The 142,874-nt window shown below is 46.5% G+C and overlaps 4 protein-coding genes across 6 annotated transcripts in view; all 4 read right to left on the bottom strand.

Moving 5' to 3' along the window:
- Positions 1–6,390: 6,390 nt before the first annotated feature.
- On the bottom strand, positions 6,391–83,802 carry CHSY1 (chondroitin sulfate synthase 1). Its single transcript, XM_054077250.1, has 3 exons — positions 83,537–83,802; positions 74,183–74,678; positions 6,391–9,824 (listed from the first exon to the last, which is right to left on the bottom strand). The coding sequence occupies exons 1-3, from the start codon at positions 83,800–83,802 to the stop codon at positions 8,232–8,234; spliced, it is 2,355 nt and encodes a 784-aa protein (XP_053933225.1). The 3' UTR covers positions 6,391–8,231.
- A 9,989-nt stretch (positions 83,803–93,791) lies between these two features.
- SELENOS (selenoprotein S) lies at positions 93,792–101,964 on the bottom strand. 2 transcript variants are annotated; one of them, XM_054078118.1, is made up of 6 exons: positions 101,839–101,964; positions 101,175–101,309; positions 99,333–99,439; positions 97,132–97,221; positions 96,950–97,025; positions 93,792–94,547 (listed from the first exon to the last, which is right to left on the bottom strand). In XM_054078118.1, the coding sequence occupies exons 1-6, from the start codon at positions 101,921–101,923 to the stop codon at positions 94,468–94,470; spliced, it is 573 nt and encodes a 190-aa protein (XP_053934093.1). In that variant the 5' UTR covers positions 101,924–101,964; the 3' UTR covers positions 93,792–94,467. The 2 variants fall into 2 exon arrangements, with proteins under 2 accessions (XP_053934093.1, XP_053934092.1); XM_054078117.1 differs by having other exon boundaries at positions 93,794–94,547; positions 96,950–97,028.
- A 267-nt stretch (positions 101,965–102,231) lies between these two features.
- On the bottom strand, positions 102,232–108,229 carry SNRPA1 (small nuclear ribonucleoprotein polypeptide A'). The gene is made up of 9 exons (XM_054077543.1): positions 108,072–108,229; positions 107,157–107,304; positions 106,656–106,734; positions 106,497–106,543; positions 105,686–105,788; positions 105,067–105,146; positions 103,827–103,902; positions 103,356–103,449; positions 102,232–102,430 (listed from the first exon to the last, which is right to left on the bottom strand). The coding sequence occupies exons 1-9, from the start codon at positions 108,151–108,153 to the stop codon at positions 102,372–102,374; spliced, it is 768 nt and encodes a 255-aa protein (XP_053933518.1). The 5' UTR covers positions 108,154–108,229; the 3' UTR covers positions 102,232–102,371.
- Positions 108,230–112,093: 3,864 nt separating this feature from the next.
- Positions 112,094–142,874, bottom strand: part of PCSK6 (proprotein convertase subtilisin/kexin type 6) — a 36,835-nt gene continuing 6,054 nt past the window's right edge. Inside the window, exons 2-21 of one of the 2 annotated variants that reach the window (XM_054077596.1) lie at positions 141,746–141,850; positions 137,205–137,315; positions 136,414–136,557; positions 135,757–135,833; positions 134,956–135,044; positions 131,641–131,813; positions 127,582–127,794; positions 126,240–126,340; positions 124,585–124,688; positions 124,002–124,119; positions 122,744–122,932; positions 122,371–122,507; positions 120,210–120,389; positions 119,517–119,619; positions 118,737–118,933; positions 118,212–118,299; positions 116,802–116,893; positions 115,289–115,418; positions 114,159–114,271; positions 112,094–113,754 (exon numbers count right to left, since the gene is read on the bottom strand). In XM_054077596.1, the coding sequence (XP_053933571.1) occupies positions 113,657–113,754; positions 114,159–114,271; positions 115,289–115,418; positions 116,802–116,893; positions 118,212–118,299; positions 118,737–118,933; positions 119,517–119,619; positions 120,210–120,389; positions 122,371–122,507; positions 122,744–122,932; positions 124,002–124,119; positions 124,585–124,688; positions 126,240–126,340; positions 127,582–127,794; positions 131,641–131,813; positions 134,956–135,044; positions 135,757–135,833; positions 136,414–136,557; positions 137,205–137,315; positions 141,746–141,850 (2,562 nt within the window). In that variant the 3' untranslated portion in view covers positions 112,094–113,656. Of the gene's footprint in view, positions 113,755–114,158; positions 114,272–115,288; positions 115,419–116,801; positions 116,894–118,211; positions 118,300–118,736; positions 118,934–119,516; positions 119,620–120,209; positions 120,390–122,370; positions 122,508–122,743; positions 122,933–124,001; positions 124,120–124,584; positions 124,689–126,239; positions 126,341–127,581; positions 127,795–131,640; positions 131,814–134,955; positions 135,045–135,756; positions 135,834–136,413; positions 136,558–137,204; positions 137,316–141,745; positions 141,851–142,874 lie in introns of those variants that run through there. The other variant, XR_008451852.1, reaches the window with a different exon arrangement.

The following is a 142,874-nucleotide window of genomic DNA, read 5'->3' on the forward strand; positions in this document are numbered from 1 at the left end:
ACTGGCATCCTGGGAAGATAACACTTTGTGGCCGTGCTTATTAGCCCTTCCATGGTTTTCTTTTCTTCCCCGTCCCTGTCTGTGCTTTTGAGTTTACAACAGCACCTCATCAGACTTCTCCAAGTCTTAATAATTTCTCCTTTGTGCTGTGAGCCTTCTGCTCCTTCCCTGCCAGCGCTGGCAGAGCCCCAGTGCGGAGCTGTCTCACCCGGTGCCACCAGCCCGGTGCCACGCAGCCCCGGCAGCAATGCTGCTTCCCTTCCACCTGCTCCCTGGCCAAAGCAGCTCTGCTAACGAGCGGCTCTGAGCTGAATCTTCATTAGAAACATGTGGTGCCTGCAGCCCACCAACCAGGTGTGGCCTCCCATGAGCACTTGGGGATGGATGGAGGGATGGCAGTTTGGAGGGATGCAGAGATGCAGGGATGGCAACTGGTAGGAATGAAGGGATGGAGGGATAGAAGATTGGAGGGATGAAAGCGATGTTGGTGGCACCCAGACCCAGGGAAGCTGCTGCCGTGCACCCAGGGAGCTGGTGGGGGTAAGTCAGGGAGAGCTCAGGGTCTGGACCCCACCAGGGCTCTGCCCCATCCACCACCATGTGCAATCATACAAGTGTATCCCTTTGACTGCTGCGAGTCAGGAGGGTGTGAGTGCAGCCCTCAGTGTCCGTTGCTGTTTCTACAAACGCAGGGCTGCCCCGGGCTGCCGTGTGCTTTGGAGGGAGCAGGAGGAGCTCAGCACCCCACGTACTGCGGGAGCCACAGACTGACTTGTGCCATGCATAGAATCATAGAATAGTTTGGGTTGGAAGGGACCTTAAAGATCCTCCAGTTCCAACCCCCCTGCCATGGGCAGGGACATCCCACCGGCTCAGGCTGCCCAAGGCCCCATCCAACCTGGCCTGGAACACCTCCAGGGATGGGGCAGCCACAGCTTCCCTGGGCAACCTGTGCCAGTGTCTCACCACTCTCATGGTGAAGAAATTCTTCCTAATGTCCAGTCTAAACCTGCCCCTCTCCAGTTTGTGCCCTTTCCCGCTCATCCTTTCACCACAGGCCTTTACGAATAGCCCCTCCCCAGCTTTCCTGTAGGCCCTTCAGGTACTGGAAGGTCACTTTAAGATCTCCTTGGAGCCTTCTCTTCTCCAGGCTGAACAACCCCAACTCTCTCAGCCTGTCCTCGTATGCATTTACCCTTTCTTTCTCCATTTTCTTTCTCAGAAATCGGAAACCCTATTTAGAGGATTAGGTGAGAAGAACCAGCCCCAAATACAACGTCTCCTGGCTGTGGTGGCCTTGTGGCACTTGGCAGAGGATGGATGGCTCCTGCCACTGGCGGGGACACCTGACACCACCTCTGTTCCCGGTCAAACCTGCTGCTGTGGCTGCAGGTCCCCTCTCACCCCCAGGACCCTGCGCTGGGATGATTTCAGGAGGTCATGGCTGAAAGAAGCACTAAGGTGGCCGCATCCTGCCACGGGGCCAGTGGAAAATATTAGACATTGGAGGCTCCTCTATACATTTCAGTCTTGGTGGGTTTCAGGTTTTTTTTTTCTTCTTTTCTTTGACAATAAGGTCTTTTATCACACACGCCTGAGGAAGGCATTTTGCCAGGCATTCTTTTCCCCAACAATGAGCGCTGCTGGTTCCAACTGCGGTCCCAGCCCCCATCCCAAGGCAGGACAGGGATCACAGTCTTGCACACCATCACCCCAAGCTCTGGTTATTACACCCGTGGCAGTGGGGACAGTTTCCAGACTATTAAGCACTTCAGTGTGATCTTCCAGCCCTAATAGTCCTTCCTCCAGGGATTTGTTGGCCTGACCTCTGGCCAAGGGTTTTCCCTCTGATTTCCACTGTGCCCCTTAAGGCTGCAGCCAGTGGGACCCCTTCTGAGAAGAAGACAACTTAAATTTTGCCAGTTTTTCCCAAAAATAGACCTGCTTGGTGTCCCTTTGCAAACACTGCCCAGCTCTCTTTGTACCCAGCTCCTGACGTCCCGGGAGGCAGCAGCCGCCGCCAGTCAGCGTGATGCTTGCTGCAGTCCAGACATGAGCACGGGCTGGGCAGGAGCCCCGGCAGCCGCAGCAGAATCCCTTTCCGTTACCAGGCTGCTGCCCCCGTACAGGGTCTTCATCATCCCCATAGTGAGCTCCTGCAGTGGGGACAAAAATGACGTGAGCGTCTCACTTGATGGCGCCTCGGCCACCCCTCAGGGAAGCCCCAGTGTCAGAGGGAGGGATGGTTTTCAGACAGATGAGGGGTTTTTGCAGATTTGGGCTCTGAGGGGCAGTGTGGCAAACCAAAGGAACACCCCCGCTTGCAGAGATGTCGCTGAGTCTGCAGTGGAGCAGCTGAAGATGTCACCCACATCAGAGTTTGCTCCTGTGAACCAGGTGCCTCTGCTGTAGAGGGGATGACGATGAGGATGGGGACAAGGATGAGGATGGAGATGAGGATGGGAATGAGGATGGGGCTGGGGATACCAATGGGGATAGGGTCAGGAATGGTGCTGAGCCTGGGCTTAACTGTGGGGCGGAGGCTCAGCCCTGGGGGCTGCACAGAAGAGTGATTTTTTGGCAGTACCTGCCCTGTGAGACCACAACTCTGCAGCAATTCGGGCTCCCCAGGGCCGTTGGGGTCCTGCTTGGCCATGTGGAGCCGCCTTGGCTCCACCGTTCATTTCTGCACTGCCTGGATTGCTGCTCGCAGAGCCAACGCTGGCAAAGTAAACAGCCTTTATCTGCCCCATATCACAGCGCGTTTGCTTTGGAAGTTTGTTTTATTGCAGAATTACTTTAAACTGTGCCCTTTATATGAGCCCTCTTATTGTAAAGTCAATAAAGTATAATGGTGTCATCATTTTTTTGTCCTCCTTTTCTAAAGAAACCATCAGCGAAGGTGTAGCAGGACCCAGGCAAAAGCCTCTCAGCACCCCGAGCCATGCAGTGGGGACCCCCAATTTCCAAGATATTTAAGCCCAGTTCGCTGGAAATGTTGGAGCCGATTCAGGTCAATTAAAGTTGAGGTCTTTATTGAATTAAAGTGTGAAAGTAAATACAGCCAGCCCAGGATTCGGTCTGTTATTTTTCTGATGGTAATTCAATTTTTTTCACTCTGCTCATAAATGTGATTTAAAAGGTGGTAGAGAGTCCTGAGCTGGAGGAGAGCCGGGAGATGGGTTTTTGGAGCTTGGAAAGGATGCAGATTGGTTTTTCGCACCTGGGAAAGCATCGGCAGGACTTTGGACGTGAGGAATAGTTCTTCTGGCAGGAGCAGCCAGGTGTAATCCTGTAAAGAGTCAGGGAAGGAAACCTCATGGGATGGTGCTGCAGCTCAACATGCCTTGGCCAGGGAGCCTGGGAAGTCTCCAAGACTGCCCATGCCCCATGGAGGAGACAGGGAGACGGCCTTTGAGTTCCAGCTGGCACCACAACCCCCTAAATTTGCTCCAGTTAGTGCAATAATTCACACCGGGAGCGCAGACCTGGGTAGACCCATTTGTTTAAACCAGGTCTTAATGTGGGCAGTGTCCCACTGTCACGTCTCAGAGCAGAGGAGGAACCCGATGGGACCTGGAATCATCTGCTGCCGGTAAGGTGCTAACCTGCTCTCCAATTTTAATGCCTCTGGAAGATTTTTCTTCCAAAACGCTCTGGAGTGAGGCTGGCTGTGCAAGCGGAGTATTTTTAGCAAGTATTCATGCGAAACGGCTTAGGCTCATAATTTGCAATGTAAAGTTAGAGCTCCAGCAAAAACTCAGACTAAGCAGATTTGGGGGCAGCAGGACTTTCTTGCTGATCTTGCTGAAAGGATCTGTACAGCCAGGTCCAGGAAAACTGCTGGAGGCTGGAGCCGGTCACTGATTTTTCAGGGCAATAAAATCCCACTGTGCCCAAAGGACCAAACCCTTCCAATCCTTCCATGGACTGTGACTCCGCAAACTGACATAGAAATAATTAACCTGTAAGTGATCGCACCGAGCACAACAGTCCCATGACACCTTCCCCAGATCCATGCTTTTCCCCATGTCCTTTGCCTCTTTCTGCCATCATTGATCCTTGAGCAAAGAAACGAGCTGCTGGGAGGGAAACGCTTTTAGAAAACAGGGGTAATAAATCCAGCTCCCCCCTCACTGCCTCCCTCCGAAGTTTCACGTTGCAATTTAACTCCAGTGACTGATGAATGTTCATGAACAAAGAGCCAACCGCAGCCTCAAGACGCCCCAGCTCCAGGCTCACAGCGGATTTGGGCTATTCCCCGCCTGACGGTCCGCAGGATCATCAGGCTCTCCACCCTACAAACGTCCCTATCAGTTGGAAGGACCAAGGCTGGCTTTAGGCTCCTTTGCAGCTCCCCTCCAGTCTTCAGCTCAGCCCGTCCTGTTCATTAGCTCCATCTCCTGCAGACGACAACCCATCTCAGATCTGCCAGAGGAAACCCGGGGATGGTCACTGCCAGACGGAGCACCGGGTGGGGACACTGAGCCCCCGACATGCAACGTGGGACTGGGCAGTGAAAATGCCTGAAGGGTGAGGCTAGCAATGGGTCATCTCTGTGCTCCAGAGCATTGTCCCTCACCGGTCACTGGTGGGAAACAGCTGCTCCTGCAGGTCAGCAAAGAGCACCCAAAGCCCCCTCGAGCCACCAACATAACCAAGCCATGGGCCAGAGCAAGCAGAGCCAATGTAGGTGAGAAACACCCGCTGTGACCACATCACTCACCGTGATTCCCGGGAAGATGGGCATGGTGAAGCGTTTCCAAGCTTTGACTCCTGAGCTGATCCTCTGCGTGGGTGCACAAGGCAGAGCTTGCTCCCGTGGGTGTCTAGAAAAGGTGGAAGGATTTAAACCCAGGTGTTGAGGGGCCATAAAGCTCTTCTTGGGAGGGAGTTTTGTTGTACTGAGCCTGTCCATGACCAGCACGGCATCTAAGATGGGTTACAGACACTGGAAGAATGTGGGAAAGCAGCATCTCGTATTTTTAATTGCTCTAATGAAGAGAAGCATCTCAACCTATTGCAAACCTCAGCAAATGACTCTTGGTTCACCACGCTCTTCAATGACACCGTCCCATTTTCTCATGTCTTGTTTTTTCAGTGGACTGGAGGCAAACCCTCATGGGCTTTTGAACACCAACTAGCTTCATGGCCCAAAGGAAACTTCTCTCTGAATCAATCAACCAGAGCAAACTGCAAATGAAACATTCCAGCCCCAGAAGGGAATTTTGTCAGAGGCCGGGTTAGCACTTGCAGTCAATGACTTCAACCTGGTCAAAGTCCTGACAACTTGGGCACTCATTTTAGTGTAAAATGGGTTTTATAAGGGTAGACCTTATCATAGACAGTTGTAATTTGAAATTTAACTTTAAAATGGATTATTTGAAGCTGCGAGTCCATAAAATATGCGGTCAGTTAAGAAGTAGGGCCTCAAGAATCGACTCCAAGCTTGGTGTAAAACTCATTTGATGCTGCTTGGGCAGGTTTGGCAACAGAATCAGAACCACAGCAAATGAGCGAAATAACCCAGTACCAGATGGGTGCCTTTCACTAAACGGCTTTTTCCACTTACATGCATTCTGCTTTTACCAGCTGTTATGGGCTGAAAAAAGTCCTACATCATCATAAACGTTAATAAATATAGGGTAAGCAGAGGGCTTTTTCTCCCCCTTCTTTTAGAACAGTTCTTTAGGTTCTGTATTCTTCAAGCTCTTCTCTGTAGCCACAAATATGAGTTGCTTTTTTTTTCTTCCTTTCCCTACTGTGAAGAAACGCTTCTAAAATCCCTAATATTCTTGCCTTGGGTCTTAATTTTTACATTAAAAAGCCTCAATTTTTACATAAAAAGGCCTCACACCAATATCAAACAATTGCGATAAAACCAGCAGAGCTATTAAAAATAAGTGCTCGGTGCAGTCAGTAATTATTTCTACTGTGTTTTGAATACAGAAACTGTTACTCAATTATTCAGCCTTGTCATCCTATGCATTTTAAATATAAAGTTATGGATGTTTTCAGATAGAAAAAGCACTTTTAATCTTCTCATGAGAAAAAGTTACAAACGAGCAGCCGCCCTGGGGAATTGCACAGCCCGTCAGTGCGGGCAGCAGCAGGAGCATCCGACAGAGGCTGATGAGCGGATGTTTCCCCTTTCCCCAGAGCCAAAGTACATGGCACTAAGTATATTTTGGGCCAAAACACAACGCAGAGATCACAACCCTTTGTAAGAGAGAAATCTTTTTACCTAGATTTACATCGCAAACCAGCGTTACTTTGCGGCTGTGCTTACCCTGTAGGAGAAGATATGGACTGAGGCAGACGACATGAGGAGCTCCGATTGCAAATAAAAAAAATCTTTATTGCATCTTAGAAGCAAGTCTTAAAAAAAAAAAAAAAAAAAAAAGATTTTCCATGCACTGAATCCATCCAAGTACCTACATCCTTGGGACTGTCACCAAAAAACGATGAACATTATAAGACATCGACTCTACACTAGTTGCAGTTCATATTCCATACATGTGTAAACAATGGTTATTTCTTCTACTGGAATAGCAATTACTCCGTAAGATCCCTTCAAACACGTTAACAACCTAAGCACTGGTTTTTCTCCATTCCTTCACGAGTCTCCACTTCCCAAAGAGTAGGCAAAGTGGAACTGAGAGCAATGAGACGAAATGGTGCTGGAGGATATGATAGAAAAATATATTGTTCGCTGGTTTTTATTTATTGTTTCTGCTGAGCAAGATATTTACAGGTAGGCAGGTCCCAACAGATCCTCTGCTTCCATGGCAATGTCCATTCACTTTCTAAGTCCCAGGGTAAAGGGTTCCATTTCTGGCTTTAAGGCACTTTATTTTGTATATTTTCTCTTACCTTGCTAGGTGTTAATTCATAGGGATTACACTTTCCTTGTACTCGGCCTCCCCATCCCCAGTTCCTCTTTGAATACCAAAACAATTCCTAAGCTTATTGAAGTCATTCCAAAAACGTTAAAGAAATTGGGGAAAAAAGATCCATGAAAAAATATCTTAGAAAGTAATCTTTGGAGATCATTTACTGCAAGTATGACGTACACTACCTTACCAGTGAGAAGATGCAATACATTCCTAATATATATATATATATTTACACACACATATATATATATATAAAATATTAAAATGACTAACAGATATTCAAGGAAAGGTCAAGAACCTAAAACAATGGATATTAAATAAATTAACGGTCTATCAGATACAGAAAAAAAAAATAATCCCAAAACAAAACTAGTAACCAAATGTAATACTTGTTCCCATTAACATCACATAACCGACAGAACAATTCAAAACCATCAGGTGCAGTACACTCAGTACAAGAGATTTTTCAGAGTTCTCGTTAGGGATCTCTAATTGTTCGCTGTGCACCGTCGCTTTGCTGCAAGAGATTCACGTTTCCCATCCTCTTCCCCTCTCTCATTACGCTTCAGCATTTCTGGATCACATTGTCTCGGCTCTAGACAGGACAGTGGCTGAGGATAATACACAGAACCCACCACGGATTCTTAGAACATTATGCCCATATATGGACCAACTATAAAAGACAAAAATCTCTACACGGACTGAACGGATAGCAGGTTGTGCTTACTTTCTTCCCTCCCCAGAAGTCACCTGGCCATAATGAGTGGAAGCGTATTTTTAAACGGAAATAATCAGCCATCTGGAAAAAAAAACACCTGCGATCAATACCTTTGTCAACGCCACACGGGTTTGGTTTGTTCTAACACAATTTGAAAAATAACGGCTATCCTTAACAAAAGCAGCAGAATCTTTGCACGGCAGCAGTCACAACAAAACATTTAGGTACAGCGTTTTGTCACTTGGCTTGCACGCTCAGGTCCCGGTTTACAGAATCCCAGCAATGAAGACAGCAACGGAAAAGGTAGGAAACACTCTTTTGTTCATAAGGAAATTCTAATTCAAGTCAGATTTCCACTGATTGGTCAGATAACTCTTAAACACTTTTTTTTTGTTTGAAGGCAAATATTGATCACAGTTTTGTTCAAAACCAAAAACACAACAAAAAAAAAAAACCCAACAGCCTTGTTCTTCTTAAAACGAGCGCTTCGTAAGAAAACAACGATGATTTCTAAAATATATCCTGTGTGGTCTTTTAAAAGTGAATTATCAAAAAACATTTTCTCAAAAATAAATTAGATAATTAAAAAAAAAGTCTTTTTCCAGCATAGCTGGACATTAGGCTGTCCTCACTGAGCCATTAGTATTGCTGCTTTTCCCAAAATTTGGGTCATTTTTTTCAAACCATATTTCAGCCAGCTGCTGTGTGGACCCATAAGTTGAAGCTTTGGACCCCAAGCACATTTTATATTGTTTTGGTTCAAGATTAGGGTCGCAGAAAACAGGGTGATGCACATGGACTACTCCAATTTCTTGGCTTCGGAAAGTTTTTAAGCCAGCTTGAATGACTTTGTTAAATAGGTCTACGTCTTCCAGGCCCCAGCCTTGGATGGAGACATCAAAGCCACCTGCTCGAATAAGATCACCTTTGTAAATACAGGTAATACCAAAGCCATAGTTCCTCCAGAAACCTGTTTTCTGGGTGAAGGCAAAATGATTGTCACTAGGAACCTTTCCACTATAAACAATCTTTGGATCGTACTGGCTAAAAATGATGGGAAAGTATACTTGTTGACCCAAAACTGTATTGGCTCTACACCGCTGCAGGAATTCTGTGGTAAACACTAAGTCAACATCGCAGAAGAAAAGTAAAGACTCGTTCTGGAACTGAGATGATCCGACTTCCAGAGCCAGTGCTCTCGAGAACTCCCCCGACACCGGTAAAACCTGCATTTCAGCCTTGGGGTATTTGGAGCGGTAATCTCTCATCAGCTCGATCTGCTTTGCTTTGTCAGGGTTGGAGTTGGAATTGAAAAGCAGGACAACCAGCTTGACGTTCTGGTTTGGAATGAGGCATGTCTTCTCAAAATTCCCCATGAACCTTGCAAACATGTCAAAACGTCCAGAGAGAGGAATCAGAATGTTGATCTTCTTGTCTTTGAGTTCCTTCCTCTCTACTTTTGATCTGCTGAGCTGGAAGGGAACAAACATCTTCAGCGAGTTGGAGAGGAAAGACAAGGATCCAGAATCCTGGTTGATTTTGCTGGCCAGCTCTTTGGCGTCCATCTCTTCATGCTCCATAAACTGGATCTTGCTGAATGTCTGCTGCAAGTAGGCATGCCTCCTGACAGGGACGGTCATCTTCTTCCCCTTATGCTTTTTGTACAGAAGCAGTAAGTCAAGAACGTACTCCGCTCCATACATCGGATTTACTCTGCGATAGCCATACTGTATTTCCTTGAAATCTATGATTCTCCCTCGGGTTTTAGCATTGGCGTTGATCATTTCCATGACCTGCATAACAATGTCATCCAATGCTTCACGCTGAGAAGAGTCCATTCCTCTCCGAGGGGGTTGGCCATCGGCACCCGAATACAAATACTTTCCTGTCAGAAACTCCCACTCCAAGATTTCTTCCCGGTGGCGAGGCTGGAATCGCATGAAGGAGGGTGGCATCCCCAGCTGTAGGTCATCTTTGTGGATTTCTGTATTGCTGTATTTGCTCATCAGGACAATTTCCCGGTGCAACTGTACAGTCCGGTGGCGCAACTCTGCTATCTTGCGGCTCAGCATGTAGCTGTGAAGTCTGTATTGGTATGGGGGGTTCTTATTGGGGTGCAGCGTTATAGCTCTGTGTATTTTGCTGTTCCTCAGGTCTCGGATATAGCCTTTTTTGTTCTGCTCATAATTTTCATAGAACAGCTGCTGCATCTAGAAGACAGAAAGGAGAAGTTAGTGTCTCGGCAGAGCTGTACTTGTGAAAGTCAACCCACGCCGCCCCTGCTGGGAGAAAATTCCTTCTTGCTCGCAGGGCCAGAAGGCTTTCTGAATAAGCTGTTCTTGGTTGTAGGCACAGGTTGTAGAAATACCAGCTGCTATTCAAGGAAATTAAGAGGATTATTCATTGTAAACTGGTAAAAGGAACATCTACCATGGATTTAGGATTACTAAAGCCCGTTCTAGAGATATCACCGGTGGCCAAACAACTCAGCAGTAAGCAGATTGTAAGCTCATTTTTTCACAACAATACAGCATCACCAGGAGAAAAACTCCCATGAAGCGTACACTACAAAACTCTTGCTAGTCTTCTGCCTCCCAGGAGCTTTAAGAGTAATCATAAAAAACAACAATAAAAACGATGCCACATACACAGTAAGCAAGTATGACGACACCTTTCCCGTTACACCTAAATGCTGTTCAGGCATTTAAATCCAGCTTGCTGAATGTTTTAGGCAAGATGCTCAATGTTATCTCAAGCGCTGCAGCACAAAGCTACAGTTCCGCTGTCATTTTAACATGTCAATAGAAAGTAAAATAAGCCTGAGGTTCCTAGCAGCAGGTCCAGAAGGCAGGTAGGTAACACAGTGTGCATTTCTATACTAGAATAAAAGCATCCTTAAAGTGGAAACTTCTATTTCAAAACAAGAAGATAGCGAGCAAAGATTAGAACCAGAAGCCTTACAGCAAGCCACAACTTTAGAAAAGCAGGCGAACAAGCTTTACAGTTCACAGTAGGTCAAACAGTACTGATATAACGAAAGGCATGTGGAAACCAGGATGATAACGGGAAAAAAGCTGAAAAAACCCCAAAAAAAAAAAACAAAACCAAGACCAAAAAACCCTCCAGGCCAAATACCAGCCTAGACAATGAACATTTAAAAAAATCACGGGCCGATTCCATGTCACAACACAAATGTCATCAACCTGCCGGAGGAGCTGACACGACAGCTTCATTCCACATAGGATCCAACCTATGCTACTGGCAGAATCTGCTACAGGTAACGCTGCCAAGAAAGCACATGTAAAGGGGCCATAAAGATTAGCAAAGAGCAAAAGACAAACAGGAGAGCGAGTGACTCAATTATGGTGGCAATTACAGGGAGCACTAAAAGGAAAATCACAGGCACAGAAAGCCTCCCTTTACGGACAGCACAAGTGATGCTTCTTCCAGCTGTTCGGTCTCAGCAGAAGTCCTGTTTTATTAGGCCTTCAGTTGCATTTTTCTCATTATTGTGGACAGACATTGAATCCAAGGGATAAACTTACACCTGCATTTAATTGTTGCCATCTTCACAAACCAGATGTGTGCATACTGAAGCCTGAAATCCAGCGGATCACTGTGGACACCACAGGAGCAAGCTATGTATACCTGAAATGGCTCACAAGGATCTGAACAAAGGGAATTCATTTCAAAGGAAGGAAGGGAGGAATTTCAGCCAGACTGAGAAAGAAAGGACACTTTTTTCATGGGTCACACCAATTCCTCGTCCTTCTTCATTGCTGCTTAAGTTCACCCTCTTGCCCACCCTCCCCAAGTGACTCCTGCTGCTTTCATGCTGTTTGTGAGCAATTGAGGCCAGAGGCTGCCTCCAATTAGATAGATCCCAAACAGCAACACAGCCAAAGGAGAACACCTCGGTGATGGCCTCTTGGCAAGGCACAGCTGAACTGCCTGTCAGGATGCATAACCTTTTAGAAGCCATGCAAGATTTAAGATAGTGCTACTGGTTAGTTGGTCTAATCCCGCATTCAGCAGAACTATCCAAATTGAATGAACCTCGTGCTTTCTCATAAGTAGGTTTTTCCACTCATTCAAAGACAGTTCTTCATTTTTATCCCTATATTATTTCCTCTACTAACAGCACTTTATATTTTGTCCACTTTGAATCTCACTGCTTCTGTTAAAGGCTCTAAGAGACCACAAATCACACCCACTTAGGGTCAGTCCTGTAAGCACAATTAATTACAATGAAGTGCTTACACAGCAAGAACACCACCAGTTCAACCCTGCAGGACCCATATGTCTATATTTACTGACTCCACTGATCTATACTCTCTAACACTATATATAGAGATGTAGAACTATAAGTATTAAATGCGTATGGCAACAGATTTCACTGACATTCTAACTACAACATGACTACAGGCACAGGCTTTCCCAGGAGTATTGTGACATTAGAAAAACATTCTTAGATCGTGTCATTAGGCAATTATTATTTAAAGGAAAACTGACAATAGGACTTAATTTCAAATCTTGTTTTGAATTTATAAGAAAACACAATCAAGATCATGCAGCCTAAATGCATTCATTCCAAAACTGCCATCTAGGGTATCCTGAATTAGCTACAAGAGGAAACCATGAGAAGCAGAAAGGCTTTTAGATTACATAATGAAGTTTTAATAGAATACTGACGGGCAGGAAAACGTTATGAAACTTCCCAAGTGGAAGTAAAGATATGAAGCCCTTCCGAATGGCCCTAAATAAAATTAACAAGCATATTTTAAAGCTCTGGCTTGCCATGGAGAAGCAACCTCTTAGCTAGGATAGTGAATTTCTGATCTCTTAATACTACTTCTTGCCTCTTCCAAAGAGAAGTAAACTTTGAAGACTGAACAGAAAATAAAATACATCTCAGTAAGACTTTACTGGTGCTTCAGCACACAGCAATTTACAACTGAAACATCTACCAATGGCCACCTAGCTCCAGCCAAAAAGATGACAAATCTAACAAACTGCGCTCCTGCCAACACTGTGGTACAACTAACGAGAAGCACCACACTAGCCAGACTTTCCTATAAACCCATTTTTCAGCAGAATGCCTTGAAAGGCTGGTATTTTCCTTGTTTTTCCTAAGAAGTCTCCCCCTCTCCTACTCCAGTGTCCCTCTTGTCTCCTCGCATTCAGGAAGCTGACAGAGGACATGCCTCTCGCCCACCTAGGAATGAAGGGGTGGGGTTTCCTACCCCACATCAGTAGGAAACACATGGAAGGGTATCAGAAGGGGTTAATCAATTCCCTATGGAGAGTATAATAATTTACAATTTTTTTTTCCCAGTGGCATGAAGTGCTGCAAATGAAGTCCAAGTGGGCAGCAGCCAACAAAGCAATTTAACCCCTTCCTGGGCTGAGGTGCCTGCAGACACTGACCCAATGCTGCAGAAGTGCTGCGATGCCCATGAGTTTTCTTTCATGATAAGGAGCTTGACAGGGACTGTGCTTTCTCACCCACAACTACAAAAGAAATAAGCAATTCCCTCCACACAGTTTGACAGCTCCACTGACACTAATTTGCTTAAATCATTAAGTTGGCACTAGTCCTCGGTGCTGGGTTCAATCGCTAACAGGGGCAATGCCCACCTATCACCCATCACTGCTAGCTCACATAGCTTCTACCTCATCTGGGTTCAAAATGCTATGCTAAATACCACCTATTTGCATATGTGGGCTTTTGATTCCACCCAATATGGGAAAGCCATAAGGATGACAAAAAATCATAATTACTTCTTGTGTACACGATTAAGAAGTGGATGAGAGACAACGACAGAGAAACAAATATCTCAATGTATTTGTTCCTTCCACGCAGCAGCCATTAACACACACGTAGGGAGCAACACAAGCCAAGAACATGCACGTCTCTCACAGACAGTACACGCAAACCTTCCCATGCCTGCTCCCAGACTCTTGCGAGCTGAACTCTGGTAAGCTCTTCTTTCAGTGAAACAGGTTTCTCTCTGATTCTTCTCAAAAAAGAACCTTTCATGGATATTAATTTTGCAATGATTATATTCTAAGCATGCTTTATTCTAGTGCAGAGCACTGAGAGCATGGGGATACAAAGAAGAGCTACTCTTTATTGACCACTATTTACTCTAGACCTGCTGAAGCCTTAAAAACCCTAATGTTCCCCCAAACCATTAGAGACAGAATTTAAACTGTGGTACAGCTGTTGTGGGCACTACTGGCTCCTGTCCAAAAGACCAACTGAAAGGAGAGAGTGTTATGTTCTTCATTTCAAATGAAGAAGTCTTTTGCAGGCCAAAAAAAAGTGTATTGGAGAAAATGCACTTTAAAAATAAGACCAGTTTATGCAGAAACTGGCCTGCAGCCACAGATTAGCCCCCGAGGGCCTTCTCTCACAGCTCCAGATTGTACTACCACAGCCCAGAAAACGCAGCCCCGCAAGTCCACAAGTCTCATGAAAAGCAATCGTGGACAAGACATGTTGTATGGCAGGCTCTGAAATGCCCAGGATGTGCTTTAAATACAAAGCCAAACTAATTAAAGGCTTGAAAGATAGCTCACCTAGTATGTGAGCACCTCACTTAGGAGGAGATAAGCACGCAGGTCCCTCTCCGAGCTGTTCTCCATGGCAGTAATGCAGATGCCAGGACAGCCCTTCTAGTGCCCCCCAGCTCTGCTGCCAGAATTCCACTGGATGCTGGCCCCCATCTCCCCATCACTCCTCCTTCCTCAGATGCAGCCACTGGGGTCCAAGGGGGCAATTTCTGTTGGATGGTTGAAGTGAAACATAAGTTGTTTTGCACCCACATCCCAAGTAACTATAAGAAATAAATGTAGCTGCACGAACACAGCTTTGCCACTTTGGAGTGGTTAACAAAACCAGATCACTACTTTTCTGGGGTTTATATCACCAATATAGCTAAATTGATAAAACAATTTGCATGTAGACCCAATGGAAAGGAGCAGTGGGTCTTCATTTACTGCTGACTTGTCTATGGTGGATGGGGAGACTAGAGACCTCCCTGGATACAATTCCGTGTATTCAGGGTTCTTGTTAACAATGATCTTTCCATTTTAAATCCCGATGCGACCCCACAACCAACCACCGACATGCCTGAAGTCACTCCAGGGCAGACTTATTATGGTGGAGACAAACATAGGGAAGTGGCAGATAAACACTCATTTCCAGTGAACTTCGCCACTCGTTCATCCCTGTCACCTCCCCAGATGCCACTTCAGGAAAGGATGCAGGAAACACCACTCAGTGCTAGGAGACCAGAGTTCCCTCTGGGCTGATGAGTGAAGGCCTGAGCTCTGCAGCACAATTAAATGATGCGATCCCTCAGACAAACCACTTCTCACACAAATTCCATCATGTACCACTGGTTCGCATTTGCTTTGTTTCATAAATTAAAGAGGGGTAAGAAAATCAGCTGGACATCTTGAACAGCCAGTACTTCAAATTTCCATAGCAGACTGCTAGTGGAGCAGAGATGGATCCAGCTGTGATATACTGAGACCTCTGAGTGCAATAACTCCAGACATGCTCTGAAGCAAGAAGTTTTTGTACAACACAATTGCCTCTTCTTATACGACACTAAGTGAAACAGCGCCTGTCTCACTCAAGAGCCGTGCAGTGCCTTCTGCACCGCTTTCCTCTCCAAAGTATTCAAGAAAGGAAGCCAAGTATCTAAGGCAAGTTTCAAGCACAGCAAACTCAAGGTCACTGAATTCCCAAGGAATCTGTGAATTAGGAGAGTTACTGCTGGAGTTCAATCTTTTGTTAACAATACCAAGTAGCTGTTTAATTAAACAACTGTCCTTCTCCCAACCCCTTCTTATTTAAGCAAGTAGAAGAGCTTAAAAAGTACTTATTCATTCACAGTTTCTCAAAGCAAGTAGCCTTTAAAGTATTCCCAGCTTGGCAACAGAAAGAAGAAAACCTGCAAAAATCAATGTGTCTTCAAAACTGGCATTGAACACTTCACCTCCGTCCCTGAGCTTGATGATCTCATTACCCAAAACCTACATGTGGGAGCGATCCACTGCACTTGGGAACTACCAGATCCTCCAGCTAAAAAGCAGAGGAGAACTCTTCTCCTGGCCTCACATTAAACTGAGCTTTATCCTCCTGATCTATAGGAGGATACAGGATCCTGTTCTCTTCTTAGTCACAAAATAAGGATTCCTCAAGTCTCCCTTATTGTGGATAAGGGGGACAAATTGAATCAGTCCTGCTCTGTAAAGAAAAGAAATGCTAGTGCAATCGCATAACACTCTCAAAAGAAGACAGTTGCTCATTTAGCAAACATACTTCCCCTGGGCTGTATCTGACACACAAATTACAGAGGTTGCACTGTGCACTCCATAAAGCCAGGATCTGCTTCTCTAGAGACGCAGATTCATGTTTTTAAAGCATACACCAGAATATAACCTGAAAGCATTTTGTACCTTAGGAGTAACCAGATAAAACAGAACGTGCTGTTTCAGGATATTTAGATTTAACTGTGCAAACTTCAGGAGATCTGGATGCAATTGTGAGATATTCTTCCAAAAGGTTCCAATTTAACAGAAGACAAAAAAAAAATACAAAACGCAAACCAAACCCCACTACATATTAACAAATGTTCTATCCTAGGGTAATTAAAGAAGCAGAACATCATAGGTGCTAGTGACTAATTATCATTGCTATTGCTTGAGAAAGAGTGTTCAAAATTTGTTTCTAGCATAATTTCCAAATTACAAGTCCTGTTCTGCACATGGCTCTCCCTTGCTCAAGTTAAGGCTTTGACCCACGGGGCAAATGATTCAGCTTTCCCTCTCCAGCAGAGAAGGACTGCCTCTGTCCCAGATCCAAACAAAACCAGGAACACAGAGACTCACCACTGATTTGTTCATTTAAAGGCCAGACTCAGGGATGACGCCAAATTACTTGCCCACCAAATATACTGTGTCTCAGGATTTCTTTTCCTTGTTGTCAACTCCACGCTTTTATATTCTGCCGTATGGGCAGAGTACAAGGAAAACTTGGTTTTCATTATGGCTTTCAACACCCCACAAAAGAAAGAGCTGTGGTCTTGGAAGTCTGTATCTGCTCTTTTTCATGCAAAGTGTTAAAGATTCCAGAGGAGCAGCACATGACCCTTGGAGGACAGTTTCTTGGAGATGAAGAGCAGAAAGCTTCTAACACCCTGGCAAATATTGTTTTGGATGTTCAAAAGAGAATTAGAGGGATGCAGCCTCCTCTGAGCAGAGACCACAGAAGAGAAGACCTCTTCTGTACTGCTGCATGATTTTCCACCATGCATTTTCAAGAGGCAATAATATAATCATTTAGAAATACTTTTGTCCATGGAATTCAAAGATGCCTATTTGGGAGCTACTTCCCACATTCAGTGGTTTTGTAGAAGTTGTAAGCCATGATGGATGAGGAGCCTTTTTGGTCCCAAAACACTTGGCAAGGCCACTGCAAGCTGCTGCTGATAGAGAGATGGAGAAGAAACCCTCTGCTTGGAGAAACATCAGCTGCAGCATAGGCATCCAAGCATCATCTCAACATCATTCCAACACCAGACATAAAGCTGAGGCAGCACAGCCTCTCTGGCAGGCTGGCTGGAGACAGTAATGATTTTGTAGCACACACCAGACCAGGTCTCTGCCAACACACGATTCTGCAAGAACCCTGGAGGAAGGATCAGCCCCAATGGATCCAGCTGCAGGATCCATCCCTTTCAGCCTCGCCCACACCACCAGCACAGCTTTCTTTTGATGCAAGATGTTTCAGGAATCCTCACCCCTGAGCAGGCACACAGTGCCCTACATGAAGCCAATGTCACAGTAACAGGTCCAGCCTGAAGGACAGCACTGAAGCAGTGGCATCAGCACAAAGCTCTAACTCTCGCCGAGTCTTCACAAGAGATTATTGTCAATTTTATCAGGCAAAGATCTGGACCCATAACAGCTACTGCTGCAGTTCCTCCCTTGGTGTAAAAAGCAGGGGGAGTATTTTAAAGAACAGATTAATTTCCAAGACTTTTCGCACTTTCAGCTTACACAGCACTGTTTTAGATGAGGAGGGACACAGCTCTCTTTTTTATGGCAATGGGCCATACTTACTATTTCTGATCCCCAAAGACTCGTGGCAGGAATAGATCTTTCAGAAATGGGTGAGAGGGAAGCTGGGAATGCTGAGGAAAATCCCTAAGGCAAGGCTAGCTTTGTGTCAAAGCTGCAGCCCTTCGAACCAGCAGTGCCAGTAACAGCCTCAAAGTGACAGAACATCTTTCATAACTGCATTTAGAAATCCATCTGCTTTAGGCTCTCCTAACAACTGATGGTAAACCCACTTCTCTGCCAGCACCATCCATATCAGCTAATGAAAACTGTCAGAAACCTGGGAATATATTAGATTTCTGAATTCTCTGCTATCAAGCCCATGTCCCAGCTGCCACAACAGCTGCTCTTGGGTGCTGCTGCACTGCAACTCTGCCAGGAGAGCAGCTGGAAAAAGGGACATTGTTCAGGACACACACTTGAAACCTTAGCCCCTTCCAAACTGGGGTGACCTGTCCCTGTGAAGTGGCAGCTGCAAACCACCTCATGATGACACGGACGTCTGAAACAAGAAGTGAGCCAGTATTTGGCATAAACTCTGGCAGTGGGCTCATTCCATCCACTTGCCCTTGCTGGATCCATGTGGACACACTGGATCAATGCTCAGCTCCATGCATGTCTCACCACTGTTATCTGGTCTGCAACAGCACAAAGGACAAGGTGATGGCTGAATGGCTGTGATGTTAACTGGATGGCACAGCCATTCCACTCCTCCTTCAGGCTTGGAGCTTAACATTAGAGTGCTCCAACACCATGCTTGCCAACTGCTTCTTCCAGGGTCACGCTGAAGAAAACCAAAGCTTAAAGTGATTTAATACCCACAGCCCTTTAGCAAAAAGGACATGCAGCAACTCTGAGCTTGCAGGTGATGGGGAGCTCCGTGGGGATTCAGCTGGCTTTTTCCAGCTGAAGAGTCCCTCCTAATCTGACAGCCAGCCCTGACAGTAGCTGAGCACAGTTTGGAAGCCAGTGGCCATCCCACATGTCCCCGCTACCCCTCCAGCTCAGCAAGCTTAAGGAAGAGTCACTGTGGCTGAGCACAAGGCATTGAGGCCAGCGATAATCAGACACTAGCCCCTGAAAAGCAGAAAACCTCCCGCTGAGGACCATGATCTCCCTCTGTTCATTGCATCAAGACTGTCTACCTTTGTTGACCACTGTTGAAGGGTGGTCTGCACTGAACAGGAGGGAAGCCTGCAGCATAAGGCAGCACTGGCTCTCCTGCTGGGGACTGGTGCCAGGAGGATGCTCCTTCAAGGCATCCAGCAATGAAGTAGTTAACTTACTTCACAATCCTCTGGCTGCTTCTCCTAAATTAAGCTAGATTTAAAAGAATATCCCCTTTTCTTCCCATTGATGGAAAACAAGAACAAGATATACATCTTACTAACTCCCACAGTATCAGTGCCCGATATGGACATAACACTCGTGACACAAGCAGATGGTTTCACTGTCCCTCTTCCATCAGCCTGCAAGCTCAGATCAGTTCTTCATCTTCAATCTGGTTTTTCAGCCAGAGCCACGATTTCTGCAGCTGCTTTGAAGACCGTCTAAAAGGGCCTGGACTCAATCATCAGTTTGTTTCACACGGAGAGCAGCACAGGATGACGGCTTTCAGGGTTCACTAAAGCTGCACAGCATTGTTCTGAAGGGTGCGTTTTAAACGCGTGCACATTTTTTTTTTGCCAAAAGAATTGTTTAATAATTGCTCAGAGGAGAGGAGGGAAATAAAGCCACAAACTCTTGTTTTATGTGGAGAAGCCACATGTTTCAGTCAGCCCATGAGGATCCTACAGCTGAGCCCTGGCCCTGGGATAATGCAGCTTCAGAAGGCTGCAATGGCAAAGAGCATCGTGTGGTAACGCCACTGCTCCAGACAGAATTTCGACAGTGAGATGCCATGATTACTAAAGTGTTTTTCTTGCACTCGTATCACTACCACGCAGGACTTGCAGCCTGCCCACTATTCTGTGCTGACTTTAAAAGCAAAGTCTGCCCTTTGTCTCATCACTGGAAAACATATGTACACCGTCCAGTGTAGACGTGGCACTGCCAAAACCATACGATGACAAGGCTCCTGCCTCAGAGAGATCTTCCATCTGAAATACGTGCCATACACAGCAGTTTGGTTACAGAAGACCCTGTTCCTTGATCAATGGGGAATCAGTAGAGGAAGTCTGCCTATTCAGAGGACTGATGATCTCTCAAGAATTTGACTTTCATGCCCTGTATGTCAAAAGACCCATAAATTGTTCATTAATTGCTCTAACTACAAAGGTCACCTATTTTTATTACTTGCTTCTCTGAAGCAGAAGGGATAATGTATTTAAAATGAAGCACCTTTTAGGGGAAAGTAGTGTTTACTCATGCAAACTACAGCCTCATTTGGGTAGGGTTCACAGGGTGGGTGCAGATTCAACAACCCAGAAAGAAATGAAAAGTGGTGAAAGAAGGGAAAAGCAGTGAAAGAAAGGAAAAGCAGAGCTGCATGTGCACAGGTTAGGGACCAACTCATTCCTCTGCAGTTTCACGTATGCTCTGAATTAGAGGGAAGGCCACATCTTTCTACGTAGCCACAGTTTTTATTGTACTCCTGTCAGTGGAATAACTTTCTCATTATTAAAACGAGCTGTCAGGCAGACTGGCATTTCCCTCCTCACGCTGTCCAAGTTAGCCTGTTCGTTCAAATATGGTTAAAGATTTCACACAGTGCTGCTGGCTAACTGTATATGGTCTGAGGTTTTCTGGAAGTCTGCTGTCTGGCACAGTCTGGAAAAGCAACAAGCAGCGTTACTCTGCAGCGCTGTGTAACCAAGTGCCTCTCGCATTATACACAGCCTGTCAAACCAAGGGGCTCACCTCCAAGTGGGTGTGTTTAAGTTTCGTTGATGTACGCCATCCAACACTTAGCTTTGACAAAAAGAATATTCTCAACCGCTGCTTTTGTAATGCCCTAAACTAAAGCAGGAGATGTGGATACTGATAAACGCAGTGACGTTGAATGCAAATGCATTAGCCACCACTGGAAGTGGAAAGAGGAAAAAAAATAAACACTGCCTCAAATATTTCCAAGCTTGGTGAAGGATTTGCTGTTCACACAGCTCACCAAACTCACTTTTGATTGTTAGCCACACACACATGAAGATATTTTTGGTCCCTTTGTAGGGTTTTCTTTGTTCCTCTGCTTCCAACACACAGATGGCTTCATGCTGCTGTTTGCAACCAAGTTGCCGTAGGTGCAGTTTTGGGAAAGCGGATCTGGCTCCAAAAATTGTGCCCGTTACCTGTAGCCTTGTCCCTCGATCCCTCCTGCAGTCACCTCACAGCCTGCAAGTTTCTGCTCACGCCCAGTTAGTGCTTTCCTTCTCTTCCCTCCTCCTTGAAGGCTACAGCCCCTCTAGATTTGGAAACCAAACAGCATGGAGGAACTTCAACATGTTTACTAATGACTTTCCCTTACCACACCAACATTTTCCATTCATATGGAAGACAAGAGGCAGTGGGAGGGGCAGGGAAATATGGAGATCTTCTGGGTGGATTTGACTGCTGAGTTGAAGTCCCACTGCTTCAGGAAACCTCTTGGGTGCTCAGCGCTTCTGAATGCAATGGGGAAAGGCGGGGAGGGAGGAAAAGCCACTGCTGAGAAAGTAGAAACAGCTTTGGCCAACAGACTGAGAAGGGTGGTGAAGTTAGCAGCTTCGTTTACCAGACAACAATGCCTTGTCTTCTTACGACTCATTTTTAGTTGTTCTCCTTGCTGCAAGAAGCCAGAGCTGCTCTGAAGTAGCTCCTGGACCAAGACAATTTATAGCCTGACAGCTTAAGGCTGCATTGAAATGGGTCCTGGTTTCCTCAGGGCATTATAAATCGCAAGTGTTTAGATACAGATGGGACACCAGTCCTGGTGGGCAGGATGCATGGATGCAGACTGTGTTCTTCTGGTGTCCACAAGGCATGTCCATGAGGGAGCCCACGAGGGACACGCAGGACTACTTTCTGCTGCATCTTCCTTAGCACTCTTTTGAGATACACTTGTATCATTTGAACTGCCGGTTGTTCCCAAGTTCAGCATGGTTTTGAGCTGGAGCTAGTAAGGGTTCGACGTGAACCTGATGAGCAAATATGTGTGCTCCCATCTCACAGCAGACAGCAGGCTTTAAAACCACTACTGAGAGCAAGTCTTTGGAAACAGGCTCAGCCAGTGCAAAGGGAAATGTTCCTCATTGCTGACTCAACTGTGGGGGTAGCACCTTGTGTCGGAAAGCAAGGTAGGCACTGACATCCTATCTGTATCTTAAAATAGCAGTTCTGTTCCCCCAGCTCACCTGGCAGGGCCTGGAAGTACCTAGAGAGCTCAGGGTGGGAGGAAGGATCTCCCTCCACTCAAGGACATCTGTCAAGGACATACTCTATAGCAAACAACTTAATTTTGGACGCCAAATCGAGCGTTACCAATATTTTTCTCTAAAGACTACAGAAAAAGCTAAGCATGTACCTTAGGATTCTCACCCCTCACTTCATGGCTGTTTTGCCTGTTGCTGTTTGGGTCTTTTTCAGCCAGAGCCAGCAGGTCAGCGTGCAGGGTGCTGGACCACACTCTTCACCAAATTGTGCCTCTGCTGCCTTTGCCTTGCCTGGATACGAATGCCACAGTCAAACACAATCCACCCACCCGAAACAGATGTTAGAAACCTGTCTCATCCTCTTCAGCTGCCCTCTGAGGCTGGCCTCCTGTCAAATGCATGAGGGCATAGTTTTCTGTTATGATTTTTAAGTCAATGTTAATATGTTCAAAGGCTTTTTTCTGTTTGGAGAAGGCAAATCTACACCTGGTCCAGAACTGCTTCAATACACACCAGTGAATAACAACTCTCTGTCTCTCATGCAAGTCTGACTTCTTGACATGCAAAATAGTTGTTTTCTATCTTCAAAGACATTTTAACACCTAATTCAGTAGTGCCATGGGAACATAGGTGACATAGGAGCCCAATCTGTTCAGTGTGCCACCTCTTTGTTCATCAAACCTTCAAAGGAGAACTTTCACTTTCCCCGCTGGTATTACATTTGCTCCTACAGGTCTTTAAGCCAGAAGAATACAGAGATGATCTCCTGGGCATTTTGCTTTCCATGGAAACAGTGCACTGTTGTATTATTTCTCACAGATAAAAAATGAGAGGAGCAAAGGATGGGCAAAGAGAGAGGAAGAGCAGAAGGGAGAAGGCACAATGGCAGACTAGAAGAGGCAAACTTGCAGCACCACAGTGTAGTCTTATAGAACTTTTTAAGCAAGATGTTCCTTTTGGGTACTTTATGTCCTAAAAAAACCCCAAAACATAACAGCAGCCTGTGTTGCTCAAAGATGAAAGATGGAAAGCATTATGCTAACCTTAAAACGTAGCTCGGGGGCCTGGTGCATCACAAACTGTTTAGTATTAGCATTATCCAGAAAAGCACTGAAAAATGCATTGCAGGATATTGAAGAAATCTATATCCGGATATTAAAACTAGTATTCAGTAAACTGCTAGGAGGGACTATCACAATATGGTCAGACCACAAGCTTAATGAAGCCTAGGAAATAAAGCACCATGACTAATTTGAAGCACATTAAAAGAAATCACAAACAAACTCCACTAAATCCATCAACTCAGAAAGGATACTTCTCCGCCTCACTTACGATGGGTGACGAGACAGAGACATGTAATTCACACAACATGTTGTACTGCTCATTGCTTAATGCTGATGTCCCACAAAAAGTACTGACTGTTCCTGAGATCTGGGATTTCACACTTGGAGGATTTCTAAGGAAAAGGTTTTACGTTTGGAACTGAAGTGATGTGGCCCAAACCTGAAGACCCAGCAAATTTGGCGCCTGCCTGCTACAGCCTTCCTGTTATGCAAAGCACTGTTCTCTTTGGAAGCAAGAATGAGAGTCCAGGTTTTGTGACCCACTAGCAGAATAACAGCATCATCTTAGCATGTTATTTCCAATGAGTCAAGAAGCAGGTCAAAGCAAGTCTTCCTGGACCTGAAAGCCCAGTTCCTGGGTTACTCATAGGTTGGTTTTTTTTCTGTGGTGCAGCACTCCTGTCCATTTTGAATGGGAAAGAAGCCACTTAACTCACTAAATGTCAGCGTCTCCATTTTGTCAAAGGGCTAAAATACACCAGGAAAGTAGAACAACCCCACAGCTTCAAAAATCACACATCAAAACCCATCCCTCTCCAAAATACCCTCCTCATCTTTTTCTGCACAGACATCACGTTAGGTAGGAAGCTGTGCGATAGATGCGAACCCAGAAACTTCCTTTTGGGAAGAGAGATACACTGAAGACTTGAAAAGAGAAGACAGTAAGGGGTCATAGTTTATATGAATAGTTGGGACTACTGCTAATAATTTGTGCCCTGAGTGCTGCAAAATGCCAGAAAGAGTAAACTATGTGAACTCACCAAGATGTAGTTTGTTAGAGATGCACCAATCCATGTCATTGCTGAATGACGTCAAATCCAAATGTCAAATTTGCTCCCCTGCCACATTAGCCAGCTCTACATTAGGTTTCTTTCTTCATTTGCAAGGTACAGAAACCATGACCCCGACATAATGGTTGGGGTTTCAACAGCATAAATCTTTTGGTCATAACCATGAAGAAAAAAAAAATAATCTGTAAGCCTCAGTGGCAAACAAAAGTATTTAATCTTGATTCTCTTCCCCAGTAAATAACTACGCTTACATCATGTTAAAATAAAAGTCTAAGTTGTGCTTTCAAAAATATAAAGAAGAGATCAAACTGTTCATTTATATGGAATTATAAATCCAAGCCGTATATAAACCAGACCGAAGCATGTAATCAGGACACGACAAACGGAGTTTAATAGTCAGAGGAAACCACAGCTCTGGAAGACATTTAAAGGAATATTTCCATTTTCCTAGGTACTATATCAGGTTCTTGGCCAGACATTTTTGATTGCACTGTACTAAAAATATAGTCCTAGTTTCAGAACACAAAAATTTTGGAAGGATGATGAAATGTGAAAGGTAATTGCAATGCACCGCTGAGCTGTTTTATTACATTATCTAACATCTTAAAAGAGTAGATTAGCTCACAGTGCAAACATTCTGGTTTCCCTGATGTTTAAGCCCTGGCATCGACACAAGCAGCAGAAACAACCGTGCCTGAAGATGGGGGAGTGGTGCTAGTGAGCTTCTGGAGCAGGTTTTCTCTGCAGAACAGGCAACACTTTCCATCCAATAAGTACGTGGAAGAGCCACAGCCCCTTTGTAAATGCAGTCCAGGAAGATGGCTGGAAGTGGGGTGTGATCACTTGTAGTCCTTAGCAAAAGGGAAACAACCTAGCAGTTATCAGCATCATGCGGGCAGACACAAAACTGAGGGGAGTTGATATGACGAGCTCTCAGAGGGACCTCAGGAGCACACAGCCCCACAGAGCACACACGCCGGTAGCTGAGAACTGCCTCCTCTCTCATCTTCTTCATTTGATCCTAACTTCTTCCCTTACCTTCCCACAATGAGAGGGCAGAGTATCAATGAGATGTCTAAACACCAGGCAAGCCTCAGGTTGCCCAAGATTACAGAGATTTAAGTCTTAAGAAAAGCTAAAAAGAACAATGGAAACACTAACTGTGGCTATAACAGAAGGGAGTTCCTACACCTGCAACAAATAACACACTCCACCGGATGAGACTCGCACTACATAAACCCATTTACCTGGGAAATCGGTATTTACAGCGGCTGTGGTTACATTTTCCTTCTGTTTTCTTTGTCCTCCCACCTGTTACAGTGGAAGCTCTCCTGCAGCTGCTGTTACTTATACCCTTCCTCTTCACCCTCCAGCTGGTCAGTCCAAGAAATGCATCTAGTTATCGGACATAAAGCAGGGAGACAGGCATTTGTCTATGTTGAGGGAAAGAACAATGACTAAAGAGACTACTGTTTCCTCTGTGCAGCCAGGCTCAAAAATTCATTAACTTACTCCTTCCTTAAGCCTCTAGGGAACCTGCATACAAGTGGATCCAGCACGGGATGCGGGGAATAAGCAAACATCTCTCAAGAAAGGACAATGGAGGAGAAACATCAAGGTCTTTAGTTAAAAGTAAACAGTAGCTGTATGTTGCTAACACCTAGTACATGACATTGTGGTTTTATTGCTCTATAAAAGCCAGTTTTAATCCCCCAGGCTGTCTTCAAGGAGCAATTTAAATGTAGGGTTTCAAACATAATATTACAAAACTGAAGATTCATTTTAGACAAAACTGAAGGAATTGTATTTTGAATGTTATTTTTCTAAAACCATGTAGTCTGCCATTAAAACGAGTCAGAAAAACTACGTCCAGAATGCGAGGTGTCAATGGTCAAGCATATCCTCATTAGAGTGTGGCCAAGTTATATTTATTTAAAGTGTTAGGCACTATGAATTAAACATTTATTTTGTATCACCCAGTAAAATATCTGAAGCTCATTTTGGCAGTCGTGCAAATTTTACCCGGACTACATTGATGACTGACTGTACTTCCTTTTACTTTCATACAGTCTCTCATCTTGTTTTATGAGAAAAACCTAAAAATCAAGAATGTCAAAAATGCAAACATCCGTGTATCACCCCACAGTATGCAAAAGGAGGATGAAAGCAGATCACCTCTCAAGACACCATCTTTATTAAGGTCGCAGATGGAATTACAGCACGATAATTAAAATTTCCAAAGACTTCCTCGCAACTTCATCCTGTAAGAGTGATGCTTCTAAAAGATCTGGGAACACAGACTTTCTGCTCCTGGATCAGCGGCTTAAACAGGGAACATATTAAACATAACCTTGGAGATCTGGTCATCGGTTCCCTCTTCCCTGTAAGGAGCCTCACAGACCTTGGCCAGGCACTTTCCACAGATCCTCCTGCCCAAGGTGGCTGAAGCTAGAGATGACATACTGCAAGAAACTCATGTCAGCCTGCTACTAATATTTACCAAGTCTGAAAAGTGTTTTGGCATGCTTTTAACAGGATTGCAAGATTTATTCCATTTCAAATGCTCTTTGGACCACGAAGCAGAGCAGTGCTGCTGTGTGTCACTGTTTTGTTAAATCAGCACTAGGAACATGCCATTTTTTCTGCCTCAGAACAGGCCTGGAGGGCAGAATTACCCTCTGCTACCCAAGGAACCACAACAGCAGATGACAAACTAGTCCATACAAAAGCGCTAACAATGAGAAACTGGAATAGGAGCTGCTGACATCTACTGCTCTTTGGCACAGCAACTCAAAGGCAATTTTTGACAGACCAACATTACTTTAGCACGTGATGCACTAAAGAATGGTCACCACGTGCACTGCCCACTGTAGGGTGGTGTACGATGAAGCAGGAGTAAGGGGTGGGATGTTCTTAAAAAGCACAGGAATGGCAAAGAGAAGGTTGCAAGCTGGGATTTTACTTAATTTTCTTCAATCAAATGGGCATTAGCTTAAGAAGAAAAGGCACATACAAAGGTCAAACACTATTTGAACACTCTGTGTGGGTAGTAACTTTCTCACAATATGGAAATGAGGCTTCATTATTGGTTTAAAGGTGTAACAAGATGGAAGAGCTGAAAGCAGGGGCACCACACTGTTAAAGTGGCTAAACTTTTGAGCAGTTTAATCAGAATGGACATGGTGAGCAAGACTGCACACTGCTACCCAACTACTCAGATTTCAGAATAAGATAAAAAACTTTTTTTTTAAACAAATATGCTTTACATAAAGTTTCTGGGAGGTGCTGCACAGCCTCTGTGAACAGAGCATCACATCTGCTTAGATGTGACCTGTCTGGACTGGAACCTGCAAATTCTCTGTTCAGCTCATTACTTTACACTCAGCACAGTCCCAACACTCACACACCTCTGTTAATAAACCATAATATTAATAGATCAAATATCATAGAATCATAGAATCACTAGGTTGGAAGGGACCCACTGGGTCATCGAGTCCAACCATTCCTATCAATCCCTAAACCATGCCCCTCAGCACCTCATCCACCCGTCCCATAAACACCTCCAGGGAAGGTGACTCAACCACCTCCCTGGGCAGCCTCTGCCAGTGCCCAATGACCCTTTCTGTGAAAACTTTTTTCCTGATGTCAAGCCTGACCCTCCCCTGGCGGAGCTTGAGGCCATTTCCCCTGTCACTTGGGAGAAAAGGCCAGCTCCCTCCTCTCCAAACATACGAGAGTTTTAGCAGTTTTCTGCCAGGATCAGGGAAGATTTGGTGTTGTTAATGTATTTGTGGTGGCAAATGGTATCAGTGGAAGAGATCAGAGGGGCACAAGTGCTTTGCTCTGAAAGGGTGCCGAGTAGCTCACACTAGACCAAGCCTGATGTAACATAAAATCCTTTTTTCTAAGAGGTCTGGCTAGTCAGCCACGCTGAAGGTCACTGTTGGTCACCAGAGCTGGTGTCAGGAATAATTCCTATCCCAAGACAGATGGGAGAATAAATCCTTCCCCCGAAGTGCTCTCCCACAACATAGGATATATGCCCCTCTCTAAGGACCACTTAAGTACCTCTCACCTAATCAATCATCTGTCTGTGGTGAAGCTCAGGAATTAAGCTGTCTTGTCTCTCCTGAGAAAAACTGGATTAGGCTGAAATTCTTGAGTTAATATGGAGATGCCTGGGTGAAATTTAACAGCCTGTGACGCAGACAAGATCAAATGAGTGAAGTCCAAGAGAGGACATGACTAAGGGCTCTACCAGCTACAGCTCTAAGTGCATGCACCACCTGCTTTTCCAATTGCTTGTGCTCCACACAGAAAAAGCTGATTTAGAGCTGTGGCTCCAAGGCAGCAGTGTGGTGGATCTGTATCAGCCACAGCGTTGTTCTGCCTCACACAGCAAGCATGGTGTGGCAGTGCCAACCACAAGCATCCAATTTCATAACGAGTAATGGCATGACAGCAGCCAGCTCTGGGCACTGCCGTATGCCGCACCTCGTGGAAAAACCATTGTCAAATGCTGTGAAAAGCCCGTTAAGTTAAACGCTGCCAAGAACTGCCTGAAAGCAGTCGCAGCCTCCCCATCAACGTGGATGGGCAACTCCCATGAACCTGCAAGGACACAATATTCCTTCAGACACCGGCAAGTTGCACATTTTATGCTGCTTCGGTAATGACAGTGGTTTGGAGTGATCCAAGCCTCAGCCTCAAAGGATAAGTACTTGAGAGCAGGATCTCCAAATTAAGCTGTGGGCACAAGAATTGACTCAGGATTAAGCAGCATTTTGCTTTGCTTAGACTATTACCCTGGGTGGAGCACAGCAGCTGGTCCAGATATCCCTGAAAGGCACTTTGCTGTGCAGTAAGGCTGCATCCTCCAAGTTCTGTCACTGCTGGAAACCAACAAAATCCTATTTGAATTTTAAAAGAAAAGTAGATAAGGAATGCTGACTCAGGTTTACAGCCTTCCCCCCTCTCCCGTCATGCCCCATCACATCCCAGTAATGCGAAAGGTGCTGTGTTCCCAGACCCAAAGCAAGAGAATAATGATTTCTTTGGGCTTTTCCAACAGTGAGCAGAAGACCCTCAGTGGAATCTGTATCAGTGCAATGCACCAAAACTCAGCAAACTGTCATTAAAATTCAGCCTGATTTGCATCCAGAGAAAAACAGCATTCTCTACAATTTTTTTTTCCTGTCTCGCAAGACCTGCCAGCAGCACACACTGCCTCAGCCGCACTGCGATGGGGGGAAGCTCACAGACAGCAGGATGAGCCTCAATAAATCGGAAGCAGCAGGTTCAGAAGCGGGGGGAAGGGAAGAGATAAGTGAAGGAAGCAGATTACTGGCGGTGGCCAAGGATATACTCATTATATAGAAAGGAGATGAAAGGCTTTAAAGTGCCAACGTCAGTTCAGTGTATCTATAAGGATTCAGACAAGTCCCACTGGTGCAGAACAGCCCAAAGGAGCTCCGCGTTCCTGTAATTCAATGGCTGTTTTCTCACTGAAGTGAAAAAGCAGCAGTGGATTTCAGCGAGTTCCCAGCAAGGCCCCACACAGCTTCCAGGACTAAACCAGACATCGCTGGGGAGTGCACTGAACTATGCTGGGACAGCTTGAGTTAAAAGGCTGTTGTAAAATAAATCCTCTGATAAGAGCAATTAATGCTATCCTAATTATGTCTTTTCCCATACTCCCCACCATTCTTGCTGGCTGCTGACTCGTGCAGCCACGAAGGCACTCCTCTCAGGCAAGAATAAGAAACTACAGGCGAGGTGGGGACTTTAAAAACATATTTTTGCCAATTTCTTTTCAATCCAGCATGTGGAATACAAGATACAAAAAAAGCCCTGCAGCCTTTTGTTCTGTGATGTATTTTTATTACTGGCAAAACCATTAAGCTTGAGGTTTTCTTATTTTATCTTTGCATTCAGTTTTTTTAGGGTGGTTTTTTTTTCTTTTGGTAATCAAAATGGCAATAGTTTATTATATGCTTTGTGGTTTCCTGCACACAAAAAGGAAAAAAAAGGTTATGCTACTATTCCTGTCTCTAATTCATCCCTTTTGCTTGCTCTGCTGTGGGCAAGACATCAAATCATAACCAGCAATTTCATCTGCCTCCTACTTACCAAAAATTACTGCTGCACCCACTGGTGATTCACAGGCTCAGCACGACACACATGCACACACGTTTGGTACCAGGAGATCTATCTGAGCTAGCAGATGCCTGGCAGCTATATCTTTCCTTCACTAAAACATGAAAGCAAGCCAGCCTCAAAAGTCTCCCTGATAAAACAGTTGAAAACACACAGGCATTTTCAAAGGGGGTTTAGACTGATTAGTTGGAATAATATTTTCAAGTCAAGAGGACGATACTGAAGCATTACACATCCTTGAGATACGCTATCTGAAATGTACCATTCTTTGTCAAAATGGATGAGTCCAAAGGCAAAAATCAAGGCACTTCTAAGAGAAATATATCTGCCAGAATATCTGGTTATTTCTAAGAAAGGGGCAGAAACCTCTCCAGCATCAGTGTATTTAAACAGCACTCCAGCTCCAGTCAGCCAAGCCCACCCTCAACCTGCCTGACAGATCCCCTCCGGAAAGGCATGGCTCAGCATCCCCCTCAAACACATGGCTAAGTATTGCCTGACACCAAACCTGACACGGACCTATATTACGCCATCTTCCATATAGTATTTGTGGAAGAACACGCTCATTTGCATCCCCAGAACAATAGAGAAATTAACAGAGATGACTGCAATTCATACAGCCTTGTGTCTCCAGCAGTGGAAAGGTCAAACAAATTAAGGCTCTGAATTCTGGGCAGAGATTTCAAGCTGGCTCTCTAACATTTGCAACACAAGGGATTAATTAGAAAACATCCATCAGCTCCATTTCCGTTAGAAAGCCCGTTTCTGTTAACACGGTGATGAGCTGTCCTCTGCATAGCTAGATCTGCTGTCAGATTATGGTCAATTATTTCTTCTCCAGTATTTCAACCAAACACAGACTTTACTTCCGTCGGCTCTTAGATCTCAGCCACACCAACCACACACAATCCCTTGCAGAAAGAGCACCGAAACCCCACAGAGCCAGGGGACAGGCTGAGCCCTTGTAGAAACCACTGCAGCTCCCAGGGACATCAAGGAGGGGAAGTGGCCTCTGCAGCAGAAAAAAATCCAGGTACTTCAAAAAAAAAACAACATAAAAATCATAGGATTTCCACACCAAGCACGTGAATCCCACAGCACCTCCCTCCTCATAATGGTGAAGTCTTATTCAAATGCCCAGTCCTCTTTTAAAAGGTAACACCCTATTGAGTCCACAGGATGTTTTTAGATCAGGGGACAAGAGAAATACAGGACACTGCACCTTAAAGAGTACATTTTATACCAGCTTGTACCACATGAGAGCTTGCACACCCAGCCATTTACTCCCCATGAGCTGGCATGACCTTATTTTTAACAGACCAAACCAACCTGTCCTCCCTGGGAGGCAGAGGGCAGCTCAGAAAAGATTTGCTCTTTTGGCACTGCCTTGGGACTCCAGGCTTTTGTATGCTACCAGCCTCACTGCAGATCTCACGGCCGAGGAGGAGACTGCCAGTTCCTGGAAATCAGGGTAGGGCTCCATAAACCTGAGCAATGTCCTCAGCTAGCCTGCAAGGAAGGTGCCAGGAAAGATTTGATGCAGGAGACTCAGCAGCATGACTGAAAGGAGATGAAATACCTCACCAGCCACACTGGCAAGGAGAAAAACACTGTCTGAAGAGATGATTTAATATAAAAGCCTCTTCTGCGCCAGGAGAGCTCTCAGAGTGAAATCATGGTGGGAAAAAGAGAGGAGGAGCCCATGTGAATGATTTCCCCACTGCACTGCTGCCGAGCAGGCAGTGATGAGACACATGTACCTCCTCCTGACCTGGCTGATCTGTCTGCTCTCTGTGGGGTCTCTGCGTTGATCGTGAGCTCACTCTGATCCAGCATCTCCTGTAATGCTCCTTATTCCCCTACGTACTAAACTTGATTTCCAGCTCTTGACAGACACAGGGAGCAGCAGAACCCCACTTGGGAGCACCAAGCAGCAGACAGGTCCAGATCTGCTTGGATCCGCGATTCCCAAGAATGGGCACTTCCATTCAGCATCATCCTAATGCTGAAAGAGTCAATCTTAAGCCCACATACTCATTAACTTATTCTCTGGCACAGGAAGGCTCACAGCTGATGCACATTTTTTTCACTGCCAAGGCTAATATTGATATCTGGCCATAATCCTTCCTAACTCCATGGAGGGCTTCAGCAGATCAGCAGGTTGCAGCAGCAAGGTTTAGGGGTTAATGGGTGCTACATAAAAAAAACGCCCTTGTGAGTTTTCAAGTGTTTCTTCTCAAACATTATGATGCTGCCTCCCACCACGCTCCTTCTGTGCTATTCGGCCAAGCAGCCAGCTGCAGCACTGCCCTTGTCCCACTCTCCCAGTTTGCGTTTGTGTCCCTGTTCCCCTAGTTTTTTTATTTTAACTCAATTTAGAATGTTTGTGAGAGCTGGGTTAGCTGAAGCTCTATTACCTGGAAATGGCACCCAAAGAAAAAAACCCCAGACTTCTCTGCCTTTGGAAATAAAAATGTTTTGATCGCCAAAGAAAAGAAAGAGTTACACCCATGTAAAGCTTTCGCTTAGGAAGAATTAATACAGCCAACTGTTTTTGGATGGATTGCCAGCTAACTACAGTATAATAAAACAGAAATAAGAAGAGGCCCAAACCCGGCCCTCTCCCATTAGACTCACTCTAGTTCCCAGCTTCTACTGGGTTCCCGTTCAGAGACAAATCCTCCATTGCCTCTGTCTAGACTACTCACCTGATTTTTCACTGGAAGAAGTAATGTTGAAAACTTAACTGTCTCAGGAAGCTGAGATGCAGCCTTTCAAAGCACACATGCTACAACACACATACAAGCTATATTTTATATACTTTTAATATTTTATATACTTGTCTCCTTAGCGTGAATCCTAGTGAAATTCCCTGCTATGGCATTTCCCTGCTGAGCATCAATTCAAACATTCCCATCTACAAAATACTTCAGAAGAAGCCCCTTTAAAATAGTTAGAAGTTGTATGTGCAACTCCTAGCATAACTTACTCTACATACTGCAGTATTCTAACTTGATCCCATACGCCTCCCACAGAGCCAGTTAAGCTAAAGATCTGTCCAGAAGGACACGTAATCTTGCATATAATCGCTGCTGAATACAGAGCCATAGTATCACAGCTGAACTCCCAGCCTGGGTAATTAGAGATTTTATTCCTCTATTGTCCAACTGCAGATTTCATTACGGAGTATGAATGCTTCTCCTTTAACCTTCCCAATTATCATTAGCAATAATTAAGCAATGATGATGCAGAAAACAGAAATAAGAGGTTAACCAGAAGGGAGTGATTTTTTTCTCTTTAAACAAGTCCAGTGCCAGCATTCATACTCTGGAGCTGTATTTTCACAACTGCTCAGCAAAAACATGTGGAAGAGGAAAAGAAACCCTGGAGAAACCAGGCTTTGTTATCCCCCTTGGCTTTAATGTCAAGAAGTGATGCTGACTGCACATCTCATTAGATTGCTTTAGCCTGTGCTGCGTAAGAGGATCCGCTTCAACACCTCTCCTTATGTCAACTCACAGTGCAACAGGGACACTCCGTCCTGCTGCCTTCACATAAATGACTTGTATTACAACAGGGGGCTGGACAGGCTGTCAGAGGGGCTGGCAGCAGCTGGACTTCATTTCTCAGTTCACATACTCGCTTTCCTGCCGCACTGAGCATCCCTCGCCTTGGCACTGTAATGGGTATCGCTGCTCTCTCACTCTGTGAAAGAGAGAGAAGGGATTTTAATGTGAACTATATCAGCTACTCAACTCTTTCTTCTGGGCAAAGTGGAGAGATAAAAAGGATTCTCTGTATGGGATATAATTCTCTTCAGCAACACGAGTGGAAGAAAACATTAAAACGCAGCACTTGCAATCCAAAGCACAATGACTAAAATTTTTCCACTTAAAAATAATTTAAAAATTCAGCTCCTGAGTACATTTCCTTTCCTTCCTTCCTAATTTGGAAGTTTCAAATTCTGAATAATCATTATTTTGAACAACTCACCCACAGGCACAGCCCCTGAAACTCCTCACAAATGAAGACATCTCAACTATATTCAGAATTTCCAAGTGCTGCTCTAGCTTACTTATCAAATGTCTGATTAAAAGGCAGTGGCGAAAATCAGTCTGGTGGCTCAAGTATCGCACACTGTTGCTCAATTTTGTCCCATTTTTTTTCCTCCTAGTTTCCTTCAAAAAAGAACAAGCAGCTGTTCCAGCAGACAGCTCCCGGATTTCCCTCAATGTGCGTCACTGGTATGATGCATGCTACTTCTCAATCTGGCGGCCATCCTTCAGACAGAAGGAAGTAAGACCGTGGTCATATCTAAGCTACTGAAAATCTTGGACATAATCTGTAAATTAAGCCAGACAGACAGCTTTCCGGGCTTGCGCTTTCTAAAAATGAATCACGAAAAGCCATGACAGTAGACAGAACAGTTTAAGCCAACCAGTCGAAACTAAAGCCACAGCGCAGCAGCACTGCCAATGTTGCTCCACAGTGTCATTTCACATTTAGGAAGGTCTTACAACCACTTGCAGTCTTCAATTAAGCCATCAGTACCAAACCAGACAGTGTGTAGACATTCACCAACACCGCCCAGTGAAACAGTGTGGCAAGCCTCCAAACTTTGCCTTCCTACAGCCATTTTCTCCTTGGTGCCTTCTAATAGTGTATTTTCAAGCACAGCTTCACCTTTTATTAAGGCAAAACATACCAACTGCACAATAATTCTGCATCCTCTTTCCTCTCCAAAAATATTCAGCCTGAAGGTCAGCTTAACGGTTTCATAATGAAAACCCAAGGCACAGCCAAGGATCCAAGATGCAACTGAGCTCAGACTTCTTACAGAAGGGAATTAGGCTTTTCAGCCACACGATGACATGGCTAAGGCGATAGCAAACAGTGGAAATGCTACAAAATAGATTTATACATGCTTGCTGGAAGCTCTCAAGAGGGACAGTATCTGTTCTGGGCCCGCTTCTTCCCACAGGGTATGACAAATTCATGCTGAAGTCAACAAAGATTTGTCATATCCTGTGAGGGAAGAACCTACCCCATGAATCAAGAGCAGAGTAGTAGCTGTCAGTCTGCCCTGACAAGGTGCAGCTGACCCAGAAAAGAAGCCAGCCCCCATATTTCCTGACATGGGCTGATAAACCCTAAATTAAACTGGTTTGCCCCGAGCACTACCCAGACAGGGTAAAACCACATGCTTAGCAGACACTTTCTTTACCACGTGCATTGCTGGTGTGCTGACAGACGCACATGGGTGTTAACCTAAAGACCTGTTAGGTGTTAACCCGACACAGACAAGATTTTCTGCCTACTAGTACTACACAGGGTCAAATGAAATATCACTCATGAAGGAGGAATTTTTGCCAGGAATGCAATGTAGTAACTACACTGTAATGCAAACAAGATCTGCTTCATTTTCCCACCACCTTCTGCCTAAAAATTCAACCCAGATAACATCCTGAAGTCGTCCCATTGCAGGCAGCCCAGAGAACATGTTCCACTTTAATCCCTCACGCACAGGTTCCTGCCTGACATTTGTTCAGATCAGGATTAAAACATCCTCCTACGTACCCACAATTTAGGTTTCAATGAAATGCAACATTAAACCCACCACAACCAGAGTCACATTAAATAGGTGCAAGTGGCCAAAAAGAACGTCAAAGTTGTAGGCGATTCATGGGGTAACAACCCAGATGTTCCTTGTCTGTGCCTCCCTCCCACCTCCGCAGAACATTAGTCACGTAGAAGACATCAGAACAAAGCCACATTCAGGCTCACCAGATCAGGTTTTGTTTGCTTCAAGACTACAGTGGTCAACAGCTGCTGCACATTTTACCCTGAAGTTTGAGTGAACTCTTCCCAAGACTACAGAAGACTGGATTTCGAAGGACCTTTAGCCCAACCTTCTGCTTGAAGCAGGGCTGTTGGCACAGCTTTGCACCTCCTGAACTGCGCTACATGCCATTGCTCCTTGTGCCATCAGGCACTACCAAAGAGTTTGGTTCTACCATCTTCACAACTGCCCTTTCAAGTAGTTGTAGGTGGCTGCTAGATGACCCCTTAGCTTCTTCCTCACCCAAGGAAACAGCTCCCTTCTCTTTAGAAGGCATTAACACCTCATGGGTCCCTGGCCATCTCAGTGGCCTTCTATTAAACCTTCTTCAGTTCTTTGTTGACCCTTTTGAGCCAAGAGGATAATATTTTAGATGCATTTCACCAGTGTCAAGGAGATGGAGATAAGAACTTCCCTCACCCTCCTGACCAGGCTGCCAACGAAGCAAAATGTTTATTACCTACACTTGTGATAACTGCACTCTGAGCTCAAACTCAACCCAGCGCCCGCCACAGCCCCCAGTCCTTTCCGGCCAGCGCTGACACAGATGTTATTCCACTCCACGTGCAGAACTTGACATCTTTTCTTCCTAAACCTCACAACACTTCTGTCAGCCCAGCCTTGAGCTGACTGAAAGCCCTAAACACCCTCTACGCAAAATGAGAACAGTTTGCTTCAAAATACATTCTTTGTATGATCCCTCCTCTATCCTCCCTTGGCCCAAAAAGATTGTCCCCTCTACTCCAAAATCCCCTAGCAATATCCTATGACACAGATTGAAGCATTTCTCCTGTCATCCACTTCCCTCATTTAAAAAGAGATAAATACACACTCATTGATACCTGCATAAAAATCTGTGTAACACAGCACCTCCCTGCCTTGAGAGCATAGGAAATGTTGAGTTTATACATAGGCATTCATTAAAGATGCAAAAGTAACATAACAATATTAACATGTGAGCCTTCTCCTGAATTGATGTTGTTTCCTGCTTAAACTGTAAAGGTATTAAATATATTTAAATACATAAGGGTTATAAACAGTTCAATTTGGAACATTTTTACCTTTGACTATATACAAACCAGTCTTTATGTAATTCGAGAAAAAACAGGACAGTTTAATCCATAACACTCTTCTCCCCTGTAAATAGGCATTTAATCAACACAAGACAAAACACGGCATCCCAGAAAACCACTTAAATGATCAGATGTGGCAAGTGAAGGCCATAGTCTTCCTCACGTTCTCTGTTACGTTAGGAAAATAAAGGAAAGAAAGCAGCACTGGACATCTTTAGAGAACAATTGTTCACCTTGTATGGAGCCGCTTTTCCACATCACACCCTCTTTTGCACAGTTGCTGGAGGCCTTCATACTCAGCAGCACAGCCAGGACACCGGGAACACCTCAACCCCTTTGCTCCCATGGGCTGCTTCATCAGCTGAGAAAGGAGGGGTAAACCCCCAAAACTAAAACAGGGAGGGCTGTGAGATGCCTTGGCACCCCACCACACAAGTACCACAAGACACCAAATCCTGCGTTTTCAGCTCAGCACTTTCAGCTGATGTCCTACAAAGGGATAGAGAAGAGGAACACAGCCCACATCTATACGTGGATTAGCACCACCAAAACCAGGGGATCCCACAGCCAAAGAGGAAAGATTAAAGAAGGGATGGACGTGGGGAGAACACAGCTTTCTCCCTCCTTCACTGTGCAGATATGTACGTCTGCTTTTGCCTGCCGCTTCTCGTACGATTTTCAAAGTAGGCTCATTTCATACAGGCTGTGCTGGGAGCTGCGGGCTGCAGCCTTGTCACCCCAGCACACGTCCTGTCTTCTGCAGAGAGGAGGCTCAAGCCACTGAAGGCAAAATCCCACTGCCAGCCCTGCATCACTGGCCCCAGCGCAGGTGCACCTCCCTGGGCAGCAAGTGTGCTGCTCAGTTCGTGTGGTATGGGATGCGTGCCCCGAAGCGATGTGTTTTGACTTAAAGCTCATCCCAGTGCCCTCAGGACGTGATCTCTGAAGGCTCCCACACTCTGGGTCCAGGCACTAACTGCCACGGCTCACTGCGAGTGCTTTGTTCTCGTTTATGGCCTTTTGGACTGACAGCTGTTTAAAAGCTCGTTTCCCCCCCGTTTTTTTATTTAAAAAAATAAAATAAAAAGGAAGATGCTGACACTGCAAGTGACCACCCAGGCTTTCAAAGCCCTTCAGGAGGCCAAAAAGGGAAGTCACCCATCAAGCTGCTTTTTATAATGATGTGTCTTTATAGGAAAGGCAGTTCCCACAATCAAGTCCTATTGACTGCAGGCTGTAATTTTGCCTGGATGGTAGGCTGAACGCCGCCTGTACTGCTCCAGTTTTGTATGAATACGTTTGAGGCAGTTTTTAAAATTAACTAAGACAGGTTTAGGGTCTCTTCCTGTACCCCTCCCACAAAATGTTCCATGCCCATAGGCTGATCATCAGTTTTAAACAGACTCACATGATGGGGAAAACTGTGTGTGTAATGGTGCTAAGAGAGCGACAGACCTCTGACTTTTAAAGCCTCAGTCTCCATCTCAAGACTGGAAGCCTCAGGAGCAAGTGCAATTTTACTTGGCATGAACAGCAATGACTGAGCAAGACGACACATACAAAGAAGCCAAAGGGTTCAATCTTTTCTGCAAATCTCTGCCAATCACAGGGAACATATGGCTCGCAGCCATATTATTTGTTTAGTTTATTATGCATAACACAATATGCACGGTAACAAGTGTGTGTCAAGATGCGGCCCGTCAAATGTGTTGAAAACATTTACTGGGCCATCAGCAATGAAAAGGTTCCCTGCCCTTCTATTACACAGATAGAGGTTTACCGCATGCAGCACAAATTTGAATGTGTTGCCTAATTTGCAGCCAACAGCCCCAAGTCGCAAATGTTTTAAGAGCAAGCAACTTGGACTACTTCTCTTCAATATGTGAGAGCAATTTCAATTGGGGTTGCATTCACACATCCAACAGGCAAACGTTGATTGCAAAAGGATTGCAAATGGATTGCACTTTCCAGTGGTTTACCAAATGGTAAACTTCAATCCAAAGGCCATTTAAGAGGCTTCAGGAACTGTAACAGAATAAACGAAGTAAGGGGGGGACTTCTATAAATCATCCTGTCCCACTATCCTGCTGAAAGGAGGGCAACTAAAGCAGGTCACTTAGGGCCCTGCTCAATAGGGTGTTGACTGTCTCTGAGGATGGAGACTCCACAGCCTCTCTGGACACCTGGTTCCCATATCTGACCACCCTCGCAGTAACGAAGCTTTGCCTTACATTTACATGTGATTTCCTGTATGCCAGTTTGGACCCACTGCCTCTCATCCAGTCACTGAAAAGAGGAGAGCTTCATCTTCCTTAGCACTCTCTTGATGAGATCCCCTCTCCCCAGGCTGAACAAACAGCCTCAGCTCTCTCCACCTCTCCCCATACACCAGACACCCCAGTCCTCAAGTTTTTTGAGTCCTCTCACTGGACTCTCTCTGGGATGTCTGTCTCTCACTTGTACCAGAGTCCAACACTGGACCCAGGTCTTTGGCTGAGCCTCACCAGGGATGAGCAGAGAGGAAAGGCCACCTTCCTCGACCTGCTGGCAACGCTCTGCCCAATGCACTGCAGGATGCCGTTGGCCACTTTTGCCACAAGGCCATATTGATGTCTCATATACAACTCCTCGCCCAGCAGCACCCCACAGTGGGTGCAACGGTGGTTGTCGGCCAGTTGGTCCCCAAACTATTATCTACATAAGCTCAGTAAGCGACCAGACTTCTTTCAGATCAACACTCCCTCCTCGGTCCTTGTTTGCACTCGCGTAGCTAGAAAATCCAAACGCAAATAGCTTTCTCACCAAATGCATGTGGCAAAACCCAAAACCTACCCAGAGCCTCACCCACTGCACTGAGCTGTTAAGAAAAGGCCACCAGTGCAGACATCTAAAAGGTCCTTTTCTTGGTGGAAGGAAAGCACAAAGCTCAGAGCACAAATGGATCAGAAAATCCACCTAACCTTGTAATCTGTATAATTAAATAGGCTTTGAACCATTGAAGGAAGAACACACGAGGTAATAACACTGTAAAACAACACATAATGATGGTGTTAACACAGCAATTGCTGCTTCAGACTTTAAAGGAGGTCAGCAAGGTAACAAAGAGCAGACCAGTCAAATCAAAGCTTCAGACAGCATATTAACAAAACTCTCAAACAACCTTAAAATGGCCTCACTTTAAATTTGCATTCCCTCTCCCTGAGAAGATGATTACAACCTTTTGATGTCTGGAAACAAAACAAATTACATTATTGTGATTAAAAATGCAGGTCCTTCTTTGCACCAGTATGCAGGACACACATGGAATGGCATTGGGCTGGTCAACGCTACAAAGGTGCGGGAAGTCTAGAGAGCAGTGTAGCAGCATTGCTTCGCTGAGATACATCAGCTTCTGGACACAAAATAGTTAAAAGTCATAAGCTGCTACGATTTAACAGATGCTCACCTCCTTCCCCCAGAGTGCAGAGCACCATGCTGACCAATATAGGAAATCTAGAAGCAGCTCTCCCAGAGGTTAAATTGAATTGTACACATCTATTATTTGATTTCTAGCTGCATGTGTAACAAAATTCAAAAGGTAGGGGGGAAATTATGTTAATTTTACCAAAACCTATTTGAGAAGGGAAGCCAAACAAACTACCACATCTCTTCTTTTCCTTTCAGTAAAAGCTCTCTCTGTCAAAGCTTAACATCTTGTAAGTGCATGCCAGTAAATCCATTTAAAGCTCAAACACAGAATTTCATTCTTCTGTGCCCGCGCAGCAAAAGAGATCATTCTTCCTTTGTCGTGCTGGAAGGATTTGGGCTGAAAACTGGCAAGAATAAAATTTTAAAGCTGGGTCACTACTTCCTCCCACCTTTTCATCCTGGTTCATCTCGGCAGCAACCTTCAGTTTCCATCAAAGGAGATTAAGGAGAGGTTCAGGAGCAGCACAGTGAAAAAAAACAGAGGAGTTACCTTTAATAATTACCAAGAAAGACTTTGATGTTGTTACCATAGGAATTAATCCTTATATTAATCTTAAAAGCATCACCAAAGCAAGAACTTCAGCAGAAATGATGGAGGGGAAAGTACTAGCAGCACTGCACTCCCTCCTATATAGCCTTTTGGAAATACATGCCAACACCACAGAGCAAACTATATAAATTATGAGGCAATGAGATGTGAAGAAAAGAGTTCCTTTCCAAATTCTGCAGAGTTGTTCTGAGTAAAGACAAAGTTTGGCATCGTACCAAGTCCTAAAAAAGCAGGAACTTGTCAGATCAAATTTAAAACTGTATCTTAAAACTATTAGAAATACTAGACATCCCCTTTGGATCATTGATTCACAGCAAGCCTGAACAGCACCTTCTAAAACGAAGTTGGGTGAACCTCAAACAGCCACAGAAGCCAGACCTTAAAGGATGCAGCAAGGATGATGAAACACAGTCAGGCGTGCGTGCAGAAAGAGCTGTACCACGACTACAGAGGGCTGTGTGCACATGGTTTTAGTCAGCGCTCTATTTCACTTAGCTCTCTTTCAAACCAAGAGGCAGGCAGAAGCAGGAAAGAGCTTTTGCTTTTAGCAACATTACACGAACCTGACTGCCTCCAAGAAAACAAAATCCTATGTAAGTGCCGTGACAAGGCAAGTGTGCTAAAAAATACGGGTCATGCAAGACGTACAATCACAAGAAAGATGGGGGTCTTTTGAAACCCATTATTTCAACAGAGCTTGCAGATTTCAACACCACTCCGTGCAGGAACTGTGCTCCTCAGTCTCCTTTTCCCAGCCAATTTTCCTAAGTCTTTTGTGTTCCTTTTTTTTTTTTCTTAAAGAAAACTGTACACCAAATGCTGCATTTCTAAACATTGCACATTTATTCTCTGCTCTACCAGTCTGTTACAGGGCTTCTTCTAGATTCATTCTCAAAACATTTTAAGCATTTGGAATACTGCCCATGTGGGGGAAGAGCACAGTGCTCCTGGTCCCTTCACAGACTTTTCACAGCAGTGCAAAAAACCTTTAAGCAGCCATTTGGTTTTTAAAGAACAGGCCAGGGAGCAGAACACCTTATTCTGTTCAACTCGCAACAGAAGGGGAATCTTTTCTTTTCCCTAGCATCATTGAACCAACCTGAATTCTGGAGTTTGTACGGTAGTTTCGAGATGTGTAAGCAGCTTGCTCAAGGAGAGACCTAAGACATTTAGCTCTTACAGAGCTAAGTGCATTTAAATCAGTTACTATAGTCATCTAAATCAGTTACTGTGGTTAAAATGAAGAAACAAATGCTTCAAACCCTCATGTGAGAGAATATCGTGAAGAAGTTTGGGGGAGGATGCACAGAAAGGACAGGAAGACTAATAGCTAATAAGAGAGCTCTCGAGTTCCAATTTCCTAAAGCTGATGCCCTGAGTACTGCTATGACAGCAAAAATAACAAGTCTCCTTTTTTTTTTTGCCCTTTCACTGTTAGCAACAGCTATAAATGTCATCAACAGTACCAGCAGGAAGCCTCCACAGAGGGTAGGATGTGAAGAAATAAGATGCTTGCTTGTTTTAGAAACCATTAAATTCACCATTTCCACTGAACTCCTACAATCACTTCTTCCTGAGAAGCTCAGGGACTCAAAAAAATACCATCCTAGCAGAAAGAGAAATTGCCTCTGCAGCAGAGGAGCGAGCAATGACAGTTCTACCCATCTTGTGCAGAGTCTTCCAAGTCTGATGGGATCAGGACTGTACACTGCAGGCAGGGGAAGAGGCTGAATTCCTCTGGGACAAGAGGGTCAAAAACTAAAGACTAAGCCCTCTGTTCTCACCAAAAAAAAGTATAAAATGATTCAACAGGAAAGACCTTACAGTCTGAAGGACCCTGCTCTCAAATTCCCATGAAAAACTTGCCTACTCTGTCTAGACGCCTAATCGCAAGAAGCACTTTTTTGAAAATCTGTTTTTCTTCTGCCTTCAAACAGATACTCAGCACCATTTAATTCAGTCTACTAACTTTCTGTTTTCCTCAGAGATATTGGAAAAAGTTTTCAAAACCCTTTACATTAAACTTGCAAGCTTGTGTGGAACTGGTAGTCAGTGGAACACAGATGCTAAGCAAAAGAAGTGCTCATGATAGTTTTCAGTGTGCTTCTTTAGAGTTTGGGAACTGTAGAAGTCACCTAAGTACAGGAGAAATACAATTAAAACCAGTTCTAGCAAATGGCTTTGAGGCCAAACCTACTGCTGGCAAACAGCAGCACTCAAAAGAGGTCTGTACAAGCAGCATGGGAAAAATCAGATGCCCCCAGATTCTTAAAATACAAACTCTTTTATATTGCAGCTTGCTACAGTCGTGTGGTGGCTTTGCCTCATGGCAGAATAGAAGTCTAAGCCACGTAGAACAAGTAGGGGTATTTACAGCCTAGCTTAGCAACACCCAGACTGACTTGAAATGCCTCAGCTCAGGTAGCAGGCGCAGTTCTACTCTAAGAAGAAAGCTTACTGCAAATATATGCAACTGCCACAGCCCTTCTGTTTCTTACACCTTCCTACTCAGGCCCCTGCTTTACATCACACCACAGATGTCCCCACAGGAGCCATTATTGGTGAACCTGGAACTATCCACTTTATGGAAAAACATGAGCTGTCAGAGATCCAAAATAATTTTAAAAGACATTAATGTCAGTAATGCCACTGTAAAGCAGATCACTGCATCCCTGAAAGACAGATCTTCACAAATGCCAGGCAGCCAGATCGGCTAACACACATCTTCATTCAGCAGGTGAACAAAAATCAATTTCAAATAAGATCAGTTGAGCTGTCTCATACACCACAGATCCTGGTACACTGTCACTTTGACACAGATTGCTTGTTAATACAAAAAGCAGTGCAGCAAGAGCAAGAGCTGGCTCCTCTCAGGGTGTTTTAATTCTCTTGTAGCACATTTATGAAAGGGAACAAACCCAGGGCTGTGCTAACCTTTTTCCACGTTCTTCCTCCCCTGCACATTGTGAAAATGTCCAAATGTATTTTGATTTAAAGGTCAGAATTTGCAAGAGAATGTTAACGGCTTCACGGTCCTTAGAGGTCCTACGCTCACCTGCAGAAAGTATTTGAGAAACAGTGGTCAAGAATATGATTTCTCAGCTAACACTGAAAATCCAGTAACCAAGAACCTGAACACTGCACGGCATCTGTGTGTTCAGAAGGAAATGCTCTACGCAAGTACAGCACCTCAGCACAGGAATGATGGAGTCAGAGGAGTCCCAGGCCTGGTGGAGGCTGGACTCACATCCCTTGCTTGCAACATGTCCATAGTATTTTGGGAGCTATTTTATTGGTGTGTCTCTTCTGAAAGGATTATCAAGTCTGCTGGCAGCAAATGCTAATCAGGGCACAACACCTCGTAAAGCAGGGGAGTGACTGGTGCTACATTACATTAGGAGTTGCTGGCTAAGACAATGCTTCTGTGCTTTCAGAAGACCGGAACATACAGCTGTCTAGTGGAAAATAAAGTTTGGTGGACAATGGCATTAAATAAAGCAAAGATTTCTGGAGAATTGCATAACAAGAGCTGCAGGTAACATAAGATGAAGATGCAGCAGAAGCTCCAGTACTGAAAAGCCCAGCTGCAGTAAAAGGGAGAAAAGCAAAGCAAACATCTGCTGCAGGACTAGTGTTTAAATAGACTCTACCTAGACTTCAAAGTGAGAGAAGTTTTCAACAACTGAAATATTAAAGACCTCTGTATTGTCCATACTACTTTACCACCCACTTAAATAAACTTGGACAGCATTTCCAAATCCATCTTCATGATTTAAATGCTGCTCAGGAGTGTTATGGAAACCTAGCTAATTCGCCTAGACAGTTCTGACAAATCCAGAACAGTGTGTTTAAATGTTTTGTGAGGAAACATTTTTCAGGAGATGTAATACCTTTTATTAGACCAACAGATACAAACAGGGAGCCTGCGGGGCTGGGAGGGCAGAGACTGACAAGATTTCAGCATTTAAGTCTTCTTTTCCAGTCTGAAGAAGGGCTGTTGGTCTGAAAACCTTCCTGCACAGACTAAATACTACTAAAAAAAAATCAGAAAACTTGGCTCCTCCTCTGAAGTTCACTTCATTTGTACCCTTGAAATGTCAAGGCTTCAACGTTACTTCATTAAACGATGAATATACCTTCGGACAGTGTATTTGGATATATCAAAAGGTTTGCAAATCCTTTCTTTATACAATGAGAAAAGTTAAATCCACCTATGAGAAGCGCACAATGTCATCTCTCATCAAACTTTGCTTCCCTGTCCCACAACGTAACATCAGCCCTCATGTCCTTCACCAGCACCCATGAGACAACCACGTGTCCCAAGCCTCAAGCTGCTAACATGCTGGACTGCCAACCACTGCCCAGCTAAATATCCACTGAAAACCAAAAGGACACACGTTCCTCCAGACTCTCTTTGAAAGCTTCACAGGAAGAGCCCTTTATTGTTGCCTTGTAGCTAGGGTGGGGGGAAGCAGCCCTTACAAAGCTTGTCACCACACACATGACGTATGGGACATCACAAAGAGGATGAAAGAAGGAAGGCACAAACAGTCATTTTGAAGTTATGCTGGGATAAACATGACCTTGATGTAATGTACCCCGAGCCTGGAATTTCCTTGCTGCACCTGGGGACTGCAGTGTGCAGGAGCAGACACCAGCCACATGTCCTTCTGTAGAAAGCGCTGTGGGACCAGGAGGTGTGCTCAAGGCAGCAAACATCTCAGCTCGGTATACAGCCCACAGCTTTTAGAGGAGACAGATGTCTGATCATCAGAGATGTTTGAACTGCTGTAACCTAATCACCACCAGCTAGTAGCTGTTTCATGAGCTGTACAAAGGATATGGCTACGTATGAGAAGCTCAGAAGGATCTTCACCGAAGGTCGCTTTTAATGGTTTGATATATTCTGGTAGGGTTTCACATCACAGCCGCCACCACTACAGACGTTCTCTACTGGCAGGAACATACATACACTCTCCTGGCGAGCTACGCCTAAGATTTGGTCATCTTACTCAAGGAAAGCAAGTCATGATACTGTCAGGAGATCCCCTCCAACAGTTTGGTACGCTTGGATAGCTCAACCAGCAAGAGAAAAAAACGTTAGCACCATGACAACCAGCTTCTGTGATTCCTGAAGTGAAGGAGCAGAGACAACAGCAAGCTACAGCTGAGGGACAGAAGGAAACCCAGAACTGTGCCTGTGCATCCTTGTGTCTGGTCTCACATCCATGCAGTTCTAGGAAGAGAGTTTGATCTCCCTGCCAGGCAGGAACCTCAGCTTCCAAGCCCAGATACAGAGAGGCTGCCCAGCATTACGCGGACAGTTAGGCACTCGGCCTGACTGCCTGCCACACCAAGTCAGCAAGAAGGACCGCAGCACCCCAGTCCCTGCAAACAGGCAAAGCTGCAGCAGACATAATGCTCAGAAACACCTCTGAAGGTCTTTTACCAGTGTATTCACATGCAGCCTTCTGAAGGGCCTGAAGAATGAGAGCCAGCAACAGTGGAAATAAATGCCAGTACAGACAATCTGCAGCAAGACTTACCAGTGCTAGATGCTTGGAAGACATCCATAAATACAAGAAACTGAGATATTTTAAACATCAGCTTCCTTTACACCTCCCTTAAAAAACTGAAGTAAAACCAAGTCCAAAAATGAACACCTACTGGCTAATCTAGTACCTCAAATGAGAGGTCAGTTCTGCATTTGTCTAGTATTTTAATACTGTACTAAATTATATTCTGTACATTTTTTTTGCTGTATCCCATATGAAAAAAGCCAAACCCTTAAATAGATGCCTGAGGTCTTCTGGGCTGTTATTAACAGCAGAGACAAGAGTCTTTGAAACACACACCCTGCAGGGATCTCTGCGGACATATCCAATTATGTACATTTCTATTTCCAAAGTTTTTTCCTGATAAGTGTTTGGAATAACGTGAAATTTCTGCAGCATGCAGAACTCCTAGGATGAATTCAAATGAGCATCTCCACCATTTTACAAACAATCCTTTACAAAGAGGAAAATTAAAGACAAGGCCCATAGTCCAAAAGAGCTGCTAGGCAAAGTTTTGCCATAAAATTCTTGCATGACTTTTGGGAAATCTCTGTTCTACAGAATGGAAATTGGACAGGTGTAAGAAACTGCTCTCCCATGCATCTAATGAGGCAGATGAAAGACTGTCTAAGCGGCATTATGGGTCGAGCAGAGTCATATCTAACCAGACATGCTCTGTCTGCTCATGGGAGAGCAGGAGGTTTGGGAAGCAGAAATGCCCTGAATTGTCATGTAGGCAGAACCTGACATCACGTGCTGGAGTCAGAGAAGGGTGAAATAACGAAAAAAAAACCAAAAAACTACTTTATTACCACAGAATCAGAGCCAAATTGTACAAAAAGGATCTGCAGGAAACAAACAGCTCTGCCAGACAGCTGTGAGAACTTCATTCTCACCAGAAAACCAACCTTGGCTCTAATCACCACCTCCAGCGCTACTCCAATAAAGATTTGCTCAAAATCTGCAAGTTAAAGACAATTCTGTTTATAATTTATAGTCCTCGGATGGCCAAAGGCTCTCTTTTACCCAGATGAGACCCCATCAGGCTTGGTAACAATATGAGGAGAACAAGAAAACACAAATACCAAAAAAACCCCAAGTAAAGCCCCAACCTCTCTCTGACCTCCAAGCTTAACAACACAGAAGTTAAGGTGACACACAACAGGCATGTACAGGCAGAGCGGAGAGCACAAGGCAAAAGGTACATCACAGGGCAGCGCCGTCAATAAACCAAACACATACATCTGGAAAGGCCATACAGAGGAAATGGGGCTACAGACTGATAATAAACTGATGAAATCTAATCAAGAAAAGACAGCTCCTTTCATTATATTTTACCCTGTAATGTGGTGGTCTTGCAGACTAAACATGTTAAGCACACACACACCTTAGCCACAACACTGCTGTTCACAAATATGGAGCACCGGTAAAGAATAGTGATTTTCCTAAGCTTGACTCTACAGAGCTGGTTTTGTGCACCTGCTTTGATCAAACCATACACTGGAACAATTATTTATAGTAACAGGAGACCAAGGGTGGAACAGGAAAATAGGTTCCTACCAGGAAACACACTTCAGTGTTTATTGCTCGGTACAGCATGCCGCCCTTCACTGCCCCAGGCACTGCATTTCAGCTGTGGCAAAAATTAAGGACAGAGGAAAGATACCAGCCCATGAGGGTGCACATTCTTAGTGAGTTTTATATGCTGACAGTTTAGCAATCCTACCGTTTTTAATTACAGCTGTGGTGAGAGGTATTGCATTTGCCCATTACAGCTTACAACTGGGAAATATTTATGGAACTAGCAGCACGTTGCGTGTCTTCATTTCCAGCAGTTAAATGAGGCTTCTGAGACTCCTCCCTAACATTGTGGACACTTGTTTCATTGCATGAGACTGTGTCCAGTTTTGGATTAAACCGTCATAGGGAGATTTACTGATTTAACTGAATACTTGCTTTCTGAGAGAGAAATTCCCGTTGTCTGCTTCTCAGCTCTATCTAGCCATCAATACAAGCCAATTTCAATGTCAGGTTTCCTGAATGCCTGGATTAAAAGAAAAAGAGGTGAAAATAAAAATCCATTTTTTCATGAAAAATAATCATCCAAGACAACAACAACAACAAAGTAATCAAGCAGCATTAAACAAGGCATATGGGTCTTCCTAAAGATATGGAGAAGTCTCTTCTGCTCAGACTTTATTACTTCCAGTATCCTGAAACACGTGAACTGGTCAAAGACTGACATGTAGAAGGGACTATTGCCTGCTGTCCAAACTTGTTCGATCCTCTGAGAAGCTGCGGAATGGAAATGAGGCAGAAGCTTCAGTAGCACAGCCTTTGCTGCCCCAGGCAGATGAACACCCATAAAGCACAGGAAGGCAAGCTCTGTCTCGGTGGAGCTAATCAGATCAACAATTACTTTCCACAGTGTAGTCATGTTCAAGCATAAACATGCTTATCTTTGTGCTTAAGATACAGAAAAGGCAAAGCAGTGCTGCCAAAATCCCTTTTTTCATGTCTGATTCTGTTGTGGGAGCTATAATACTGTATAGAAAAAAGGATTAAGAACAAGGGACAACTTCATTCCGTCCTTAAAACCCCAGCATTTTGAAAAAGTTTACAGGACTGCACAGATTAGTAAAATTTAGGTTTTTTTCTATTTGCTATTTACCTTTTCATAAGGCAAAGTAATACTATTTATTTTAAACGTTGCAGGCAAAGGAAAAAGGTCAATACTATAAAAATATCATGTTCCAACTACAAAAATCGTTGTTTCCAACAAGTTTTCAGGAAACAACTCCTAAGCTATTCACTTTTCAACACCATTTTTCACACACACACGCACACAAAAAAGCCTTCAATTCAAATATTCACTTCTGTGACACCAGTTTAACAGATATGATGAACTACCACCTCCTCCGCTTATTCCACAAGAGAAAAAGAAAAACCCCACAACAGAAACAGAATGAGCAGTGCACACTTGGAAGAAACACCAGCCTAACACCCTCAGCAATGCCTACAGCCTGAAAACGAAGAGAAGATGATCTGAATGATATAAGAGGTAGGAAGGACTCCACAAGATACACTCCTTCCCTTCTGAAAGAAGTGACATCCAAGAGTCTACAAAATTCTTGGAAAAATCAACTAACTACTACACGAGCACTCAAATCACAAGAGCCTTTGCCTCTGTCAAAAGCCTAATAAATTCAAGTCACTGGTTTAAAACCAAATACTGGTACAGACTCATACCAAACAAATCACTTTCTGAATAAATGAAAAGTTGAAGGTGAACATGCCCTACTTCCCTGGCCATGCCAGCACTAAGGGGGCATCTGGTTTTCAATGAGCCACCGGTTCAAGTTAGATTAGTTCAGGGGGCCAGGTCCATCGCTGCTTTGGGATAAATGCAGCAGAAGGGAAAGGCCCTCAGAAGGGATCAGGAGCAGCCTGAGGCTACTAAAGACACAGCTGATGTTGCTGGAAAGGGCCCATCTTCCTCCTCCCAGCACTGGCTCGTGAAGCTGTGGGACCAGCCAGCTCAGAGAGCCGATCTGGCTGAAAACTAACCACTTGGTGTGATAGCTACTGAGTGTTTCCTCTGAGACACTGGATATTCGTTCCACCCCTGCTATTTCAGAAGTGCCTTAACCTGCTGTCCAACATCACCCTTACACAAAAGAGAGGCTAGTCTGAATGCCAGTGGGTTTCCAAGGGGTGATGGGAATGAAAAGTCGGCTCTTTTTGGCAGGGCCAAGCCAGCAACTGTACTGTACTGTCCTCCCACACCCATCTGGCCTGCACTGACACCGTCTGGGGTTTTCCCACTAACCCCAAGGGTCAGAAAACAGCATTGTACGTTAGGCACAGTTTAATCAGGAAAACGAACAACCTCGGCACTGTTCTTAAACCATTAGACATCAGTAGAAAAAGCAGATGTGTCTTTCCCACCTGTGCACATCTAGCCCCAGGCCAAATTTCTTTGAGAAAGGATATTAATTAAATTTAAAGAGCTCTTGGCTTCACATTGCATTGTTCAGATGTTCCTTTTGTGCTGCAGTGCCCTTTGGAGTGCTGTAAAGGACAGGGCAGATTTAAAGAGAGGGAAGAGGAAAGAAACAAGACGTGGCATTCTAATTAAAAGCAACCCAGCCCCATCTATAAATTTAAAGTTCAACTGACAACAAGATTTAGCATTACAATCTGGTCAAGGAAGTTTTCCACCAAACACTTCATGTTCCCAGGACACTGGAGGAGGAGGAAAGCACAAGATCTGTTAATGAAAACCAGGAGACAGCACGCACTCAAAAAACTGGGCACCGGGTTTGGGCAATCATGCTGAACACTGCTTGCAAAATCTGCCGAAGTCCAGTGAGCAGGTAAGAACTGAAGCCACTGACCTGGCATTTCTTAGTATCTCCTAACATAGGAAGGTCCCTTTGGCCTATTGTCTCCAAGTAATCCTTTCTCTCAAAGCAAACGAAAGACACAATCACAAACATCTCAGAAGTCCTTCCATAAGCTTAAGATTGATAATACTGGAATGCACACATTTGGATGCCCACTTCTTTTCCTTAATACCAAAAATAATCCTATACCATGAAGCTTTATTAATCATTACCTTCAAATACAAAGCACTAACCTTTAATAAGTGTTCTCATATACCAGCAGGAAGGGCAATACTTGAACCTGCACTACGCGAAGGGAAAGGAAACACTACAGATACAACCCTCTGCTACCAGCAATTAAAGAGGCTCTTCAAGAAAAAGTTGCCCTTTACAATGTTTGCCCTACTTAGCATTAGCTCTCAATCAGTAAGAGGCAATGCTCCAGAGAATGGTAAGGATCCAAAGAAAAATATTAACAGGTAGAGAGCAGAAGTTGAAGGCTGTTAAACGAGCTCACAAGATCCTCCAGGTAGAAGTAAGAGGAGGAAAATGGGTTGAAGTAAACTCAATGCCACTTCTCAGTGCAAAGCATGGAGGTGAAGCAGTGCAAATCCACTACACCAAAGAGAAAACAGCACACAAGTCACTCAATTGTAGAGGAATATTATGAAGCACCAGGAATTACAACCTGTGGGGAAACAGGTACACGGGAGACGATGACCCAGGATGCAGGGTAGCACTAAAATGTTTAAAGAACAATGCTCTTCCAGATACCAACATCACAGAGTTTAAACAACAGTAGTGACACAAACCCACCCAGGGGAGGGGAAGCTCTGGAAAGGGGCCCATCGCTTACATACAGAAGAAGAAACCAAAAGGTGACACCAAGCTGGTAAAAGCCTTCACTCACATTTCTCATGAAACAGAGAAGCTCACAGTACTGGAAAAAAAGGGTCAGAGGAACAGCTAATGTATTTCATCTCGCTTCACCCTGTTGACGCAGTGAAACCAGATGACACGCATCCAGAGCTTACAAGCCAGCTGGCAAACAATTTGGACAACTCAGTAAGACAGAGGCGGCACCAGAAGGAACTTAAGAATATAAGCACAGAGCAGCCACGCTGCACAGGATTAAAGGCTCTCCAGGCCAATGTCTTGCCTGACAGTGGGCAGTTGAATTCCTCTGGGAAGCGTCTGAGCAGCAGGTCAGATACAGGATCATCCTTGCCCTCCTCCTGCTTTCCAGCTTGCAGCAGACAGCAGTCACAGAGTTTCCTGACCTGGAGATTCCATTTGGATCATTACATTTAACAGTCCCTGACAGACCTTCCCACAAATGGAGAGCCATAGTGTTTTTACATTTTATGGTGTTAGCTACAAAGCAATTTATTCACCAGCATAGCAATAAGGCTATTGCTTTGGGATACATTAATGGTATCCCCATGTTCAGAGCTGGGGAGCTAAAATCATACCTTTACTCCAAAACTGCACCTTCCACAGATATTCCTGCCAGAAAGCTGGCTGCAAAACCCGAAGAGCTAGGGAAAAACCCAACACAACCACAAACTACCCAAGTATATGCCAGACTGTGGACAGACAGACAAAGGAAAGAGTAAAGTCATTAGTTTGAAAGGAGGCATGGCATGTGATGTACTAAAATGCTTACAAATATTTGTAAAACAATAACAGAAATGTGAAGGGACTGGTTAACAATGCAAACGATGTATTCTTCTCTGATCCCAAGACAAGATGCTAGCTGGCTATAACCAAAAGGGAAAAACAGGATCTCCCAAGTGATTAATGAAACATCCACTGAAAATTTTTCTTGTTACTCGTCCCCTCTGTAGGTCTAAGCCCACACCAGGCGCCAAGCGCGTTACCAACACTTCAGCAAGATGATATTTCAGTAATTTGTCCATACAATTAATGCATACTTACAATTCAGGCATTTTACATCTCTAACTTATATGACAACCTATACAAGATAACTGTTAATTTCTTCAATCGTGCAAGTACGAAAACAGTCAGTTGTACAGAATGACTGCACGAACCACAGCTGCGCGTTCATTTACACCTGCCTTCTAACACCTGATACACTTAAAAACTGACAATGCTCAAAACTGATTACTTTTATAGTCGCTCTGCTAAATTGCTATATAAATAATGGAAAAATGATCAACAGACTGCAGTTCTCAGACTACTAACACTTAATGAAAAACAACTGCAAGAATAATTAGAACTCAGTAGAGGAACCAGAAGATTTGCAGTTGGAGTCCATTTATCCAGCAAAAAAAGATTTTCAAAGGATAGGTCCATGTTCAAATCAGCAATACAATGCTGATACAAGTCATGGTTGCTTGTATGTCAGAAGATACTTCCTGTGCTTTAGAAATAAGGTTCTTCAGTCATTATTTGCAAGTCTGAATTGCCAATGAACACATGACAAACAATGGATAAAAACTCAATGTCTTTATCTAGAAGTTGCAGGGAAGTATTTCAAGTCACAGTCATTTTGGAGGCTTTAATGTTATATGCACATTTTATAAGCAATGACATTCATTAATGTTTGGAATAACTTCAGTGGTTTTATCTATCTAAGAGCATTCTCACATCTTCTCATTTCTTTCCCCCACATAATTTAAGCTCCAAACATCAAATCTAATATCCAAACACTTCCACAACACTGCTAATCTTTCCCCTACCAATGGAGACAGCAGGCAAAACCAGTAATAACCCATAACAAAATTTCTTCTCCTGCCTCTCCGAACACAGAATTTGCTCCTTAAGTTCTGTTTCTTCCCAAGTCACAGTATACACAAGATCTTACCGACTTCTACCAAAAGCAGATCTGATACAGTTAATAAAAACCAGACATTTCACAGCTTGACACTCCACCTCCCTTATTTCTAAAAGGTTTCATGCATTTCAAAGGGAGATTCCCAGCTAGATAATGGAAGAGTCATTACTGGAGCCCAGTCCTGCAAAAGCCCAAGACACTGAGCTTTAATGTCATGCCAATCTTATGTACAGAACAGCTATTTTGGGTAATTACAGAAGTTGTAATAATGCCTTTGGAGTCCCATGAAGTTGAGCTCACTGTAACCAAGACATGCAGTCTTGCAGGCAGAAGCTTTTTCAAAAGGGACTCCGTTTGTTTCAACAAAATGCTGAACACACACATCCTTCAGACCTTACTATTTTCTTGCAGTACTTGTATGTAGTCGTATACAAGATTTCTAAGCCTAATCTTTAGCTCATGTAAATCAGTATAACCTTGTTACCTGGTCAAGTTACATCCATTTACATCAGAGGAAAATTCAACCTCATGCCAGGTCTTATTTAGAAGAAAGGCATGCAACTCATCTGTATTTCACTTTCAATACAAAAAAAAAAATCCTAAATCTTAAATGCTATCTGATACAATGCCTGCTGTTTTGAACTCAGCTCTCTATTAGCAGGAGTCATCTCCTATTGTGCATACATTAATGACAGGGGTGCTGGTTGACAGCCAGATGAACATGAGCCAGCAGCGTGCCCAGGGGGCCACCAGAGTGGCCAACAGTATCCTGGCTTGTATGAGAAATGGTATGTCCAGCAGGAGCAGGTAACGGATCATCTCCCTGTAATCGGCACTGGTGAGGCTGCACCTTGAATGCTGTGTCCAGTTTTGGGCTGCCCACTGCAAGAAAGACATTGAGGGGCAGGAGCGCATCCATGGAAGGGGAATGGAGCTGGGGAAGGGGCTGGAGCACAGGGGTTATAGGAGTGTCTGAGGGACCTAGGTCTGTTTAGTCTGGAGACGAAGATGCTGACGGGAGACCTCATTGCCCTCTACAGCTCCCTGAAATGAGGTTGTAGCGAGGTGGGTGCTGGTTTCTTCTCCCAAGTAACAAAGCAATAGGATGAGAGGAAACAGCCTCAAGTTATGTCAGGGGAGGTTTAGACGGATATTAGAAAAAAATTCTTTACCAAAAGAGTGGTCAAGCATCGGATCAGGCTGCCCAGGGAAGCTGTGGAGTCTCTGTCCCTAGAGGTGTTCAAAAAACATGCAGCTGTGGCACCTGGACACATGGTTTAGTAGGCATGGTAGTGCTGGGCTGACAGTTGGGCTGGATGATCTTAGAGGTCTTTTCCAACCTAAATGATTCTATGATTGTATGACAATTCAATCCAAATTGATTGAGGTATATATTCTGTGGAAAGTTCAAGAGAAACACTTGTAAGTGTAAGACTGGTTTTACACAAGGAACCAGAGTGCAAAAGCAGCTCGTTTGCTGCAGGACGCGTGGAGCACAAAGGCTATGTACAGTCTATGAGCACCAAGACTACAAGAAGTGGATCAGAGCTTTTCCTCCTGCTTGTTCACATGCAAGCTCATAGAATAAGTCTTAACTCCCCAAACCGCTACAGATCATGGACCGCATTTTTAGTTTCGGAAAAGCAGCACAAGGACCCACCTGCCTCTGCCCATTTGTGCCGCTGTGCATGTGTTTTGTGTTGGTACGTGAATGTTCAGATGTTCACTCAGAAGCCCAGAGGCTTCACCTTTACAGTCAGTGTTTTCCAGAGATGAGACTTTGCTCTGTTCTTGGGAGGGAACAGTCTATTCTTCTAGCAGGTAAAAAGCAGTGAAAGCCAGCAAGAAATCAAAACAAGTATGATAAAATACTAAAAGCTTGTTAGCTACTGTGCACTTTACTTTTCACTGACATCTTTAGTGCAGTCTCCAGGTTTTCAAGTCCCTTCTTCTAAGTGGACATGATTAATTCCCCTACAGTTTTCCAATCCTGCTTCTGCTTAGAAGCCAATTTAGCAATTGAGTTAATCATCAAATATTTCTTGCCAGAGAATAAAAATGAAGTTTCACCTTGCCTGGGCAAAATGCAATTCCCAAAGGATCTGAGAAGTTAATGAGCGGAACAGTTACAAAAAAAAATGTAAAAACTGGCAAATCAGACAGCCAGGGAAGAGACAGGAAGTGACAGATTTAAAGAAAATACCTCTAAAGTAGAGGAAATGAGTTGTCCTTTAAGAAGAAATCATACATAAAAAGCACATAAAACAGTGTATTCTTTGTAGATTTGACTGAAGAAGGAAAGAAAAAAAAAATTTAAAAAAGACATCCAGAATAGCAATAAAAGCAGGACAGCTTCAGTTAGCCTCATCTAGTGCTGATGGAAATCTGAATGAGTTTAAAAGCAGAGGCCAAAACCCATAAAAGAAAAAATATGGGGGGGGTGGAAGAAAGATAAAGAAATAAAAGCATGGAGAGGAGCAACTCAAGCCAGTTAGTGTGTGGCCACACAGCTGCTTATGTTAAGCAAAGGGTGTGATGTTGCGCTGTGCCTACTACTCTATGCATTGCAGGTAAAGTCCTAACGGCAACGATCTTGAATGGATAAGAAGAGTTTTTAAAAAGTAAAGTATGCATAGGCTTCTCCTGGGAGAGACGTGCTAAGAAAAGCCTTGTGTTGAGTTTCTACTTGGATGAAGTTCTCCTTGACTGAGAGGTTTCTTCAGCAAGTCACAAACTGGAGGCCTTTTGTAGCAAAGGGACATGATGCACAACTTGAAGAGTACATAAAGATACACTTTTATCTCAGGCATGACAGGCAGTCCCGTAACTCACAAACGCAAGAATTTCCTGGTTGCATCCATGGAGCTCATGGATACCCCATACATCAGGGAAGGGACTGGCAGCAATGCTGAGGAAGGCTTTAAGGGCTTTATTAAGTGACACTGACATTTTAAAAAGGAAACTTAAGCTAAGTACAGCCTTGCTTATGTGAAGTTAAGTCTTCCTTAAGGACTTTTTTTAAAGCTAGTTGCCATGATGCAGGAAATGTCATGTATAAAAGAGCTTTATCTGAGTGCAAAAAACCTTACAGAGCAAGTTTAACCTCTGAGATTGTGTGTTGATCCCTACAAAATAAAATTCAAGTCCAGACGTGTTCAGCAAGGTTTTGCTGGGGGATGGCGGTGGACAGGAGGAAAAAAAAAAGTCACTCCATTTTGCAACTGCAAAAGGCATTTCTATGACATTTCTGTATCGTTACAATGTTCAAATGTTATGTCATTAAATATAAATTTACCTGGAGCCTATTCTTTACCTTTGGAATTATTTAAGAATGATTCACATGGTAGAGAAATTAGACCAATTAATGAACGTGAAATCCACAAGGATTTCCCCTGAAAGGGCTTTAACAGCAAATTTAGCACTGAAGCAAGCTCACTGCCTGGTTTTCCCTGGCCATAAAGGCAGCAGCAGTTACACTGAGCAACAAGCCTCCTACTGTAATACATCACCCATCACAGCCTAACTGGCATGATAAAGTGTTTGCTCATGAGGGGATTGTGTGGCCAGTCCAAACAAAGACCGCTTCATCTTGCATTTCCTAGAAGTCACATCCTGCGCTCTGCCCATGGAGAGCACTGGAAAGCCCAGCCCTCACTCTTCCCCCACAAAGCAGAGCTGCCTGCCTGCCCTTTCATACAACCGCTCTGTTCCAGCCACCTCCAATGTATTTCATTCGTTTATAAAAGAAATACTATAATCACTGAGGGTTTTATTACCGTTACCTGGAGACATTGCCAGCAGTTTCCTCCAGCAGCTTGCCGACTGGATGAGATTTGCAGTAAACCTAAATCAATCTAGCCAGCAAGGTCATCCATATTGCTGAGTGAGTAATACAGCCTCGATGAGCCTCATGTTATTTCACCCCTTGCCCTTCTCATTTCCCCACTCCTCCTGAAGCGACCAGGTCCCAAGAGCTCCCAGGGATAAGATGTAGGGGAACTGCTAGGTGAGCATCTCCCCACCACCAACGGTAGTGCACCTTCTCCCCCAGGGAGGAGAGGTGCACATGTATATGTGTATCACATGTACATGTGCAAACCTCTTAATCATTAGAACATTTCCCTGCAAGTAGAAGACAGAGTGATCCATCACCTCTCCAAATTACTCTTCTGTTTAATTTGCTGTGGTTTGGGCAAGCACGGATTTACCCACCAAAAAAGCCCTGTGCAGTGGTAGGTCTGTTTTGAAATGTACAATCTACAGATGAATGTGCTCCGGTGCTCTCGGTACGCCCTTACGTTTTAATTCCCCTTCAGATCTTATGAATTTCCTGCTTCCACTGACATTACATGGCAACGAGGTTCCCAGACTATCCTGGCATGAAAAGTGGACCTCTCAGCTGTGACCAAAGTGCTGGGCAGCAGAAGGGAAGGTGCGTTTGGCCACTCGACACAGATCATTCTTCATGCCCTTTTGGGAGGCCGGTTTGACATCTGCTGTACCTTACACCCAAGGAGATTTGCCATCCCAGCCTGGTTAACTACCACATTTGAGTCCCCACTCTTAAAGACTAAAGGACAACTGCCAAAAGTTGGCAACTTAGAGCAAAGGTATGGGATGGAAGGTGCCAGCCTTCCTAGAGCTGCATGCTTTGCTCAAATATCTTCTTACTCCCCAGGGCCACAGGACAGCTTACCCCCAACCCCTAAGAGCCTGCTGGCCTGCCTCCTTTCATGGCTGGGGTTTCCAGCAAGCCTGGGCTCACCCTCAGCAGAGCTCCTCAATGCAACTCGCCCCTGACCCCACGAGAGAACCAAAATGGCTACTCCACAGCAGCACATACAGAAGGCGATAAGGCAAACAGGGCAGGTAAGAGCTAAGGGGGTCCCAAAATAGCCAGCTTGACCAAGAGGGCCGCCGCCAGGAAGCTCACCTAAAGCACAGACCAGGTCTCTCTTTTCCAAGCTGCTTGTCTAAACTGAATCTGGTATAACTTTAAACATCTATAAAAATATCTGCATCTGTTCTTGCTCAATGCTGCCCACAGTACTGTGTGGCGTCCTGTCATCCACCGCACCTCTCTTGGCATGTGAGCTTTCCAAGGCAAAAGCTGCGGTACACAGCTCTCTGCACTTTCTGCACAACACGCAGACTCCAGCAGGGATGCAGCAATCCTTATGGGAACACAGACTCCACGTCGCAGCAGATCAAACACAGCAGGAACTTGCTCCACACTGTCAGTCTGTCACCTTCAGCCCAGGACCACTCTTAGGGAATGAAAAACAACCCAAACTGGATCATACCTATAACCACAGCACCGCGGGCCAACACGGCTACTGCCCTAACAGGATACAGCACCAGCAAGTTCTCTGGCAGGATGGGCTCAAATCCACCGGGCAACTGGATCTATGAAGAACGGACAATCCCATGGTTTGTTTGAAACGTTATAGAAGACACAGGTTGAATGTTAATCAGAAAGAAAAAAGTACTGATCATCAACATATCAATGGGCTCAGTTTAGCTTTCAGTGCTCATTATCGTCTGGTGTGAGATGCAGGAGTGAGTCTGTAGGAGTATTTCCAAGTTTCAAAGTTATAGCTAAGGTTTTAGTCCCAAAGACTGATGTAGAAAGGACTGCAGTAACTCTATAGATCATTTAAGGACTTAAAAACTAAAACCCCCACAATAGCATCATCCAAGTGAAACAGCAGTGACAACGCTCAGGAAGAGGATCTGGAATATTTTACAGTAATTCTGTTACATTCCAGCACACACAAGGATGTGAACATTTACTTTAGCTAACCACAGAGTTCATGAGCACGCACAGCTACATGAAAAGGAGTGCTTTCCAACACAATATGTGGCAGTCGGGGGAGTCTAACTGGAATATGAAGAGATAGCCATACCACTGAGGCAGCACCAGAACCACTGCAGCTCCTTTCTTCTGCATATAATCATCATATTCATAAAACTGGCACCAGCCCCAAATCGGACATGGCTTTTTTTGTCCCACCGCACAAAGAGAGGCAGACACAAAGACAACCAGTGACGTTATATTGGCTACTAAAGAAAACAAAATCCAAGCCATTGTTCATTGCACACTCTCTGCTTGGACAGGAAGAAAATGTACTCTAAGAAGTCACTTTCAAACCTCCTTTTTGGATGAAGATTTGACCGTTTTGCATGGTAACTAGGCATGAAATTATACCAGCTACAATGCAGGCTGCTCACTGGGTTGTTTTTTTTCCTATGTTGTCCATCAGTCACGTGCATGAGTGCTCCCACTTAGATTTAAATCAGATGCCACGCCAGAACACGTCCCATCAGCATCATGCTTGTCACTTTAGTGGAGGATGGTTCTGCTAGCATGCCAAAGCAGCTGAGTCTCAGAATGCATTGCTTTCTTGGCAGGTATTCCTCCTTGCCTAGGGGAGACAGACATAGGGGAGTTCTACATCTAGGAAAAACAAGGTTATTGTAGCCCATCAGATACGATTTCCGGCTTTACAGGTTACAGCTGTGTCAAGTGAGAACCAGGGAAAACAGCAGGTTGTTTCTTAATTTGCATCTTGTAACATTTTACTGTTTACTTGCACTTATATTAGACTGATTGCCTTTCTAAAAACATATCCCAGTCATCCTCTGCCTAGCCCTACCACATACCCGCGACTAAGGCTAAGCAAGTTTTAGGTTCACATTGTCCTCACAGTCCTGAAGGAGACAGTTTCTTCAGCAACTCCAAGTGACTGCTTCTCCTCTACTCTCAGTTTTTCAGACTTCAGCTTTTATCACCCTCTGCAAAGGTGAGCACCTGTAAAACAGCCCCTAGATCTATCCTCCCTCATTGCGAGAAACTGGTTCACTCTGAGCAGTGGTTACAAAAGAAGCAACGTCCGCTCAGCAAAGCGTTGCACAAGAGTAGTTACTTTAGCCAGCCTGATATTGCAAACACCAAAGGAATTTGGTTCCCTCATATCTCTACTCACAGGACCTCTGTTTAGAATATTTGAAATTGCTTGGAGTCCATCACATGAAGATGACCCCCCCCTAGTTTCACTCCGGCTCTCTTGCTTTCACCACCTTTCACCTTTCGGAGGCTCTTCTCCATTCTTCCACTTTGCTCCCTGGCACCGGCAGTGTCTTCTGCACCCTCGCACACTTGGCTGCCCCGTGTTTTATTAAGAAATCATTTTCAACGAGTGCCTCAGGCCATGGTTCAGAAGGGCTGACTGAGAACAACTGGTTTGTCTCTGCAGGGCTTTTCACTTGCAGTTCAATTCGTTTACCAATCTCTGATGTCCTCTGGGAACTGAAGCAGACAATGCTGATTATTTTAGCAACTACTACCTGTAACTGCACTTAGCTGGTGGGGAGGCAACATTTCCTGAGCCTGCTCTGGGAAACGGCCCATTCCAGCAGAAAATTTGGTTTTCTCTCTCCCTCCCAAAAACAAGCCTGCTCCTGCCTCCCCTCAATTCAGCCCGGATGGTGGAATTTTAATTGAAGTGACTGGTGAAAGAGGGAAGGTGTGTTTTGGCTGCAGGACACAGAGTCAAGACCTCTCACACTCTACACCTTACCCTGATAATACCTCCTTTGGTGCCCTGGGGATAACCCCATGCCATATGGAAAGAGTAGTCGTTCCACAGGGTGGAGGGAGCATGGGAAAGGTTTGCAAAGTGCTTTGATGCTGAAGCACAAAATTCTAGACCCGAAGTAACAGTTCCCTCAATGTACTGGGAAACCAGGTTCCTCCAAGTTTCCCTGCGAGCAAGGTCAAAACCACACTTCTTCAAGCTTGCTCAAGAATGACAGCCAGTCTAAAATTAAGTTGAACAGTAACTTCTCACCCTCTTGTGAAAGAGGCCACAAAAAGCCTAAATGCATCTTCAAAGCCTAAACAGAGCTTCAGCAGGAAAGAAATACTCCCCAGAGGAGAAAGCAAGTACAGGCACATGTTCACAAGCCAGAGCTGAGCCTCAATGCCATGGCCTGGGCAGGGCAGAGCTGCTGCTCTCGAGGGACAGGGACTCGTGGTAGAACATGGTATCATGGACCTGCCCCAAGTCACCTTTTGCCACACATTCAGCTATCAGACCTCAATATTTATCCATGCTAATGGAGCAGAAGAGAACATGAACGTCAAACCATAAGAGCTTAAGGTGAAACAGGGCACAACACTCCTGTGCTCCTCCTTAATCCTATGAGATCTATTACATGCTAATTTGATAAAAAGTTGTTTTTCCATCCAAGCTCTGCTTTGAGTCCAGAAGCCAGCAGTGACAGCATCAGAATGCTATTTGGGAACATAACTGAAGAGCTGTCAGATAGCTTTGTGGGGTTAAAAAAAAACAACACAGAAAACCAAGACATTCTATGATTCTAAGTCTGAAAGCCAAAGGAGACAAACGTCAGGTTCAGAACTCACCAGGACTTCGTCAGTTTACAGACCCCTTTCTCCCTCCCTCCCCTACATTTCAAAAGATGAGTGTGGATTTCTGGGCAGGACTGGTTTCAGCAAAGTTTCTTTGTGAAATGAGCACTAGGACATGTGCAGGAGAAAAAATATTAGGGGAGAAGGGGAAAATATGGGAGAATCCAGAGGCTGCAATAAAGTTCAAAAACTTTAGGAAGTCTGTTAAGCACCCTGTGAAGGACAGGGGTCCCTCTGCACTAGTGTACACACTCTTTTTCAAGCTAGGTCTGTCTCAGCAACAGAAAGTCAACACACTTTCCCCTGGAGAAAGTTCTATTGTCCTGCAGTCACATTGCCAAATTCAGACATTTAATTCAAAGCGTGAAACAGGAGGATTCCAGTCCTGCTTTTAAGGGGAAAATCTCCAGACTACTGCTTCTTCACATAACTGACACCAGCTTTGTTCAGGGCAGGACACAGCACAGCTCCCTATCCTCAAAAGGAAAAGGAGGCAACATATAAACAACATATCACTGTGCATCACAGCCTCAGAGCCTGCATACCTCAAACAGTAACCAGCGCACACAGTCTGAGGCACCTCGGCAGATGTATAGCCAAGCAGCTATAAAAGAGCCTTTGTGCTGGCTGAACAGAAACAAGGCATTTTCTGTACGGGAGACGGCCTTGACCACCTAGCAGAATAAACGGGGTTACACATTTCACACTTCCTCTGCACCAGGAACTGCGAGGGCAGATGGCACAAAGCAGACACCGTGGGCTGGAGGAGCGACCCATTCGCTTCAGCAGAGCCACACCAGGGATCTGGAGGAGCCACATTACAACCAGAAGGAAGATGATATCGCCCTCACCTTCAATCTTCCTTGCTTGCAGTTCCCATATCAGAATTAAACTGCTTAAGTTTGAACAGACCTGCGATTCAGCAGATACTTGTCCCTACAGCGGTGTCTATGCAAAAGATCATCATAAATACTTCCGATTCACTGTCCAGAGCTTCAGACAAAGGCTTTTCATCCCGATGCTTAAGCACCCAGCTCCCGTTTTACATATCTTGAAATACCCTTTTCACCTTCACCCTAGTTTCCAGTTCTGCAATTAGGCTAATTCTTTAAGCCTGCAGGAGCTATGGTGCTATTTTTGGCCTAGAAAAGATAAGAAACCACGTGGATGGTTTCTCCTCAGTACAAGCAAATGTAGCAGTGATTATACCATTGGCAAACTTCAGGATTCAGCCAAACACATTATTTCACAGGACTGGAGATGGCTTCCCAGTTGGGCCCAGCAAAATACAGCAACAAGGCAAAATGCAACTGTAAAAGGCTCTCACAGCGAGTACATAGGACATTTCATCTCTAAGGAAAAGTCACAGCTCACAAATGTTCCCAGGAAAGCAAAAACCCTGCTGCTTTATGAAGATTAAATCTGCCATTGTCTCTCAGTTGTTGGTTGATTGGTTGTTGTTTTTTTTTTAAATAAAGTTACTAACATCTTTAGGCAAGGGGAAGTGTCTTCAATCGAAGGATTTAAAACCAAGTATGTACGTTAAGTAATCTGTGATAAGGTTAAACAAACGATGCAAGGTAAGGGTAAGGTTTCTTTACAAGTCATCTGTGATAAGGCTAAGCAAATGTCTCTTTTGTCAGGACAAAGATAAGTGTGCAAGGGAACAATGCTTTTGCTGACCTGGACAATGAACGCAAAAAGTGTTCGTCTGAGGTCACTCTAGTCAGACAAGAGTGGTTTTAGTGAAGCATTTGGTCTGAAGGCTGTATGAAACCATTAAAAAAAATTGGGTCAGGCATTTAACCCACTCTGCACTCATACATCGAAGGAGACTGTAGGGAAAAAGGTTATAAAAATCTCAAGACCAAAGATACACACAGTTCCCCATTGAGTGTATACGCAGAATTACACATAACATTAATTCTCAACACCCACTTACTAAGAACACACTCAGTCCTTATTAAGGACAAAGAATGTTGCCCTTATGCAGAGATGCCGACAGTGAACTCTGCTCTCCTTTGGGCAAACGTCTTCTCTCTGTAAGACACCAACACATATTAAAAAGTGTGGTTACAAAGCATTAAAGCAGCTCAGTTAATGCAAACTAGCACTCTCTCCTGCATTCCTGACTAATACAGTGGTGACATAACCAGCCAAAACATGTAGCTTTAATTCAAATAAGGTTTAAAGAAGTTACTGCCAAGTAATTACACCCATTGAAGGCCTATAAGCAGAGGAACCTTCATTAATGTTCTGCTGTGATTCTCTGAGCACTTTTCTAACCAGTTGCACCAATATGAAGTGGCAACCATGAACAAGAGCAGGCAACAAGTTTTCCTGAACAAACTTGTGCTTGCCTTTCAGGAAGCGCACTGATACAAGGTCTGAGCATGTCCATCAGGACAGCAGGCAAGGACACAGTAGCCAAGCCCCGGCTGCCTACTCAGAGCGGACAGCTGAAGGTAGGTGAATTTTCTGATGAGGTGCTTCTCTCTTCATTGCAGCAGGAAGAAGGTGACAGTAGCACTTCTAGAATTACAAGCAGCTTTCTTCTACCCTTTTTCTGCCGAGTCCAAGCTACAGGTTCCAATTTATTTTCTTGCTAATCCTAGCCTCTAAGAACCTGCGCTTAATCCACAGAGCGCCGGATGCTTTTGAAGACTGCTTCCAAGAACAAAAATACAGCACTCAGCTGGAGCTCCCTAAAGCCATTCAGTTGGAAGGATTAAACCCAGAGACTTGGATGGAGCTTAGATCCAGTGGGCATGACCCTACCTGTGCTCTCTTCATTACACAAGAGCATGTCATGCCTTTTCCTAAACCTCTTTCTAAGCAGATGATTCTAAAGCACTGACTCTAGGAGCCTCATCTCATAGCTCTGCAAAACATTTAGGGCTCCCATCCTGTACTGACATATGCTCTCAGCTACAAACCAGAATGGAGGCTAAATAAAGCGGTTTGCTCTACCCTAACAATGCTCTCAGGACACCAGACCACCAAGCTGAGAGGGTGATTGCTGGAGCTTCACCTACGCCGAGGGAGCTGCAGCCCTGAGAGCAAGTCCCTGCCAGCAGGACAGGTAAAACAGCACTGTGCAACGTACAAAGCTTGTCACGAAGCAGAATGCTTACTTGGAAAAGAGAGCTTGCTGTAGCGGCTTTCCTCTTCCCAACAATACTCCACATAAAGGTACAACACTGCAGTGTGGAGAAAGTATAACTGGATAAACAGATGTTTCCAATTCCAAGAGCCTAAAATAGCACTTTGTGTCCCTAATAGTAATTTAGATTGTGTGCAGGCTTTGACCTTCCAGGCCACCAGCAGAAATTCACTTTTATGTAAGGAACTAAGGAGAAATAACCAGAACTCAACTGTCAGTGCTGCAAGGACCTGCAAATACACTTTCAGCAGAAACTTCAGGACTTAAGAAACAAAGCCAGTTAGTTCCCCAAATCCTTCCAATTATGTTCCAAACTTCTCTGTGACACATAAAGGTCATTTTGGTCTAGGCATGCAGGCGGATAAACCGCACCCTTCAGGCAATCAGGATTTCTGGCAAGATTTAAGAGGTCTCCAGCTGATAACCATGAAAGTTCACACCGCTAGGAGTCCAGATAAGCTTTTAACACAGGAAATTAATGCTAAAATGTTTTAAGCATTTTAAGGATCAATTAAGGATGGTGCAGCAGTCCAGCAAAATAGAACTAAAGTTCTCTGCTCTAAATCAGATGATTTTAGAAAACAAAACAGCAGCAGCAGCTCTTCAATCAAATGTCTACAGGAAATGAGGTTAGACAAATCCCAGACAATTAATCCTCCATGCATTCAGATTACATACTCACACCATCCACCGAGCCATGAGACAGCAGTGCAGAGCCCCGAGTTAAGCTGCTACCTGCCTGAGAGGACTGGGCACCGCAGGCTGTGATCCTGCATCTTCCCTCTTCATCCACGACCCAACGGTTCTCCCACCACAGCCCCAAAAAAACAAGCTCCTTACTGACACGCATTAACCGCACTTGGGTACACTGTACAGGAGACTCCGGATAGGTAGTTCTCATTAGTTGTTGTAGCTGCAAGTAAAAACAACATATAGCAGCACACCAAATGTTATCTTTTGCCTTTTCGGCACTGAGGGACCACAAAGGACAATTGCTTTAGGAGCCGGCAACTGGGAAGCAAAAGAGGAATTGGCAGTTCTTGGGCTATGTGAGGAGTCACTTGCTTTTAACAGATCTTTTCAACACATGTCCAAGCACCAGCAGTAGACCAGTGACTGCAGACATGGTGAACTGGCAAAGTAATTGTACAGACTATAAATGCAACCTCAGAGACTGCCCCAGTAGACTGTCAAGCCAGGGCGATGCTCAGAGCAGTCAGTTCAGTGCTGTGGCACCGCAGCGCTTGCCCGCTATGTGTCACCTTCTCAAAATCATTAAGAAAAGCCTTCATGGCAGGTTAATGCTACATCCTGATACGGCTGGCTGTGAACACTGTCTAAAGCAACTCTGGCTAATTATCTGTGTTCATTCACTCAAAGTTCAAAAGAAAATGGTTTCTATTAAGTTGCTTTTATAAAAGCAGATATTACATAAAAATCCATCACATCCATCCATTTAAAAGATCAACCTTTTGTTTATTCTCTCCAATAATTCAATTGTTTTTATTGTAAAAATCAAACTATTTCTCAAAACACCATAAACCAGGTATGATACAGCTAGCATTGAAAACATTTGACCCGAGTGCACCTCTTTCTACCTTCCTTTCAGTGAGCTCAGCTAGTTTACATTAAGCCTCGTCTCCACATGAGCACTTCTCTTCTCTTCTATTTCCCATCAGCAAACAAGTCTGGCTTTTCTCTCCCATGCTTACAGGCTCTGACACCTCCACACTGTTGGCACTTTAAGCTGCTCACAGAACATGGCTTTAATAGATTCAGGGAAGAAAAGCAAATATTCTCTCCAAATTTACACAATTATTGTTCCCCCCAATATCCAGGTCACAGCTACCCAGTACATATAGATCAGCTAAAAACTTCCATACTGAGAGCCCCAGCTGAAGACACTCCACATCCACTTCAGCTGGAACAGAATTCTTTTTTTTTACTGTCTAGTCACATGGGCCATTTCACAGAGATTCTGTTTATATAGAGGGAGTCATGAAGTGGTTTATTCTCCCAGTCTCGTCTTTTATACACAGAGATAAGCACTAAATAAAATGGAAAAGGAAACTTGCCAACTCTTAAGTTTGGTCAGATATAATTGACCCATGGAAGAGAACTGACTACACAGGTATTACTGGGGTTTGTATTGGTTAGGTTTAGAATGTAACCGTGTTCTTCTAAGGTGTCCAGTCAGGAGAGATTTGCCTACAAGACACAGCGCAGTGCATAGCTCTGATCACAGCACAACATTATTTTCTCCAAGTACCGAGCCTTACAGCTCCAGCAAGCCGTAAAGCAAGAATATACCCTGCAAAAGAGAGATGGTTTTCCCATCAGTGCAGAAGAAAAAAAATTTATTAGAAAGCTTCTGTTCTCATCCTTAACCTCCCTCTGCCTATCCTCACTGCTGCTCTACAGAACAAACTTAAATCCTCAAGTATCTTCTAAGTGCCTTAATTAAGAAACTAGGATGACGAGCTATTTTATTAGAGTTCTTTGTCCTGCCATGCAATGAAGGATTAGCCTTCCCTGACTCCTCAAGATAACAACTAATCCTGGTCCCTAAACTCAACAGGCCACACAGATCCTAATTTCTAACTGAACCACTGCACTTTAAGATGACAATAATGGGGAAAAACAGCAATACTTCTGTTTGCTGGATTCACGGCTGAAGCTTCCTTAGAGTCTGCATGACACCATCAAAGTCCTCATTTCAGCAACCTTCATCTTAGGCATTAGATCAAGTCATCCAGCTAACTAGGGACAGATTAACTGTGTGCTCACAAGAACTGGGTCAGTCTCGAACAGATTCTACAGCCTGGAAAGCATAAATCACACAGCCTTTCTCTTTTAAAATGATGGCCAGCACAAAGTCAGCGAGATCCAGATTCAAGTGATTTTGGTACAACACTTAGCGCTATATACAGAGTGATTCTTGATTTCTACAAACAAGAAACCTTTATCAACCTGAATTCAGAAGCCAATAATAAATGCCTTGGTGATGTCAAGTCAGTTTTCCCTCTTTGAAATACTTGATTCTCAAATATTTAATTTTCTGAATTGAAAGAACTAGGTGAGGACTTGGGTGCAGATCCGAGATCTGTCTCCTATTCCAATCCCTCCTAAAGCACACCTCGGTTCCACAAACCCAAACCGCAGCCTTTGCTCTCTCCTTTGACCTCTCTGCCCTCCTCCTCAGCAAACACTGCTATTAAATCAGACCACAGCGGTCATACCACACTGCCTCCCCTTCTGTTGTCACAGACTCCCTGTCACATCAGTCACATATTTTAGTCTAAGGCTGAGCCTTCCCTGTCCACATAACGCTCTCCTCTAGTCCCACCCGTTTGTATTCTGATAAAATACCATTCCTCGTTACCTTCATGCAGCTTGATCTCCATTCATCCATCCCCAGAATGGATGGTTACCCATTTCCAACTTACTCTGAAGCCAAAAAGGCATCACAGAAGTGTTTCAAAGATAAAATTTAGTGCTCAAGGAAAGCTGATATAAACACTCATCATAAAACACTGGGCATGCCTATATCTTCCCTCTCTCACACACACACACTGAATTTGTTTCTTGAATGAAGAGATGCAATGGGCTACACACAGGTGGTGAGATAAGGTATGTGTTGCTGTCAGGGTCTGCCAAGTTGCTATGCTCTGACACCAAAAGAAAGCACAAGCTTTGAAGCCAGGACAACATATATCTCTTAGAGCATCTGATTTCAGAATCAGCTGGACGCTTCCACCACAAAGACAAGCAGAGTCTGCCTGGAGCCCAAGGCAAATGTTTGCCGAGTTACAGCGACCAAACACTACAGTCCACACCACCACCCAGAGCACCCTGCCCAAAACACCCCCTCATAAACCTCATCCTGGCCTGCTCTGAGATGTACCGCTCTTACTGAGGTCACTGTGTGCTGTGCACCATACATTAGCCAGCTAAAAGCAGGCTGAATCCCCTTTTTCACAGATGTGGAAAGTTCCTTCTGAGAGGATAAGCCAAGGGAGCTGTAGGTTAGTGGTTAACAGTTGCATCTGCCCCAGTATTTCAGTTGTGATCTATTGCTGCAGGACTTTTATCTTTTTTTGACTTCTGGCTATCTTACAGAAAACCATAAACTTCATTTTTGCCCATGGGAGAGCCCATTCCAGTAACAGCATTGGCACTGCCAATGTACTTGACAGATATAATGAGCACTTTAAGGGCTTTCTTAACTTCAGCACATTTCAGGGCAGCAATTATCTTCAATTACTCCAGATGAAAGACCACACAAATGTTAATTCAAATCCTGCTTTCACCAGAAGCTCCCCCCTATCCAGAGTCACCACTACCCTACTTTTTTTCCCTTGCCAACATCCAAAAGGTTTGATGTACTTTTCCTAGATGCCCACATTTCCCGATTTGATGGCACCCCTTTGTCACAGCTTCTCCTCCATGTATACTATAAAAAGTCTATCTCACTTCAGGACATTTAAGAGTACTTGCTGTTGGTTTGGAGGAAAGCACTGCCTCTCCACACAGACAACTGTTGCTTCTTACCTACTTTCTCCTACTACCTCAATCAGAACAGCAGGAAAAACAGACAAAACATCCGGGCATTTGCACCAGTAGTCAGAGGTAGCGTAAGCTGCGCCGTTGGATCCAGCCGTTTCTACTCCACTGTAGGGCACAAAGTAGTCGGCATCAACAGCAAGCAATGTGTGTCAGAAAGCTTTTATCATGGGAGAAATTAATGGGACATATATCAGCACTGCCTTGACCTCTAGCAGCTACAAAAAGCATCTACTAAACTTACCAGCAGTCTTAAAGTGAGGATATTAAACACAAACTAGAACAATATCGAGCAGCAGCTATGAAACAAGGCTGAAACAACACTATGCTACAGAGCAATGGCTTTGTAATTCAGGTGCATTTAAAGGAAATATTAGACTCAAAATGAAAAACGAGATCAACAATACGTTAGGATTGCATAAATCACAAATGAGATGGCTTGTTATCAAAGCTGAAACCTGTTCTCGGGCTGAATAGCCAAGACCACACAGCAGCACATGACAAAACTAGCAAGTCTCCGTCATCCGCAAAGGAAGAAGTACAAGCAGGAAAAACAGAGAGAAGAAGAGAGACTTAAATATGAAAACCTTTTCTGAGAAAGACACCCAGCAGCATGCCAGAAGTCCAAAATACCAATATTCACTAGAAATGCAGAATCACTTCCTAGCAAGTTCAGTACAAGCCTTTTGTGCTCTTCAAGAGGAAGGACTGCTCTACATCACCTCATAAACTGTCAAGCTCCCATCTGTAGGCCTCAGTGATTTCACAGCTCCATTCTTTTCATGACTTTTTCTTTCCAACATGCTGTGTAAAATGTGCAGCTTTGACTGCTCCACCCTATAGAGGGCTGAGTTTTACAGCTATTTGTCAAACAGCAGCAAAAGTCTTGGGTTTGTTTTTACAATGATGATAATCCTTGCCATAAAGAACTTAAGATTTTAAAGAGGCATGTCTCATCTGTGACTCACTTATCTATCTCAACAGGGCAACAGCTACAAGCCTGGTCACAGGAGCCTAAAATTCATCTGGGCTGCAAACTTGTCCTGAAGATGCAGCAGCCTGGCTGCAGGCAAAGCTCCCCAGAGCCCAGGGCGCTTCAGTTCTCCTCAAGCTCGCACATACTGTTGCTGTCTCTTTTCTGGGGCAAGATGAAGCAGGAAGTCCAAAGAATCGTGGTGTCAATTCCTCCACTGTATTTGCTGAAAAGCTCCTGACAGCAGGAAGAGCATGAACAAATCTTTACAAGTCTTGAAATCGACAATAACTGGTGCCACTAATGAAGTGGTCTAAGAGGCACCACAGAGAGCAGCAAAGCGACAGAAACACAGGAAGAGAAGAAAAATAGGGTTTTGAGACAGACTGCTGCGAGCAGAAAAATACACAGAGCTCGGCCTAGAGACACATTTGGGCACAACACCAGAGCCAGCGCCAGGGAAGATGAGCAGCACAGTAAAGACATTGTGGCATCCTAAAATCAGAGAAAGGGGCAGTGACAGTCATGGAGATGAGTAAAACGGCTCTGGGCATAGAGCCCACCACAAGAACAGTGCAGGGAAAATAAGCCACACGCACTGAAGTCCGGCAGGGCCTTCCACATCCAAAATGCCAACAACAAAACCCGAAGAGCTGGGGTTGACTGCAGAGACCTGAGCTCCTCGTTTGTGCTGCCACTTGAGACTCTCCAGAATAGGAAGTGCAGGAATCAAAGGAGAAGTTTGAGGTTTGGGCTTTCTGAGGCCAGCACCATTTTGTGTGCCGAGCCCTGTGCTGTCGCTGCTTTCTTTTCAACAGGAATTATGAAGAATGTGGTGGCTGTGCCCCAGCAGACCAGGCACAGATAAACTTTTTGCTGTGTCAGAAGCTCACTGAAATACAATGCTTTGCAATTCACTTACAGTGGCCTGTTACTTGACATTCAAGAACGTACAAGACATGGAAAATGTCACCTTTACACCAAGCTTTCCTAACACAGCTGTTACAACAGCTGTGTTATTTCACACAGCTATTGCTTTATCTTAAATAAAATACCAGGCACATTCAATCTAGTTGTCTGGGCAATGAGAGGAACAGATCAAAAAGTGAAAAATGACAGGTTTTTAAATTGAAAAGTCTCAACTAAATGAGAGTGGACCTATCTCTTGCAGAAACAGCAAGCTTTCATCATCAAAACTCTTCCCTCTCTCCAAAACAGCTGAGCCTTAACATCTCACAGGTTGCTTCTGAACATCTTGCAGTTTATACACTTCACACAAACCAATTTTAAGTAACCGATTGCACTTGGGAGAATCCAGCCCTGTGGATAATGTAAGAGAAGCTGATCAAACAAAACTGATTTTGAGAAAAGCCAAATCTAATTCTGTCAGGTAGCATTCCTACTGCAGTTGTGTGCTACTGTTAGCTATTTCAAGCCAAAATTTGATCACATTGAATTCAGAAGGTCTTTGCAGTTTCAGGAGGACAAAAAAAGCTGACTTTCAGTGAGTTACCAAATGCCACATGGCACAGGCATTCACACCAAAAATTATTTCAAGTCAGAGTGCCTAGAATGAAAATTTTATGCTGCTAAAAGCTGTGGAAAAAGTTACTGACTCCTTATGAAGGGCTAACCATGACTCTGGCAATACATAAACTAGTTCCAGGTGTGTAAGCAGGGAATGTGGAGAGCCACTGTTAGCCCAGGAATTCTTCATGCACAAAGATATGAATGAATTACTGCAGCTGGAAACCTCCTTCCCCTTCCTCAGAGCCTTTCCCATCATTGAACTGTGAATTGAAATGAAGCAACAGCTTCTGGGGGCAGAAATTCAGTGTCAAAAGTTTAATACACATCTTTGCCAGTGAATGAGTGGGGCAGCAGCAGTATCTGTCATCATCCGTGACCACAGCTCTTCTGTCACGTGGGTGAAAGAATCCCCCTTTTTACCACATCTCATAAAAGGACAAAGCAAAAGTTGCGTACAAGCCATAAACATTTGTGTAAAAAGACAAACTGTTCACACTCGTTTCTGCTCTCAATTTCTCCCTTATTTCTAAGGCTGACGCAACAGCATTTCCCCTTGTACTACAGGAGAAAGTGCAACTCAAGCCTTCCAGGCGTTTTCAATCAGACACTCTGTAAACACCCAGGACTCAATTCAAAGAACAGGAGAAGTCCCCCTCACCCCTGCAAGAAGCCACCAGCCCCCAGCATCCAGCAGGAAGCCCTGCCACAAGCAAGCCAGGGACTCTTCTTTCCCCCCGCCATGAAGATGCCAAATTTTGCAGTCACATCAGTGTCCGCAGACCTCAAGTTGTGGTCTATGAGTGGCGGCTTGTCTCTGCTGACGTCAAAGACCTGCTGAGCAGACAGTTGTAGGATAGGGTTGCCAGCAAGGCCCCTGAGCAGCAGCAGACTCAGGCTGCGGGCAGGCTGGGAGGCAGCTCAGTGTGCAGGGTGACAGTGCCAGCCACCATGAGACATCTCTGCCATGGCTGTACTTTGTGTAAAAACTGTCACTATCAAGGCAAACATCTGTCAGCCTTGCTATTTCAATGCAGCAAGTTGCACAGTAGTTGTATCATCCGTTTTCCACACTGGCAGCATGAAATACCCAGCTAAAGAAGATAAAAGAGGCATGGATAGTCATGACTGCAGGGACCTGTGGCCATTCTCATTTCACCTCATTCCCTTTCTAAGTAAAAATATCTGTTATGAATGATGAATGTTCCTCCCCTCACCCCTATGTGCGTTATGTCAGGCTCCATTTCCCTCCTTACTGTTGCACTTCTGTATTTGCATGCGTCTCTCCCAGGGTGACACTTGTAGGGAACAAAAGAGTGCAGAAACTCTACAGTTGGATCATTAAATTGCAAAGGGAGGTGAGCTCTGGAGGAACTGCTGCACAGACATACAACAAGCCCCTCCTGCCAGCCTCTCCCACTCGCTCCTCCACTGCCCCCAAAACACACTTCATTCCCTACACCTTCGTCCTTACCTCGTAAGACCATACACACTGCACTCCCGCAAACCTCCGTACGCATCTTCCGACTTCCACATCCTCATGGGTGGTGTACATCTCTTGGAGGCACTCGCCAATGTGTGGCACCATCCTCCGCAGAACTTCCCGGCTCATGATCACTCCTGGTCCCCCCATGCAGAAGTTCTCGCCTGGTTCCAGCGCCAGCTTCCCCATCTCCTCCGTGGTGCCGAGGCCAGTCTGCCCAAGAAAGAGGGGCTCACTGCTGTTCAAACTCCTGAGGAAGTTCTCCAGTTTGTCTCCTTTGATATAAACGTCATCATCAGCTCTCATAAACCATTCGTATTTGTCCAAGTAGTGGTCATGCATGTATTTGAGCATCATGAATGATTTCTTCTGTGGTGGGTAAGAGTCATCTACACCTGGAAGCGGCACGATGGGGATGGGAATAGAAGTATCCGAACCCTCGCTGGAGAAGAATTCAACCTTGCCAGGAATGGTTTTGGACCACGTTCTAGATTGAAAAAGACAATAAGGACTAATTAAGTAAGCAAACCAAGGCAGGCAGAGTGTGCTGCCAGAGACCACGCAAAGGAACTACACCTCATCTGCGTCATGAATTTTCTTTCTAAATGCCTTGAAGGGTTATTATTCTTCATGCAAATGATGACATTCACATGGCACAAAGAGCAAGTGGTATAGCACAAAAAATTCTGACAAGACAAGGACCTGAATATCATTTTTGCAGCCAAAAGAAAAATAATTCAATAGCAGTATGAAGCACATTGACACAGAGCAAAGCCAAGGTGAGCCAAGACAGGCAAACAATTCACATACAACTGGGTTTAATGTCTCCAAAGATTCCCTGCAAGTTCCACTGCATCATATCCCAACCCTCCTAAGCCCCCCAAAAGCTCAAATGTGCATTTAGATGTACTGACAGAAAAAACAGACGCAAATTTCACATGAACTTGTGAAGAATCAGTATCCTGTGGGAAACCAACGAAACAGGAACTTCTCTAGATGCTATGTGGAGAAGCAGGTAGGACTTTGACAGAAGTAAAACACTCCTGTCTGCTTGTGACAGCCAGCAAAGCGCAGAGCATATGATATAGAAACCTCAAACTGGTCTGCTTAACCTGCAAAGGACTAGCAGAAAAGTAGTCCCAACAGATTGACGCAAAACATGTAATCCCAACAGATGACCTGCTGCAGCCAGCACACGCATCTCCAGCAGCTTTCTGCACTTTTCAGGCAAGATTTTAGTAGAGAGGAACATTACAAAAGAGAAGCCTTTTCTGCGTGAAGCAGCACAGCAGTGACATCTGCTCCACACCTTCCACGCTCCTCTCTTGTAAATCCAACCCATCTGCGTGGGTAAACTGGGTCACTTATCTTGCAGGAAGAGATGTATGATGATTCCTCAAGGCAGAATGCGGAACACTTAACATCTTCCATGGAGGCTTCTCTACCATGTAACTGTTACAGCCTTCTTCTAAAAATTATGAATTTTAACCTTCCAGTACCATTTTCTCAAATTCTACCTGGCAAAAAGGAGAGTTCACATACCCTTTGCAGAAACTCAAAGAAAACTATTTTCATTGATAAGTCAATGGGTTTTGCTCCTTTTTTGTATAGGAGAGTATTTTCTAATGATGTTTGGCAACTATGCTCAGAACGTAACCTATATTCAAAGCTGAACGTGAAAACACTCTCAATGTAAAGGACATGGTATTTCCTCAATGCATCACTCCCACTTTTACCAGATGCCGCTCAACATAGGCTTCTTGCCAAAAGCAAAGCAGATTTTGGGCAATACAGACCATCTGAAATTTGAAATCTCCAGACTTAGTTACCATACAAAGTCTGACATGTACAAATGTTTCAGAATAATTATTCATAGATTTATAGAACCGTTTGCTTGGAAAAGACCTTTGAGATAATCAAGTCCAACTGTACCCGTCCACTACTAAATCAGATCCCCAAGGACTTCCTTAAGCTCTGCCAGATAATGCAAAGGTATTTAATTAGTACTAACTCAACAACAACTTCAATGCCTTAACAGCAACACACTAATTAAGCTTTGTGTAATGAACATTGCCCAATTACTTTAAAAGCTTTGTCTTCTGGATTTCTTGCTGCCACAGGTAATGTTTCATTGGAAAAGTTTAAATCCCATCTTCCCACAAAAGGACAGAGTAAAGCCAATGCAAACACCGCTGTTGACTTCACAACGGTGGTGATGAGGTCCTTAATCATCACCGATGCAATTAATGCATGGTACTACTGGTTATAAAGCCACATCCCGTTAAAGGATTGAAAACTGCCCATTTTAAAATGAGACATGCTCCTATCTTGAAATTCCACTGTTAAGGAAGCTCCACTGTTTTGAATTTTCAGACTTGCTCTCTTGTCCTTGTAATGTTTACAAACTACGGATAAGGCAGGATGTCTTGCCTCACTCCAAGCTTTTGCTCCTTCCTAGATTCTTCAACTCTTTTTTCTTTTTGTATTTCTCTCCACAACACCACCCCTTCTGTTGGTTCCCAGTTTGAATTTACTCCCTGCTCCCCAGCCAGGTACTTCCACCTCAAGACCTCCCTAGGTATGGCCAAGAAGAGTTCCCATTCAATGGAGAGGGAACAAAATCTGTATACAATCATAACCCTGGCACGTCTGATTCCCAGCCCTTGTATTGCTTTACACCTCTCAGCTCAAAGCCACTTTGACCCCATCTTTCAACAGATCTGGGCCATATTTTCCTGCCCATAGCAGAGAGGTTGGAACTAGATGATCTTTAAGGTCCCTTCCGACCCAAACTATCCTATCATTCTATGATACTTCAGTTTCACACTAAGTGAGGAGTAAACCAGAGACAAATCCCTGCGATCATGGTGGGCACAACGCATACAGAAAGACCAAGCCCTAATGATAACTATGCCCCAAGGATCAGTGTGCAACTTGGGTCAGCACCAAAGTATTACTTCAGCCTTGGGATCTCCCACTGACCATGCCCCAGCATGGTGTGACTAAGCTTTTGTTCATTTCTTGTGACAACACAATTTCTAGGATGAGACGACTTGCTGTGTCATTTGTGACTGTGGCTTTGAGTGTTTTCTCAAACTCAGACAGACAAAATGCGCTCCCACATCAAAAAATTGCCTAAGCGTCTGCGTCAATGCAAGCACTGCTCAGCAGAGACTAAAACAATGGGAATCACCATGTGCTGCTCCTTATGTCTAAGCCACGGCTCACTGCTCCATGCAGTCCCTTTTTTGGGGGAAAATACAGAACAGTTTGCTCAGGAAGCATGTGGTCGTACCCAGACAAAGAAGCCAAAGCACAGATTGTAAGATGAACACTTAGTACAATTTTCTGAGCCCAGCTATCAGCAGAGCTAAGGACTGGGAAAGGCAGGGATGAATTCTGATCAAAGCTACTTTTAACTTTTTTAACTGGCATTGCAAAGAATCAGATGTGGCTCAATCACAAGTGATTCCGCAGAGCAGTGTGTCAACAGCTATGTTTCTTGCCCATCCTCCTATCTCCAGTCCAGCTTGCCACGTCTGCTCTTGGATTATGCGCAGCAACCTGCACCTTTCGGCTCCTCAGGCACAAAGCTCTTGTCTCACCAACTTCCCACTCCCGTGGCTCCACGGGAGTGCTCCACCAGCACCCACTCCCACCAGCTGGCATTGCTTTCCTGGTCAAGGCTCCTCCAACATGAGACTTGCAGATTGTATTTGCAAACAAGTTACGTGTTTGATAATACAAAAAAGGAAAATATTTTTAGCAAAACCTGATGCCTCCCTTCCTGCTCCCTGTCACCTCAGCTCTTCTAAGAAAATGCAGTGACCACATTTCTCCTACCAGGCTCTGATATCTATGCCTGCAGAGACCACATCCCCTGCAGTGAGCGCTGGTGGCCTCAGTCAACGTAAGGCCGTCTCGACTGTCCAGAGAGAAGTATCAGGTTCTGAATATAACCGATACGTGTACTGAACTGGTCACTTAAAAACTCAGCAATTGAATTGCTCTGACGATTCCAACCTTATCTCCTCCGTGTAATCTGAATCTGCTTGGTAAAGCAGGAGGATGTGCATGAATCAGGACAGCAAGGTTCTCTATTACCTTCTTCTGGAGCAATGCTGAAAACGGGCATGACAGCGTGTGACCAGGTTTTTCTCAGGGCACGTAACTCCAACAAAATAGAAGCTAGCACTGACAAGGCAATCAAATGTAATTTAAACAAACATAGAAAGATTAGGTAATGCTTCTTTAGAAGAAACCTCTTAGCTGAGGACATTAGGACAGCTCCAGTATTGGTGGCTACCAACTCAATTTCACCATCCCTCACCTGGTTTTGTGCACTATATGTACCCTAAACTGAGTGAGCCACAAGCAAACCTGGTGCAAAGACTTTTGTCGCAGCTAGTACAGGTATTCACGCAATACAGAAAACTGTACAAGGACACTACTACAACCCCCACTGCTTTCTAAAAAGTGATCACTACTACAGTCACCAAATGTAATCTTAAGCCATTTCTTCTTTTTAAAATAAGTTTAAAAAACACAGCTTGGAGCAGGAAGAGCACAGATCCAGAATGTTTTATCTTCAGTTTCCAGTGTTCATTATTTATTTGTATTACCTTGCTTTGTTACCAGCTCTGCAGACTCAGCAGAAGCACAGTCAGCAGCATTATGCAGACAGTGCTCCCTTTGTAGACACCCAAACTGGAGATGATCACAAAAAAATGTATTTGTGGTTTGTCTGCAGCTCGGGAACCTCCCTTATAGGAGATCACTGAAACCATTTAAAGTTTTGAGAAATAGCCATCTTGTATAATTATGCTGAAGAAAACTCTAATTTATGAAGAACTTAGCAAGATAATGGATCTAAAAAACTGATTTCTTTAATATATTGTTCAGCTAAATTTCACGGTGAATTAAGAGCTAGTTTTGCATAACTGTACTTCACGGCTTGTCTTCCCAGCAACGCTTGCTACAGGGGAATCTATGAACCACAGGAGAATGGAGCATGGAAACCCATACACTGCTCCTGCATGTGGTACTGCAGATGACCATCACGAGAGCTCAAAAAAACAAGCTGTCTTTTCACATTTCCAGATAGCTTTAAAAGAGCGTGACAGTTAAGATCTGCATTACAGAACTCAGATTTTGAGGGAGAGTTCATTTCAAATTCACCTTGCTATCTAGCTGTAATGGAGAGCCCAAGCAGCTTCCACAGCTCCTTAGAGTCCTTTGAATTAAACTCCTCCAATTTAAAGCGATGCTTGGTTTCTGTCTGCAGATATCCACCCACATTCCTTGTGGAAACTGACAGACACAGGTCCATCACCCACGGGCTCAGTGAGTCAGACCGAGACCAAAGCCCATGTGCCCCAAAGGTCTGGACCATACAGTTGCTTTGGGGTATGCAGGTGACTTTGTTTCTCCTTACTTCCCATGTATCTGTGCCAGTTGCTCTCCCTGTATTTGTTTCAGACTGTTCCTTAAACATTCTTGTAATTTTTAGGTAACTGCTGACTGCCCCAAAAGCCCAAGTATGTCCTACTTCTGCTAGAGGATACAAGAGCAGGACACGAGTTCTCACCACTGCCATACTGTGGTACTACCAATATCGTAAGCAAAACGCGTATGGCACTGTCACGATGTTTAAAGACATTTCACATGACCTCATCTCAAGAGGCAAGAGTGCACACCCCATAATTCATCATATTACCTCCCTAGCAAGCGGAAAGGGCCAAAATCAGATACCACCCAACAGCCTCGACCCAGGCTCCGAATTTAAAAGAAGCATAAAAATGTGGTTTGCATTATGCTTCTGCAGCAGCTACTGCGGGCTTAGACAGATAATATGAACTCCTATAGACTCAAATCCTTCTGGCTGCCTTTCACTTAAGCTTTTCCAGGTATTTAGATTCCAGTGCAGTCTGTTTCCTATAAGCCACCATTAAGTGTGGCAGCACGTTCAAAACGGAGCCTTCCAAAGGGCATCCTTCTGCTGTGGGAGCAGGGTGGCTTAGTGTGAGCCCTGGCATCGCTGCCTAGTACTGCAAAACTCATGTTCCTCATGCAAGCAGTGTCGTGGCACTTCAAGGTGCCATGGGGACCTGTCCCAAACTGAGGAGTACTGCAACTGCATTCCTGCAGGGATACTGCCAAAGGCCAGCCCCCGGCATCTCAGCATTAACTGCATTCACACTAGTCTCCTGCCACGTTTCCTGGGAAATCTAGTTGCTATGCAAAAAAAAAAAAAAAAAAAAGAAAAAGAAAAAAAAGGGGGGTTAACTGCCTGAGATTTCTGTTTCTGAGACAGCAGACTTAAATCTTCTGGGAGAGGGCTTATTTTCATCCTCTCCTTTCTGCAGCTCTTTTAGGACAACTCCCCTCAACTGCAAAACCATTAGCACATATTGTTGCACTTTCCCTGAACCCCAGCCATATCTTAACTCCTTCCTTCATGGCTCTCTTTTCCTGACTATTTCTTGTCATGATGTGCCACCACAGTTTCTGCTGCTGCACTTCACGGGTCTCCTGCAAGGGAAGCTTTGCTAACCTGGCTGTCAGATGCAATAACTGCTGAAGCTACAAATCTGCCCTCCAAAAACCTGTAGATGTAAAGCTTATTCCCTGCCTCACAGACTACAAAAGCACGACTGTTTCAAAGAGTCGGTGTCTCCTGAAAATCCAGCAGGCCTGTTTTGCCTTGCAGTGGTCATTTTGCTCATGATTGATGTTCAGGAAGTGGATTGCTTCCCCTCTTGTTAGACCCTATCTGGATTCACAGCAGCGAGGATCAGCAAATGCTTTCCGCTCCGGTCCCTTTTAGCTGTGTCTGTAAATGGCCTTTGAGCCACATCAATTTGGAGGTATTCAGCCTCTGAATCCCTAATTCCGGTATCAAGGCTCTGCACACGCTGCCACCCCGGGAAGGCCTTGCTAGCAGCTTCCCTTTTCACTCACTGTGCCAGCGATTCAGCTCACCAGGATGCTTTGTCAATGTAGTAATCCCAGCAATTCTCTGCTTGAGTACTTCATGGCAATCAAAAGCCATTTAAGACTTCAGGTTTGCCTTCCTCTTCTCCCCCTTCAACCTTCCCCCAAAGATGTCTTGTTTCTTTGACCAACAATGGGTAGAAAAACGCATTCAGCTCTACCGCAACGTTAAGAGGTCTTATTATTCATCTCTTCCAAGAGAGGACATCACCTCTACAGGTTAAACCAAAATAGCAGTGCAGTAAGAAGCGATACTCGGATCTCCTTCCAAGGGCTGAAGGGATCTCATTTCATTAGCTGGATTTGGTAAGGTGCATCTTTATCCATTTTTTTGTGTGAGCAGATGTTGCAGATCTGATTCTATAAACCCAGCTCACCCACAGCACGAGACTGTTTGGCATGCACGGGCAAAGCCAGGGGTGGAAATCTTTCCCACACCAAAGTCAAATGCTCTATAACCAACTGCCATCTCTGGACAACACTGGGATAAATTTTCCTTTCTTGAATTCTTGATGAAAAATCTGACAGACGCTAAACACACTATTCTGCCATAAAACCTGTTGCACGATGTTCCAACCTGAGCCCACCCTTTCTGTACGTAAATGTCAATTCTCCAGCCTTTCTGTATGTAAATGTAAATTACATGGCTCATAAGATTTGCAATCCAAAATGCTCCATCCCACACGGTGAAGAAAGAATACATAACCCTGAAGAAACAGATTCTTTCACCCATTTCAAAGCATCAGTCACGCACTCCCTGTAACTTAATTACAGGTCTACTGCTGAAAGAAGGAATTACGTTTCCATTAAAACCATCCCTGGAAGACAATATACTTCGGATTGCCCAAATTAAGCAATTTTACTACATTTGAGCTGATGTAAAGAGAGCTACCCTTTCCCAAAACCAGGGCTGGGCAGGGGGAGGAGCGGATGCATCATAAACGGTTTTGCCATCCTCTTCTTACCAGCCAATAGGGCCAAGTACTTTTCAGCTTGGGCAGGCAGGAGATGGAAAAGGGTTTGCTCTAGTACAAGACTAAATGGGATGTTTTATTAGAGAAAGGGCCGCCCCAGAGCTCCTGGCTGCTCCTCTGACGGCACTGGCTGTGCAGCACTCAATCGGAGCTGGGATATACCCGAGCTGACATTTTAGCTCTTAACTCTTTCAGATTTGCGAAGCAGGCTTCCCGCGCAGCCTCCCAGCACTGCCTGCTGGCGCAAACGCCCGAGAAATAAGCATATTTCAGCAGAGCGGAGAGTTTCTCCAAAGCCACAGACGCGTCTCTCACAGAAGAGATGACTATTCCGACGTTGCTGAGGCTTTGGACAGAAGTCCCGTTAGTACGCGGTGATACCCAGTTACGGCTGGAGACCACACAGCGCAAAGCACAAAGACTACCTCTGCTCCAAAAAGAGGTGTTCTCAGGTAATAAAGACACGGCTCAGCCAGCCCCAAGCCAGGGGCGTTTCACCAAAGCACCCTTGCCCTGCTCGAGCCGTTTCGCTCCTGGTTTAGCCTCAGCGACGGGGAGCACAGCCTGGTTTTGCTCTTTGTTCCCAGATGCGATTTCTGGGTCTCGTTCCTAAGCACACGCTCTCGGCTTGGCGCAGCGGTCTTTTTTTCCTATCCAGGAGGTTACGGCGGTCTCCAAACTTTATTATTACTGTTATTAGGCGGCTGGCTCTCTTCAGCAGCGGCCGCCAAGGACCGCGCCAGCGGCAGAAGCGCCGAGGGGACCGGGGGGACGCGACCCCTCGTTTCGCAGGGGTTGCCCAGGCAGGACCGCCGGCTCCCCCTGCCAGGAACCGACCAGAGCATCCCCGTGCCTGCCCCTCGGGGCACCTCGCTCCGCGCCCGGGCTGCGAGGAGCCCTCTGGGCTCGGGCACAGCTGCCCTGGGCAAGGGGAGATCCGGGCTGCGGGACCTCCCGGCCGCGGGATCGTGCGGAGCCGGGAGCCGGGCCGGATCTATCCGAGCGGGACCGACAGCCCCGCCGAACGGAGCCGAACCCACCCGAAATGAACTCATAGCCCAGGCGAAGAGAGCCGAGCCCAGCCGAACCCGCCCGAAGAGACCCGAGCCCAGCCGAACCCGCCCGAACACAGCCATGCCCAGCCGAACCCGCCCGAACAGAAACGACAGCCCAGATGAAGAGAACCGAGCCCACCCGAACCCGCCCGAGCTCGCCCGAACAGAGCCGAACCCGCCCGAGCCTACCTGAAATGAACCCATAGCCCACCCGAACAGAGCCGAACCCGCCCGAGCCCACCCGAACTGAAGCGACCGCCCAGCCGAGCCCCGACGAACTGAACGGACCACCCGCCGATCCCGCCCGAGCGGCCCCCGCTCACCGGTGCGCGGCCACGGCGCGGGTGCGCAGGTACTTCTGCGCCGTCATGACCCCCACGAAGAGGAAGCTCTGCGCCGGGGAGCCGGCGCGGCGCGGCGGGGCGGCGGCGGCGGGCGGCGGGCGGCAGCCCTGCGGGCGGGCTCTGCGGGGCCGCGCCGCCGCCGCCAGCTCGGAGGCGCGGGGCAGGACGAGGCGCGAGGCGAGCACGAAGCCCAGCACCAGCCCCAGCAGGACGCTGAGCCAGGCGCGGCGGCCGCGGCCCGCCATGCCCGCCCGGCGCCCGCCGCGCAGGCCCTCACAGCGCCGCCGGCCGCGCCGCGCCGCCCCGCGCCGCCATGGGCAGGGGCAGGGCCGGGGGCGGGGCGGGGGCGGCACAGGCGCCGTGCGGGGGACGCGCCGCGCGCCACGCCCCGGGGAGGAGCGACCCCCGGGGGAGGGGGGGGGGGCCGGGGGGACAAGAGCGACCCCCGGGGTGGGGAACGGGACCGGGGGGGTTGGAGGTGCACCCCGGGACGGGACCCCGGGATGGGGAGCAGAGCCCAGAACGCCCCCGGGACGGGGAGCGGGAACCCGGGATGGAACCCCGGGACGGGAGCGGGCCCCAGAGTTACCCCCCGAGAAAGGGGGTGGGACTCGGGGTGGGGGAGCAGTGTGGGTCCCCGGGATGGGAAACTGAGACAAGGAACGGAGCCCAAAGCGCCGCCCGGGACAGGGAACGGGACCCCGGGAGGGGACCCCGGGACAGGGAACGGGACCCCGGGAGGGGACCCCAGGACAAGGAACGAAGCCTAAAGCGCGGCCCGGGAGAGGGGGTGGCACTCCGGGATGGGGAGCGGAGCCCAAAGCGCCTCCCGGCACAGGGGCCGAATTGGAGGGGGTAGCGGTGTGGGACCCTAAAATGGGAGCCCGGGATGGGGAGCGGAGCCCAAAGCGCCCCCCGGGACAGGCAATGGGCCAGGGAGAGAGAGGTGATGAAGATCCGGGATGGGACCCCGGGACAAGGAACAGATCCCAAAGCCTCGCCCTGGAGGGGATCCTCGATGTTGGTGGAGGCCTGGAGCCTGGGGCGGGAAGAGGGACCAGGACCTGGGACGTGATCCCGGGATCGGGACTGATTCCCAGAGCATCACCAGGAGCGAGAGCACAGAACAGGGAGTGGCACCGTGACCAAGAACCCCACACAAGGGATGAGGTCCCTGACCCAGCATCCCACACTGGGAGCCTGGGATTGGGATCCCAGACCCTCAGCCCAGCTGCTCAGTCTAAGCAGCTGGGACAGGAGCCCAAGAGAGCATGGGTGTTCAGATCCTGGAGCAGGGACCGAGACACTGGACAAAGCCCTGGGACAGGGACCTCAGCCTAGCATCCTGCACCAAGAACCCAGGACAAGACCCTGGCTCAGGAGGTGGGACTGAGACCCCAGGACAGAGCCCTGGCTCAGGAGCCAAGACTGGGACTCCAGTCCAGCTCTTTGGACCAGGGAGACTGGGACTCCCGACTCAGGACAGGACCCATGTACCCATGCCCAGTGGCAAAGGTCTGTTGCCTGTCCCTGCAGAGCCCAGCACGGCTCACACTGAGCCTTGGCAGCAGGACCATCTATGCATGGTTGGGTCCCTGCTGCCCAGGACCCGGACCTGCCCTGCCTTGGCCCAGGGTGCAGAGCCGGAGGGAAGGCACAGCACAGCAGTGAGGAGCTGCCCTCCAGCCCTGGTTTCGCCCGGCGCTGATGCATTCATGCAGCACATGCTCTGGTGGTGCCTGGGGCAGCGAAAGCACAGGCAGCTCTCCTTTTTTTCCCACCTTCTAATTAAACCAACCAGAAATAGGTCAGCCTATTTCCACCCAGAGGCTATAATGACTGCTCAACAGTGTGAAGATGTTAGCTGTACTGTGTGAAGAGTTCTTTTTTCTTTGTCTGCTCTAACTCCACGTGCATTTAATCTACAGAGGGCTTCAGCTTCAAATACTGCAGCCCCAAACCCTTGACATTTTACGGGAAAATAACCCTCCAGTGTATGCAGAAGAAACATATCTAGTGCAGCCTGCTGACCTCCTGCATATCATTGTGGCCTCTTCCATTTCCTACCCACTTTCCCATCTCCAGTTGCCAGTCTTTCCTATTTTAAAATTCAATTCTATTGTGGTGTCATCCACAATGAGCTGAGAAGAAGAAAGGCTGCAGCCTGCTCTTGAGCAAGAACCGTTGCAAAAGAGGACACTGTACCAAATTATTACTGCACATAATTAAGTCAGAGAGCCATATATGGTGGATTTCTAGGCTCCTTGGGCAGTAAATAACTGTCACACTTGCGGGAACTAGCAGGTAATATAATCTGCTTATCTAAGGAACTCGATGATATGTCTTGGAAAAAATGCTTTTGTGTGGGTTTTATTGCTCTTGTGATGGTGCAATCCTCACACAGAGGTCAGCACCGATGAACTTTTATGATGTCAGGAGCAACAAACTACACAATGGAAGTGCCATCACAATTTATGGTATTAAACAAAAGTAAAATGAAATATAAATAGAAATTAGAGAAGAAATACAAGCAATTAACAGGAAAGAAGAACAAGAGGTCTCCTTTCAGTTGCCCAGGGTCAGAACGCAGAAGTATTTAGGGAGGTGTATGTTTGTGGGAAGAGGAAGAGAAGAACTGAATGGCAAAAGAGAGGGCAAAGAAGAAAAGTCCAAGCTGGAACAGATGGGAGTTGGGTAAAGCCAGGAAAGGGCAGGAGCACCATCACTTGGCAAAAGTCACCTGGAAGATTAGAAGAGTTGCTAAGGCCAAGGCTGTGTGCCTACAAGAGCTACAAAACAGCTAGACAGGGTTAAAAATGCAGCAGTGGCTAAGGTGCAGTGAGTAGTAGCAGTTTCCCAGCAGCTTCAGGTGTACTACCAGGCAGAGAGGAGGCTGATGAAGATCCCCAAAAGGGCTCCTCAAAGGCTGAGCATGCACAAGGCATGGAAGCATTCCCACCACAGACAAGCACTGGGCAGATTCGGGCTGGCTGGAAGCCCTGTGTTGGCTCCAACAAAAGTAGCATGAAGTTGTCTTTCTGGGACCTTCCTCCTGGAGTCAGGGGATGGGACCCAAAATCTGCCTCAGTTCACCCTATTAAAATAATGCCAAACTGTTACCTACACCAAGAAAACATTTTCTGCTATATCATTCTTTCCATCTCTCCCATATGGGAAAATTCGCCCCAAACCACTACTATAATTCCATTCTGCTTCCCAATGCTTTACTATTTTTCTAACTACTGATGGCCTGACCCCTTTTGACACAGCCTAGGTTATCCTCAGCCTGTGCCACTGCACGTGTGGACCTTTTACTACACTTTTGAAAACTTTCTCAAAAGGGACCTCGTCAAACTGCTTCTCCCTTTAAGCCTGATCATCAGGTCCTGAAATACAGGACACTGACAGACATTCAAGTAAAATAAAAAGTAAGGCCACTCCTTTCCATAAGAGGGACATGTGGCAAATCTGTGAGCAGGAATGGGATTTCTCTCAGCGTGCTCCAAATCAGCAATAAAAATCTCCTGATTCAAGGGAAAACCACTGTGGCCCATGAATTACAGGAAAAGGCAGAGCTAGCATGGTTAAAAGGCAATAAAAAAGAGAAGGGTTGGGGCTGAGGAGCTGTCAGTTGGCTTCTTCCCACAAATAAAAGAAGTTAGTCATCAGAATTGAAAACTTCATGGGACTTAGCACACATGGAAACGATGAAGTGGAGCAGCACACTCCTGTGTTAGATGTCTGCTGCCCCAAGTTCTCACTTGGCATGTTCCCACCTCCCTGCACCTCCCAGTGGAATTATGGGCCTGGATCTCACCGCGCACAGGGAGTAAACAGAGTGTTTAGGGAAGGAGCATATTAAGAGGGATGCTTTCTTGGTGCCAGGATCTAACCTGGAGAGGAGGCACATTCAGAATCACGCTGCCACAGCGAGAGATCACACTATGGGCTGTAAGGCTGAGACGTCTAACTGTAAAGAGGGGGCAGCACTTGGGAATGCTGCAATGCCCACACAGCCTCCCCAGGCACATCAGAGTGCCTCACTTCATTTCATTTGTTGCACCAAGCTCACGCTCAAGAGTGCCAGGTGGGTAAATGCCTCTTTTACTCCTCCTGCTCCATCCCCTGGTGTTGTATAAAGCAGCTGCTGTTTCTGCTATAGGAAAAATAGAAAAAAAAAAAAAAAAGGCAAATTAAGGGGAAACATGAAGACCACACCTCAGTTCTTCCAAGTGAATTATGATCCTGCCATTACCTGCCTAGAAAATGTTTTTCATCTGGTTGGCAGAGAAATGCCATGCTACATAATCACATTTGCGTGCCTTCTGCTATTAATGCAGCTCTTAGACTCAATAATAGTTGACACTCTATATTATAACTAGTATATATATTGAAAGACACGATACTTTTATCATATAACACTGTATACAAGCATAAGCACCTTTTCATGCAGCATATTTTCTATTCCTTGTGGGATTGCTCGAGGGAATATTCTGAGGGCTCTCCAAAAGTCTGAAGAGGATGCACGTCATGTGTGCTCTGTCTCCATACTCCCATCCTGCTCCCTCCAGTAAGATTAGCACCTGGACCAGTTGTGGACAGCCCCACACAGTTTAGATTCATAATCAGATTAACAAACCAATAATCTTATTTTTAAATGATGAAAAAGCCAAGTCCTTGAAGCAGCAAGCTGGTTTGTGTGTGTACTGAATGGATGTCATCCTTTTTGAATAAAGAAGGTTCATACTGAGAGAGGAAGGTTTATTCCCCAGAGGGGACACTTCCCTAAGAGAAAAGAGGGATGATCCTGCACTATAACCACTTCTTTCCCCTGTCTGTTTTGATATCCAGTTTTTCCACAGCAATGAGCCCACTCTCATACTCATAGGATGCGCCTGCTACGTTACAGATTCTTTGCCATATTTTAAAGGAATGGTTAAAGAAGTGAACTACTTCCCAAGTGCTCCAGAAACTTCAATTATGAATGTTCCAGTACTTAAACTGATACTTTAAAACTGCCCAGGCATGGAAAATGAGCACACTTCATATATTCAAGGTAACAGACTCACAGTGGAAAAAATCTAGCTGGGCAACCATCAGGGTTTGTCTCGATCACGGTGTTTCCAGCACCACTGCATGTTCCCAAATGATGCAGAAACTCCTTCCTCAGCTCCAGCACCCACTTTTTTCCCCCCCTCCCCATCCTTTTCTGGTGCAGCCACGGCGCGGTCCCAGCCTTTTCTCTCAGCCCTCGGAGGATGCCAGCTCAGGGACAAAGCCGGCACCTGGCTGGAAAGCCGGGCTGACAGCGCCCTCTCCCTGACAAACAGTGGGAACAACTTAGGGGGGGCGTTACCCCCTTCAAGTGCATGGTTAACGATAGCTTTGGGACCCACGTTTGGAGGTGGGTTTTGGTTGGGTTTTTTTGTGTTCTTTTTTTTTTTTTTAGATAGAATCACATAATGGTTTGGGGTGGAAGGCAGCCTAAGGATCATCCATTTCCTCCCCACCACCATGGGCAGGGACACCTCCCACTGGACCAGGCTGATCAGCGCCTCATCCAACCTGGCCTTGAACACCTCCAGCCACGCTTTCTCTGGCAGCTTGTGCCAGTGTCTCACCGTACTCACAGTAACAAATTTCTTCCTAAGATCTCATCGATATCTCCCCTCTTTCAGCTTAAACCCATTCGCCTTCATCCTATCCTTGCACTTCCTGATAAAGAGCCCGTCCCCAGCTTTCCTATAGGCTCATTTAAGTACTAGAACTGGCTGCTCTAAGGTCTCCCCAGAGCCTTCTCTTCATGAACAACCCCAACTCTCTCAGCCTGTCCTCATACGGGGCTGCTCCAGCCCTTGGATCATCTTTGTGGCCTCCTCTGGATCCGCTCTAACAGATCTATGTCCTTCTTGTGCTGACAACTCCGCTGAACACAGGTCTCCAGGGGTCTCATGAGAGCAGAGTAGAGGGAGAGAATCCCCTCCCTCAACCAGCTGGTCACACTTCTTTTGATGCAGCCCAGGATACAGTTGCATCTTGTAGGCAAACCTAACAGTAACTCCCCATTTTAGTGCATGTAACAGAGCACTAGAGCTAGATTGAAAGGCCAGGTATTTCAGTCTATCCATTTTTTCTTCCGTCTTCTTTCTCAAGTCCTTTCCCTTGCCATCCCTACATTAACATTACCCACAGTACCTGCCCTGAAGCTGAGCTTGGTATGCAGCATAGCAGAGGAATCTTGCTTAGTAAACTATGGCAGAATGACATTATTGATTTATCACAGGAGATATTGTTCCGTGCTGGAAGTGCTTTTTAACAGGTATGCACTTTAAAACACAAATGATCACAGAACTATCAGGGCAGCAGCCACAGTACCTGCCAGTCCTCACAACAGCAATCTGCTGTGAAAACACGTGCATTCACTGCTAAAACTGCCCTGAGGAGACCTATTCCAGTGCAGCCATCGGGCGCTTTGTAAAAACTGATGTAAGGTCTTGAAGTGGCTGGCTCTGGAGCTGGGAATATGGGCAGGGTGTGTGTCAGGCTTGGAACAGCTGGCTTGGACACTAACACAAAACCGGCTACAACGGTGCAAGCGGGCCAGGACACCACCCAGCCAGCAGCCGTATGCTTTTCCTTTGTGGTTGCAGAGCCATTCCAAAAGCTGAGTTTTCATTCCAAAACGCAGAAAAAATAACCCAATCCAAGTCTTCAGCCCATCCAAGTCTAGACCGGCTTTTTCTACAGTTGAAAATTATACAGTTTTTCTTTAGCATCAGTGTGGACAGAAACGCGCTGTGCCCCACTCTTGGCTAACCAGGTCCCTGAGGAGGTGTCACTTTTTTAGCCTGCACAAGGGCAAAAATCTTCCAAAGGGTATGTCTGTTGATGTGCAGCCAGGCTTAAAAGCACAGCCACCAGGGATGGGAAAGCCTTGCAGGAGGCATAAAGGACAGCACTAGGATGGTCTAATGCAGCCATTAACCATCACACTGGTGGTAAAGCGGGTGGGAGCCTGTCATGCCGGATGCCGTCCTTGTTTAGAGTGCTCTGAACATGAGTGTACCCTTTAGTTATCTTCTATGGGAGGAGAAAAAGACAGAAAATCTGAGAAAAAAAAAACACCCCAAACCAAACACCTGCTCAGAGCACCAGCACAGGCTGAGGAGGAAACCAGCCCAAGCACAGAGCAACTGCAGAACAGACCAGCTCCTCGAGTTTTGAGCCAACATAGTACGGAACAGTGTAAACCACGTAAGATCCTATTTGTTAGCACTAACCCTTCCCATCTGCACTCCACCTCCACCAGGAGTGCAGTGACTCGCAAATAATAGTACAACTATCATTGTCATTCACATTGAGCTGTAATTAACATGCAGGTAATTCAGGAACAGCTCTGCTGTCACACTCCCCCTTTGACCTCGCTCCCCCAAATCTATCTTCTCTTGTTCTTTTTTAAAAATTTCCAGTGTAAGAAACACTCTTTAAAAAAAAACCAACCTAAGTCTGCAATGCAATATCACTCTTAAAAACTTTCCTTCATTTCACAATGTTTTTGAAAGGCATAAAGCCAAATAAATTTTAGGAGGGTGACAATATGGACTGTTGGTCAGTTTTAATTCCAGTGCTCAGTATCTCCTGATGAATACTTACAAAAACTATGCATAAACTAGACCTCATCTGCAGTTTAAAAAAAACAAAAACCTTTGATTCTCCAGCATATAAATCATCTGAAAGGCAATGAAAACTACTTAGCTGCATTTCTTGAGTAACTGACATTTTTCAGGATGTTTTTGAATTAGGATTTTTCAACACCCATACCAGATACTCACTGCAGTTGAAGAGCATTACATTAACTCTAAGTTCATTGGCTAGCTTCTTCCAGACAAAGGTATTTCCAGAACATCTGCACCAGTGAAGAAAGAGGTTTCTTGCATAACTGCTGTAAGTGGGGGAGAGAAGAATTCTCCTGAAGGCTTTTTAATAGGATCTTTCATAACTCAAGTTCTTGGGAATTCATACCAAAGTAGGAACAGCAGATCCATTAAACAGTTCACTTTCACCCAATGCCTTCGGCATGCTTCACTCTTAAGCTACAAAGCAACACGCAACCACCTTTCCATCCTTGTTTGTGGTCAAAGGAGAGCTTTCTATTTGAAGTCAGAGGAAAAACCCTTCCATCTGCTTGTGTGGGTCATGAGCCAGGAGATGTTTTCCAAACTGAGGTTCTTCTTCTTGTCCTGTTCAATAGCTCAGAAGCATCTGCTCAAGAAAAACTTAGGGAATTGAGGATTAAAGTAAAAAAAAAAATTAAGGGAGACAGAAGGCTGAAGTTTCCAGAAATAGGTAAATCACTTCATTCTCACTGGATATGTCTTAATAAATCTTAGAACTGGGCAAAAATCCATATCCCAGTTTTTAGCCATAAATTAGTCTTGAGGCACAGAGAAAGATTCACATATGCTCAGTTAAGACCTGCTCATTTCCTTTCTTAAAATGTTTTTAATGAATTAAACTGACCTGTCCCTAACATTTTATCAACACAAGGAATTCTGCTTCTTTAAGACAACAACGTCCCCCAGCTGTTTCTTGAAGCCAACAGCAAAGACTGATGCCTATTTCCCCAACACAAGGGAGGATGTTCCCCAGAGGCACAGGGTAACAACTCAGTCCTCTTTACTGATGGAGAACTTCAGATCTTGAAAATACCCTTCCCCACTTCTATTTTTTTTAACCTTACTAAAGATTAAAACCTAAAATAACACACACCGGCCTACGTTACAACAATGGAAATTTAAGTTTACATAACAAAACACACAGAAGTCGGGAAATGAAAACCAATTTCCACAGGAACATTAGCAGCCTTCTCACTTCGTGGGTCTGAAGTAAAAGGTTCTTGCCTTCCCAGTTCATTAGCTGGCAAGTTGAAAACTCACTAGTAACATGCTTCTGTTACATTTATAGTCAAGAGAAAAATCAGCCATGGTTTGATGTACAGAGTGGTCTTAACGCATATCGAAACAGCATATTCAAAGTTGGCAAACATACCTATTGAGGAACACCAAGTGCATTTAGAAAGGTGTTCAAGCAGTCCTAAGCTCTGCTGAGGAAATACCGATACTTCATAGACAAGCTCAGTAACAGTGATTGGACACAGCGACACTTGTCCTATGCTGAGAAGAACTATTTCACCCTGTATCAAGCACAGCCTGGATTTTGTCTGTCCTTGACACCGACTGAAATAGAGATGTGCTAAAGCACACATCAAGAGTGTGATGAAAGCTTATTTACAATGACCAGCTCTAACTTTAGTTTCTACCCCCAGTGCGGCGTATACACCAGAGGGACAGAGACTTCACACGCTTTACATCATTACTCCTGGCAGTCCCTCACTTGCAAGTTTTACATGTTTGCTAGCCAGAGGCTCCTTTCAGCACAAACCACCTCAGCTTTGTGCTGCACAGCTGGTAGCAGGGTAAGAACACACCTCAGCACCAAGCTGGGCTATCCAGGACAGCTGTACAGCCAGACTATCAGCTCCCACCCAAGAAACACTCAGAACTGGAGGCAATACAAAGGGAAATCTTAATGTCCCGAAGGTGTAACCCTGACGCAGTGCTGCTAATGCTCTACACGGTCCTGCTTCCCACAACACACAGATCTCAGAGCAGTTGTGGCTGCTCTTTGCCCTTTGAATACCCTGCAGCGTGTGTTGACCATGTCCATGTAACCCCTCCTCCACAAACCACATTTGTCAACAATAATTTTTAAAGAAGTCCGTTCTGCTCAATTAAAGCAAAAGGCTTTGCTACATGTTTTCTTGATTTAGATTCACATACAGCTGGAGTTACAAGCAGTAACACAGTCTGTCCCATTTCAGAATCACTTACTGAGGTGGGGAAGAGTACAGGAAGTTTCGCTTTTCAAACTTGGGAAAACTTGGTTTGGTCTTAACCTGAAGGTGATTCTTCTGAAATCATGATTTGGAACACAGAACACCCAAATAAAACAGAATTGTTAAAAGCCAAAAAGAACAGCTGGAAAAATCCTTATTTATAGAGGCAGTCAAATGAAAATAACTTCATTTGATCTCTCATATTGCTTTATATGCATTTATTGCACTAGAACATGTGCCTTCTATATAAAAATATGCTGTAGAAAACCACAAGATTGTAAATACTAGATTTGTTTGCAATTATATTTAATATTAATAGTATTTTGTTTTTACAAAGCAGTTGAAATTAAAAAAAAAAAAAAGACGGAATAGCAAGAAACCCCCCATCTGCTGTCTAGTATCAGTAATCCTCACTGGTTTGTTTACCATTTATAAGGAAAACATCATTCAAGGTAGCTTGTCACAGAGACTCTGCTGCAATGACCGGCCTTTGGTGCAAATCCGTGGTGTCTGTCAGCTCACCTGATTTTTCCGGAAGCCTCTCCTCCTAAAATTCACAGTATCTGTCAATAACAATATTCTTCCCCTCTAATGTCCCTTCCAGTCAAAGATGGTAAATCTGGTAACACATGTCTGAGGATGGAGGCAAATAGAGATAAACTGAGTGCAGATCATTAAATTTGCCTGAGGCCAGACTGTTGAACAGAACCCACATCTCATACTCCCAGGTGATTCACCTGGGCTGGAGACTATGCCTCCTCTCTACAGAAGAGTGAAAACTAACTGATTACAATGAAATTGGTTCTTTCTTCACCCTCTCTAAAAGGATCAGGTATTTTTGTTGTGTAGTATCAGCTTCTACATTGGAATTTGGAAATGGTGTAGATCTGTTTTTGAGTTGACACCTGAACTAAGCCCAGAACCAAAGAAGTCGCTGTGACACGCAAACTGTAGGCAGTTAGACAGTGGGTATGATCAAGCCTGCTAGTGACACAAGTCACTAGGGAGGTTAGCCTCATCCGCCTGCTGATGGGCCTCTCCGGCCTGGTCGCCAGGAACAGGTTCCGCTTCCTTCTCCAGACAAAGGGTTATAGCCTAGAAGCACACAGGAGAAATCCATTGTATTAATATTCATCCTAAACAGGCCTTCACCAACACACAAGGAACACAAAAATTCATCTCACAATTATTTGCACCTCGTTCATACTTACTACACAGGCAGTATTTTAGGGAAAATGAAAGCAGAGAAAATATCCAAATGTCAGATGATTTATTTTTGTAAAACTAACAGTAAAAGCCATTGCAAAACACCTATGGTTTAATTTGATCAATTTGGATTAAATTAGGGTGAAATTAATTACCATTTAATATCTCCAAGTCTGTACTAAAGCTTTAATGCTTGGAGTAAACCCTCTAAGCGCATATCTGTTCTCCAAAAGCCTTAATAGTTAGGGATGTAAAACAACCTCTTATTCCAGTCCTGCAAGGAATACTCTAAAGATCAAAAGGTAGATTCAGTTGTTACTACTGTAGGATTGTTTTTAAAGAACCTGAAAAGGCAAGTACATGCAGTCAGGCAAACAGACACTGAACATCCTCAGTTTTGTTCTGTACAAGGCAGAGAAAGAGACCACTGAAAACCCAGCAGTGTTGTTGACCAAGCAGGTTTCAAAGCAACCTCTTCCAGTGAAACTTCAAGGATCATTTCCACCTCCAAAGCATGTTTTTCTCATAGTGGCCAAGTATCACAGAAATCATTAAGGTTGGAAAAGGATAACCCAGTCCAACTGTCACCCCCATACTACCATGCCTACGAAACCATGTTACTAAGTGCTATGCCTGCAGTGCTTTTTGAATCCCTCCAGGGATGGCAACTCTACCACTTCCCTGGGCAGCCTGTTACAACGCTTCATTATTCTTTCAGGGAAGAAATTTTTCCTAATGTTCAACGTGAACCTCCCCTGGCACAATTTGAGGCCATCTCCTCTTGTCCTATCATCTGTTACTTGGGAGAAAACACCAACTGAGACCGATAAGGTCTCCTCTCAGCCTCTTTTTCTCCAGACTGAACAGCCCCAGTTCCCTCAGCCACTCCTCATAAGACATAACATATGTACAGCTAGGACAAAAAAATGCTGGGTAAGAATAAGTAATCTACCTGACCTCTGGAAATTAAGCGAGTCTCAGAGAGATATCCTCCTTTACTTGAAGATGAGTGCAATCTACTACAAACTTGCAGTGATAGATGTTCTGCTTTCTAGTTTAATTCAGCAGCTGAACAGTGCAGATGATTCTTTCGCTTCACACTGATCTACCTCACGAGAAGATCAGAGACCTCTAATTCTATAATCTGTTACTTAAGCAAAGGTTTTGCTTACAATGAAACCAGGACAGGTAGCAGCTGGAAGGATGTCTGACCCAGCTGTGCTGATCTTGGTTCCTAGCACAGCTATTACCCACACTTTTTTTACCCCCCCCCAGTGGTAAATATCCAGTGCAAGAGTAATAAAAGATATTTGACAGTATCAGACATAAGACTGCATTCGTATTAAATGATGTAAGGTGAACCAATTGGTCAGTTCCTTCAGATGCTGTCAAAAGCCGTTAGTAGAAATATTCAAAGCAGAACTTCTCGCACTGAACTATTATTGAGGTTTAATATGTTTAATGAAGAATCTTCAGGTTTCATACATTTAATCAAGTGACTTAATGCTACATCCTAGGGGGGGTTCCCTTTCAGTCTGATATGACTGAGGCTCTCTAACGGTCTCCTCCACTAAGGAAAATTGTAATTAAGACACTATACCCAGATTAGTACTTGCAGGTATGGCACAAGTTCTTTGGCGAAGAGAAGAGAAGGGAGACTGCATGGCTGATACCTGACAGTGATCCTAATGCAGGCTGTGCAGAGCCACAGAAAGCAGTCCATCCACTGAGAGGATCTCAGCAGCTGACAGTGAGTTTAATGATAAGACCCTCCAGCAGTGTGCAAGAGTCAATAGGAATTTATACATCTGCAGGATTTATCTATTCAATAAGTCATTACTGTGATATCTGATAAATAAGGTCATGTTTTGCTTAATGATATCTTCTATCTGCTTGAATCTACATAATACAAAGCAGAATATCCTCTAGTTAGTACTACAGGTGATTGAAAGACAAACCAGATACTGAAATATTGGACTTCTATAATAATGGGGAAGGGATCCCAGAAATATTGCAAGAACCTACACTTCTAAATAACAAAAGTCTTACCAAATTATGGCAAAAACATTTACAAGAAAACTGAAACACTGCTTCACCAGAAAAAGCATCATAAAAACGTCCCGTTAGGTTCTGCACAAAGTGCAAAGCAGACCACACTGGTTAGAGGTAAAGAGTTCATCTGTAAGGCAAGTTTTGTTTCCTTCTTGAGGAGGAAATGTACAATGACTATGTACGAAGTTGGATAAATGCACTGTATTAAGCTCAGAATACATTAAAGGTTTCATACTTACCACCTCCTCGCAAGGGCTTTTTGTTTGGTTTAGATTTCGGGACCACTGATGAGGTGGAGGCACCAGATTCTACTTCCTGCTGTTCACAAAAGCAGAAGTTCCTCAGAATTTAATCAACATGAAGTTCAGTTAATCTAATCACATAAACATAGTTGTAACCCGATTAACAACACGGTCATTACCTGATTCAGTTTCAGGTTTCCTTTATAGCTTTTTCCTTCTTGCATACTTTCCCACATTGCTATCTTCTGCCTTCGCTTCTCTTCTTCAAGCTAAGAAACAAATCCAGGATATCCAAGACTAAGATTTCAGAACTAATAGAATCACCAGTGCTACAGAAACAGCTGCAATAGACCATCAAAGCCCAAGGGATCTACCTTTATCTGACGCAGTATCTCAGAGTTTATGGAAGCATTTCACTCTTTTAAATATCCACATCTTTCCAACCACAGAACAACCACCCCTCCTCTATATATACAGACTGTCTGCAGCATCTTTTGACCACTTGATGCTTTAAAATACTTTGGAATCAGAAACAAGAGGCAAGCTTAAATCTTGAGCTTACAGAAAGTACTGGGTAAAGAATATTGCGTGTGATCGTCATTTAATGCACAATGTAGGATTCTGCAGAATAGTGTTTTTCAAATGAACAAGACAGCCAGCTACATATTTACATTCCAACACACGTTATCAACAGTTCTCCCAGCTCTCTGCTAAAGCAATTTATCCACAAACACAAATAAATAAATGGTTAAGACAGACTGATGCTTTCTCAACAAACAGAACAGAAACAAGGTAGCTACACTCCATCCAGTCAAAGAAAGCAAAGGTCCCTGAGTCCAAGTGCACCAAACGCTGTATTTTCTACCTAGTGGCTATCTTCTTCCACAATGTGATTTTCACTCGTTTTTAACTACCAATATTTCTTGAGGCATCAGCTATAAACTGCAGTCTGAATGCATCTGACCGCAAAAGCCAAATCAAACCAAAAGAACTGGGGTTAGTGAGCAATATTATTGTTACATTGATCACATCTACTTTTCTACACTGCCCCACACAGCAATATGCTACTCCTCGTTATCTCAAGCTGTAATTCAAACCATTAATTACAGTAACACTGAGCTACATTTCTAACTTAGATTTGCCATTAAGGACAGCTGATACATGTATGCAGCAGCCCAGTTAGTCTAAACACCAATAAATCCCCTCCAGCCATTCACTGTGTATATAACAAAGTTTCTGTGGGTACAGATTTACTCACACGAAAAAAAAAAAGATCAGGCCTACCATGTCCCACATGCACAATTTCTTGCAGAGAAGCCATTGCCAGAGATTGATTACTTCAGGAAGAGGCAGACTACTACACTATTACACATATCAATCATTGTACTCAACAGAGAGCATCAAGACATCAGGCCAGCACTGCATTTAAGTACGTGTGTGCATCACTGCAGGCCCATCGTGGTACCTCCTGCCCATTCCTGCTCTGTGGATCAAACCATATGAAAAATGGGTACAGGTAAAGGAGGAGAGAAAACCCACCACCTACATTCCAGCACAGAGAGCAAATCTCCTGTTCTTCTGGTACACAAAATGGAATAAACTTTTCTATAACAACAACAAAGAACTTTATGACAAATTAGAATCACAGAATAGTTTGGGTTGGAAGGGACCGTAAAGCTCATCCAGTTCCAGCCCCCCTGCCATGGGCAGGGACATCTCCCACTGGATCCCATCCAGCCTGGCCTTAAACACCTCCAGGGAGGGGGCAGCCACACCTTCCCTGGGCAACCTGTGCCAGTGCCTCACCACCCTCACAGGAAATAATTTCTTCCTAATATCTAATCTACATCTCTCCTTTTTCAACTTAAAACCATTACCCCTCGTCCCATCCCTGTACTCCCTGATAAACAGCCTCTCCCCAGCTTTCCCTTTCAGTACTGGAAGCTGCTCCAAGGTCTCCCTCGAGTCTTCTCCAGGCTCAAAAAGCCCAACTTTCTCAGCCTGTACTCATATGTGAGGTACTCCAGCACTCAGATCATCCTCACAGCCTCCTCTGGACTCATTCCAACAGATCTATGTCTTTCCTGTGCAGCGGACTCCAGGTGAGGTCTCACAAGAGCAGAGTAGAGAGGCAAAATTGCCTCCCTTGTTGTGTCGGTGAAAATTCTTTTGATGTAACCCAGGATACAGTTGGCTTTTTGGGCTGCAAGCACACACGGCCAGCCCATGTTGAGCTTCTCACCCACCCAACACCCCGAAGTCCCCTCTTTGGGGCTGCCCTAAATCCATTCCCCGCCCAGCCTGTAATTGTGCTTAAGATTGCACCAACCTACATACAGGACCTTAATTCACGAGTTAAAGAAAGAAACACCCCGGTTACCTGTCGTTGTTTCTCTTTGTATCTTTCTGCTTGGGCATTCAACTCCTCTTGCATCCTGAGGCGAGCTGCTGCCAAAGCTTCCTGCCTTCTTACCACCGCGTCAGGTTCTAGGGGAAAGGGTTTCCAAAGCTATTCAAAATAAACTCTGAATGGTCTCCTCAAAGAACTAAAAAGGAAAGGCTCCCATCTCTCTTTGCAGCTGTTCTGCAGAAAATCACAGCTCAAGTTCAGTTTCCAGCTACTCTTTCAGAGTAATTTATATGCTGATTTAAATTTTATAACATATAAATGCTATATTGCTAGAGCAATATTTAATGAATAAGGACACTGATGTAATGAACCCATTAAAAATTAAAATTCGCACTTCTAGGATACTCGTATCTATTTCTCTTGATACAAATAATTTCAGAAATACCATCCATGCTTCGCAGGGATTCCATTTTTACCCAGAAAACCTCTTTTAGGCAGAAGCATGAAGCAACCAGCCCACATTCACTCCTACTCTGTCTGGCAATTGGTCCTGTTTGTTTCATTAAGGCAGGGAAGCAATGGCAGGCTCAGCATGCTCCACCAGCAGAGGGGTTACTTACAAATATCATGTATATCGCAAGAGAAAACTGGCGGTCTCAGAAAATCTACATTGAGAAACCACCTGTCTTCACGGTTGCCCTTGGAAGTCATAATATTGTCCTCTTTTTTCCCAGTAATTGAAGTATCTCTACATTTGTCTCCTTGTATGTTTGCTCACTGAATGATGAATATAGAATCACAGAATCATTAGAATAATTTGGTTGGAAAAGACTTTTGAGATCACAGAGTCCAAGCGTACCTTCTGCTACTGAACCACATCTCTGAGCACATCATCTACCCAGCTTTTAAACACCTCCAGGAAAGGGGACTCAACTGCATCCCTGAGTGGCCTCTGCCAGTGCCTGAGAACTCTTTCAGTGAAGAAATTTATAGCATGTTAAGTATATGTTTATACTACGTAAAAGAAGTTTCAATACTTTCAGCTATTTAATTCTATAGGTAGTTTTGGCAAATAAATCAAGATCTAATTAGCATTACAAAAGAACACCAGTAGGATACAGACACGTGAATAATTATTTTCTGGGGCCCCATGTACTGCCATGCCAAAGCGCCAAAGGAATCGATGCCAAGCATTCATTGTTTTGGCAGGTACATAAGCACAGCCCGTGCTTTACAGCAGCGAGTCTCTGCACAAGCCAAGAGCGTGACTATGTAAGATTTACAATCTGTCACACTTCAGAAGATAACACAGAGGAAAGGCAGACACACCCCAAACACATACAGTCCTGCTAGAGCAGGAACTGTGAACAAATAATTAAAAGGAGAGGAACTACAAATATTAATAAAAACTTAATATGAAACAAAAGAGGGGGAACTGCCACTATTTAGATTTGGATGTTTTGTTTTTCTTCGATAAATCTAGAAGTTATTGGATAACTGGCCACAACCGATTTGAAGCAGTTGGCCCTCAGCTGCCACACTGCTGAAGAACAGCTATTCCCTTTTCTGCAAAGTCCCACCATTTCACTCCAGCCGCATTACATGGGGACACAACCCTTCCCTGACACAATCCTGTAAGAGCTCTCCTCTTGGACCAATCTTTCCCAGCAATATGCACTCTGCTGTGGGCCTGGACAGCCATCCCAAGCACCACTTGCTGCTGAAAAAACCCAGAAATGAGTCTCTTTGTGGATATTGTTTAACAAAAACTACACGTGTGTTGTCAGATATCCCACCACAGCTGGGGAGCACCAGCAGGGCCCAGAGGGGATACAGGCATCCCAAGTACAGCTCCAGCCATGTTTTACTTACCCACAAACACATCTGCTGCTCCCAGCTGGCTGCTGGGCCTGGCTGCCCAGCTCCGGGACACCTTCTGGATGAGGAGATAGACGATGACAGCGGCCAGGAGAAGGTACCAGCCATAGCTGGCGAGCAGAGAGCCCACTGGGATGGGGAGAAGCCGCAGGTGAAGGCAGGCTGCGGGGAAGGAGCCCGGCCCAGGGTGGGGGAAAGGGCAATCAAGGGGGCTCCCCTCACCCTGAAACCTCCTCCCCTCCTCCACGGGCTCCCCTCACACTTCTCTCTGTTCTTCTGCAGGGATCCCTTCACCCTCCTCCTAGGGTCTCCCCTCACCCCACTACCCCTCCGTTCCCAGGGCTCCCCTTACCCCATTACGCCTCTCCCCTCACCCCACTGCTTCTCCCTTCCCGGGTCTCCCCTCGCCCCATCACTTCCTCCGCGGGGCTCCCCTTGCTCTGAAACTCCCTCTTCCATGGGCTCCCCTCAACGCTCCCACCCCTCATTCTTCCGCAAGGCTCCCCTCGCCCCACTGCCCCCCTCCTTTCCCAGGGCTGCCCTCGCCCCACTGCCTCCCCGCCTTCTCGGGTCTTCCCTCACCCCCCTCTCCTCCTCCGCGGGGCTCCCCCGCTATCCCCGGCCTCGGCCCGCCGGCCTCGGCCCGCCGCCCTCTCACCCGCGTGTAGCAGGACCTCGAGCCCTCCCTGACCCGGCACCGCCTGCCCGGGCCCCGCCGCGGCCCCACCGCCCCCCAACTCCATCGCTGCTGCCGCCGCCGCACTTCCGGGAGCCGCCCCGCCCCTTCCCCTCCGCCGCCACGTGGGCGCCAGCCAACCAACCAGAAAGCGAGGCGCCTTCTGCCAACCAATGGGAGGGGAGCATGGAGCCAATGGAGGGGAGCAACGAGCCAATGGAGGGGAGTATGGAGCCAACGGAGGGCCGTGGCGAGTTGACAGCGTGGCCGCAGGGCCAATGAGAGATGGGGAGGACGCCCGAGAGCCAATCAGGGGGCGGGAGGGCCCCGGTCCGGTCCCGCTGCGCTGATGCTGGAAAAGCCGCACGCAGGGAGAAAAAAGAAAAGTTCGTTTATTGAACGCTGCAGTGCGAGGGGGCAGCTGCAGCCTCCCTTGCACGGGGGAACGGGCCGGAGAAACACCGCATCCCCAGGAAAGGGCCGGGAGAAGCGACGGCCGCGGGTCCGGGCCTGGCTCAGGATCCGTTGGGAACGGTGTCTTCCTCCATCTCTTCCTCAGCATCCTCTGATGGGCCTGAAAGGACAGAGCAGAGTCTCAGGGCGGTTACTGTAAATGTCAGGTTTCTTCTCGGGGCAATGTTAGTTTTCACCCCTCCAAGGCAGTGCAGTCACAATGTAACCCCTTAAAGTACTGAAAAAACATCTACTTAACCCAAACACAGAGAACCATAGAACCGTTTGGTCAGGAAAGACCTTAGAGATCTTTGAATCCAACTGTACCTGTCAACTACGAAACCAGGTCCCTGAGCAATTCATCTGCCTGTCTTTTAAATCCGCAGCCTCTGCCAGTGCCCAAGAACCCTTTCGGTGAGGAAAGTTTTCCTAATGTCTAATCTGAACCTCTCCTGGCACAACTAGAGGCCATTCCCTCTCATCCTATCGCCTGTCACTTGGGAGAAGAGCCCAGCACTCAGCTTGCTACAACATCCTGTTAGGGAGCTGTACGCAGTGGTAAGGTCTCCCCTCCACCTCCTTTTCTCCATGCTAAATGAAGCAGTATCACTACTCAGGGTTCCCCCATGCACAACTCTCCCTCTTCCCCTACCTCAGCCTTAGGCATCAACACTTGGAACAGAGCCCAGGTATGCTTTGTAATTAATTAGTTAATCTCACTTTTTTCAGTGACACAGAGGAATTGTTCGGCGTTGGACAACACAGCAAAGCAAGCGGGGCTGACATTTGGCACCGACCTGTCCTGGGAGTCCAGGGTAATGGCCATGAACTGCGCTCGGGAGGCCAGGCAGAGGATAAGCCAGTTAGTCTTACAGATGTGATCCTCCGCTATGTCAGCCATAAAGTCACACGCATTTCAAACAGCTTTTCCAGGTCCCTTGCCTGGCCTTTCTAGTCTAACTCCCTACCCAGATCACATAAAGCATCGGGGAGCAACGGAGGGAGGTAGATTCTGTTTGGGAAATGATTAATATAAGCATAATGACCTGATTTCCGTTCTCTGCCGGGAATCTGGCCGGCCTGCAGCAAGCCCTTCAATCGCTCCACTTCAGCCAGAGTCGTAGCATTTGCTATAGCCGTCTAAAACCAGACAAAAGAACACAGTGAATCTTCACATACGGCATTTCAGTCTGACTAGAACAAACCTAACAAGATCTTTTTCCAGTTAAGTGGAGCCAAGCTTCTATAGAAAGTTCTACAAATGACACAGTTAAATCCCACTTCCCCCCTTATTAAACCAGGGGCTATCCTGGGAGAACTCTAAGCTCAGAGCAGTTTCATTCAAGATCTCTAAACAATGTCATAACAAGAAAAATCACAGGTCAAGCACCTAAACTGGAGTTAGGTGACATGGTTTTATCAGGGACTGTCAGGAGGGAGGAAACGTTGTTCCAGTTTGGATCCACAATGCTTCCTTTCCTTGCTTTTGCCCATCTATGCTGTCCTGACATATTTACCTTAATGGCTTCAACGTCCCCTGGGGAGGGCCCGGCTTTCTTCTTGTCAGTCGGCAGACCAGCCCCTGGATTGAAGCTTTGAAGGAAAACAAACACTCATTACACCCTGTGAAGAGTATGTGCTTCTCTTAACTTCCAAAGGAGGTTTGGAAGCATTGCAGTCAATCAAGTGTAGTATCTTATCTTTGTTAACAAACTGATACAGTGCAGAATTGCCTCCTTCAGAAACACCAGCAACTTGTCCTCACTGTCCCCCCACCTTTTCATCTGCTCGTAAATAGAGGCAGACCTTGATGTTACACACCAAGCAGGTGACAAAAGCTGTCCGAGTTGGATGTTGTTGAACACTCAGGTGGTTTGTGGCCATTATGAAAGCAGGGTGGATAAATAGAGTAACTGAAGTCGGGTCTCCTGTTCTTAGATATCTAATGTGATATTACAACAGGCTGTATTAAAGCCTACATGAGAGTGGATGTAAGAAAAACATTATCTGCTGCTGCTCTAAGGAAAAAAACCCACAAAAATCAGAGTGCCACAACTTCTTTTGCAGCTATAGAAAGACCTTCTATTTATTGAGTTGTTTAGTTAAATCACCTCCTTGTTCTGTATCGCAGACCTGAACCCCTTTCCACTCACAAACTAGAGCTGAAGTCTATTCATTACAGTTTTAACTGTCAAATATGTTCAATGTATGTTTTTATTTTACTAAGGATTTGGAAATGCTGTTGCCATACAGGATCTGAATCCTGATTTCCAAACAGGCTGATGAAAGACTAAACAAAGCACAGAACGTATCATTTAGGAATTAAACCAAATATGCATATATCTGTAAATAGCTTAACTGAAGATTCTCATCTGTGGTTTTCCTCCAAACTACAGCAGGTTTTACAGTTTATATTCGCAAATTTTAGTTGCCAATTATCTAGGGGGAAAAAAACCCTAACTAAAAATGGCCACCTCTCTCCACAGTGAAATAACAAAAAAAAGAAATCAAATTAAGGTTTCCTGCTTGTAGACATACATGAATCCACCCCGACCAAATATCTCTTTCAGAAGTATTTCTGTGATGTATTCACCAACATCCAAGAACTGGGATGCTTGGATAAGGCACTTCTGGCTACCAAAGCTTTTAAGGCATCCTGCCAGTAGATGATATTTGAGTTTACTGCCTAATGCCACACACAAAGGAAGTGGTGTTTCTGAAGGAGAATGCCAGTGTAAATTTGTTTTTTTGTCTTACGTTTTTGTTCTCCTGGCAATATCCTTTGCAAGCTGTGCACCCCGTTTGCCCTTGAACATTTTCTCTGCCTCCTGTCGCTCCTACAGCGATACCACACACACAAAGTTAATTTAAGAACATTGCATTTTGCAAAGCTTCTGTCCTCGCAAAGAAAGACGCTTTGGCTCATCTTCATCAGCAAACATGGGCAAGTGGAGATCAGGTGTCAGAACAAGCACACAAACATTGCCCAAACACTCAGACTAAAGGCAAATCAACTGAACGCTCTTAAAAGTAAGAAGTCTCTCCCACATTCATCTTCACAGAGAGCAGAGGGCTCTGTTGCCATTGATCATTTCTTTCTCTAGAGGTCTGTCTTTCTACCAACACCAGAGGGCAGAAAAGAATCAGACTAAACAAACAGAGGTAGTAAAACTTAATTATACATAATTAAACAGATTCCTTAATGGAATGAAACCATAAGAGAAAACAAAGAGCATGCTTTCAAGCCACTTAGGATGAACAGTTTCAATAAAATTTACAACTATGGCAAAAAGCTCACTGTTACTGCTCAACTTTCAAGGATGTAACAAGAAATAAGGTATTCATCTTGTGCCAAATTAAAAGAAAGGACACTTACTTTGAGTTTCACTTTTTGAAAATCCAGCACTCTGACCTGAGGAACTTTGTGGATCACATATAATCTGTAATGCTTCTTATTTGTTACGGGGTTCCTTAAAATGCTACAAAGTAAATAAAGGTTATAAAGAATTCAATATAAAGTATTTTAAAATAACACTTATATCGGATTACATTAATATACTTTAAATGCATTCATGTACCATCTGCTATAACAGACAACAAATAACACCATTAAATAAACCTAGTGACAGTGTGCTTTGATATTATGAAAACTGCAGTAAAATCTTGCGCCTTACTTTATCAATTAAGCAGATTTTATGGAAAAAGAACATAAAGAATAACCACAAAATACAAAAAAAACCCAATAACTAAACCATCATATATCCTACCTGGTCACTGATCAACTGAAAAATCATGGCACAAATCACTTGTCTTCTTCTGTCCCTCGCATCAAATAGTATTTGATTATAAAAAAGTCATTCTTTTACATGCGTTTTGAAGTATTTTGTAACAACAGCCTAAACCTTCATTTTTTCAGTTTTTAAAGGTTACTTCCATGCTTGCATATTGGTTTATAGTTACACCTCACTGGTCCAACAGTCTGTCAGTAACATAAAGCCTCATCCGTTAAATACCAGGTATTTCTGAAGCGCACTGGAAACATGGTTTATCAATTCGGGTTTTAAGCATAAAGAACCTGACCCAGCTGTTAAGAAGGAGAGCATTCCAGATCAAAGCAAAGAGCCAGGCCAAGAAGCAAGAGTTTAAACAGCAGAGGAAGAGGAGATTTTCTTTACAAGGTTACATACCTCAGGTAAGTCAACGATTTAATAGTTGCTAATGGATCCAGCTCACCCTACGTAATGGGAACAGAGGAATCGTAAGTTCATTTAGTGTTAAGGTTAATTAGAAACAAGACAACCATAAAATTTAAGCTTGTTTAGGTTTATGCTGTGTCGATAGCTTACCAATTCAGCAATGTTGTTGTTGGTAAGAACAAGTTCTGTCAGGCTGGGCAAAGCCTGTTCAAGGTTTTCACCAATCCGACTGAAGAACAAAAACCCAGAGGTTTAACTTAGGCCAGAAATCAGCAATGGTGAAAAGACACACAGAAATATGACAACACAGAGGATGTCCCTGTAAAACAGCCCACTGACACTAGGAGGAGGTTGGGTTAGCATCCCCTACAATGTTTTTTCCAATAAAGCTCGCAATAATTACCAGCCGTCACTGGCAGCATTAAATGCAATATGAGATTTAAGTTCATTCACCTGCTTTCCTGTTTTCTTGTCTTTATGGGGATGGTCACTAAAATCTAAAGTTCTGGCTATATTTCAAGCTGTGCCTGTTTTTTTCCCATAAATGAACACTTCTACACCTACCCAGCACTGAAAGAGGCATGCACGCTTCTCTTCCAAGAGCATTTTCCTCTGCCCCAGGGTCCATCTGGCCAAAATAAAACCGCTTACCAAATCCTGTTGTTATTCATCAGAAGAGTTTTCAGCCTTCTCAACAGAGGGAACCCATCCAGTTTACGGATCTCATTGTCAGAGAAATCGATTGCATCAAACTGGTCCAGAGTGGCACCCAAGTTTTCAATAACAGGGATTTTATAGCCTGCCGAGAGAGTGCAAGAGAGGAATTGGATGGTGGCCACAGAAGAGCAGAACAAAGTAGAGGCAGCGTGTGTAGGAGGCATATCTGGATGGCCTACGGTTGTAGACAGTCACAGTCAAAACACCTTTGGAACAACTCTCCTCCACATCACACAGAGACTAAACTCTTTCCCTTAAAGTCAACAGCCCCTGCAGCATTTTCAAAGCATGTCTCTAAAACCCATCAGCAAGCACCCCAAGACTCTCCCTGTGTGCGTGTCCTCAGCCCAAACTCACCCCATCCCCGGCCTCCCCAGTTCAGCAGCAGCGCCTACTCCCACTGAAGGCCCCACAGCCTCCTCTCCTCTACCCAGCCAGGACTCATCCCAGGCCCCATTACAGACCTTCCAGGCCCCCACTTCCTCTCCTGGGCCCCTCTACAGGTCCCACAGGCTCCACTTCAGGCCCCATGGGCCCCATTCTAAGTTCCACAGGCTTCATCCCTGGGCCCCACGGGCCTCATCCCAGGTTCCCCATGACCCCCATCCCAAACCCCCACGTCCCCCACCTCAGGTCTCCCCTGGTCCCCATCCTAAGCCTCCACCAGACCCCACCCCAAGCTCCCCACGGGCTCCGTCCCAAGCCCCCCCAGGGCCCCATCCCAAGTCCCCCACGGGTCCCCATCCCAGGCCCTATACCAGGCCCTCCATGGGTCCCCATCCCAGGCCCTCCACGAGTCCCAATCCCCGGCCTCCCCAGGCCCCCCCAAGCCCCGCGAGGCCGGCGCACCGCGCAGGTCGAGCTCGCGGTCTCGGACGGCGTTGGTGTACTGCGCCGCCTGCTCGATCAGCTCCGCCGTTAGCTTCACCATCGCGCCCGCTCCTGCCGCGCCGCCGCCGCAGAACGCACAGCCGAGCGCCGAGCCGCGCCGCGCCAGGCCAACCCGCCGAGCGCCGAGTCAGCGCGGTGCGAGCGCCGTCCCGCGGCCCGGCGGCGGCAGCGGCCCTTGCCCGGCCCGGGCAGCCTCGGCCCTCAGTGCCACGCAGCCCCGTGCCCTGCAGCCCTCTCCGAGGGTCCCGAGGGCGCCCCCCGGCTCCCCCTCAGTCTCGCCCCTAAAGAGCCCGTCACGGTGAATATTCGCCCTGCAAATAACATGGAAAATGACGGCAAATAAACTCTCCAAGACTGATTTTGGAGCATTAGGAAGCAAAGCGCCCTTCATCGGGGCTGGGCACTGCAAGGGAGCAATCCCCATGGATCGTGTGCAGCCAGGCAGGAGCTGGCACAGAAGGGTTTTCCCGCTAGTGCTTGGGTAGAAATTTTCCCAGAAATCTCATGCACATTCTATCACTTTCCAAGGTCGCATTTTAATGTTGTTATGAACTTCACAACAGTCCAATCTCTTCCTCATTTGGAGCTGCTGCAGCTCTGCCCGACCCTGCCTTAGAGATGGGGATGGTACCGAAAATGTCAGCAAATAAACTAAGACTCATTTTGGAGCTAGAAAGCAAAATCCCTTCATCAGGGCTGGTTAACTCGCGGGAATGATCTCCATTGATCCTGTGCAGCGAGACAAAAGCTGGGACAGAAGATATTTCCCACTTACAGGCTTATGTATAAATTTTCCCAGAAATCTCACGCACATTCTATCACTTCCCAAGGTCTCGTTTTAATGTTGGTATGAACTTCGCAGCAGCCCAATCTCTCGCCCTTCGGGCGCTGTCTCTAACTCTGCCGGACCGTTCCTGAGCTGCGAACAGAGGGGGATGCAGCGAGACCTCCGCTCAGCACAGACCGCACCGAGCACAAGGCGTTCTCTCCAAAGAATGGACAATGTCTGGGAAAACACTGCTTGGAAAAAAAATCATGCTGTCAGAGGGACATTGTGTCTAACTTTCAAAAAATACCATTACTTAGTTGAAACTTAAGTCTATTTTAGCTTAAATCAAACTATTCCACTTTTTGTAATAATAGCTACTTCTTGTATCCCAAAGTCACTTCCCTCAGCAAAAGTGACCCCAGGAACCCCTGGGTGCCCCCCAAGAGGCACTGGGGAGGGGGCAGCGATCCCACCTGGGATCCTGATCTCAGAGAAGCTGTGATGGATGGGGAACACACCACAGGCTGCAGCATGACATTCACCCTTTGCGTGCAAGATGAAAATGTGCTTTCAGGTGTCACTACATCCCTTCTAACCTGCTTTAGGGACTTGGAGAACAGCGAGGAAGAGCTGGGGCAGCTGAGATGGCTCACTCTGCCCAGGATCTCCACTTCAGTGTAAAGCAGGTTGCTAGGTCCGAGGCTGGCGTGCTGCCTGGCGTCAGTGTTGGGCTGCTGTGGTTGAGGCGCTTGGCTCCGCTGGCAGGGCTGGCAGCATTCGGGCTTTGCAGGCGGGTGAACCACAGTGCGGATGATGTAGACCAAAGGTGGCATGTGAAGGGAAGCGGTTGACCACCCCACATCCCAAATCCTGCTGAATGTCACCGAGCCAATGCTTCTGCAAGCCTGGAGAAATACATCCCCAGCCCTTAAGGCCCCCTGAATGAGATGAGGCAGAATGATTTCTGGATACACTGCTACGGAGGGAAAATTTTTTCTTGTGAGCTGTGACATTTCGGTGAACCCAGAGGGTGTGATAATAGGTTAAGTGAAGCCACATTTGGCACCACACAGCGATGGCTCATATTTTTCTCTTGGGAGCATCTAGCAGCATCACCCTGAGAGTGACGCCCAGCTCATTCCCCAGGACTGTGGCGTCAGAGCTGGCTCTGTTCTGGCTGGCGATCCCCGCAGAGGTGTCAGCTGGGGACAGGCAGCTCCTGTGCTCCCTTCTTAAAACACCCCCTCACCAAAGTGGTATGTGAAAGCTTTTAGTCAAGTTTTTATAACACCTGCATTTGTTTAAAAGCAGTTAGGAAAGAGCAAGGAAAAGAGAGGGATCTGTCATAAGCTGAAATGAAGAATTAGCAACAATACTGTATGTGACTCGGGAATCATACAGCAGTAAAGACAACAGAGCCTCTAGTCACATCAGGTGGTTGTTAAATGGAGACCCTCTTCAGCCTCCTGGAAAGCAGGTCTTGCCTCTGCCAAGGCCAAATAAAACACAGACCTTCCTCCCTTGGCACAATACAGCTGTATCCTTCAGCTGCACAGCCGTAATAGAATTGTAATTGAGAGCTGACAGATTGTTGGTCTCAGATGCTGTGTACGAGCTCTTCAAAGCCCTTTCTTTCCAATGGAAAGTCAAAGCAATGTTTTTTAAGATGTGCATTTCCCACCTGCCAACTACAAAATGGCAGATGGCCGGGGATGCGACCTCACAGCCAAACTGCAAACGAGGAGTCAGGCTGCACGAAGATTTTCCAGAAAACAGCTATAATAGATTTGTCTTTGGTACCAAGAAACAACAAAGAAATGGGCTTTAATAAATTGCCTAAATATGCATTTATCTTGACGATATAGCCACTTTGATCCTCTGAGCCTACCAGTGTCTGAGAGAATTTAATAGCTCCAAGCAAGCATTGCAATAGCTTGGATAAATAATCTGAATTTTATTACTTTCCAAGAATGATGGGAAACGCTGGAAGCTGATATTGTTGCATGAACTTGATGTGTAGAATTTGTTTCTCTTTCCCCGGGAGGCTGGAGGGCAGCAGGAAAAAGCTGGAACTGCTGGGGACTGGTCATCCTAAATTGTATTGCTTCACCCAGGGTATATTTAAGTTATGCCAAGGATGTAAGGGTAAACATGTTTGTTTTTTTGTTTTGTTGTTGGGTTTGTTGTTGTGGGTTTTTTTTAGCATTTCAGTACATCTAAATATACCAGGGAGCAGTATTTACAGGCAGGCTGCTGTGAGCCAGAGAAGTAAGAGGCAGAGCTGACGCAGTACTCCTGATTCACAGCTCCCGCATTTTAACTCTGTCACACAGCAACAGAAATGGAATTTTGTTATTTTATAACCAAAAAGGGCAAAAGCCAGAATAATTTCACCCCTCTTCCCCTTTCACCAAAGGGGAATCCTGGAGCAACAGAGGGAATCATGGTTTGTGATAAATCGTCAGATTAATTCATATTTATCATCTGATAAATGCAAAGATCTATAAGACGCACAAGCCCACAGCAGCACAGCTCTGAGAAAGCATCTTCCCTTGTAGGAGGGCTCTGCTCTTTTCATTTTTTCACAATTAAAAAGCTCAGTTCCAGATACACAGGCACAACCCTGGGCACCTGGCCCATGGTTAAACATTGCAAAACCCATAGAACAAACAAAAGCCTTCACAGCTCCCTCTCCACTCCTAGACACACCAGCAGCTCCTCTCCTTCCCCAGCCAGCCAAAAGATGAAGGTGGCCCTGCAATTCCCAGCTGCTGAGAGCTGCGGTGAGGCACAGGGGGCTGCAGGATGCTCCGTGTGTGGCTGGGAAAGGGCAGCAAGCCCCCCTGCCAGCTCCCCCGCCTGCAGATACATTGCCGTATGCTGTGCTCCACCACAACCAGATAATACACCCAACCACGCCTGAGCGCAGCCCCAAACCCCAGCCAGACAGCGCTGGGTGCCAGAGATTCCAGCCCACCCTGGCACAGGGCATATATCTGGGATATGAGTTTCCTCTGAAGATAAAAGACCTTTATGAGAACTAAAGTGAGGGTTTTGCAGGTGCAGCTCATTTGTTTCCCAGCCGTTTTCCCTGCAGGTGCTCTGGGCTGATCGGGAGGTCCGGCCGGGACAGCAAAATAAAAACGCACAGTGCATCGCTGCCCTGCCTATGGTTGGGATGGCACTGCATGAATTTGTAAAAAGCACAGATTCATTTGTCAAGGGAGATCAATAGTTTATTAACTTAAAGGTCAGTTCACCAAAGCTCCATCTTTCCTTGGGTTTCCAGGCAGGTAAGGACTGGGGATGGTGTGGCTCTCCCCTCCTCACCTGGCTGAGGTAAGCTTGAGCAGGCAAGCCCAGGCAGGGTCCGTGTCGTTGGAACTGAAACCAAGCAGGGATTATCCCAGCTCCAAGTGGAACTGGTGACAATGTGTACTGTGAATTTCATTGGCAAAAAGTTTAACTCGTTAAAACTATTAACAATGAAAATCAGAGCATGCAGCACAGGGAAGAATGTTTACATACGTCTGGTGCAAAGAGCGGCTCTGCAAGGTCAGAGAGAAGAAGAGAAGGACGTAAGACACAAAAAGATTCCCCACTCCCATATAAAAAATAGTCCACAGAGAAAAAACAAGGATTGTATAAGTTATTTTTTAAAAATCTGTAAAACAACATAGCCAAGGATATTTTAAACACAATTACATAAACACCACATGACTTATTATTAAGAGAGAGCATGAAAAGGTTTGTTTCAGGGAAGGGTTTTGTAGAATTCCGAGTTTCCTGGCCAGATCCCTGGAATGTCTCTTTTGGAAACAGATGCCCAAGAAAAATCACTGCCATAGACAGGAGGATTTTGTGAGATAGAGGGGAAACAGGGGAAGGATCATAACGCAAAATGCCAGAAGAGATTAATTGGGACACCATCTCGTTTAGAAGAAGGATCTAGCTTGTTCCAGAACTGAATTAATCAGCAACATACTAGCAGTTCCAGAAGGAAAATACGTTTCGTAGTAAGGCTGTGACCCCACAGGCTGATCCGTGCGGACGAGTTCCCCGAGTCCCTAAGACTCCCTGGAGGCACATGGGGTTTGTGCCCTGCAGGACTCGCTGGGCTGCCACACCTGCACAGCCACGGGGATCAGCTCTCGCTTTGGCCCTCAAATCTCCAGTTATTGCCATGGCCAGAGAGAAACAGCTACCGACGAATCCGAACAGGAGTGCCAGAGCAGGCTGCAGGGCACTGCTCCAGGAACCACCTAATTCATCGTTTTACATATGTACAGAGCACGATGCTGGCCGCTTGCAATGCAGGCTTATATCAGCCATCACCTAGCAGATAAGGGTACCAAAAATTGAGCCAGAAAGAGCTCTTTCTTCGCAGATGTGTGAAGTCCTGCATCCTTTGCAGTGAGGGCTCCCACCAGCTGCTCAGAGTGGGCAGATCAGTAGGATTTCCACGAAGAACCAAGCATGTATACACGGATCATGCACTGGTCCCTGCTCACGAGGAGTGTTTGAGAGTATTAATATCACCCCTTGCCTGCTGCCTTTCAGGACCTGATCACCCAGGGTACAATCCAACCTCTGCTTAACATATTGCTATAGAAACGCACTGACAGTGATATTAAAGCTATCAAACTTACGAGCGAATGCTTGACAGCACCATGTAAACTCTCCCAAAGCTGAAAAAATAAACTTTTGTCCTAAACATTTGGCAAAACTGGGCTGGCAGTTGGTGGAAGTCCTGGATGGATGCAGCCGTTGAACTTTACCCGGCCATAAGACACGTCTGACAGCAGAACTGCACAAACAGCTTCTTTTCACAGAGCTTATTTGATTTCACCATCTCACAGAAAGTCTTGTCAGCTGGGAGAAACAAGAGAAAATGAGGGCAGATTAACATTTTAAATAAACAAACATTGCACGTAACAGGCGGTGCAATTCGTTCCAGTGTTGGAGGAAAGAGAATTGAAAAAAAGAGTCGCTTTTTAAAGGCATCTTTTAATGAAGGAATAAAGCAGCTTTGCAGCGAGTAGGAGAATTACCCTCAAGACTAAACTATAACAAAATACAAACCTTTGGATGTGTTTGAGCAACAGGCAGATATCCAGCAGCTCTGCCACGTAACCTGCCCACCACAACCAGAGCCCAGCTTACTGCAGCCATATCCCAACAAGCTCAGGAGCTCCAGTGAAAGGAATCCCCCAAATCCCTTACTTTTGTTGCGGGCAAAGCACTATGGTGCCAGTGGTTCTGCCACAACTACTTACCATTGGTGCAGGTTTCGTTTGTTACACAGGAGCCACCAAGGAGGCTGAAACCTTCTTTACATTTGAGGCAGTTTCCACTGGAGCCCTCGCAGGCTGAGCAGTGGTCATCGCACCTGGGGAGAGAGACCCCGCTGTGGTCTGAACCAGCACAGAGACCTTGACCCCACCCATCCAAAATGGGCCATTGTCCAGAAAATGTGTCTGCCGGCACCCCAACATTCAGACAATGTGGAAAACAGCAAATCTGAAGCTTGAAAAGTTACTGAAGCTCTGGGTAAAATGAGCTCAGTGGTGCCAGCTCGATGACAGCTGGTGACATCCCAAAAGTGCTCAGCAGAGACACACATCTTTTGCCAGCAACCCTGGTTAGAAAAAGGGCTGCAATGGGAATCTGTGATGGTCCCACCCGTTTACTCAGACAAAAGGGCCCAGCAGCTGTGCCACCTGCCTGGGGACAACAGCTTGCAGATACTATAACCGAAACCCCCAGGAAGGGATGCTGGTCCTCTGTTTCTCCCTGCTGGTAAACCAAAAAGGGTGAGCAAAATCCTAGGCAGGCAGGGACTGCATTGTGTGTTCCCAAATCACCTTTAATCCTTCCCTTTCATGTTTGCTTTAATGAGCCTGAATCCACTCCCACTCCTCACTTAAAGCACAGAGTGCTGGAGAGTGGGAGCAAATTGCTGCCTCCCGGCATCTCCTTGTCTCCCCACACGCAGCTCCCTGCTTGGCCAAGGAGCAGGCGAACACTCCTCCAACCCAGAATGGCCGTGGGGCTAACGGAGCAGATTCGATTGAAAGCTGGAATATTTGCCTAAACATCACTGTTTCTCCCACACCTACTCAAAAGAGCCTGGGGCTGGGGCTGAGCCCCTTCCACCGTAGCCCTAAGACACCTTGGCTGGCTACAGCAGTGAAGCGTGCAGCCTCACTGCTCTTAAATCTATAGGGCAGGCGCATGTGGGGTCCAGCCCCACAGCTGCCCTGGCTCCCTCATCCCTATTTTCATTTTCCTAGTGCACAGCTCCAGCTCCAAACTGTTTTCAGCATTATTTTTTTTGTAATTATTGCTGCCAGTGCTCCTCATCGGTCCCAGCTTTGCTCTGGTTGTGATTGGGGAGGTATTGTACCTCTTGCAGACTTTGTTGGGCAGCCCGTGGCTGTCGGCGGGGTAGAAGCCCTCACGGCAGGCGGGGACGCAGCGCCAGTGCGGTGTGGGGGCCTCAGGGGTGCAAGGGGCACAGTCCTCCTCACCTGGCCCTGTGGGGACAAGAGAGAGGGTGGATGATGTGGGCGGTTTTGGAGACAAGAGACACATCGCACCAGCGTGGCCACAGCCCCCTGCGAGACCACAGAATGGTTTGGGTTTGAAGGGACCTTAAAGCTCATCCAGTTCCACCCCCCTGCCATGGGCAAGGACACCTCCCACTGGACCAGGCTGCTCAAAAACGCATCCAACCTGGCCTTGAACACCTCCATGGATGAGGCGGCCACGACTTCTCTGGGCAACCTTGGCCAGGGCCTCACCACCCTCACAGTAAATAATTTCTTCCTAATATCTAATCTAAATCTGTCCCTTTTCAGCTTAAAACCATTACCCCTTGTCCTATCCCTGCGCTCCCCGACATGTAGGGGCTCAGCATGGGACAGTACATCAAAATCCCCTCAGAGAATCAGCCACCGCTCCCAAGTGTGCACCGATTTGGCTTTCCCGCTTTAGGCAGAATAATACATGGAAAAAGATGCTAAATTGGGTTGCAGAGTTGGACAAGGGAAGGGCTCGGGACAGAAGCTGGGAAAGCAGAGGGCCCCACTCTGACACTGGTGCATTGTGGCTGGATGGCAAACGGTGGTGATGGAGGTGGTATTATTAGAGGCCTTCCACACACTGGGCTTGAAAAATGGTTATGCAGGAAAAGGAGACAAAAAAACCCTTGAAAAATAATTGTGGTGAAGTACATTTACACTGACTGGAATAAGAACTAGAAGGGAAGTAATTTTCTTAAGGGATTAAGAGCTTGTTCCCTTCCACAGTTGCCAACAAGATCAATAAATATTTTGGATTTAGTCTTATGAAATTGCCCATGTATGATAGATGAGATTCACACCACTGAACAAGAATTGTCTAGAGATCATATTATCATCAGATCTATGATGATTTCGAGGGCAGACACAAACATTAACAATGGAAAATAATTGGACTTTCAAGAAGCAAAAAAGGCAGGATTTAAAGGGAACGCCGAGCAACTTCAGGCAATGGGGAGATGCCAGCAGCGGCCAGCCTGGCCCCGTGGGGTGGCCAGGATAACGTGCCTTGGCTGCCTGACACTTTTATACCCTGCAAAACCATCTTCCATCACTCTGAGAGGGTTTTATGGCCTCCCCCGCAACCTTATTAAACTAAAGCACCTGGCTTCAGGGGAATCGGGAAGTAAAGAATGGCTCTAATAAAAATGTAAAAACTCCCTGAAACCCTTCCTAATATGAATATACTCCCAGCACCTTGCAGGATGTGCTGGAGAGCCGGGACTGCTTCCCTGCCGGCACACTCTGCCTTGGCTCAGGATGAGTACCACAGGCATCAGCTCGAGGTACGCGCGCTTGGGGGTTTTGCACGGGGATGCTGAGGAGCAAAGGACATACCTGTGGCAGCAGGGCAGGTCTCACACCGCCGGGGCTCCCGGCTGAGGTACATGGCAGGCTGACACTCCGGCACACAGCTCTCTCCTACCAAGCTGCCGGGAAAGCAGAGAGGACATTTGCACCAAAGCTACAAGCTTTGGGGACACGACATAGCCCATCCCCATCTCCACATCCCCCTGTCGCCTAGAGCAGCCTCAGCCTGCAGCGCAGAAGGCACTGGAAAGCCAGCTAGCACTTCAGGAGAAATTAAATTCTTGCTTGGCCCAAAGGGACAGCTGCAGGTTCCTTAATAAAGTATCCAGGAGGAAATAAAATTATTTTTTCCTGTGGGCAGCCAGCCTGGCTTGCCCAAAGACCTTTGCACCATGGGCCTCCTGGGAATAGAAGGAAATTGTTCAGTACCTTGGCTGGGCCGGTGCTGCTTTGCTGTGGCAGGGATGATTTGAAGTCCTGGCTTAAAAGGATATTGGACAATAAAAATCAAGCGCCATGCAGATTATGTCCAACAAGCGCCTCCACTTTTGCTTTTCCGAGGGAGTAGATAATCTTTTGGCAGCGGCAATTTCCATGTCTGAGACAGCCTTGCTGTTACATTATTCCTGGCCCACTTACAGCCCCTGAGTGATGCAAACTGCTATGGGATAGTAATTCCATGCGTGCTTGGAGATGGAAAACAGTGTCTTCCCAGTGCTGACACTGCTTGCCAGCATGGCTGGGTTCTGCATCCCACAGGAGTTGTGGGGCCAGCAGCAAGGACACCCGGGACTCCTCCCAGGGTCGGGGCTGCCCTACCTGCACCGGCCTACCTGGAAAACCACTATCCTACACTAACCCCACTCAACAGGTACATTGGGTAAAATTTTCCTGTGTGGATGAAGCAGAGGGAAGGGTTTCTGCATTTTCAGGGAGATTTTCAGCCTGCCTGGAGCAGCTCTGACAGAGCCACCTGAGACTTGGGAGGAAAGGTGCACTTCACAACAGGTGATGTAAATGTTTTCATTGCTCCCCCACCCCAAATTTTAGATTCTGTGACACCGGGAGCTGCTTTGGTTGCAGGACACTGAATTTGAATGTCATTTTTGGCTGAGGGTGTAGGACTCAGCCCATGAGCACACTGCTGCCTCTGCCACAGGGAAATCAGCAAGCACCATCCGTACCCAGAGCACAGCACTCACCCACTGCCCTGGCAAGCACTGGAGAAAATGAAATTAAATTTAAATCATACTTTTCGGCTAGGAAATGGACACAAAGCACCACCTTCAAATTCCCAGCTCCACACCACAGCTGTATTACGATGGAAGCAGGATCTCAGGTCTTTAATTCGCTCTCTAATTTACCATCAGTTTTCCCAAATTTAAACCACAGGTACCAACACTTCAGGTATAAACTCCTCCCACTCTGGTATTTTACCTGAATCCATCTTTGCATGCAGTACACTTGTCTGATTCGCCGACACATTTTTTACAGCTTTGATGACATTTCAGACAGCGTTTTTGACCTTTCAAAAAACAAAGCAAGGCAAGGAGAATAAAATCCGGACAGTGATTTGCAAGCAGCAGTTGGAGCTGCAAAGCCCCCTTGCACCCCAGTGCCAGCTCCCCGGGGTAGACAGGCACATCCCCTGCCCCAGCGGGCCCCTGCTATTGCAGATGACCTTATCTGTCATTGCTTGCTAAGAAGAAATATGCTTCGCAAGCAGCTGGTATCATTAATTAGAGTCTTCTAATTAAGAACCAAGTTGAATGCCTCTGCTTTGCACCACCCTCTGAACACCCAGTGGTTTTCCTCCTCCCTTTCCCAAGCAAAGCGGGTCAAAGGGGAAAATTCAAAGCCAATACTCAAAACTCAAGGTGTTTTCTCCACCCATAGCACTTAAAATAGAAGCAACCTCTGCTTATTCTCATGCTACAGCTTGCAAGTGATAAACATCCTTACGTTCCTCGGCGTAAAACCCAGGTGGACACAACACCACACAGGTGCTCATCTCCTGGTGATGGTAGAGGTTCCGCTTGCATGCCGTGCACTGGGTCGGGCCCCTCCCAACGCAGCGCTCACAGCCCTTGTAGCACCGGCGGCACCTCCGGGCACCTTTGTCACCAAAAAACCCTGCAGGGCATGAGCTCACGCACATCCTGGAGAAGGAATCGGAAGGAATCGAGAGAGGCCAGGCTTTGATGCCACCACTTGGCCACCACCCAGCATCCTGGCACCTACTGGTGTACCTTCACCCACAGTATACAGGGTATCCCTCAGCCTTGATGGTGATTTGGGCTCGTTTCCTTCTTATTCTTAAGATTTAGGGTGTCTTGAACATCGTGGCTCTGTAATAAGAACTGGGGACTCTCTTGACCAGCAACTCCATCTATGGATAAACTTACCCCATGCCAGCCCAAGAGAATGAAGAGTGGAAACCCCAGTCAGAAGTGATGTGGCACCTCAGCCAGCTGTCCCTTGGGCATGGGTGACCTTGGCCAGTGAAGCCAATGCTTCTTCCCAGCATGATTACATGGCCAAGATCCTTCGAGGCTCGCTAGCTCTGTGTCTCCCATATCATTGTACCCTAGTCCAAGGCAGGGATCCCCACACCTCCTCCTCCCTCATTTTCTTTCCCACGTATCTCTTCTTATGTACAAACATCTACACCGCAGCGCGAGCCCTGGGGAGAGGCACTGCCGCTGTCTGGGGACCCCACAGAGACACCCCACAACCCCTCACCTGCCAGTTTTCATGCTGCCCAGGCTGTAGTGGATGCAGTTCAAGCACTGGTCAGCATTGGGACCGTCGCATCCCTGGTCACCGCACTCGGGGTGGCATGGACCTGGGGAGGGAGAGATTGACTCAGTGAGGGGAGAGGCTGAGCATCTCCAGACCTGACTGCCAGGATGCTCTGATCACACTCTCCCTGGACCAATGGACATGGGGAAGGAGCTGGGGACCCTCCGCCTATCTTATCCTATCTCTATGATCTTACAGATCCTATCCTATCTGTCTTACAGTGCTGCACGGCTCTGGGTGCTCACCTCTCGTCCAGCTCATCCTCCCCAGCACAAATCCCATCCAACCATCCAACTGAACACCCTGACACAGGAGCAGCTTTGAAAGAGGAGCCAGACCTGGTCCTCGAGGACCAGCAGGGAAGCCCGCCTGTGCCCGCACCAGGGAGGAAGGTGGGCAGAGAATCTTTTTATACTCCTCAGACAGCTGCACCACCAATTTGTGGTGGGAGAGCTGGAATGGGGTGTTTTGCTACCTTCTAATTTCACCATCCTGCTGCCCTGTGCTGGCCGCAGGCACTACTCCTCCCAGCCCGCCTTGGCCCCAGGCAGGATCAGGCCTTGTGGCTCCCCCTCATTGGCATTTTCCCAGGTACTTCAGGGAGGACAACATCGCAGCTCAGACAGCACTTACCTGCGTACTCCTCCTCTTCCTCCACCACCTCCACCTGGCTCTGCAGGAAGGCAGCTCTCGATGGCTCCATTTCCGATGCTGACACCTCCAGCATCCTCCCACGGGACTGGGGGCTGCCCAGTGCACTGTAGGGGTGCTCAGCTGTCCCATAGAAGAGGAGGCTCCACTCCCTCAGCTTACCTGTGGGGCAGACACAATATCACTCATCCTTCCTGTTCCCCATTCCACTCATCCCCAGGGATCCAGTTTTGGGGGAAGGAGGAGGATGGACCAGATCATCAAGGCTTTCCCACTGGTGCAGCAATGCAGAAGCAAACAAAGAACACCCAGAAACATCGATGAGCCTCTGAGCTCCTAGCTGTCTGAAGCATCTACAAGGGATTTTTAATTCTATTTTATTTATTATAACTCAGCTGATGCACCACAGCATCACCACAGCCTTCACACTCAATGTGCGGTGAGAACCATTAGCTTTAAAAGCTCCATAATGGAGGATTATTTCTGCCCAACGACAGCTGCCTGGCACACACCGGATTATTTCTTGCTGCTGTTGTTCCAGCCACTCCTTTGTCTGACATGTCAGAGGTCTGAGCTAGCCTGGTGTCCCCTGAAACACTCATGGCCACTGGAGCCTGTGCTGCACTGAGGACTGGGGATGACCCATGCCAGGGTCTTCTCCAAACCACCACTTCGGGGAGACGGTCCAAAAAACGCTGCTGCTTCTTTCCAGTGCTGTTTTTCTTTCAATTCTCCATCAACACAAGCCACTTCATGCCTGCAGCACACTCGGCTTTAACCACTAATCCCTGTGTTTCCAGGAAGGGCTTAAAACTTCCAACACCCAAATCCCTCGGCTCTCTGGAAGCGCTGAGAGTACCCACCTGCCGCAAGCGAGCAGCGCTGGCATGGAGTGAGTATGGGCGGCATTAGCCAGCAAAAAGCTCAGCCACATGCCTTCTCCAAAAGAATTTGCTTTAAATCTAAAGGGTCCTATGTGAGAAAACCCCGCGCTGCGCAGGGCTGATTGTTGGGGATGCAGCACTGCCAGTGACAGGACACTCGTAGGATTTCATTTGTATTAAATTAACTAATCTAATTGGTTTAATTTAATGGTATTAAATTAACATTTAAGACCCATTTCTGCTGCAGGCTGGGAGCATCTTCCCTTTTTTTCCTTCTGCTTTGCCCTCTCTGCTTCAAACCCAGTGCAGACCTTTTGAGGGGAGTGACGTAACACACTCCTTTTCGTTTAGTTTTGCAAACCCAGGTAAAGCTGAGCCCTGATGCCTGTGAGGGGCTCAGAAATACCTTTTGCAAACTTCAGTACAGGAGAAAAAGCAGCTCTGTGGGTGCTTTGCTGCAGCTCCCAAGTTCAAAAGATTTTGGGCGAAGGCAGCAAACAAAACCACTTCTGCACAATGAACTCCCACGTGCGCCAGAAACTTGCATGGGGGAGGTTTTTAATATACTCTTGGCTTCCTATCAATGAGCGTGTGGATTTTAACCCTCGCACAACACACGCCAGCCCCAGACAGGATACTTCATGTCTGGTGCCACCAGCAGGCAAGGCAGCTGCCCTTTCCCAGCGGCGCCGGATCCTCCAGCCCAGCTCCTTTGCCAGGAGGGGGTCAGGGAGCAGGCGCCCAAGCTGGGGAGAGAGGTGACACAGCAGGCTTGGGGACATGCAGGGGGCCAGGCTGAGCCCAGCTACCCCCTGCCAGTGCATGGCAGCCCAGGGAGGATGTCTGTCCAACCATCTATCCATTCATCCACAGCCTGAGGGGCATCGTCCGCTTGTGCCATTGCACAACCAGCCCACGCGCCAGATGTCCCAGCAGTGAAGCAAAACAAACAAACAATAATTACAGCTCTTGGGTTTCCTCATTTTGACTCATTACAGTTTAATTTTGGAAACCTGGCTCTTGGTTGCAACAAGCTTGCTCATAGGAGAAAACCTGCTTCTGGCTCAGCCAGACCGGTAGGCTCCCGCGCTCGGAGCTTGAGTTTTATCCCCATTTTTTAAAAATTTGGGCAATAAAGTTTTGATGAAGACCTTAAAATGTGCAGCAAAAGTTTTGGCTAAACAAGCAGCCTGCAAAGATCTTTGAGGACGAGGGGGACCAGCAGGCACCGGGGAAAACGGGTGCTTGTGGATCCTTACCTTGCACTGTGGGGTTGCGCACTTTGGATGGCGTGTCATGGATCTCTAGGGTCCACTCCCCTGCTGCCCGCTCCCCCCAGCAGTGGACAGTCATGAACTCCCAGCCCTTGAACCCCTCGTTGGAGTGGTCAAACACCCTGCAACAGTAACGCCATGCATCAAAAAGTGTGACTTTGAACATCTTATTTAATCAGAAAATGTAGATAGGTAATTAAGGATTTTATGGACGTCCCTGCCACTCTTGCACAGAGCCTTCCTGCAGCCAAGACCCAAGCATGCCCTCACCTTCAAAAAAAACAAAGCAAACTCGCAGCAACCCCTTATACAAGGATGCTGCCCAGCCCAGGCATGTGCTGGTTCCAGCTGCTCTTACCTCCTGGCGAGAAGCTGCGACCTGGTCCCCGCTGGAGAGATGAGGCTGATCTGGAGGTCACCTCGGCGTGGATGAGAGATGCTGAGCCGCACCACGACATGCTCCAGGTAGAGGACATGCTGGTCACGGTGCTCAGCGCAGGCGTTGCTGAGGGTGCTGGCGCGCAGCACATGGTCTGCACGGATGTACCTGCCAGGGATAGGAAGAGCATCACATCAGGGACAGCAGTGCTCCCTGGTTCCCGGTGGCTCAGGTACCAGGTTATGTTTGAACCTGGTCTCCTACTGCTTCATAGCAAAAATTATCTCATCCTCCATTGCAACACAGTGTCCTAGCACAGGAATTTGCTGAATTGCTCGATGGTAATGAGATGGGTTTGAACTGCCTCTAAGATCTATGCCTTATGGGCTGCAAGGGTACTTCATTGTTATAATTATCAGCACAGCGCTCCTCTTTGGGTTGTAATTAGTGTCTGTATCAGATAAATAATTTTGTAAGCACATTTGGCTCCAATTCATTGCTGTTTTGCATACGCAAGTCTTTCTGAAGGGACTGCTTTGCTGATGAACAACTCAACTTGCTCTACAGCCAGGCAAGGCTTTACCAGGAGTATTCATTTGGTCAGATCCCTGATCCCACTCTTTAACTTAGCAGGGACAGACCTACCAAGGATGAGACGGGAACCTAAACTGGTTTGAACCTCAACCCAAATTCCAAGAGACCTCAGACAATGGAAATTTGGGAATCCTTGCAACAATTCTTGGTGTCTTTCATTGAGAGGAAGTGTTTGGTGGAAGAGGAAGGAAAGTCCTATGCGTTACTGCTCATGTAGGACACAGTGGGTGAGTTGTTTTTGGTCTCTCAGCATCAGCCCTCAAAAATTCCCTGCTGATCGTTCATCTGGGAAGTGAAAGCATGCTAAAAGGTAAAATAAATCACCTGCCATCAAAGATGGTCCCAGAGAGCCCTCACGGACACACTCTGAGCTGAGCCATAGGCACAGGCCCCGGGTGGGCTGTTTTGTGTCAATAAACAGACCTCAGGATGATGGTCGGGTCTCTCTGACTACAAAATCCTTTAAAAAAATCCTTAAAACCTTGCCTGCGCCTGGGCTTCTCCTGGCCACCCCAACTCCAAATTTCCATTTCCAGATGTTAGGAGAGCAGCCGAGCCTTTGCATCACAAGAGCTGGCTCCTCTAAAGCTCCTTCCAAGTGGCCACATGCCCCAGGAGAGCCCCCCCAGCCCATGACACTCACTTGGGCACCCTGTCCAGGCTTCCCATGCAGACGTGCTGTGGAGGGACCGACTTCCACTTCCTGGCTTCCACCACAATAGCATCTGCATCCACCAGACCAAAGCCATATAGATGGCTAACTGGAAAGAGAGAAGACTCAGAAACCCACTGCCTTCCAAGCAGGGCCCAGCAGCTCCTCCTCAGAGCTCAGAGGAGCACCTTCCAACCACCACAGAAGGTGTGGAGTTGACTCCATTGGGGTATACGGTGCTTCAACATGCAGAGCTCATCACCCTGGCTTACACACCAAATCCACATTGGCACCAGGGAAAATCCACCACCAGGAGCAGCCTACCAAAAGGATCAGCCAACACTGCAGCTCAGAACAGCCTCCACCAAACAAGGCTTCCAAACATCTTGCCCCATGAATTACTGCCCCCTCCACCCTTTGCTCAACAGCCTCATGAGTAGGAGCCCCCAGGCCAGCTGAGAGTGGCCATCCATGGTGAGTGCTACCAAGAGCGAAGCTCTAGGGACACCTTTATTTTCTCTTGTGCAGCCATTGTCACCAAAATGAAAATGCCTTTGTCTCTGTGGCCCCTCACCTTTATACCCTGCGCCGTTGGTCTTCCAGTCATCTGCTCGCAGGTGCACCGGCCGTGAAGTTTTGACCAGCAGATGCTGGACGTCCCTCCAGGTGAGCAGTGGGCTGCAACAACACATGGCTCATGGTTTGACTCTACCACCTCCCGTCTTTCCAGCTCCATTGGGTTACCCTTCCCCCTCCCAAGCTCCTTCCTGCTCCAAAAGATTATGAATTGATGATTTAAATGCTAATGCCCTGCCTGGAGGCTGGCCATCACCTGGGGTGCCCCAGCAGAGTTGGGTGCCGCAGGGAGGGATGCCGAGTGCCCACAGGCACTGCAGGATTTATTCCTGGCCAAGAGTACTTAACTCTGCAACGTATAACTGGAGCAAATGAGGAAGGTTCTCTCCATTTTCTTGTAGGAAATTGGGAATGAAGCACATCCCAAGGCAAGGTACCTGGCTCAGCAACTCACTGACATGTGCTGCTGAGAAAACATTCCCTGTATAGGAAGAACAGCTGGGAAAAAACTTGCCCTGCTCACTCAAGAGCAAAATGAAACCCAAAGTGTTTCCAATCCCTCTCCTAGGTAGGGTATGCATGAGGTTTGTATGTTTAGGGCGCCTGACACTGAGCACTGTGTGCTTCTGAGCCCTACCAGACCCCAGCCTAGGGCGATTGCTGAAGAATATTTTACGCTTTCATACAGTTAGTTCTTCAGCATCTCGAGCTGGGATTTATTGCTCTCAAGTAACATTTAGGGTAAGAAATTCAATTTATCCATTCTTGTCATAATGGAGTGCCTGAGCACCAAGCTCTGGTACTTAATGTTGTGTTTTATGCCTCAACTAAACAATTCAAAAATTACATCTAAACCTCTTAATATATTTGTAATGAAACTGGCATCTCTGGAAACGCGCTCACCCAACCTAGACACTGGGATTAAACTAGAGGAGAGGGAACGGAGCCGATATGTCATGATGGCTGTCTCCAGACACGAGCACAACACTGTCCTGGGGCTTATTCACAGCCTTATTTTCACCCCATTAAAAAATTAATAATAGTGAGAAGCTCATGAGAAGATGCTCTACGGATCAACACAGGGATGCCCAAGGGGTGAGGCTGGTCCCCAGCAAGGGCTGCTCCTGGGCTGGGGAACCACGATAGGACCAGGATGGGGACAGGAGGGAAAGAGCAGCTCTTTTGAACCAGGGAGCATGTCGCTGCTGCTCATGCTGTGTGGGTGTTTGACATTATGCAAAAGTAGTCCTTTTCCCCCAGAAATGAAAACCATCCCTTCTACAGACATTTTCCATTTTTCCTTGATGTTTTCTGACTTTTTTTCCCCAGGAAGTATTTATATAACTCCTGTTGGAGCCGGCTGTCAGGGGTTTCAACGCACCAAATGAAAAGCCTGACTTATCTCACCAACCCCAACTTTTCAACAGATGGCAACAAGTGAAGAATTAGCTCAATAAAACACCTGCAGGGAGATTAGAAGCAAAACAACAACACTGTACCAATCCTTGCCAAAAAAGAGCAATTTAGAATAACTTTACCCCATTCTGAGTAGCTCCAGAGGTAAAAAAAAATCTTATTTTCTTTTTGATTTTGCTTGCCAGCTACTAAATTTGGAAACATCCCCTCGCAAGCTGGTGATGAGGTTACACTTACTTTGCCTCCAAAGCCAAGGCTATGATGCCTGCAACCATGGGGGCAGACACCGAGGTGCCGGTGTGGCCGTCCGTGCAGCGGTGCCGGAGGTCTGTGGTGACCTGTGGAGAGAGGAGCTGCAGCCCCGTGCTGCTGGAGGTGCTCCCCGCGTGGGCGCTACCCCATCGAGCACCCCAGGTTTGCTTAGGATGTTGCCAGTGAAGAGCTGAGCCTGCAGGTGCCCAAACCTGCTGCAGCTCCCACACCGCCAGGGTGCTCTGAGCCCCAAAAAGGGGGTGCAGAGACATTTGGCACATGAGGGAACACCTCTGCCCATGTTTTGTTTTGCTTAAAGGTGCAAAAACTATTAGAAAGTTGAAAAAGGGTCAATTTTACAGTGGGTCAGCTGGAGGAGAAGCTGTGTATGGAGCAGTGCGAGCAGGGCTGGATACACACTTAGGGCTGCATGTTGAGCTGTGCCATATTAAAGGATTTCCCTAAAAGCTCTGATTCCTGGTGTTGGACAGGAATTTCCATTTGCGGGGTGGGGTGGGGGAGGGAAGGGAAAAAAGCCATTACTGTTTTTTTTTCGTTTTAGGGCACACCCCTAAAGCTCAGAGACACCAAAAGCTCAGAGAGGGGAGGTAGGCAAAGACATGCCCAGTCAGTTACATTTTTAAAAGGCTCCTGGATTTTGATTTATTTAATCTGGTGATTTTTGAAGGAGGGAAGGATGTGCCACCTGTTTTTGTCAAAAAACTTATTTAGGTGGAAAACTCCCTCCCAGCTCAGGTAAGGCACGGTGCTGGTGGGGGATGTTTTGAACCCAAGGTTCAGATGATGCATGGGGACATCAGTAATGAAAGGCCTTGCTGTGATGAGACCACAGCAGCCACTGGAACAGGGCAAATACAGCCTGGGAGGCAGGGAAAAGCAGGTTCATCCACAGGTGCACACACTTTCAGGCAATTCCTGGGCTCCAAAAAGTCTCTTCTCCCCATCTGAGATTCTCACATCCTTGCCAAATGCTCCGTCCTCCCTCTTTTACCTTTCTCAGACTAAAAATCCTCAAAATGCCCTTTTTTTTTAAGCGAAGGCACAATGAGCCAGCGCTTTGGGGGACAGGTAAATATTTGCACTGGTATTTTTGCAAACCTCCAGCCCTTTCACCCATTTACCAGGGAAAACGCCCACATCCCTGAGCTCTTCCCAAGGACCAGAGCAATTTTGGCCCCACTGTAAAAAAGGAGGAGCAAAACCCACTCTGCAGGGCTGAGCTCTTAGAACCGAGCTACCATCTAGCCCAGCCATGCAGAAAACACCCATGGGATGCTGCCACACTCAGTATTGAGGTAAAACTTACAATTTTCCGCTCATAAAAAGCCCCACTGCTGTAGGTGGTGGCAAGGGTGGAGGCGCACTCTTCCAGGTACCAGGGTTTGTAGCCGTTCTCGGTGGTGCTGCTGATGGAGATGGTGTAGATGCTGTTGGTGTAGCCATCACAGGAGCAGTAGTCACCCTCTCTGCCACCGTTCCCTGATGCCCAGACGAAAATGGATCCCAAGCCCCTGCGGCCCTGTAGGCAGAGAGGGACAAAGGGTTAGAGGAGGTGTTGGACCAGGATGAGAGACCATCACAGCATGGCGAGAAGGGGACAGCCCTCCCCCAAAGCTGGGATGCCATCAATAAGCCTGATTTTGGGGTCTTGAAGTAGGGGTTTGGTTAGGGTGGAAGGATGGGTCCCATCCTGCCCAGCGCTCAAGTCCCCTGGATCAGCCCCCGCAAATGTGTCCCTCGACTCTGCCAGCCTTAGTTTCACAGGCAGCGACTCTTCATGAGGATGGAAGAGCCTCCAGCAATGGGAATTTTGGCATCTTCCATGGGGTCTCCTGAGGGAAAACATCTTGGGTGTTCAGCACCCCTGGACCAGGTGGTAACACCCGGCACAACACTTTCTGGGGTGCAGCGATGGCTCCGCAGGATGAACCACCAGGAAACACTCCAAACCCCACGTCTCACTTTCCCCAAGCCCACAAAGTCCCTCACCGCCCTCCCCCCAAAATCACCAGAAACCTTCCCCTAGCCTATGTTTTATGTTCCTTTGATTTGTTTTTTAATCCTAGCCTTTTCTCCCCATGGCTTGGCAGGAACATCTGATGGAGCCATCCCACTGGGTACAGCTGCAGGAGCCCACCAGGAACTGGGGGGGTGGGAAGGGTGCGCCAGCTGCCCAGACCTCCCCGGAGCCAGGGGGAAAATCCCGCCTGGAAGCAGTGGCCGTGATGCCAACGAGGGGCCCCGAACGAAGCTGAAAGTGTGGGGGAGAACCACTCCATCCTCCTTCCACCTGGGATGCCTGCACTCCTGGAATAACCCAGCCCTGGGTGGCGGGGGTTCAAGAACAGGGTGCTACAGTCCCAAGGGAGGATTTTGGTGACCCGAGGGGGTTTGGGGCAGGAAATGAAGTGGCTGGTTCGCTTCCCTGCCCCACAAGGCACGGCTCGCCGGGGAGGGCGGCAAGCTGCTGGGCTTGGCAGGCGATGGAAGCACACGGCGGCGGAGCAGCCTCATCTTCCCCACAGCTGCTCCTGCCACGGAGAGATTTCAGTGCTAGCCTGGACAGATCTGGTGTTTACCTTCCTCCCACTGCTCTGTGGCAGCTTCCTCCACAAAAAATAATAATAATAATAATAATAAAGCAGCTTTGCTCTGAGGAATTCACCAGGATTTATTGTGGGTTTTAAGTGCCAGAGGAGAGGGATCGTTTATTACCTGTCTCGCCCCCCTCCTGGGGCAGAGGCTCTCTGAGCTGACCCTGCCTCTGGATACACAGGCTAAGTCAGGCTCTTTCCTTACTTTAAGTTTTCATTATCTGGGCTGCCTCCTGGCCAAACTGGGTGGGTATTTTCCTAGCAAAGATTTAATAGAGCTGTCTGGAGCTCTGCAAGAAAAAGTGCAATCGCAAAGGGAATTATTGCCCTGGCCCGCATCACGGAGAGCTCGACACAGCTTGTCAGCCCACCAAGTCTGCTGCTGGCATCTCCAATCCTGCTTTCCAGGGTTTCCTGGATCTTCGAGGCAGCAGCATCCCAGCCCACGTGCTTGGCGCAGGCAGCAACTGTCCAGCTCTCCAACACTAAAATCCACCCGTCTCCAAGAAGCAGCCCTGCTGCATGCAACCCAGGCTTTCCTAAGTCACCAATAAGAGGAATAAACCCAGGCACTGATTGCCAAAGATGTGTGGAGACGTAGTAATAATTTCAACTGGGATAAACAGACAGGAACCCCAGATCTCCCTTGCATCCTGCACCCCGAGGATCAGAGCCAAGAGTGCCGAGAAAGGCTGCTCGGTCCTGTCCCAAACCCAGGTCCCTGGGATGCCCGGGCAGGTAGCCAGCATGGTTGCACAAGGACACAAACAGGCACATAAATGACACTACAGCAACACACATCTAACACCTGACAGCGTTTCCCAGCAGAACGAGAGCTCACCGCATATTGCGACTCCCTTGAATTGGGAAAAAAACCACACTTTTCCCCTCTGCTCTCAAACAAGAGCAAACAACTACCAAGATTTCCACGAGCAGACCTCAAACACTCAACTTCCTTATTTGCCATCTTCCTAAGTCAACACCATCCCAGCAACGGGTGCCTGGCCACTATAAAACCTGGATCCGAGCACCATTTAAACCAGGGAATCCCTGCCCAGCCAAGGCTGGGGATGATCTGGCTCACCCCAGCAGCACATCGGTCAGATGCAGGATGCACAGCATCTCCCCGCTTCTGCAGCACCATTGGGGCTTCGGTGTTTGCCCAACGGCACTTCATGAGAGCCCAGGATAAATATCCCCTCGTTAGCTTGGGAACTAATAAGGTGTGGCAGGAGGAGTGAGAAACAAGATGATAAATTACCCCAGCGCAGTCCTATCGCTAATAGATAAAGGTTATTTTAATGTTTCCATTAAAAACTCAATTTTAAGGATTTATAACTCAGTTACAGCTGTTTGCTTCGGCTGAAGGTGGCGGTTAACTATCTGCTCGCAGCTTTCCTGGTTATATAGGAGGAAGAAGTTGGAAATTAAGAGCTGCGTGTGCGAAATAGTAGGTGCTGCAAACATAGATGGTAGTAGGGGACAAGGGCAGGAGTGGCAGGGTCTGGTGTTCCCCAAGAGACAGAAAGAAGCATCCCGAAAGAGGGGCGAGTACCCTGCTGCCGCCCATTTGCTCCCACACGGGAAAATAAGGTCTAAAGAGCAGCTTGTTCCCCTGTATTTACACAGCGTGAACTTCCCAGCGCTTCAATGGATTCCTCGGCAGGCTCACCGCCCCGGCAGGAAATCAAGTAAATAGTGGGAAAAACACTCCACCCTATTTTTAGATAACAAGCAGGCTGCATCGCCCCAGCCCGCAGCTGCCCCGAGTCCCGGTGTGCTGCGAGAAGAAGCAGCAGAGGCAGGAATGGAGGCAGGGAGCGAAGCAGGGGGTTTCAACGCCCAGCCTGCGGCTGCTGGCAGCAAAACCCAACCCCAAATTGACCAAAGCACCCAGGGAACACCCACTGCACAGCCCTGAGCTGCTGTGACACTTACCTATAGCACCCACTGAGCTGCCAAGAAAGTTGTGGTTTTTTTCTCAATGGTTTTAGCTAATATTGGGCCTTTTTTAGAAGTGCCCAAAAAAGGATGGGGTGTGGGAAGGCCAAGACATCCCCAGCGGGGACTGACAGCTGCCAATCACACCTGGTATTGGCTGAGCCCCTCTTGCTGGAGGGCTTCAGAGACAATAATCTGAATTTTCCCTGCACCTCCATGACTGGATCCTGTTGCTGCACCCATGTCCCACCCTGCCCATGATGCAGCTGCTTGTTCCGAGTGGAAAACCAGGGAAACGCCTAATGTGATGGAGATCCCCAGGAAAGGATATTGGGATGCAGAGGAGGGTGAAGGAGAGTGGAGGAAGATGCAGAGGGGGCAGCCACTTCCCTCTGCGCTGGGACCCAGAGGGGACATTTTGAGGTGCAAAGTCACCCCTCCAAGAACCTTCTTGGGTTTCTTAAGCCCGGCAGAGCTTTGCAATTCAGCCTGGGCCCTGCCTGCTCTGCTGGGGCTGGCACTGCCGGATGTTCCCACCGGGACCGGTTATGCCGAGGGGTCCCACCGGCGCTGCACCATCACCAGGCACCTCCCGCTGTCACCACCCTCAGCCACAAAATCCACCGGAGCTCTTAAGGACGCCGGAGAAAAACTAGGAAAAATTAGAGATGATTCACCCCTCCCACCCCAGCCCTAAGTGTTGGCATCACCTCGGGAGGCTGAGCCGCCCGTTCCCGTGCCGGACCTCGGGCTAGCCCCGGCCCCGGCACGTGTTCCCCATGGGGCAGGAGGAGGAGGGCGAGCGCGTCTGGGCGCTGCGGGATCCACACCTTTTTAATGCCATGCTCAAAAGCCTGCTTGGCCAATAGACCAGGTCCATCAACTGTCTTCCCATCATCATCTGGCCCCCAGCTCGCGCTGTAAATGTCAATGTAATCGGGTCTGATGCCAAGCGACTTCGCTTCAACAACATCTGTTACATCGCCATCTAACATACGAATGCCTAAAAGCACAAAAACATCAGACATTAGGGCTTAATGGCTTGGATGAAAGTGCGAGGATTGCAATCAAAGGGCTTTGTTAACAGCGGCAGAAACCGCACGGCTCAGGCACGCCTGGAATAGCTTCAACCCGCGGCCCCGTGCGCTAACAAACCCGGCAGCGGGAAGCTGGGGAGCTATTTTGGAAAGCTCTCTGTGTTGTTGACTTTACGGCAAGTGATGGAAGCAGTGGGTTACAATTAGTGGGGATTGGGCTGTGGGAGCACTGTGCACTCCCCAGCAGCAAAATCCCTCAGCTAAAAACCTTCCCCCCTCTTCTAATTGATTAGCCAACTAATTTCTCCAGCTGGAAGATACCAGCATTTCCCCAGAGCTCACAGACCCCGCTTTGGCCACACCAGCAGGATGAAGCTTCGCCCCACAAGTGAGGGCGGCTGTGACCATCCCTGGACCCTGTGTCTGCTCAGCTGATGCCAGCAATGCCAGGAACAGGGAAAAGCCTCAGGAGAAGTCCCAGGCTGCAGTTTGCACAGCCACAATCAGAGCCAGGACCCCAACCCATGTCAGGACGATGCTGCCACTTGGGATAACCTTACTCTCTTCCAGCTGGGAATATCAGCAGGTGCCAGCCGCAGTGGCTTGCAGGCAGAGCCCACCAGCTCTCATGGGAGCTCCAGCCACCAACAGGGGGGTTACAACCCCCATCACTCCCTATCACCCTTTCCCTGCTGGATTACCCCCTCCACACAGCACACAGAGGGTGCCAGGCACCCTAAACAGAAACAGCCCCTGTAGGAACGGAGAGACTCAAAATTTCAGCATCATATTTTGCCAGCCAGAGAGAGTCTGGTTTATAAAAATGCATTTCCCTTTCCACATGCATTTTTTCTTTAAGCAAACAACTGTAGGCAGATGTCATTACAGCTGCAGCTGTGCTCTGGACACCAGTCAACTCAAATATCTCTTTCCGACGCTGTCCCCTACCCGCCAAAACAAGCTTAGAAATATAAAGCCAGGGAGCAGAGCAGTTCCCAAAAACTTCTTCGTTGTGTTAACAAGAAAACACAAGGAGAAGGGGAGAAAAGCTGAGCCTGGTATTTGAGCCGCACTTGTCTGCGGTGCAGCTTGCAAAACCAGCCGAGGGTTGGCATGTTCATCAGCGAGCCCAAGTCAGCTCAAAGTCAGCCCAAAGCCAGAGTCAGCCCAGAGTCAAGCACTCACAATGCAGGACCCCTCCCCAGTTTAATAATGGGGGGCAGGAGGGAGCGGGGAAGGATGCTGCAAAATAAACGAGCTCTTTGCCACGCAGGGAGCAATACTGGCCTTCGAAGCAAGCATTTGAGGAGAGGGGAAAGGAGGAGGAGGAATGGCAGGAACCCGCTTTGTTTCTTGAGCAGCAATGTATTTTGCCCGCAGCAAATGAAAAGCAACGCAAGAGTGCTGAAGAGCAGCCAGTAAAATTAGATGGTTGCTCTCTGAGTGTGACAAATAGGCTTCCCCAACAAGTTGTGCTCATTAATCGCTGTTTTATTTGCGTAATCCATCTAAAATCAATCTCACTGCGGCTATAGTGCATTTTCTTCCACGATCCCAAACTTGATATGGCTACAGACTTTATTTGTCCCCTTTGTCTGTTCACGTTGTGGGAAGCCCATGGCCCCCAGCCCATGGCCACGTGCCTCGCATCTCTCCAGACCTCCCCAGCACACCCCCAAGGCATGGCACTCGATAAAGGAAGCAAATTAAAATGAGACCCATAGGTCGTTATAAAGTCAACAAGTAACTATCAAGCGTACAGCTGCTGCAGAGAAATGGGCTTGGAAAGGAGCATGAAGGTAATGGCCTGATCCTGCAGGATACAAAACTGCCTTAGACCTCACCAGGAGCTTTATTTTGCTTTGCTGCTGCTGCTCGGTGCTTGCTTGGAGATGGTTTTTTAGAGGCAAGAAGCCTCTAAGAAGCAAGAAGCCATCCCACATGCAGGCGGCACAGGGGATGGGAAAGGATGGGATGGGATGAGGTGCAATGAGGAGACACGCCAATGCCTTTACAGCCCCTGCCACTCCCCCACTCCCCTCCCCAGAGTTATTTCATCCCTTGGGAGGTTTTCCAGCACAGGGAACCACTGACGCTGCTTGGTCAGGAGCAGGACTCCCTGTGGCCATTGCTCCTGTGCAGACACAACCCTAAAAACAGCTCCTTCTTTCACAGCCAGGATAAATAAGGCGAGAGAAGGAATTAAGCCCCAAATCCACCCATGGGCAGCTGGGTCCATGCTCCTGACAGTGACTTCTCCCAGCATCAGGGCGGCAGGAGAGGTTGCAGTAAAAGCCCCTCTCCTGTTCCAGCCATGCCAGGGATGGGGCAAAACCCCCAGCAAGGACCCAACTCCAGGCATTTATCCCCTACACGGTCCCACCAACCATGCAGATGGGACACTGCACTCTTATCCTCCCCCAGCACCCTCTTCTCCCCAGTGGGCACTATACCAGCTGGGTTGGCCAGAGCAGCCCCAGCTCAAACCTACCTCCAAACCAGCCAGGCTAATACAAACGAACTCTACAGTGCAAATTACCATCAGGATCCAATTTGGTGATAAAGGTTCATTTGCTTCCTGCAGTTTGTGTTACTCGAGGGACCGTGCTAAGGGCCCTCCACCTCCTTGCTGATTTCTCCATATGAGTATTCCATGGATCTCCCCAGCCCCGCTGTTCCAAGCAGCTCATCTGCAGACATTAACCTCACAAACAAACTCTGAAGCTAAACCATCACTGCTGACCATAGCAAATGCAGCCACCCCGAGGCCAGTCCCCTACATGAGCAGCTGTAGACCATTGGGGTGAATCCACTACGTCCTCGATTCACACACACCCTCACGGCAAGGATGCAGCTCAAGCAGAAGGTTTCCACTCCAAAATATATATGGAGTGTGAGTTCCCCACATGTTGCATCACCCATCCTTCCGCAAGCACCCTCAGGGCTCCCTGCAGCCAAGGCACCAAGGAGGAGAGTCTCTCCTGGCAATATTTGGGGGAACAGTATCCCACCACCCACCCTGGGAGCCCATTCGCATGGCCAGGGTGACCATGGTCCCTCAGAGGGACAGTGAAGGACAGGGGAGCCGCAGGCAGGCGCCAGCCTCACCTCCAATGCGTGCGTTGTAGGCAATGCCCACGATGCAGTACGAGTTGTTTGCCGCCGCCGCCACTTCCCCTGCGCAGCGAGTGCCGTGCCTGCAAAGAGAAATCCCCATGAACTGATTTCCTGTGGTGAAGGATCCCTCCAGCCACCCAGCACACAGAAACCAGCCCTGAGGCCAGAGCAGTGGAAGAAAGTGCCCCAAGAGCTGCAGAGCCAAAACCCACAACAAGGGATGGAGGTAACCAATCTGGCAAGCAATTTGCTGTTTGCATTTTTCACCTAGCTGCAATTTGCTCTTTGCTGCTTTTTGCATCTTGCACCTAGATGTAATTTGCTCTTTGCATCTGGCACCTAAATACAATTTACTATTTGCACTTCACACCCGGATGTAGTTTGTCCTTTACATTTTGTACCTAAATGCAATTTTCCCTTTGCATTCCCAGTTCTCCACACACGCCACCATATGCCCGTTCTGCTTTAATGGAAAATTAAAGCCCAGAAAGCGTGTCCAAGTTTAGACCTCTAAACCACCCAGCCCAACTCACATGGTTTAATCCCCAGTCATTGTGAGGAACTCCCTGCCTTTTAATGACTCAAGGCTTCGTTAGGAATTAGCATGTTTGCCATGGGCTGGATTTGCATTAAATGCAATGAACCTGTGCAAAGCCTGTAAGGCAGCATCCTCTGCAGCTCCGGTGATGCATTGGAAAGGCCACAGACCTAGAAGACACCCCAAAGGGAACACCCAGCCCCAAGGACCCCCACCACAAAGGCACCAGCTCCACGGCAATTACCATCACCTACTTATTCTCATTGCTGGCATCGTAGCGTGGAGTCGGGTCATGGTCATTCCCGTTGACATCATAGCTTGCAAGAGGGTCCTGAAAACATGTTGCCACCATTAAATTCAACTTACCAGCACGGTGCAGGACAAAGTGGCCTCAGCAGCAGTGTGGTCCTGCTTTACTCACAGACAGCTGGGCAGTAAATGCTATTTTCCACTTAGTTTGACTATTTGCTCAAGAGTCTTGGGCAGTAGCCCCTGCTGAGGAATGGGTGCCCAGGGGGAAACATCTTGCTCCCACCAGAGACAGGCCTTCTGAGCTCCAAATCCTACTAAATCCAGCCCTGTCCCCTCTGCTGCCGTGGACATCCAGGGGCTGAACTAGAGCCGTGTGGGTTTGTGCAGGTTTTTGGCTCTGCCCTGGTGAGCCGGAGGGAGGCGGCCGCTTCCCAGGCAGCTGCGAAGGGAGTTTCCCCCAAACCCTCTTGTCCAAAAACCTCATTTCCTTCTTAAAAACATCTTGAACTTTTTCTTAAAAACACTTTTCTTCTAATCTGCCAATGCACATACTTAAGCTCTGTTTATATGCTAAAATTCTCCATAAATCAATTCACAGTGAGGACCAGCCTCAGACCACCCATCCCAGCCCATCCCAGCCCATCCAGCCCCCAGCTCACATAGTTTTGCAGGAGGTCGGGGTGATTCCTCTCTATGCCATCATCGAGGATGGTGACCACCACGTTTTTGCCGGTGTAGCCCCTCTGCCAGGCTGCCAGGATGTTCATCTCCGATCTGCAGCGGCTGCTTTTATCACTGCAGTGCTATAGGGGGAAACACAGCTGCAAAAAGGCTGCAACCCCTTTTCAGCCCATCTAACCAAGCAGCCAGGCTGGGAGTCCATTTAATCAACCACAAAATATATTAGCATCCCACCCCCTGCCATTGAACTTGTAGATTTGTTGTAACTCTATTCCATTGATCAAAGCCATCCAGCAGCAGATAATTCAGGCAATGCTATCTCCCTATTATTCTTTTCCCCTTCCGTTTCAAATATTGCAGGCTCTTTGGTTTTGAAAAGCTCATTTCCTTTCTGCGCTTAATTTTCAATGAATTTCACTGTCAAATACAGATCGATGAAGCAGGCAGGAGAAAAATGATAACGTAAATAGATGGTTGCATCTCTCGGATGGGTAAATTGCATTGGCGCTGCAGCCACACTGCTCCCAAAGCCATTGCTGTGCAGACCACAACGAGCGGCTGCGAATGACGGCGAAACTCTTATAATTCAGTTCTCTCGTGTATGAATCCACAATTTTAAAATCCTGCTGCCAAGCGCGATTACTGATATTAAGGTGTTTCAGTAGTGGCTGGGCTGAGCAAGGATTGATGAAAGCATTTGATTACAAATAAATAAACCTCTCTGTAAAGCAGTGGGTTCCTCGCAGGGCGCTGGAAGGGAGACACCCACCAGGTACCACATGTTGGGCCACACCGGGTCGTTGAAGGGCAGCATGTGCGGCTCGCCTCGGACCTGCCTCTTCACCCGCCGCTTCACCTCCTGCTGCTGCAGCCAGTCCACCTGCAAGCAGAGCCATGGGTCAGCATCACCCACAGGAGCAGAGCCTGACATCACCTGCGGGCAGAGAGTCTGGTATTGTTCACGGGCACAGAGCCCAGCATCGCCTGCTGAAACAGAACGCGGAAGCGGTACAAACCACAGCCTGGACCATTCCAGCATCATCCCATATTCCAGCAAAACATCCAGTTCCTTTGGCAGAACTGCCGCAGAAATAGCAGCTTTGTTTTAGGGAGAGAGGATGAATGAATGGACAGACAGACAGACAGACAAGGCAAGCTCAGCTCTTTGTGGTCTCCACGCCAGACACAAGATATCTCCCCCACTGCCGCAAAACCCTTGAGCATAAATAACATCGCCTCCAAGCGCGTGCCTAAATCCCCTTGGCTTCACAAAGCGCTGGAGACAAACCACATATTTCAGTGTTTAGTCAAAGTGTTGGAGGAGACTCAGGTGCTTGGCTTAATTTTGAGGCTGATTCTTCCTCCTGGCAGGGAGGCAGCAGTAGCTCAGTCCTGAGTCTTCAGCAACCGGCTCCGGGCTGCTCATCCTTCAAGCTCCTCTCCTTCTGATAAAGCAATAAAACTGGGGGATTTACCCAAGCACAACACGTGTTTCCCAGAATTACGGGATGATCACACATGGTCTCGGCAGGTCTCAGGGGATGCGGCCAGCTCTGGAGAGGCATTTTTGGCACCGGCTGCAGGCAAAGTGGCCTTGGGGCTGACCGCTCTGACATTTGTTTGCTTTTCAGTGGGGCATGACACGCAAAGAGATCAAATGGGAAATGAGCTGGAAAAGGTCAGGATTGGGAAATGCCAGCGTCTGCTTTTGTTGCTGCGGTGGGAGCTGCCTAGGGTGCCAGTCTGGGAGCAGCCACTTCCCATCCCTGATGAGTGTTTTCTCCCCTAGATTCTTTATTGCCCATAAAAAGGGCTCTCCTGCCTTCAGCGTGGAGATGAAACCCAGGTTTATTAAAAACAAGTTGTAAAAGTAATTTATAGACCAAATCTTTATGTGTGCCTGTGCTGGGGGGAGAAGGGAGGCACCAGTTGATGAGCTGGGAGAGCTCCATAGCACATCCCTCCTCACCAGATGCTTTCTTCTCAAGGGCTTGGGCCCTTTTGGGAACAGCAGAGCTGCTCTTGGGGATGTCTCTATTTTTGTGACTAATGTTTTGTAAGAAAAAGAATAAAAGTAAAAAAAAATCAAGTTTTTATTGGGCTCATTTATGTGAAAACCAGCAGCTGAACCGAGTTGTTCTTGCATGGTTTCTGGCTTTCTGACTCGGGAACACAGTGATGGAGGTGAATGGGGAGCTGTGCACATCAGAAATCCAACAGTTTCCAGCCTGGGGCTCGATTTGTAAACATGTATATTTTAAAGAAAGAAAAACCTGATGAAAGGTAAAAGACATACATTTCATAGAAACGTGAGTTACCGCACTGTCTTGGCTGATAACAGAACACTGTTTTGCTTCTACGACAATGGATTTAAATGTTGGGAGTAAATATAAAACTTCATGGTCTAGTAAAAAAAAAAATAAAGACATTAACTAGTGGATACGACCCAATTGCCAGGCTTTTCTCCCTAAAACAGCACTCCCAAGCAGCATTACCATGGCTCTTGCTGCTCCAGCCACAGCTATCACCTTTCCCTGTGGCTTTGCTGGACGCAGGAACCATGGAAAGATGTGGGATTTCACAGGGTTTTGCCAGGAGCTGCGGTGCCTCGCAGGGACGCCTGCGTCTTAAACATGTTCCTGATCAGCCCCAGCACTGCCAGCTGGGAGACAATGGAGAAGTCTTGCGTGGACAGAGAAGAACAAGCAGTTTAATGGCACTAATTCCAAGGGAGGTTTGCTAAATGGATGCGACTAGTGTGGAAAAACAACGGGCGAGCGGGAAGCAGCCTGGGGCATCCGTGAAATGGCTCCAGCAGCTTGTGAAACTCAGACCAACTTCCATCGCTCATCAGGGTGGGGGCAAAGCTTCTCGGAAATGTAAAAGGCTTTTTGCTACTAGAAATTGCCAAAACTGTTACAACACAGTCCTGAGCCTGAGGGGTCCCAGCTCCATCCCTGCAAACCCTAATTTGCAATAACAAGGCAACCCTGAGCGGCACCAAAAGACCCCGTGAGCAGGCATAGGTATCACCCTTCGCCCTTGCTGGAAACAGAAGGGCAACTTTTCATTTTCACTCTTTACTTCGAGATTTTCAGTAGATGATGCTCAGATCCAGCCACCCAGGGTAGCTCCACCAAACACAGCACAGGCGGGGATGCAACTCCCTTTTTAAATCCAAAAAAAGCAATAGCTTGAATTATTGCAGTGGATGTGCAGGAATTAAAGCAAAATCCTGGGCAAACCAGATGGCTCCTGAACATGTTTGCCATAAAGCATGGCAGAAATAATTTAGGTGGGATTGTTTTTACTACAGTGCATGGCCAGAGGCACAGGGACTGAGGCTGTGGTATCTTTCTATGAGGACTAAGAGATCAGAGCAGTGAGGCTGAAAGCACAAGCATTGCGAGGACCAACAGGAGCAACCCAGTCAGCTGGGAAAGTTTACTCTGATGAGAGGTGCAAGTGAAGCCCATGCGAGGGGCGGCATAACACAGTGTGACCCCACTTGGCATCCTACTCCACACCTCTTCCTCTCACCACCACAACCTGGCCCCCAAACTGGTGCATTTTCTACATTTCTCTTCCATCACATGCTACATCACTTGGCTCATATCAACCTCGAACAGAGGAGCCACCGATCACAGGGGTCTCTTGGGGTAACAAGGGAGCTCAGTAGCAGCATGGTCCCGTGGAGGCCAGGATCCTGGGTATCATCCCAAGTTCTCTGGGTCTCCTGTCCCCCAGCTGCACATGTGCTCAGGATGGAGGGCTTGGCCATGGTCCTCTTGCTGGGACCTGGCCCTTGTGCCACTCACCACCACGGCAGAGCAGACTGATAAATAACAGCACTGGAAACAATAGCTCCTAGAAGGTATGAACCACCCAACATCTGCAAATGATTGAAACTGCTGGTTCTTTGGGATTTCTGCAAGATTTGTTTCCATTTTCACTGTTGCAGCTCAGGTCTCCCTCTGCTTTGTGGTGATGTTTTCCTACATCATGCATGCTAAGCCAGTGTCAAGACTTCTCCAAAATGACTTGCAAATGTGCATGGGAGAGGAGAGACAAGACATGCCAAGAGGTCTTGAACTCCGATTAATAACAAAGGATTAAGAGAACAGGAGCTGATTGTTCTAGTTTGCAGTCCATAGAGCAAGGTGAGGTAAATGTTAATAAGACTAAAAGCCAATTGATTTGGTTTGCATTGTAACTAGACTTATTTAAATGAAAGTATTTCAATCGCAGAGCTAAATTCATCATTTGCTGGGATGTCTGTGCACCTCCCTGTGGGCAAACAGATTTAATTACAGCCCATCACACTTCCAGAGCGCCAACGCTCCCCTTGTTCACGTTTCCCCCACCAGCAACACTGCTGCTCAGCAGCAGCCACGCATGAGCCTCCTCAGAAATGTGCTACAGACCCCATCCAAGTATTTAACAGCAAATCCCTTCAGAAAGATGGCTGGCTGGGGAAAGCTGGGTTGCTGTGTGGGTCTGGAGAGATGTGGGTGGGATGCATTGTGCTGAGGGAGTTAGAAATGCCTGAGGAAAGAGTATCCCAAAGTTGGCCAGGAGCATCCCAAGGGTGGATGGGCATGGGTGCAAACACCAGCAGCTCATTGTAGTAAGTACTTTCATTGCAATGGGTTTTCTTCTGCATTTATTTCCTCTCTCACCCAAAATTAGACCCTCCTCACACATTAACCCTTCCTTTGCTCTGCAGAAGCAACATCTCACAGGGCTCAGGCACTGGGTGGAGCTGAGGAGGGCAGAAAGCCGGAGGCAGCACAGCAGCCCTTCCCTACCACCCCAAGCCCAGCTCATCAGGTCCCATCTGTCCCTCCTTGCCTTTTTCCCCCTCATTCTCTGCTACTTTTGTCAATTTAGCTGTGCTGAAAAACCTTTTGGATGCTTGCTCTAAGAAAAAGCCATGCAGAGCTACTGCCAAGGATTTCACACATAGCAACCATTGAGGCAGCAAGTGTTGTGGCAACTGGATCAACACCCCAAGCATGCAACAGCCCTTCTATCCTGGAAGCCTTTTTTTTTCCCCCCTCTTTTCTTCCTCCCGGCTTTCAGACAGATGTTAGTGTTTAGTCACTTCTAAGTATTTTTCATCACCGATCGACGTACCCATGTCCAATGAGTCACTCTGTGCGTGCACAGGGCTGTGGTTCGAGGATAACATGTCAGCACAAGATGCTTGAGCTCACACTTGACCCAGACCATGACAACGGGCTCCTTTGGAGCAAGCGGGGACCATTACCCCATAGATGCTGGGGGACCCCAGGCTGCCTAGCCTCGTACCTTAGGGTCCATGCGCAGGAAGTTGTGTGGTCCCCGGCTGCTCAGCGTTGAGCGCTTAAACGTCTTGCTGTGGTGAAAGTGGTAGTAATTTTCCAAGCTCCCAATCTGTAAAAAGAGAGGGTTTTTTTAAAAAAATGAGGTTTTCCCGTGGTTTCCCATTGTTTTGGTGCTGGCAGCATCCCTTCATGCATCGGTGCAGCTGTGCCTCACACCACAAACCTGAAACTCCCAGGCAAAGCCGGGGTTCAGGGAGGGGATGCAGGATGCTGGCACTAACCCCGGTGCCGCCGCTGCAGCAAACAGCGCTGGTGGCCAGACGCTGTGCCAGCACAACGGAGTCCGGAAAACACTTTTATGAATTTTCACCCATTAAATGCATCTTTGCAAACTGCTTTCCATCAGCTCCCAAGCAGAAATAATGAGCTAAAAATGAGCTCAGCAGCTGCGGCGGAGCTGGGGGAACTGTGCCTCATCGCTCTGCCTTTCCCCACCCGATGCTCCAGCTTTGCCTGGCAGTAGGAAGAACCCCGTAAGGAGAGGTGAATGCAATCCCTGCTAAGTGCTGGGATGTTCCTGGGAAGTGCAGGATAGAGACGTGTTTAGTGTGGAGCCAGGGAAGGCAGCAGGAGTCACAAAAACAACTATGTCCAAGCAAATCAATCTTCTTTCCCAAGGTACGTATAACCCATGCCCCAGTCTAGAGTTCCACCCAGCAGTGAGTGCAGCTCAAAAGCGAAGGTGAGCCGGAAAAGACAGCCCCACTGACTCCTTTCAGCTCAGGGAAGCCTCATCCTCCTCTTTTACAGGTTTTTGCCCACTCTTTTTTTTGTTGCACAGAGCTGAAATGCCCCATGTCTGCAGGAAAGCGGCATGTTGACCATGCCACCCTGCCAAGCCCCTGGTGGCTGCACTGCCTCCAACCCCCTCATCCCAGCAGCTGGAAATGAGGCAACTGCTCTTTTTCCATCACAAAAGCAGGAATAAAGTCTCAGTGCTATGCAATGAGCACCTTGGGATGAGTATCTTGTGAGGATTTGCAGTCATACGGATGGGGGTGACCTAAAAGTTGCGTGCAACTGCCCTTTCTCACCTGGTTCTTGGTACAAACTTGGTGTCTGCCATAAATTCC

Source organism: Cuculus canorus, chromosome 12 (genome assembly GCF_017976375.1).
Source record: "Cuculus canorus isolate bCucCan1 chromosome 12, bCucCan1.pri, whole genome shotgun sequence".
NCBI lineage: Eukaryota > Metazoa > Chordata > Aves > Cuculiformes > Cuculidae > Cuculus > Cuculus canorus.

Excerpts from the sequence above, each read along its gene's own strand:
- CHSY1 (XM_054077250.1), bottom strand. The coding sequence starts at position 83,802 with ATGGCGGGCCGCGGCCGCCGCGCCTGGCTCAGCGTCCTGCTGGGGCTG. Across the intron at positions 74,679-83,536 it reads CGCGCCGTGGCCGCGCACCG|AACGTGGTCCAAAACCATTC; the intron begins GTGAGCGGGGGC and ends TTTTCAATCTAG. Across the intron at positions 9,825-74,182 it reads AGTGTGTATGGTCTTACGAG|ATGCAGCAGCTGTTCTATGA; the intron begins GTAAGGACGAAG and ends TCTGTCTTCTAG.
- SNRPA1 (XM_054077543.1), bottom strand. The coding sequence starts at position 108,153 with ATGGTGAAGCTAACGGCGGAGCTGATCGAGCAGGCGGCGCAGTACACC. Across the intron at positions 106,544-106,655 it reads ACAACAACATTGCTGAATTG|GGTGAGCTGGATCCATTAGC; the intron begins GTAAGCTATCGA and ends CCCATTACGTAG. Across the intron at positions 103,450-103,826 it reads GGGACGTTGAAGCCATTAAG|ACGGCTATAGCAAATGCTAC; the intron begins GTAAATATGTCA and ends GTCTGGTTTTAG.
- SELENOS (XM_054078117.1), bottom strand. The coding sequence starts at position 101,923 with ATGGAGTTGGGGGGCGGTGGGGCCGCGGCGGGGCCCGGGCAGGCGGTG. Across the intron at positions 99,440-101,174 it reads AGCAGCAGATGTGTTTGTGG|AACCTGACGCGGTGGTAAGA; the intron begins GTAAGTAAAACA and ends CCTTTCCCCTAG. Across the intron at positions 97,029-97,131 it reads GAAACCTGAAACTGAATCAG|CAGGAAGTAGAATCTGGTGC; the intron begins GTAATGACCGTG and ends TTTTGTGAACAG.